This window comes from Amphiura filiformis, chromosome 5, assembly GCF_039555335.1.
Source record: "Amphiura filiformis chromosome 5, Afil_fr2py, whole genome shotgun sequence".
Taxonomy (NCBI): Eukaryota; Metazoa; Echinodermata; class Ophiuroidea; order Amphilepidida; family Amphiuridae; genus Amphiura; species Amphiura filiformis.
The window spans coordinates 34,101,525-34,235,319 of NC_092632.1; the positions used below are offsets into that span (position 1 = coordinate 34,101,525).

General features: G+C 35.7%; 1 protein-coding gene across 1 annotated transcript; it reads left to right on the forward strand.

Moving 5' to 3' along the window:
* Positions 1-14,790: 14,790 nt before the first annotated feature.
* Positions 14,791-120,163, forward strand: LOC140153023 (protein dispatched homolog 1-like). Its single transcript, XM_072175611.1, has 6 exons — positions 14,791-15,051; positions 61,556-61,871; positions 76,956-77,079; positions 105,918-106,239; positions 109,886-110,035; positions 115,725-120,163. Exons 2-6 carry the CDS (start codon positions 61,654-61,656, stop codon positions 118,619-118,621), a joined length of 3,711 nt encoding a protein of 1,236 aa, XP_072031712.1. The 5' UTR covers positions 14,791-15,051; positions 61,556-61,653; the 3' UTR covers positions 118,622-120,163.
* Positions 120,164-133,795: the final 13,632 nt, after the last annotated feature.

The window sequence follows — 133,795 nt, forward strand, 5'->3', positions numbered from 1 at the left end:
ACTAAGATGTATTCTTTCACTTAAAACTGATAAGATACAACTTGTTAATATTTCCTCGAATTTTGGATGATATATTTCACTCTTTTCAACTCTAAAAAGTCACATGGCTCAAATTAGTAAATTGGTGGGAAATAATGAGTCAGGAATACGTGAATGCGAAATATTGTGATTCTATGCGCGATTTGCATCACATGATGTGGTGCAACCCTGCGCCCCTCCTGCGCGTATGTCCAACGCAGTCAAGATGCATTTGGTATGTTTTTAACGCCAGTAAATGTGTGTTAAACAAAACAAAAATTTGCAGTCAAAATGCCACTTAGATTTTTTAATTATTTTGAATTTTGGCACAATAAAAGCAGCAATTTTGTTTATCACAGGAATTCTGGCAAAAAATAGAAACATACCAAATTCAGAAGGATGACAAATACCACCTGTCTTGATTTAGCCTTTTTAAATGTTGTATTTTATTTTTTATCAATGACAATTTTTAAATCGATAAAATTTCAAGCACCTGGTATCTCAAAAGTTATTTGCTAAATATGTGCATTTTCGTATGTATATTTGGGTCAAATTGTATTCTATTTATATCATAAATAAAAATGACTAAAATTGGTGTCAAAATAGACAATTTAAATCTTGATATCTTCTATCAATAACATCTACTGCAGGGTAGGGGATATAGGTGGAAGATGAGATCATAGAGCCATGACATCAGTGTGACGCAATCCATCCATACCATCCATCTGATGCCGCTGGGTTGCTGATGCCACAAGTTCAATTTCAGTGTAATAATAGAATAGATGGGCAAGATGCGGTCTAAATATAAACAGATATAAATATGGACAAAATCAATAAATATGATAAATAAATTAATATAAATCCAAAAGGAGTTGAGATGTTGTGATGTAATGAGGCAGAATGATGTTTGATACGTTGGGAGATGGTGTCCACTTTATACGTCAAACTGATACAGTGATAGATTTTTTTTGACGTCTATATGAATTCTGTGTATAAATAACTTGATTTACTCTATGGCTTGGATACGTTGTCCTGTCCAGGACTCGAGATCCACAATCTGCATGGGGGTAAATGGAAGGAAAGGGGGAGGGAAATGTCATAATAATATCATCTCTAGCTCACGAAACCTGATCCTGTCCCGAAACTCATTCATCATGATTAGTGGCGGCACTGGGGAATCGCCAAATCTATTTATCCCCACCCACTTTCTAACAGGCAAAATAAGACACTTGAAAATGACCAACTTTTTAGGCCAAAAAAGTTAACCAATTTTAGGATATCATGAATTATCTTGCGTTGGTTCATTCTTTGCTGCAGGGCCCTTATATTTATTAGCCTGGCCATGTATATCACAAACAACTGTGGACTGTAGATATTTATTTCTACACTCCATGATAAAACAGAATGTAACATTTATTTATAGATTTTTAGATTTGCTGAGCTCATTTCACAGAACAACATATCATGTTTGGCACAACAAAAATACATACGGCTAGTTCTGTTTTACTGGAACAAATGTGCCATAAATACTGACAAATGTTGCATTTCTCTTTGTCCCTAACCTTGAACCTAAACATCATCCTAACCTATTATCATTACCCTCACCAAAAGAACATCCTTACCATAAAACACATCCTTCAGAAATACAGGGGATATATTTAAATCATACTAAAAGAACGCAAATATAACTCCTTTTGCAATACCTATAAAATTACATTTTATTGCCATTTTATTGCCAGATATACATGTAGGAATGATGCGGTGCAATGTTTTGTTGCAATTTCTGTTTGTTTTAATAGAATAGACAAAAATCACAACATTTTTCTGCAGGTGTATAATTTGTGTGATAAAACCTGCCTAAGCCACTCACATGCATCAAAGTATACTAAAAAGTACCTTGTGATCAAGTCTTGCAAACTCCTTCCAACTTGACACCCAATAACTAGATTAAGTAACCAACCTTTTACATTGGATTTAAATATTTTAGTACCAATAAAATAGCTGATATGGTATATTTGATGAGAAACAAGATTCCTTATAGCTGAAACACACTATTAACACAAAGCCTCATAAATACTGCAAACCCATTTCCAAGCTAAATTTAAACACAATTTCCGCATAATAGTTTTTGTGATAAGTTATCCGTATCCTTATTTTTGCAATGCATATTAAACCTGCCATATAAAATTACTAAGTTAAGTTTACATTACAATATCGAAATGAATAATTTATGAAGATTTATCGTAAATCTGTGCCAAATAGACTTACAAGGACAGGAATTGCTTTGTGGTGTATTATATTTGAAAGGGCATGACTACGCTAGTGTAAAAAAACACTGTACTTATTACTGTCTTAAAATAGAATTTTAAATATCAATTGTTTTATGAAAATTCACAATAGTGGAGGTCTTCAAAGCATGTAGAAATAGAAGCACTTAACTTTATTCATCAATATACTGTTTTACTCATTATATATTTTTTTAAAGAACTTGGTATTTTTGTGTATTTGTGACATTTTATAATGCAAAATATTTTGTAATACTGGGCCAAATAATCGGCCTGATGTATTTAATAATAAAATTGAACTTGAAGGAGCACTTTCCTGTGATGGATTAGTAGTTAAGTGGTCAAGAAAAAACAATTGTGTGACTTTTCACCATTGGCTCCCGTGACTTCAGGGAGCTAATTTGATAAAAATAATCATACAGGTTGTATATAGTTTTTTGTTTCTCATTCTGTCCGGTTCAATCTGGGGTGCTGCATCACTTTTTTGTTTGTTTCATTTTTTGTTTAAAAATGTAGCGAAACACTTTTTTCATGTTCGATGCTGGCCAAAGCATTTTACCACCTCTAACTACCTTTTTTCATCCCTCCAAATGAGATGCAATTCAAACAGGCTTCCACAGAGGCTATGTTAGCTATCTCATAATGCTGTTGGATATCGCTGTGTTTAATGTGATGCAGATTGTACCACCATACATGCTGTATTAATAGCAATAAGCCTTCCTTCCTTTTTTTTCAAGAAAAACTATTACATTGTGCAGGTGTTCATATCTATTATCTTTCGTCCATAATAAACCACATTGAGCATAAATTGCAGTCACTGAGTGTGCGGCCAACAATATGCAACTCTTGCTAGACAATCAAAAGATAATTTAAAACATCTTCTGCACACCATCAATTGATGAAAATTCTTGTGTTTATACATGCAGCCATATACCGGTACTCATTATTATAGTTCCTGAACTTTTATGTTGGCGAAAATGATGAATTGAATTCCCCCTTGATTATCCCAATACCTGACATAAACACACCACCCCCTTGATTACAAGATAACAACTCAAATCTATGCCTCAAAAATTGAAAAAGCAAAAAGAAAATTTTGATGCCTCATTTGTTTCAATAGCCCAGAAGTTGTTGCTATGGTGACCCTTTGAATGAAAAAGATGCATATTCAAAAGTTGCATCTAAACCCATTGATCATTCCTGTAGAAAATGTAATGGTACACTGGCTTGTGCAACTTTTGATTCTGCAACTTTTTTGCATTCAAAGAGTCACTCATCATGGCTACAAAGTTTGAGGTATCCAGACAAATGAGGTATGTAAATTTGCAGAACTAAACTGGGTTTCTTTTTACAATTTCAATTTTCAAATTTCAAATTTGACCCATAGATTTTGAGTTATTGTCTTGATATAATAAGGGGGGGTATTACTTTAATGTGTGTGTTTATTTTACTTTTATATGCAAATACAACTTTTTATTCTGCAACTTTTTTGCATTCAAAGAGTCACCATATGGATGGCTACAGATTTTGAGGTATCCAGAGAAATGAGGTATCTAATTTTGCAGAACTAAACTGGGTTTCTTTTTGCTATTTTAATTTTAAAATTTGACACATAGATTTTGAGTTATTGTCTTGATATAATAAGGGGGGGGGTATTACTTCTTGTGTGTGTTTATTTTACTTTTAGATGCAAATACATCTATATACATTGTAGGATGTTTATTTCAAAGATTGCCTTTAAAACATAAAATTTTGCTTGTCTTCCCCAAAATATACATATAAGTTTTTAATTTCTCTTGAGCAAAGGGTTAAAGTAAAAGTAAGTGAATGACAATTGAATTCCCACTAGGATTCCCTTATAGTGTATAAGGAAATGAATAGGAAATAAGGGTTATCCTACTGTTAACCAATAAACAAGTTATCTATTGGATTGGATTTCCCCATTTGAAGTGGCACATTGGCAGGATGCTCCTTGGGGTTGACTAATGGTTTGCTGGATTAATGGCAGGTTATTTTGGGAAAACATAAAATGCAGATCATGAAAGGATTTGGACCAAAATATTTTGCAGTTTCCATCCTGTAGCGCACGTGACTAAACATATTGTGTGAAGGTAAAATGTAAAAAAAAAGAAAGCTGTTTTGTAGCGTAGCAAATAATTTGATATCAACAAGATTGAAAAAGTAGGAAGGCATGTGGCATGATTCATTGCTGAAACTTGCCTCATAGCGCCAGAACTCATCGCCTAATGTTGTGTCTATTTTTGGGTAGGTTTGGGGAGTGATTAGATTTTCTCAGATGTGGGAAAAATGTGTCAATTTGTCAAAACAGGCAAAGGTAAGAATTGCTTGTATTTTTTTTTATTGGGGGGAGGGGTAGCTTGATTCTTGAGAAAAATGACCCTATGCCTAGTGAAGCCACTACCAATATAATCTATAAAAGCACAATATTTTCACAGTACAAATTTTCATGATTTGAAGTGAACCATAATTTTTGTGGCATGTAACTTTTTTATGTAAAATTGATACATTTTCTGAAAAGAAAATTTAGTGGATTCATGTCACTTCAGAAATGTTCATGCTTGATAGTTTAGTTGGAAAGAAGTGGGTATCGTGCACCCTCAGAAATCACACAGAGTTGAAGAACTAAATGTTTGAGGAATCTTCTTAAAGCAGAACTAAATAGGCCCTGCCAAGTTGTGGTACAGTTTACAGATCTCCTTCTCTGGCATCTCCTGCTTCACAATCACATACACAGCCTCTTTCAAAACACTGACTATCTGTCCACTTTGTTGTCAAATGTGTATTAGTGCTGTTGTGATGGATGGATATTCACAGCAGGGTCTCCACAACCAGCATAAGTCATGTTCACATTTTGAGTTACACCCGGCGTAAACTTACGCTAACATTGATAAAAATTCCACAAATATTTTTGCTACTCCTACAGCGTGTCCACACCTAGCCTACTCCTAGCACTCGCCGACCAGTTCCACCAAGCATTCACTTCTGGTCGGCGTAAACATCGGTTACCACTTCCGGTGTTTCTGTGACCTTTTTTCAACCACGCAATATGTAATGTCTTAGTTCCAACAAATAAGCGGTCAAACTTACACCAAGTGCCAGGAGTAGCAGCGTTCACATTGCAACTTCACGCCTGGCGGAGGTTACAACTTGCTACTCCTGACTTTTGTCAGGAGTAAATCGTCGGACGTACTCCTGGCGGAACTTACGCTGACCATCGTTCACACTGCCACTAATCCTGGCAGTGCCTACCGCTACTCCTAGCAACTTACGCCGACCAAGTTCCACCGGGCGTACGTCCGACAATGTGAACACAACTATAGAAGAGAGAGCTCATCCGGTTGCTATAAACTATCCCCAGCAAACACAAAAATGTTTTAATAGCATTTTGGTTTTGGTCAAAATATTTTAATAACATTTAAATACCGCATTATGTAAAGGTCATAAAAACATTTTAACATGATTTATATGAAAAAAATGTTATTTGAAAAATGTTTTTGCAATATATTTTGTCAACACTCAATAACATTATTTTAGAATATTTTACATGAAAAGGGCATTTCGTGATCCACAGCATCATCCCCCCACTTTTCTCAAAAAAGTTGAGATTTTTATATCACTGGAAACCTCTGGCTACATAATGTTTATGTACACAAAATTTCTTTGAATTTCGTTCTGGTATACCAGAACGAAATTACAACACATTGTTCATGGAGTAGTGTAATACACATATCATGCATAACTCGCAAATGCAAAATCGGAATCCACTGAAATTTTGGGGATAAGCTTTTTTCGTGAACATCTACTGAAAAATGTCATAAAAAGAGGATGCTAGGATCACAAAATACTCCTTTAAGTTTTCAAGAATTAGAGTAACCTCACATCTTTGATTGATCTGTAGCAATATATTTGAAATTAGAATGCCTTTGAATAGGTTGAATTACATTATATAATCTTATTTATGAAACAAAAACATGGTCATGCTTAACTCTCTTGACGCGGGTGTCGACTGCAGACGACAAGATTTAAAAAAAATTCAAAAATTCAAAAATTTCAGAAATGTAAATTTTCATGACCATATTTGGAATCAGCATGAAAAATGCATTAAAATGAGTACAAACAAGCCTAGTATTGGTTCAGTAGTTCTTAAGATAGCTCTTGATATTTTGAGAAAATATTTCAAAACTTTTTCCGTTGAAGCTTATGGCTAGCACGCAGAGCATTAAATATCCATCGTGATTTCAGGTAAGCCAGAAATCATGACAAGGATATTAATACCTGGAATATGGATGTATCAATAAATGCTATATATCTAGGAGCTATAGGATTACTGATAATTGAGATGGATGGAAAGTAGGCCAGTTCATGCCAGCAAGGAACACCAGGTATAACCTGCACTCTACCTATACCTACACCTATGACGTACAAATCTAGAGTTAAGTAATGTCAAAACACCTGTACAAGGAAGTGTGTATTTAAAAGCCAGTAAGGTGATGAAAAGAGTGAATGAAAGATTTGAAAACAAGTCATTCAAGTGTAAATAACTATCTCTTATAGGTACGCATGTGGCTCATTAATTTACAGCTGCACTTTATATGTAGCATTTTGTTGAAAAAGTTTTGAGATAAGTTTGGAATGTTATGCATGCAAAAAAATGTTAACCCATAGCAGCAAAAATGTTATACCTTGACTTCTTTAGTTGACTTCTTCCAAATGCTTTGACTATATTTCCAACTAATGATCCAACTTTGATATAAAATTGGAAGGATTGAGCGCAATACACAAATTAATTGGTTGAGCTGCTATGTGTTGGACGAGACAATATTGGGCAAGACAACAGTTTATTTATTTGTTTGTTTGATATTTGTTTCTTAAATTGTCTGTTAAAATGCTTGTTTGCTTAGTTGGAAATAATAGAAAATTTCAATTCCATCTAAAATGTTTCTTATCTTTATTTTTTTTAATGGCCAGTGTTTACTTTAAAAAGCACGGATCAGTGCACTTCTGGGTTTGCCTGCCTTTGGCCACAGATCCTGGAAATAAATTTATTTCCAGGATCTGTGCTTTGGCCAAATATAATTAATAACTGAAGCATATACAAAATCATCAACATTTATTTACATCTTAAATGTAATTTGTTCATAGTGTACATGCCACAAGATAGTTTACAGAGTGTCATATTTCCTCTCCCATATGTAGAAATAACCTATTGCATTAATAATTTGAAAAAGGTAATTGGTGTAAGTCAGTGATGCTAATATTTACAAATGTGATGCAATCAAGCTAAATCAGTCGGAACTCGGAAATATTGATTTTGAGATATAGCCATACAAAGGAAATTTTCCTTTTGTTTCCTGTTGTTTTGGAAACTCTTTAATTGCTCTTTTCTGGGAACTGGTTGTTCAATTTCAATGGGATTTTCTGCAAAACTCAGATTTGTAAATGCTTTTTACTATCATATAAGAAACTGAAAATTTAATATTTCCGAGTTCTGACTGATTTTGCTTGATCACATCACAAATGTGAGGAGGCCAAAGAATATAGTTCAAGTTATGGCCAAAATAGAGTGGTCAAATATCACTAACTGAAACTCCAGTGTTTATTGAAAATGTTCATCTTATTGCTGTCTTCTAAATATGGCCATCCACCATGAATGGGCTTCAATATCAGCAGAGCTTGTTTTGAGGTATGGTCCATTGAACTTCTCCAAAAACAATAGAAAACAAAGGATTTCTCAACTCTGTTACTGATTTTTGTTACAGGAACATGTAATATATCATTGTAAAGCTTATTTTGAGACGAATATCTCAAAAAGTGACAAAGCCGACATTACAGCTCATTTATGGCGGGCGATCACAATTATGCAAGAATATTAAATTAAACAAATGCAAGTTGATTTTACTTCACAGATGCCTCATTTTGCTTGGTTGCTTCACATGTCTTTTAATATGAAATGTAGATTCCATATCTGCTTGCAGCCTACTGTAAAAGTAGAAATTTTTGTGCTACCTTTATGTTCACACTTTTCGCATTCCAAGCAAGTTGAAGCAACTATCACGAAAATAACATTGCACAAATGTATTCCATTTTGTGTATAAGATTGGGTTATTCAATTGTTCAAGCTCAGAACAATGAATTTAAAAACAACTGAAACAGTTTAGATTTGGCAAAGCACGGAAAATGAATTGCGCAAAAATTTCCTTTTTGGTAGTATATTGCTGGAAGTAGTAAGGCAAGTAAACTAGATGGTTATGTAAAGAGCCTTGGGTAAATTTTTGTCTTTGCTTACCAAAAATTACTTAATTTAAAATGCCTGTACCAACGATATCACACCTTTAATATCGCTCTTCCTAGCACGCAAGTACTAATCTCAAATATGGTTAAGTCACACTTTATTTGTCACCCCACTTACATGCGATATTTTCCTTTGATATGCTTTTACATTTGACATCTCATGTTACTTTGACTTGAATTGAGCATATCAGATCATTATTGATATCAGGGCTTGAGTGATTCTTGATGCTTGTGAAACACCTGAACACAGAGTGAGATCATTAAGCTAATGCATGCATTTTTTCTGGCTCAGTTCCATGTCTGGTGTGTATAGAGTGTGTTCAAATAAAATAATGAATAAAAAAACATTGCTAAAAATGAGATGTGTCATGCCAGAGCTAGCAGTCATGCTAAAATTGAAATATGCCCTAAAGAAGTACTGCATTCATTTATTATATGTGACACGATCTGGTCCATGGGGACCAAAGGCGGCAAATTTGAAATAGAGATCAAGGCAAAAATATGGAGTAAAAAACAATAAAATACACAAGAAATTACACATCACAAAACTTCAGAACTTCAAAACCAAGTGTGCTAAATAAACCTTTGGTGTTTTCAGTATATGATAGATTGTATAAAGTAGTAATTAAAGTAACTACTTTTCAAAATGCCTTTAGCCCCCATGGAGCAGAAAGTGTCACATATACTGTATGAAGTTTGAAAATATTCATATCTGAAGCGGTATTTAACGAAGCCCAATTATGAAGTTTTGGTGTATATATTTTGACACCTTATCAATATTTTGATTTATGCAAGTTATTATTACAAAAACCTGACTCTGCTACCGAATTTGAATAACAACTTGCACAAATTAAAATATAGATAAGGTGTCAAACGATGGCAACCTTATACTAAATGGCAGAATAAATGACACACATGTGTGTCATTTATTCTGCCATTTAGTATAAGGTTGCCATCGTACACGAGCAATTCAGTTTTTGGAGATTGTTCACCTTTATCCTTTGCGGAATGGAATTTCTGATTGTTTGACGATCTATATCCCAACCAGAGAGGGTTTACGCTCGTCGTTAGACGCAACTCGTCTAGTTGTCCCCATGGAGCAACAGATTAATTGGTGATAGGTCTGTCAGTGTACAGGGACCCAAACTGTGGAACAACATACCTTTAAACATCAGAGTTTCCCCCACTGTAGATAGTTTCAAGAGTAACCTAAAAACTCACTTGTACTGATTGTTGCTGTTTTTAAGCTTTTTTTTCAGGTATTATATGTTTTGGTATAATTATATTTTGTATCTTTGTAAAGTGCTTTGATCAGGTTGGAAAAGCACTATATTAAGTGCTGTTATTATTATTATTATTATTTAAGGATGTCAAAATTAAATTTCATTTAACTGACAAATGACTGTCCCGGGTTCTTGAAAAATTTTGTATGCGGGGTGTGCCACGAGACTTTCGGATGCTGACTTTCTCTATACCTACTTTTTGCTGTTTTTGCTACCCATCAGTATACCAATTTTCAAGAAAAAACACCCAAAAAGCACCCAAATTTGCCATAATTGGGTGTTTTAAGGGCACTTTTGCCAAAATGCGCATTGGTCTCCACTGAAAACCCACCCATCGATATACCAAAATCGCTGAAAAGGTACCCCAAAACCGTGGCACATCCCGTATACCTTCAACCAGGAAGAACCCCCCCCCCGGATGACTGTGTATCACTTTAAGGGCCCGGTCGATCACCCACCTTTGTAGATGACAAACACAAAATGCAGTAACCTTTCACAGCGTCCACCTCTTGCCACCATCAGTCAACAGTCAACATAATATAGGATTTGTACAAATCAAAAATCACTGGTTTTAATGTCATCAGGTGATTAGGTACAGGAGGCTGAAAAATTAGTGTAGGAAAGTAAAGATACAAGTGATTACATGTAAGCTTATATTTACAGGGTGCACATGGGGTTACACTAAATCCACTTTAAATCAATGTACAAAATCATTAATTTGTAAATGTGTGAATTGATGAGATGAAAACAATTGTAATATGCAAGTGCACGTATCTTTAATAAATCTGGCATTTGGCAATTTGTTTTTACATAAAACACTGAATTTTTTAAAGTTAAAGAAATATGCAGGTAGGCTGAGTAGTACATTATTCACGACTTGCTAACGGAAAAAAGTCAAGATTTTTTTTTATGTAAGTGAACAGTTGAGGTGGTTTATAAAAACTTAAACAACTTTGGCCAATTAATCATACAAGAAGAATGTCAAAGATATTCTTAGAAATTCAATGGTGGTCTTAACTTTATGTTCACCTATCTATCAATTTGTTGAAAAGTTGTGGTGGTTTATACAAATTTACACAACTCTGGACCATTAATCCACAGATTAATCATACACAAAAAGTTTCAAAGTTATTCTTAGAAATAAATACTTGGGCTTATGTACACATATCTATCAATTTTTATAGACATGTTATATTTATTGAACTGAAGGCCTATAGATAATATATCACTGCTCTTCTACATTTGACTCATTTGGTTAAGCATCAGTCCAGTGATCCAAACATCCCAGGTTCAAATCCTGAATGTTCAGTGAAGTTTTGTCACTGGCTGGCATTTATGTATGTGAAAACTTGTTTTAAAAACATTTCTCGTAAGGTGTTATAGTTGTTTGCATTGGGCCTTTTTAAGTTCCTGGTTTTAGTTTGGGTATATGGTTTCCCATTGTTGTACACTGTTAAGTGTCTCCTTTTGTCCAATTGCAAGAAACAATGAGGAATTATCTATTGTTCTTCCTTTTAAGGGTAGGCGAGGTATTGTTTGTCGAAGCAGCCAAAAAAAATTGATTTTCATTATTTAAATCAATATATTATTGAAAAATAACACTTTGATGTTTTGCAAAAGTTCATTCTACAAATCATGTACTTTGAAAACTTGCTTGATTTATATGTTGTGAATGAGTTATGTATGTTTTACAATTTAAGTGTTGTTGTTTCTGCCCTCTTTACAACATAACTTAAGAACCACAGGACCTACAAAAGTATATAACCACAGGACCTACAAAAGTATATCTTTGATATTTGAATTCTTCTACACACTTGTAGACACACTTCAACACACTTGACCGTGGTAGCTCCTAAATCATGTCTGAAAAGGAAAAGGGGTCTGATGATACAGCGTCCATTATTTGGTCGAACGATATGGTTGCGTTTCTAATTTTATCAGTGGCAAGACATGGTTGTGGGGAAGACGCAATGCTGATGCTCATAAAAAGATGACGGAAGCTGTAATGCAACAATTCAGCCCAGAAGCCACCATGCAGCAACTGCAAAAATCCCTAAAGAACAACATGAAATATCTCCGCGAGTGATCTGAATCTGACTCTAAGGTCACAAAAAGTTTTTTGAGACTTCCGCCTTCCCTCGTATTAACGTGCGTAGAGAATCGTTACCCTGCATTTTCAGCCCAGTAGAACCGACCCGGTGAATGCGAGAGGATTGAAATGCGGGTGAAGGTGAATTCGCAGTAATGCGAGGTGCTCAGTATATACACGCTGTATGTGTCTCGATCCCGGGGTCTCGATTTATGTTGATTCAATAGCAATAGTTTATTTTATACAAGTATTCAAAATCAAGATGGTTTCACTGAAAAACAGTGGCATGAACAACAAAAATTAAATAATTAACATAACAAGATGCTTTGGCCAAAACAAGACACCTGTTTTTCAGTGATAGCTAAGCTCCTGGCGGATATTGTCATCCATATCTTAATGCATGGACTGTCTCCTATAGATTGAAATCTGACGACCACTGTAATGTAATGGAAAGGTCTACTCTATTCAGAACATTTCAAACATGCCTTTCTTTAGGTTTCTAGTAATGTCTTGCAATTTTCTTATGTTCATATTTTTTTCTTCTAGTACAAAGCAAAACAATGATGCAAAGATTATGCAGATTCTGTATATAACTTATGAATGTACTGATGCTGACTTTTAATGAATCTTAAAATAACTTGGTACACTCAGTTTCATTAGAGGATGAAAGGTTTCTATGTTTCTTTGTTCTTGAGGTTAATGACTTAATTTACCAATTTAAATAATTTAGTATCATCAGTTTCATTTAGAGGAGAAGATGAAAGGTTTCTATGGTTTTCTTTGTTCTCAAGGTTATAATGACTTGATTCACCAATTGTTTTTCTCTCCAGGTGACCAAGAAAAACCCTTTGATGTATACCTGTTTCATCTGGAAACTTCTCTTATGACGTAGACCTGTGTCATCTGGAAACTGCTCTCATGACGTGACGAAGACCTATTTCATCTGGAAATTTCTCTTATGATGTAGACCTGCGTCATCTGGAAACAACTCCCATGACATGACGTAGACCTGTTTCATCTGGAAATTCTCATAGAAGTAAAAGCAAGTACAGGTTAAACTACACTGTTACATATATAGTCTGTCTTGTCTCAAGTTGAGAGTGATGCTATGTTGGATTTTGCAGTGGTGGAATTGAATCGCGCTTGTTAGCCTAATCCTGTGGGTGTATACACATGTCTAGATGGGCGATTTGTTTGTACACTGGTGATGCAACTGCATAAACGCATCGATTCAAATCTGCCACTGTGAAATCCAACATGGTGTTACTCTCAACTTTTTGTTTTGGTCATGTGATATTGTGGCTAAGCACAGCTGTTCCTTTCCTTTTGCACTTGCTCAAAACTTGAAGACAGTTTAGATTTCATTTTATGTAATTATTAGATGCAAAATCTATGTCGCTGGAAGGTGGCTGATCAAAATAGCTTAAACAAATGTCTAAAAATTGTGCGGTCTTAAGTCGAGAATATGTGCAGTCTTAAAGGCCAGAAAATGTCTTTGTGGGCATTTTCCATTGTGATGGTGGAAGACTGTGCAAAAAATATTTGAGCTTTTGCAGAAAGGTGCAGAAGACCCTGGAGGAAAATTAGCCACTGCTTTTAGTCGCATCAGACTAATGCCTGCAGGACTTTGGGCTATACACTGGCCTTAATACTCATCAGTAGAAGTACACTATGTGACCATATCATCAGCTCATCATACATGTACCTACAATTTTCTACAGAATAAGACATAGTGTGAGTAATTTTAGGCCTTGGTGAGTTCCTGTTTTGAACACATGTTCAATCCCCTCGTTATTAATATTACATTGAATTATTTCCTGTTTTTAAAACTCTCATGTGTTAAATTAATATCACATTACCATGATTACTTGAATATCCTTGTCTTTATACATCATAAAAGAAAAAGTAAATACCTTGAACAAACAAGATATTAGTCAATTATGCAATGCATAAAATATGTCCACGCCAAATTATGCAATCAGAAAAGGCAAAGTTACGAAGGAACATAGGAATAGATGAATGGATAGGAAATATCACTTCAGAAGGTGATAGAAATGTAAACGCTTGGCTAGAATACTTTGCTTATAGTACATACTTACCAATATAGTGCTTGGGTAACGTTTGTACAGGTATGTGTGGCAGTCAAGGGTCCCTTATTTCACTGAGGCTTTCCAGCAGTTCCTAAGACCCACATTTGGGGATCATGCCTCAGTTCATTAACCTACCTCACCTGAAGTAAAACTTTGACAATTGGATATTGTAGCAATGCATCCAGCCTATAATTGGGCCCAATTCAAGTTCACTGAGCCAAAAAGAGGGGTTGAAAATTAGTGCTCAGTTCCTAAAGTGTTCCCCGCACACCGTACCAAAATTTAGGTTAAATACACCCTCTTCCCTGCAAAAGAACTATGCCAAGTTGATATTTAGCAGCAAACCTTGGGTTTCTTTTGTACAATTTCCACATGAAATTAAACAACTTCATTCTGGCCAAGCCTTATATGCTTTATATCGCATTGTTGGCCCAGGACATTGCCAATAAGATTTAATTGAATCGTTGTAATGGGTTAGCAGCGTTCAAAACTGTTAGACCATCACAACATTTGGTTATCCACACTGAATTTTTCATTTACAATTATATAACAACCTTTAATATCATCCAAACTTGTCATGGATATTGAATATTCCCAAGATTCCTCCCCTACATAAGAATGAGTTTATCTCATTAATATTCACATATATGAGTGTTATCAACCAATGAGATTGATCACTGCTGTTCACTTTTCCTCTCTTACACAGACTTCAAACCAATCTATCATCAGTACACCGATTACAACCAGCAGTGAGTAATGAGCAGTGGGCTATTCCATTGCACTAATGGGGAAGTAATGTTTCACATGGTTGGCCTTCCAAGTACAGCTGCACAGATGCAGACTAGACTGCTAGCTAGGTGATGCAGTAGTTTGCATTTAGTGCGCTTACCAACGCTGGATACTATTCTATGGATGATACAAATGGACTTATTATATTGAATACTTTGTCAATGGACACCATAAACAGAATGAAGGTAAGAGACAAGATGATAATGAGAATTTTACAAGAGATAATAAATTGCGATACAATACTATTTTTTTCTCTGTCAGACTGTGATGAATCAAGAATGGTTACTTTGTAAGAGTATTTCTGTGCGTGTCCGTAAGCAATAGTTAATTGCAGTAAGAGATGTAACCAGAGTTGATTGATGCTTCATTTACTCTAGGTAAAGACATACATGTTCATTGATTGTTCAAATTTAGATTTTCCGAGTAGATTTGGGTTTTGTTTGGCTAACCAGATTTAATTTTGCTTAGTATCATGGTTTGGAATGGTAAATGTTGGTGCATTTGAAATGTAATTAAGTTTCAGTGCTTGTTTTGATGATCATGTATGATGGTGGTTGGAGAATTGTCTGTTAGGGAACATTAAAGCACATGATCTGAGAAGGTGTTATCGAACATTTATATTTGTTGTGGAGTGAGGAAATTATTGAGCCCAGGTAGATTTGGGCCCTGGTAGAATGGAGACCTGATTGTAACTCTATATATCATGTCATCAAAAACAAAGATTCACATTACTAATTTCAGTAGAAATATTTCATTCATTTTATGCAGATTGAAATTGAGTTAAACTTCTAAGCTATTAAATTTATTACCAGGAATGCTTTCGTAGAACTTTTACATATGCAGCTGGATGCTGTTAGCTCTACAATATTAATGCTTAAGTTCCGCGAAAGCACTGTCGGTAAGCAAATTTTAAAAAGTAATGTATTAAGGCAAGTCAGAGCCTTTGGGTCATATTTTTCCAGTTTTGGTTCTTTTGCTTATATAATACAGTTTATTTCTGCAGAGTAATTCAATTATCTTATAGGAAAGAGTCAAGAAAGCCACTGGTTACATTTATATTTCCATGTATTGCAGTTATTGAGTTACGACAAATATTATGTCAACATGGAGGTTTTTACTATTCCCTCCCCCCTCCCAGTGAAAATCATGCACATGGAGGGAAAATAAAACCCATTACAATGAGCCTTGTGATCTCACAATATTGAACCTATACATTTCCCTATGAGTGTGGCCTTTATTTTTCTCAATATTTGAGCACCAATACCACTAACTCAGACACCATTCTGACTTGCCTTAAATAAATTACTCTGCGTTTTGTCGCCGCAACATATGAATCACTATATTTCATTTTATGTTCCTTCGCATCTTGAATCATACTCATTTTTTTTCAACCTTTAATATATTCTCTGTATATGTCTGACCATTGTCTGACCATAGACACTCTAGAGGATCTGTGGTCAGACCATATCTGATACCTATATTTGCCAGCTGAGGACACTGTAACCAAGAGGGGAACAAGCTGATATGTAGCATCTTGCAGAGAAAACATTATTAGGTTACTCTAAAAATTATCATTTTCACAAGCATAATTTTTGCACTTTGCCGTTTTTGAACTATTTCACTTGTTTTTAAATGTGAGCTTTGGGTTTTTTTTTATGTAGAACTATAAATGAATATTCACACAATTTAATCTTCACTTCAACTGTGCTGAGTATGAAAAGCACAAAACATAAATGTTCCACAAAAATTACCACTTTAACAGTGTTGGGCATTTGGTAGTGTATGTTTTTATTTTCAGTTTTCATTTCTTATTCATAATTTATTATAATTGCTTTTTGTTAATAAAGTTTTCAATCCCATCAATTGAAAACCAATTTAACCCCTGCAGAATTAATGCTGTGGTCCCCCGTTGGTAGGGCCTATTGTGTGAATTTGTGTACTGTTGCTAAGTCGCGTGGTACACAGGCGTTGTTTTGCATTCCGATCATTTCTTGTTTCGTCATTATTTTGTCAGATTCAACAAGACTAGGTTGTGTTTAAAAAATTTTCTTTCGGAAGTTTTTTAGTGAACATATTTTTACAATTTAACCATCGTTCATAATAAGTAGTAATCCCAGTAGCTTTATATATTAATTTGGTTAGTGTAATTACAATATTACGTGGATTTTCATTGATGAAATACGGAAAAATACAACAAAATCTGTGCGGCGGTTTGGAATTCAGTTCAAGAACTTTTAGTGGAACATTGGGGAGAAAAGTAGGTATGCCTACCACCAGCTGGACTTAAAAGGATCGAATTTTATGTCTATTTGCACTATCACCGAGCATCTCGCCAGGTGCATGATGGCTGATAATTCATCAGTTATTGAAGTGCGATCATAGGCTGTAGTATGATAGTTCCAGTTTGGACTCCTTTCTCACGACTCCTAAGTCTTTTTACGTGAACGGAAAATCGATGTTTAATTGAGTTTACATACGAAACAACCAGCTGCAGCAAGGAGTATTAAAAGTCATCAATATGATAAGTGGAAATTGTGACATTGGCTGAGATTCTCTTAATATTTTTGTTATAAAATGATAAATATTTGGAAAAAACTAACCCGAGTGATAGAGGCGAAGTTGCTAATATACATGCGGTATGTGACAATTCTACGTGAACGGGTCACCCAGCAAATGCAATTCAATGACCAAGCAAGGTGTCCGTCGGCCGTCATCCGGCAGAGGTGTTGAGATCCCGAGTTGAGATCAAGATGACGAGTTGATTTGGTGAGAAATTTGCTTTTATAATCAATCCCGGGTTTTAGTAGTAAAGCCTAAAGGTAGAGCACATTTGTAAAAAATGGGCATTGGAAGTAATAACATTGGGTCGCCTGAGTGCGATTTATTTTAATAATTTCACTTCACAAAAAGGAGTTTAAACTTTTTCAAACTGTGAGATTCGCAAAAGCAGAACATAAAACCAGGTTGCCAAAAAATTTCTGCTTGATTTGCTGGCCAAATAATGAAGTCTCCAAAAATTCTTTTAATTTGGTTTATGGAACAGGAAACTATCTGAAGTCGCGGGAGCCAAATATTGTAAAGTCGCAAAAAATTGTCCTTAATCATTGGTTTTGAGACAGGAAATTGTCAAAAGTCGCGAAAATAAATAAATAATATTTTTTTTCAAAATTCGCCCAATTGGGCTACCAAATCGCTGGTTTGGCAATACTTAATAGCGGTCTCGATGATTGAGTAAATTCTTTACCGTCAATCAGTCCTGGAGATTATGCAAATAGACAATTACTATGGCGCGTTATAAACCCCATAGATTAAATGATCAAACCCATTTACGAAATTACGAGAAATTACATCAGTAATTCATTAATGAGATGAGCGTCATTCGAACATGTACCACGTATACAAAGATATTTACATTGTTGAATGCGATATCAAGTTGTGTTCAAACGAAATTTGAGTGCCAATAAAGAGCAGTTATGATTTAAAATGTTTATTATTTAGTTTAAATTTGGGTTTCCACATATAATTTGCATCGTTCACAAAATGTATCAACTTAATTGTAAGTAAAACATCGGACTTCTGCAGGATGAAATAGGCGCGTGGTATAGGTTGCAGAATTCGACATGCTTGATTTTCTAGAATCCATGGACGGGAAAGATCGAATCACTTCCCTGGTTAAAAACACATGGATCAGAAACAACAACCATGGGTGGTCAAAACCCTTTATATAATCATGCTGATGCACGGCGTGCCTGGTTTTAGTTGAAAACAAACTGTATTGTTGTGGCTGCAATATCCGGGCATTGTAGGGTTTCAGTCCTGAAAAGGTTAAGATGCGGAGCCATGCGAGGTGTGCTGTGACTCCTGCTTTGCATAAAACATATAAAATGCCTCTTCTTTGTCCAATCGTGGGACAGGAGTCATGCACAGGCCGCGCTTGGGAGGCGTTGGCGTTTTTTCGGTAACTAGTGTCGGGAAAATTTACAAGCAGTTTGTATTCCCATCCGAAGTAAAAAATAATAATAATAAAATAAGATAAAATCTTTGCGTCCATTTACATCAGTGAATAGAGCACAAGCTTTTGCTGATACAAGCGGCAGCCAAAAATCAGTCAATCAATAAATATGAATAGTGCTCCAAGTTTTTTGCTGATACAAGCGACATTTAAAAATCGTGCAATAAATAAATAAATAAAAAATGAAATAAAATGAAAAAAAAATAAATAAATAAATAAATAAATAAATAGCCTATGGGCATATAAATAAATGGGAAAAATATATATATTAATCAAAAATTATATATAGCCTATGGGCATATAAAAAAAAAATAAATAAATAAATAAATAAAAATTATAGCCTTGGGGCATATGAATAAACGATAAAATTAATAAATAAATTGAAAATAATATATAGCCTATGGGCATATTAATGAAAAAAAAAAAAAAAAAAAAAAAAAGTTTCTGGTAGGGCATATTATGGTAGCCAGTCACTCCGTGTGGAGACACGCTCCGGTCCTGATGGGACCAGGCTCAAACAAAATGTTCAAGCCAGCGTTAAAAAGCCTATAAACATACTGGCCTATATGCAAAGAGCGTGAAAAACTAATTTGAAGAACAAGAACAAGGAAAGGGGTGTCACATCCAGACTTTGCAAGATAAAAGTGACACTGACGCTGATATAAATAATCTGTTTACATTTATATAGTAGGCATTTTGATCTGCCAAGATCGTAAACAAGTGTTGTGCGATATGCAATATAGTAACATCGCTATGCGGTGCATTAGTGATCGCGGTATATGATATCCTGGATATTACAAGTGGGATATTCGTGAATCATTTAGTCTGATTAAATAATGTTAGTGGCTTTTGAAAAAGCTTGAAATTACTGGAAGTCAAATTTTGGTTGGATTTTCATGAAAATTCCTGGACAATTGTTTAAAGCAATCGGTAAGGGTTAGGATAGGTGAACAGATTTCCTTTTTGGCGTAAAATACTAACATCGAAGGGCAGCATTATAATTTAACAATTTTGGAGGTCGTATATACCTGTAAATTACAGAAAATATTAACAGTGAGTGGCAGCCCTATAATTTAACAATTGGAAGATCGTTTTATGGGTTTTCTGACATATCCATAGGTGTTGGCACACAATGTCATCGACCCTATATCTTCATAGCAGAAATCGCCATGGTAGGTTGAATCCACAGCCACGATTGGCCATTTGGTTCAGACCTTTGAAGCTCTTTGAGGCGAATAATTAGTCGAGGACATGACTAAGGCTACTCACAATAGCGGGGTAATTGATCTTGGTTTTGCGTGAATAAGCTTGTATACCCCATTGAAGTCAATGGTCATCGACTTTTATACTGCCTAGTAGTGAGTGCAGCTGTACTACGATGTAGTCCATACAGGACCAACGCATAATATAAAATTAGAGTTTTGGTCCGATTTTGAGTTCAAAGCGCATGGCCAATTTTCAAAGCGCATTCTAGCGACCATCATATCTGTTCAACACGTATTTTTCAAGTGTATGAGACCACATCTTGTTTCTTGAGAAAAATTTTCTAACCCGGTATCCGAAGATTTTCGTCTGATATCAAAATCGTGCATAGCAATTCACGTGTATCGATCCCCTGTATTCATTTTAGTGTCTCTGCTACACCAAATAATTATTAGCCAGGCGGTGTCGGTGTGTGGCATTTAAGGAACTCATAGAAAATGTATCATCAGGAAATTGTAGAGTCATCTGATGTAAAATAAGTTTGGTGGATCATGGTACGATTCCTTATATTTACTTGCCCAAATTAACTCGGCATAGTGTTTTACTAGATTTGGTTTTAATCTACTTGGCAGCATCTTTGTGAAGCTCGCCTAGATAGTGGGAACAGAGCACTGCCTTTCCACTTGGACCTTCTGGCATATTTAAAAAAGTTGAAAAGTAAATAAAGAGGTAAATAAATAAACAAAATAAATGGAAAAATAATCATGTTCAAGATCAATTCAATTTTCAACTTTTGAGTATATAGTAAGGTAGTTTTATTAATCATCAGGCTTGTATATATGCAAAAGCCTTTGCTTGCACAATTTGCTTCCCTTTTTCTGTCTTCTTCATTGCAGATTATATCAGGTAACAGAAGGGAAAGGCGTGTTGTTTGTTGTGAGACTGGAGATTTGTTTATGACCACAATATTTGACGGTGATCTCATCATCAAGGGTTTACTTCAGTTAGACCATAGACCATTTACATGGAGCCACATAACAGCTACATTGCAGCAATCAATGACTTATATTTGCACATTTTGAATTAATATCGAATGTTGCACGTTGCTTTATTTACAAGCTATGTACAATGGAAGAATCATTTCAAGTGCTTTAAAAAACATAAAATGGAGTACAATCTGGTAAGAATCACAAATCATTACAATTATTATGCGTCGTCGTTGTCTTGTGGGTCATAAGTAATATGACTGACCTGGTATTGTGATTTTAAGAGTGTTGTTTCAACTCTGCCTGTCCAATCCAAGATGATGCATGTTGAGCATTCACAAGTTGGTTTTGAATGTCATCTGACCAATAGACCTCTGTTCCCAAAGTCCTGCAGTTGCTGCAGTCAATCTTCTGACATTCTGAACATTTGACAGGTATGTACACTTGTACAGCATCATCAATTATACTTTCAGTTGTCAGGTACTCAAAATTCTTGTTTAATGAAAGTATCCATAACAGTTGGAATGCACACTGAATATGTGCACATGATATAGTGGATTAAGGAGATGTAAATTTAATGCCAAGAACACTTAAGAATTCAATTGTCAGATTGGTATAGTTAATAAGCAAGGAACGTGTCAAGATGCTGCTTGAATGTTTGTTTTGGTTTTGTTTTGTATTGTTTTAAACAATCTTCTTGTTCAGAACCATGAATTGACCTATTGTATTTATTTAATAAATATTTATTGAAGACCGGTCTAGCAGGTGGGATCCTTATTTGTTTAGAATTTTCATATTCAATTTGATACAGTGTTTTGCCAATTTTGAGATTACATTGAATTGATCATGTGTTTTATTGCTTCGCTGTATACTTCATTTTCATTTTTGTTTTCTACTCACGTGCTTATCTATGTGTGTACAGCTTGGCTTTTTAAAAATTCGTGTTTTATGATTCTAATTTCATCTTCTGCTTGATATTTGTTAGCAGTATCTTGCTGTTGTTTATTCAATTGTTGTCTGGTTAAACTTATTTTGCTTTAGTGCTTATGCGTCACTTTGAACATTTCACTTAGTTGTTTCTTTACTCATTTTGCATGTATTTTTTCCGTGCAATACCTTTTTTTGTTTATTGTTTATCGAGTGCCTATTTCAATTGTTTCTTATTTCTTAATGATGTATATTTATATTTTAATGGGTATTTTGTTTTAAGTACACATGTTTTAATTGTAAGCGCCTTGTGGTCTTTGATGTAATGCGCTATATAAGAATAAATTTTATTATTATTATTATTTGGTCGATTAGGTTTGTTTGTACTAAGGAAGGAATCAACTCCAGGTTGGCATGGGATAGCCTAGGCAGGGGCCAAGTACTATGCCCTCAAATTTTTTCTTGTTCAACAAAATTCAAAATCAAAAAATTGTGTTCAAGTTTTTTCGTGAGGTTGCGCAGCCGCCTAGTTATCACGTTGATTCAAGAAGTAGGTTGACCTATTGTATTTTATAGAATAGGCATGTTATCCTAGTTCTCTGTACACTTTTATAGCATTTCTCGTTTGATGAGAAAAAACATGGTCTTGGGGCTTAGATGTACCAGAAATATAAGCGAGTGGCACACACAATTTGTAGAGCAGAGTTAACAACGCACATGTCATTACCCACAGATATAGTTCATCCAGATATGCGTAATATTGACAAACCACTATGGGTAGGGGATTGCACCATAGACCATTTGCACTTGCAGTCACCGTTTGGTCTCCTATATATCAGGCAAAAGAACATCCAGAGAGCTTCCCATATCCCCCAGGCTTAACTGACGAAAATGAATAAAGAATCAATAGAATATGTTTAAAAATCTGGAGGGGGGATTGGGAAGTTTATTTCTCATTCAGTTCTTGCATGATCCATTAACTTCTTTGGCAGAGATTTTCTAATTTGAAACATATATCTATTTAAGTATGGATAAGAAATGCACACAAATTAAAGTATGTAGACATTTTAGTATGGATCAAGTATCCAATTTAACCTGTCAGGGAATTCCCCTATATGAATGTACGATTCCTGGAAACCATCTGACAGGAATATATATTATATATTTTTGCATGCACAAATATTGTTAAAGGTTTCAGCCCATATCATTTTATATAATATTACTGGCTGTGCTCTTTGTTTGGATATTTATAATCTCCCTTTTTGTAGTTCACTGGGGATGTGATTTCAGATAGGTCATCTGGGGTGCTATATTAAATATTCCTTATTTTATATTTATATTTTATATTAACAAGATATTATTCAGCTCCCTCTGTAGGGGTCACGAGGGTGGTGACTTAAGATAGGTTTCATCTAGGTCCTCTAAAATATTCTTGTTTATTTTAAGATATTTATAAGCCCTTATTGTGTAGGTCACTTGGGTGGTGACTTTTGATAGTTCATCAGGGTCCTTTGTAAATCTAAATATCGTTTTGCTAATAAGTCCAGGTTTTGGGGGCTGATTCCTTATATGCATGCTATATATTTTTGTTACATACTTATTGCAAATAAATCATATATGTCTGTTGAAGCGTCTGACAAAGACGCAAATCATTGCTTCCAATTTCATTATTTTGTCTGGGGTTAATAAAGTTTTCAATCCCATCAATTGAAAACCAATTTAACCCTGCAGAATTAATGCTGTGGTCCCCGTTGGTAGGGCCTATTGTGTGAATTTGTGTACTGTTGCTAAGTCGCGTGGTACACAGGCGTTGTTTTGCATTCCGATCATTTCTTGTTTCGTCATTATTTTGTCAGATTCAACAAGACTAGGTTGTGTTTAAAAATTTTTTTTTCCCACCCACCACTCCCTTTGCAATTTTTCATATTGAGAGTATGGTAGTGGTGGTGCGAAAAATTATAAAGAAAATTTAAAGTTTTTATGTTAAAGTTAAAGAAGCAATTCTAACGTAATTGATAGAGCAAAGATTCGGTCACGATATTTCGTGATTTGATGATTGGTTTGGTGCAGTCGTCTAATTCCTTTTGAGAGCGGTAAATTGCTCAAATCATGAAACTCTTGATAGGTGCCTTCCTTTGCTTTATCAATCAAGAACTTCCTGCTGATACTTTAACTTCATCTTGTAAAATGTACAACTCGGCGGATTCTCTCTCCTTGGGTTAATAAAGCATATAGTTAAATGTTATCTCATATGTTATAGCTTTTCAAACAAAAAAATTAAAAGAAAAGGACGAGATAGCTGTAGTTGATTAAAAATACACACATGTCTAACCATGTCATTTGAAGTGAGCAATGCTAAAGCATTAGCAGCAATTTAAACAAATTTAAAATCCGCTGTCAGAGATTTTCTAATTTGAAACATATATCTATTTAAGTATGGATAAGAAATGCACACAAATTAAAGTATGTAGACATTTTAGTATGGATCAAGTATCCAATTTAACCTGTCAGGAATTCCCTATATGAATGTGCGATTCCTGGAAACCATCTGACAGGAATATATATTATATATTTTGCATGCACAAATATTGTTAAAGGTTTCAGCCCATATCATTTTATATAATATTACTGGCTGTGCTCTTTGTTTGGATATTTATAATCTCCCCTTTTGTAGTTCACTGGGGATGTGATTTCAGATAGGTCATCTGGGGTGCTATATTAAATATTCCTTATTTTATATTTATATTTTATATTAACAAGATATTATTCAGCTCCCTCTGTAGGGGTCACGAGGGTGGTGACTTAAGATAGGTTTCATCTAGGTCCTCTAAAATATTCTTGTTTATTTTAAGATATTTATAAGCCCTTATTGTGTAGGTCACTTGGGTGGTGACTTTTGATAGTTCATCAGGGTCCTTTGTAAATCTAAATATCGTTTTGCTAATAAGTCCAGGTTTTGGGGGCTGATTCCTTATATGCATGCTATATATTTTTGTTACATACTTATTGCAAATAAATCATATATGTCTGTTGAACGTCTGACAAAGACGCAAATCATTGCTTCCAATTTCATTATTTTGTCTGGGGTTAAAAAGCAGGTTATAGATTTGAAAATCAGAAGAAAGCTGGTGGATTAATGTTTTGGATATTTGCCTATAAACCTGCAGAAGGTTGCTGGTTGAAGCTCATGCTATCTATAGGCTAAATTTAGTAATTTGATGCGTAAATGCATTCAGCCCATTGATATCATTTATCCAAAAGCTTAATGTAGTGCATTGGGTTGTTTAAAGGTGATTGACCCGATTAACAATCTCATTTCCCCACATACCCCATCAAAATTGCGATTTTGGCATCAGCAGAAATCCTGTATTTTTCATACTAGCCCAGTCAAATTTGAGTAGCATGGTGGGGTACCAACCAGCACGAACTGTTCTGTAGGCCACATTTTTGCTTAGAATAAAGCAATTGAACTCAAACCTTAGATTCAGGATGTCTGGGTGGTTGGCTTCTATGTAAGGTATAAAACATTTGGAGAACTTTTAAGTTAAATATTAGTAAGCATCTTTTTAGTCATCCAAATTTTCAGAACATAATTTCATGCATTTAAAAAAAAGAAAGAAATATTAGTCGGTTTATTGAAGGAATAACTTCAGTTGCTCTTTGAAAAGCTGTCATGCTCAAATTATTATGCTCAACCCATTGGGCCATTCCAGTTGAAATCCACACACCCCTTATGGAAGACACGACCTTAATCTCCACACAGTGTGTATAGATTTCAAATGGAGTCACCCATTCAGTTAACCCCATTTGAAACACGCACTCCCTGTGCAGAAAATTAAGGTAATGTCTTCCACAGGGAGTGTAGGATTTCAATTGGAATAGCCCAGTTTTTACCTTCACAGATGAGAGCATGCCAGTAATTTAGGATGATGGCCAAGGTGTTGTTTCTCATCACTTTTCATATCATATTAATTAAGGCACACGCATTAGATGATAGACTTCACTTTCGGTTAGGAAAACCCATTATTAATAAGAGACCATTTATCAGCATGATGTGATATGATGATATTCTATATAGCGCATGATTTTAATAAGGTGCTTTTTAATCTGCTGCAGATTCCCAGTTTTCCCGTTTTTCATAATGATAAACGTGATAACAAATGAATTTGCTAGTATTGTACTTTCTTTCCTGGAATAATAATATTGTATTCTGATGTAGCAATAAAATTAAATATTGATACACAGAGCTAATGGGTTTATTCACTAATTGGGCTTGTTCTGTGCATGAGAGCGGATGTTAGGGCTTTTAAATAGCATTGTATGAATGATACACTCATTCATTTCACATATTTTGCTGCTGCTCTAGCTATCTACATATTTTGTGTTTATCTATTATTATGAAGGGTAAAGTGATGCTGTAGTATCTGCCTTGATTTGTGATTATAAGATTATGGGAAGTGCAATTGTGCAGAAAAAATAGCAAATTGCACAGAGAAAATGGCTACTTTCACAAGAATTTGTGTAGAATTTGACAACATCACAGGTTAGAAGAACAGTGCTTGTGCAAGGTTTACATCAAGGTTCTCAGATCATTTTTCATGAGCAAATTGGCAAAAAGCGTGGAGAAGGGGAAATTGTGCGTAGGGCGTGAGTTTTTGCACTGTGAAACATGTTGGGCACTGGTTATGGCCTTGAACGATTCAACCCTGGTAGCTGCCTGTGGGTTTTCCATTTAGGCAAGATTCTTCCCATCCATTGTCTCTTTCTACCTAGGTGTATTTGGGTACCATCAAACGATTGGAAGCTAAAATAGATTTGTTGAGCTGATGGTGAAGTTGAACCCTGCAGAACAAGTTGTATATTATTTTGAGAGGTGTGCCCCAAATGCAAAATAAAAAAGAGATAGGCACCTTGGCTGAAGTTGTGGGCACGGCTCCAGCACACAGGGGCGTCGCTAGACCAATATGATTTGAGGGGTGTACAGTATGGTTTGCCGACGGAAATTGTTTGTAATTTGTTGACCCAAATTTTTTTTAGCCAGGACGGCGCTCAGAAATCTAAAAAGTGTGGGGGGGGGTTGGAGTCAAAAAAATTGTCAACACAATTTTTTTAAACTAGTAACTACTATACCATTCACAGTACGTCTATTACGTTAAAACAACACTATTACGTAACACATGATTAATCTGTTATATGGCTCTCACAATTTGCCGACAATCACACATACCTTTGACTACATTTGCCGACAGTCACATGATTTTGCCGACAGCGATCAATTTTTGCCGAAAAAATTGTGTATTGGGGGGTGTCACACCCCCCATACCCCCCTCTAGCGACGGCCCTGCCAGCACAACCTACCTTTTTTAGTTATATATTTTTTGTTTGTATTTACAAACTTTTGATGTGGGGGCAAACTTGATTAGGAACCTCCTACTTATATCACCTTATTAAAATTAGTGTCCAAACAGCAAGATTTTATATGCTTTAACATCAACATATGTTTAAAATGTTGCCCAGCTATTAACATAGTGCTAATGGAAATGGTTTGAGAAATGGAATTAGCAATTCGGAGCATTCGTAATCACATTTGTGTCCATTCCTGTAGTCGGTCCATTGAGCATTGAGTAAATATTATCTCAGTTGTGTTTTCATTTTTAGTCAGTAGTAGCAGAGGTTTTAATTATTGCCATTACTGATTTCACCTGGATCAGATGAGTCTGGGGATTAGATTGATGCAAGGTGAAGGTAGGATTGTGGGCTCTCTAAGGATCACCATAGCTAATTTCAGATGGGTTTGTGTCATTGGATCAATTCAGGTGAAGGAAGGATTGTGTGCTCTCTAAGGATTACCAAGGCTAATTTCACTTGGATCAGATGGGTCAGTGTGATTTAGATCAATGCACAGTGTACTCTCTAAGGATCTCCATTCTCACTCCTTGCAAATTCAGCTAAAATTATACTTGTAAATTACTAGAAATAACTGACAAATATTTAAATCTGAATGCAGTCCATCCTCTCATATGCAAAATCCAAGCAATATTTTCCATAAAAACGAGGAATAATTGTTCATCAAGCCGTATGAATTTCCTGGCCGACCATGTCTTCGGTCAGAGAAGTTAATGTTTTGAAGTCTCGCGCGATATACAGGGCAGGGTGAATCGCACGCGTGTTATTAGTAGTGCTCGGTGAACGCACGGGGAAATGCGGTCAGGCTTGTTGCGTTTTGTGTCGGGCGCGAGGCAAACATACACGCCCGTTTAGCAACGAGATTGGCAAGATTTCCCGCCATTGACCATGTGGACGATTTCAGATGAAAAAGGGTGAAATACCATATTTAAAAATGATAGAAATTTGGTAAAAAAATTAAAAATCTAAAAATTTTCAGTTCAAACTTAAAGTACACAGACTAATGAATATAGAATTCAAGAAAAATGGAATTCTTCATTTTTAAAACATGTCATGGTTCAGACCAACCTTAAAGGTGCATGAAAAGGTAAAAATCAATGGGCAGTTAAACTCCAATCCATACATCCCTAATGGAAGCCATGACCTTAATCTTCTACACATGGAGTGTGAATTTCAAATGGGGCTACCTGAATGGGTGACTCCATTTGAAATCTACTTCCCCTGAGCAGGAGATTATTAAGGTCATGTCTTCCATAAAGGTGTGTATGGATTATAACTGGAATGGACGAATACAGGACCAGATTAACGAACATGAACCTGTGATGTCAATTTTATGCCATTCAAGAGTGTTGATTGGCTGCAGCATCATGTGACATAGTATAGATAACATACCACATTCACATTAGTTCACTTAGAGTGCTGTCTGTTGTATCCTCTTGAATCAATGACTAATGTCCCATAAACATACACAGAACTGTGTCAGTCCTTGAAATGAAGCTTTGTGGTGATTAGTTACAGAAAGCATCATGTGACATTGTGTATTTACGTACTGCGTTCACGTTCATTCACCTAGAGTGCTGTCTATTGTATCCACTTGAAATTAGTGACTCCTGTCCCGTAAACATACCAAGAACTGGGTCATGAAACTTGTAATTATGTCATCCCAACATTGTCTACTTTAGTACTTCCACAAATATGTTTGCGCTCTGAAGCACTCAAACAACAGAATTATAATAACATATACCTTATTAATATGTGTCTCAGCGCCAATCGATGAGGCTGATGTCAGCAAATGCAAATTTACTGTACGGTCCAAAATAGTCATGATAAAGGTGTTGAAAAAAAATGGCAGAAAATCAACCTGATATCTCCTCTTTCAAACCATATGATTTTTTATTCAAAAATTCCATGTTAACATGTTCAAAAAGCAAATTTCTTTTTTTTTAAAACTAAAATTAATGTACTTCAACTCTTTGTTTCTCTGTATTTTGTATTTCACAATGTCCAAGTTCCATGACCTTTTGCCCGATCATTACTTTGTAACCGTAAATCCAACAGATGGTTGAAGTATTGTTATTTTTCATGTTGTACTTTATATGAAAATGCAAAATCTCAATTAACAAAATTTACGTCATGTGCCTTATTTACTCGCGTTGGGTCACATATGTCGGCTCTTTTAGCATCAAACACTTTATTGGATGCTCTTAACAGGAATCATGGTACTTAGATTGTTATTTAAGTTTATTTTTATTTTTCAATCTATAAAGTTATTCTTAGGCGTCATGATTCTGATGACGATTATATCATTTTTATTAAAAACTAATGGTATTTAATTTTAGAATAAAAAGTGGGTCACATAAACGTAAAATGTGGGTCATTGTTGTAATCCTGACATTAAGAGTAGAGCAGAGTTCATCTATATCACATTGATTTTGTTGATAAGGATGGCAATGGTATTAATATTAAGACCACTCAGATCAATATTACTGACCTGCAATATTAGTACGGTTGTTGCATTTTCTGCCCAATGTGGAATATTGCTAATAAAATGTGTCGATAATTGATTTTCTTAGTCGTTGGTCAGTTTTGCATCCGTCAGTGATTGGTAATGTACAGTTGTTAGAAGATCTACAGATGAGATCTATGAAAATGTTGCAAGATCTTATTTATAAGGAATAGCAACAACCAAGTATCAAGTATGTACCACCATGGTCCCTGTGAACTGACAGTTTATACATGCTGTTAAATGTTTCAACTGTTTTTTATTGCTATAGTCCATTTTGCTTCCTCAAAAGAGTGACGTCAGTACTTTGTTGGAATTATTTCACATGTGTACTAATATGTTGCCTTTGATATGCTAGTGCTTTGAGTCAAAGTGTGTGATTTAACCCTAACTGAACCAGGTCTCACTAAATCTCACTATTAAAACCACTGCTCATGCATGCATTGCATGTGATGCGATGACGCAATATCAGCCTAAGTCCTATATACCCAGGAAATCATTGGCCGGGCAAATGTCACCCGTGTGGCTACAGGTCGGTGATCTTCTGTGTGGCATGCAAGGGATCTGAGGTTCGAATCCCGGGAGTACCAAGTAACTTCTTTCTTCATCTTGTGATGCGATGACGCAATCAGCCTAAGTCCTATATACCCAGGAAATCATTGGCCGGGCAAATGTCACCCGTGTGGCTACAGGTCGGTGATCTTCTGTGTGGCATGCAAGGGATCCGAGGTTCGAATCCCGGGAGTACCAAGTAACTTCTTTCTTCATCTTCTCTCCTTTTTCGTTTCTTCTTTCCCTTCCGATAGCAAAAAACCTTTGTGTTCAGTTAGAGTTAATACTACGCACACTGGAGCACGTACTGATGTCACTCTCTTGAGGAAGTGACATGCACTATTAAGGTAGGTTTGTCAATTGTGCAAAGAACAGAAGGTGAACATTAGATACATTCGTCAGAGATGCCAGTTTTACGAATTTATTTTGATTTCCGAATTTTTATAAATTCAAAATTCAAATAAATTGAAAAGCTGTGTAACACTAGCCAATTTGTTTGAGAAACAATTCTCCTCCCATTTCTCACCAAATAGCATTGATGTCATAATTTTAAATGCACAGCATTTAATTATAATGTCATTAGGATGTTTCTGTATAAAAAGCTGAAATGAATAGGATATATTGAGGAGGAGCGGTATTATGTAATACTGTACGTGGTAGTTGAGCATCTTGGAAGTTAGATGGACAGACAGACTATGTGAATGAGGTCATAAGCTAAGTTGATCATTATTGATTTGTTTCCATTAAAAAAGTGTGGGTATTTATTGTTTGAGAAACAATTCTCCTCCTGTTTCTCACCAAATAGCATTGATGTCACAATTTTTAATTATAATGTCATTAGGAAATTTCTAAAATGTCTGTATAAAAAGATGAAATGAGTGGAATGTATTGAGGAGGAACGGTATTATGTAATACTGTAGTTGAGCATCTTGGAAGTGGGATGGAGCGACAGACAATGTGAATGAGGTCATAAGCAAAGTTGATCATTATTTTTTGTTTCCATTAAAAAGTGTGGGTATTTATTTATTGTTTGAGAAAATTCTCTTCTCCCATTTCTCACCAAATAGCATTGATGTCACAATTTTAATGCACAGCATTTAATTATGTCATTAGGACATTTCTGAATTTTCTGTTTAAAAAGCTGAAATGAGTGGGATGTATTGAAGAGGAGCGGTTTTATGTAATGCTGCAGTTCAGCATCTGGGCAGTGGGATGGAGAGACAGACAATGTGAATGAGGTCATAAGCAAAGTTGATCAGTATTTTTTGTTTCCACTAAAAAAGTGTGGGTATTTATAATGAAACAATACTAACTTGATTAGTGCAGCTATGTAAAAGTGCTGTGAAAATGGAGATGGGTATGATGCAATCACCCTAAGCTTTCATTGGCTGGGCCAGTGAAAGACCTGTGGCTACCAGTAGCCAACTTAATGCTTTGTATGCGAGGGGACTCGGGTTCAAATCCCGACCAAAGAAAACAACTTCTTTGTTTGTTTTCTCTCTTTATTCCTTCCTTCTTTCCCTTCCAGTCACCAAAAAGCCCTTGGGGTGTTAGAGTTAAGAAGCCAAGTGTAATTTTTAAGACTATACTCCTTTCCCTGATAAAAGTATAATGTTTAACACTTTTACCATTTTCATGATTGAGTGGTCACATATGGGTCATATATAAGTGAAGTACACTTTAATTGTATGTTTTATTTGATTATATACATTTTGGTTTAACGAGACCTCATTAGAATGTGTAATTGATGTGATAGCTATGGCCAATTTAGTTATGTCCAATTCTAGGGCGTAACAAAATTACATTAGTACCTGCAATCAGCCGGGCATCAGCTATTACCATATACCTCTGGTGGTTTATATACTTGCCTGGGCAGGACAAGCTAACAACTCTGGCCTTTCAATTTATACATTGATATATAGTTTAGAAATTACCTCTGAATTTTGGATTGTTTTTTTTCCAAAAACATTTTTCAACCATGCATGCTTTAAATTTAGTTTTCAAGTATGTAGTCTGGACAAAAAGGTCACAAACATTGCAGCTTAAAACCCAGACAGTTATTTCTCTGATTTTGTTTCGATCATCGACCCAATTTCATACTGCAAGTGCACTCCATCACTGCAGCATCGTGTAGTGCAATTTTTTCCATCACAACGTCACAAGATAAAATTGAAATATACTGTATATCTTGAGGAAGGTGTTGCCGTAGGTCCTACACCATGATAGGTCTTGCTTTTGGTGAGGTCACTAATTACCTGACCTTAATTTCCCAGCAGCCTGTCAATATCAGCAATATCGCAAACAAGATGAACAAAACTAGACTATCTGTGATGAGCAGAAATCAATCCTACAGTAAGATTTTTCATCACAAGAGGTCATAACAATCAAGATCAAATTGCATTGCAACTGCTATGCGGAGTGTATGTAAGGTATGAAAGGGCACTTTAAATGGGAATAATAATATTGCTTATTAAGGAATGGGTACTAATTTAGTCAAATATGGTATATATCTGTGAATTAACCTGCATTCTCTTGGTCAGGCTGATGTCACACAAAGGGGAAAGCACAGAATAACCTGTGTATGCATGTGAAGTCTTGCAGTGTTTCATCTTTAATGTGCTGGTTGCTATGCGCACATCTGAAATTTTAAAAAGCTGGGGACAATATTCCCAATTGTCCGATCACTAGAATTCCAATAAATACAAATGTGAAACATGCCTTTAAGTGAGAATGTTACAACTATTGGGCAGCCTTTAAATGAATGTGAAGACTGCGATATTGAAGATAGTTGTTTTGTTTCATGGCCATTTCATCCATTAGTGCTATTACAGGTACTCATCTTTGGGTATTGCATTTATGGTAGTAGCCAATGCCATTACAGTAAAACCCTAATTGAATGGACATTATGGTCTAGTAGAACCAAAATAGAAATAGTTATTGCATTAGACTCTTAACCCCTTTTATGTAGTTGTGTACATAAAACAAGATTGGTCATGCTGTTACATTAAAGACATTTCAATTTTTTTGATAATGATAATGAAAAAAATGCATAACCCATCGAAGATTTAGATCTTGGACCTGTAGTTTTTTGAGGGTGTACATAAAACAAAATTGGTTATGCTGTTGGAAGTTACAAATAGCAGGGATGATCCATCTACCATAACATCTTGTCACATGATGACATTGCCAACAACTCATCATGTGACACTCAAGATCAATAGCAGTTTGATAACGGCTTAGCGACCACAAGTTGAAAGCTCACGTGAGTGAACATTTTTGTTGTGAGAATTGGTCATAAATTTAATAAACATGAAATAAATAGATTCAATTTCTTGTCATGCTTTATAGATGATAGTGAAAAGGCAATGCATATTCCATCCAAGATTTTGATCATGGACCTTAGAGTTTAGTAGTCAGATGAGGAAGATTTGTTTTTCAATGTTTTTGTTTTTGTCATTTTATATCTTCTATAAAGCACTGTGATACCTCTGTAAGGGTGCTATATAAATGCCACCATTACTTACTTTTCAGGTATTTTTCAAACTCAATATGTTGCCTCATACAAGATGACGATACAACATGTTGCGTAGGCGTAGAACATAGGCACATTAACTGATTGATGTTGCCGCTTCTTGTATGTTTATAATTTAAATCAATCATGACGATTATGTGAAAGGTGTTACGGCAATCTGTTGCATGCATGTATGGCACTTTGTTATTCTACATACATTGATTAGGATTGTGTTCAATCATAGCCTGAATGTCCTTGTAATTTAGTATGCTCAATGTTGTAATGAATTCTTCATGGTATCATTTGCATCCGCCTACTACGGAAGTCTTAACGTTAAGATGACCAGATTTGGCATTGAAAGCTGCATATAAGCTATTTACATCATCGTGTATAGCAGTGAAGAAGTTGCATGTTCCGGTTTGGCAGTAAGTAAAGGATTGGGAAATGGTCTTTAAGCGGAAACTAACTAATTGAAAATGTTCAATTACATTACTTTGCAAGTAGTCTAAATGTTTTGTTGCTGCTGATACTCTTCTTGTTATAGTGAGGTTTTGTGAAGAGTGTTAAATTTCAGACTTGCCATGTCTGATGTTCCAGAGTTTATATGTTGACTAAGTTTATACCAAGGGTAGCCTTACCATGTGGATGACTTACCTTGTGGTACAAATTATTATTGTATGTCAAATCAATCAAAACTTTATTCCAAATTCACATTGATATATAAAACAAAGTGAAAGTGAATTGTCATAAATATTTTTTTTTAAAGTCAACCATATAAATATGGTATGAAGGATTTAATGACAATTATGCAAAATTAATTAAAATCTAAATTATATATATTTTTTAATTTCAAAATGATAGAGCCTGGTTATCCATTTTACAAGTTCAAATGCATAAATATCTAGGTACATGTGTACAGGTAGCTTTGGTGTTGTCCATATATGTTTAGAATATTCATTCGAACTTCTAGTAAATTTGTTAGGAAACTTTAAAAATGTAACCTGACACTGTCAACATTTATCAGATTTGTTTGAGAAGCTTGTAAATCTCAGTAAATTTATTTGTAAATGGAGATGATTTTCACATTATCAAAAACATAAAGAATTTTCATGCAAATTTAAAAAGGGAAAAAAATCTTGAATATAGAAAGTTGAACCCTATTTTCTACATTTGACACAATAAGTATATCGGTGTACATTCGGTAAAAGTGAAAATGCGTAATTGTCAAGAAAATGTGTTGAATATTTGATCAAACTTCATGTCAATGAACTGTTAAAGTTTTATTTTAATGCTTTAAAATGGTTGCAACATTTGACACCAGCATCGAGTATAAAATCAGTGAGTTTATATGTAAATTGAGATGACTTTATTGTAAGCAAAACTGTTTAGAATTTTTTGCAAATTAAAAAAAAGGAAGAGGTTATGCAACTTTGTTGAACTTGAAACTTGCATTTGTACATTATAGAGGCCTACATTTGATAGCATTGATACTATTGCGTATTTGGTGAACTTCCAGGTAAATTGAGATAAGCCTAGCTATATAGAGTTATCAAAAGTGTTTTGAATAAGAAAAGTGCATGCGAGGAGTTTCACCTCTGAAGGTGGATATGTTGTGATACAGACCGCAATGATGTGAACGACGCAAGTTATGGATAAGGTATTTGGAAGACTATCTTTAATTGCACTAGGGAAATACACTTTGATGAGAAATAGTTTATAATTGAGATTTGTAGGCAGCTTATTGGCGGCTGTTCTATGCATACTCTTTAATGGTACATCTATTATAGATCTTTCTTGCTTTCATAAATGGGAATTCTCATGCCATTTGAAATTTAAATGCACACAACTGTATAGTTTGCTAGCTTTCAAAGATTCAATTCTTCATTTGCCATACGATCAATCCTCATATCTATTTCACTTTTGCTCATAAATGTAAGTAAATTGCAAAGATCAACTGCTTCTGATCTAATGCCAAAATTATCTGATGCAAATAAAAGGAAATTATCAAATTTAGCATCTGTAACTCTTTTAATACATAGATATATAGATATATGCACGTTTAATAGATCCATTAATTTAAGAGCTTTCCCGTTTCATATATGATCTGATAGTTTACAGTTGAAAAGGTACTAGGTTCATTTATTAGCCATGTTTCATCCTTGTCCTTAGCGCATCATATCGTAACGATTCCGGTTTTGTTCAAGCGTGTAACTCTCAATAACCATATGTGGTTTTTTTTAAAAGATTCACAGGTGTGGAAACAGGCAAAGTGCAATTAACCAAACCAGAAGCTAGAATTGACATCCCTGGATTTGTGTGGTTTAACATTATTTATTTTTAGTAAAATAGGGTACTGCTGCTGAGTACAATATATACAATTCTATGACCCTAGCCCTTCCCGAACCAAACCAGACCATGAATTAAGCTGTATTGCATCACAATGTGCAATTCAAAATTTGCATGTTGAGAAAAGTGGGGTGAAAAATTGCATATAACTTTAAGCATTTTATTTATACACCTCATACTCCCATTTTTAAATTATACTATTGTTTGCTCTCGGCGAGTTGGTGAAGTTAGTACCCATTTCATTGGGAACAACTTCAAATTGCAAGCATCTGCACAAAGTACAAACTTACATGCACACGTTTAAAGATGCTGCACACATTGACATCACTGGCTAGTCAAGAGGAAAAATAGCAAAGTTATTTGGAGGCCTTACCCTAACCCTGAGGGGTGTTTTTTTTCTGAGCTACCCTCAAATATTGGATTTACTAGGTGGTTTTGATACACTATCATTGTGTCAAAGAAGAGCAAGAGATTTTAATCTTGAGATTTTGTATCTTTAAAAAGATACAAAGTCAGTAGTAACAGGTACTAACATCCTTAATACCAGGACAGTAATGTTTGTTCAGTTTAAGTAGTTTACAAAAGCAAGTCGCTTTTCTTACTTAGAGTTGCAATACAAATTTTACTTGTATAGCATTATATAGACCCTCCCTCGGGTCCGTGGAGAACGACTGGTAATGTAGATTACATAGCATTAAAAATCAACCCAATACACGGACCCTCCCAGTCTGTAGGCAATTTGACTTCCAGCTCCCACAAACTGCTGGAAGTTCACTTTTACTGATTTGTAGTCACGCAATCTTTCTATATACCACGTCCATGTTTTCACTACATTAACGTTTGTGTAGCGACTAAACAACGATATTGTATCCGACCAATCAACGCAGCTTGGCAGCGGGGATATTTGAAAAGGCTTCCTAGCTAAATAATGTGCAAACATTTGCAAACCGCACGCGATAATGTACATAATATGGACAATAGGCCTAAGTCCGAGTCGAGTGGTTGCCTTTTTATTATTCTTGCGTACCATGGGTCTATCAGGCAGCGTGCCACTTGAGCTCAATACCTCTCAGTTGTTGACAAGTGTCCCATCCGATCTTGCGTCACATCCCGCGGCACAGCTTTGTGCTACCATATTTGAATTGAAACTGGGGCGGGGCTTTCGTAATTGACATCGGAATCACCGTGCTTCGTTGAACGAATATTTGGAAGTGAGATCTCTAACAGATTGGACCAGTCTCGGAATCAGCGCTCAATGGACTTTCGCGTTCACTTATAATACTGAGTATATTTCTATATTGCTGCATGGTTGACTGTGGTGGGTGTAATTAGTGGCGTCGATTTGTGGATGAAGAGGAATGGGTTTTTGGCATTGAAGAAAATAAGGGGGGCGTTGGCATTTATTTTCATAGGGCATTACGTAATTATTTATTGTTACATTATCCAGAGATGGAACCGAACCGAGACTGGGGCCAGTCTAAGCATTATACTGCAAAGCACAAAATCAATGTCGGTAATGATGGCACTGTGTAAAGGGCAAAAAGCAACTGTGGTGAGATTATTGGGATCAAAGTATCTCCCCTATAGCATCCGCGCCGTAGTAGTGCTCTCATTTTATTGTCTCGTTTACCACTTCAAATGGTTTCAGTGTCCTAAATAGCTTGAAGCACTTTTAATTTTCACAAGAAGGTCTTTCAAAGGATCATAGCAAGGACAGAATCAGTTATTATTATTTTGTGTGGTGTGGCACTTTTGATTAAGTGTGCATGTCTTTAATGAATTTTGCCTAGAGAATAACGGTGTGATTTTTCCTGTGAAGGAAATCATCAAAACATCAGTCCTGCTTGAAATGATTTTGAGTTAATGGATGAGTGGAATAACAAAGTGAGAATAACAATGAGATATAGGTCTTTCCGGTCATTTTGCTTTATTTCTAGAGTGAAATTGAAGTAAAATTTGGCATCAGCTGCATACAATATTTTCTAATAAGACAAGAGTACTATTTAAACCATATGGTCAAGTAGCTTGTTAGAAAAATATGTTGCTTCAAGTGAATCCTGAGATTTTCAGAATCCAAATTTGTAAAATTAAAGCAATGTCAAAATGTGTTAATCTTGTATGCAAAGTTTGTGAATTATCCTTAAAAGTATTATGTGCATAATTTAAAACTGTACTTCTCTAATCTGTCAAAAAAAACCTAAATATCTTTGAAGTTATCTGATATTTTATACACCAAATTGTTATGATATTTTGTAGAGTTATTTACAAGTTTAAAGTAGACTGATATTTAATCTGTGGTAGTACCAGAATTTTTTCGGGGTGACAAGGGACAAAGTGAACTCTGGTGGAATTTTAAAATAGTACAGGGACACGTTTGATTTTCAAATTTGAAAATGAGTGAAGTAAAAAAGGAACAAATATAATATACCTGCAGGTGTTTTATTGTTTTCATGTACTGCTAAAAGGTAAATTATACTGTGTGCTATCTACTGAAGATAGCAATGTGCAATGTGTTTATTTGTTAATTGCTATCTACTGAAGATAGCAATGTGCAAATTATGTGTTTATTTGTTACCATTGAAAGTAGAAATATACAAAAATGTGTGTTTAAATTTTCCATCTGCTGATTATGATGTACCGTATTCATTCTAATAAGCGCCCAGGGCGCTAAACAAAGTAATTTTGGGTGGGCGCTTATTTTTACCTGGTTTACCTAATTTTTTTGTTAGGGGCGTTAATTAGAGACAAATTTATGTATGTTATAAATGGGTCCTGAGAATGTTCTAGTAGCTTTTTCTAATGTAGAAATCTAGTCCTCCAGCTATTTCACTGTATCGACGTCTATCAATAATAATAATAATAATAACTAGAAGGCTATATATTTGTACACAAATACGGCTATACCCGCATGTTATCGGTGTACCCAAACTTATAGTCCTTATTTGCTGAGGACTTAAAATAAAGAAATTGTAAATAGTCGTCCAATTGGGCAGAAAATGTGTAAAAAGTGAAAGTCCAAGTCACAAGCTTTAATTGAATGTAGGTTGCACTGTCGTAGCACTTAAAATAAAGAAATTGTAAAAAGTCCCTCCCAGGTGAGTCGTCTCTCTTACTCTCCATAGGTTGCTGTTGTCAGTCTCTCTTACAGTGAGGCTATGCAATATGATTAGGGGGAAACTATTCCAGAGGGAGTATGTAAATTAAATGGAACAGCCATTTCAGAGGGAGTATGTAAATTAAACGGAACAGCCTTTTGAGGGGACATTTCAGAGGGAGTGTGTAAATTAAATGGAACAGCCAATGGGTATGTAATTTAACTGGAACAGCCTTAACGCTTCACGCTGATATAATACGATCTGTCTGTTTAGTCCTACGTGTATGGGGTAGATGGGTGTGTGGGTGTTAGTAACAATATAATTCTCATGTGCTATCTGTGTACAAATTCTGAGTCCGGAAGCTGCTTTCTTTGATGAGAAACGGGCCGCCCTTTGTTTTAACATTTGGGGCCCCGGGGCCCATAATATTTGACTTATGAGGCCCATGTACATAATTACGTTGAAGTATAATTCTCAAGTGCTATCAGTAGACTTAAGCTGGGCAGTGTAGCTGCTTTATTTACTGAGTAACGGCCGGCCCTATGTTTTAGCGTTTGGGGCCCTGGGCCCATATTATGTGACATATGGGGCTCATATGTACATATAACTATATAATTCTCAGGTGCAATCTGTGTACAAACTCTGAGCCCTGAAGCTGCTTTATTTGATGAGAAACGGCCGGCCCTTTGTTTTAACATTTGGGGCCCTGGGGCCCATAACATTTGACTTATGGGGCTCATGTACATATGTTGAAGTATAATTCTTAAGTACTATCAGAAAACTCAAGCTGGGCACTGTAGCTGCTTTATTTACTGAGTAACGGCAGGCCCTATGTTTTAGGTTTTGGGGCCATGGGGCCCATATTATGTGACATATGGGGGTTATATATACATATGACAATATAATACTAAAGACCTATCTGTGTACCAAATCTGAACCCTGTAGCTACTTTATTTGCTGAGAAACGGCCGGCCCTTTGTTTTAACATTTAGGCCCCTGGGGCCCCTAGCCTTGTACATATGGGGCCAAAATGGGCAAAAGGCACATCTACAACTTAGGGCCCATACATATGCCACATATGAGCCCTAGTCATCTTTTACTTATAGAGCTAGACTTGTCAATCTGTTGCACCATATTTTAACATTTGGGCCCCTGCGGCCAATAATATATAACATATGGGGCTCTTGTATATTTGTAAATATAGAGTACCCCTAGGGCTATCAGTGTACCAACTCAGGGCCCTGAAGCTGCTTCATTTGATGAGAAACGGCGTGCTTTGAATTTTCACATTTGGGCCCCTGGGGCCCGTGACCTTTGACCTCTGGGGCCAAGATGGGCAAAAGGCACTTCTACGGGGTAGGGCCCATAAGTGTACCACATATGGGACCTGGGGCCCTTGTAGTTTTAGCGCTAGCCTTGACAGAATGATGTGTTTGATGGGAGGAAAAGGAGGAGGAGGAGAAGAAACCACAGGATGGGAAGATACCCTGCATGCTATTGCATGCGGGTATAATAAGCCGCACTTATTAAGCGCCTTTAACCCAACAGGGTCTCAAGGCGCTTTACAAACCATGAAAAATACAATCTTAAAACTACAAATTACTACTGGTACTTAAAATACAGTCTTAAAAACTACACAAAAATAATTTCAAAGAAACAGAAATACTGGAGGGACTGATTTCGCCAGACCGCAGCGCCAACGCAGAAAAAAGAAAGTGCATCACGGAATGGCGGGAACCCTCGCTCCAGCATCCCTATACATATGACATATTACATACAAGCAATGAGGAATAATCAAATAACTAGTGAGATGCATGCATATTAAAACATATTAAATTTAGACACGTACACAGAACCAGCTGTGAAACACTAAGTAAATATTGTCAAATTGCACGGAAGCGATGACACACAAAATGGATATAAAAGATGCCATACATATATACAAAGGCAATCATTGATTAAAAAGAAAGGTTTTCAGTTTTGTTTTAAAACGTCAATTGATGAGGCAAGCCTGACATGCTGAGGTAAATTGTTCCATTCTCTATGAGCGGCTTCCATGAAGGATCGCTGTGCATAGGGCGGTCTTGTGAGACGACAGTAGGAGGTTTGATAAGGTTCTGTGATGATGAACGAAGTGAACGGGATGGAGCATACGGCGTGATGAGTTCAATCACTTCAACATTGATGGTACCCGCCTTTAGCAAATTGAAAATACCCTGGGTGGGCGCTTATTGGGGCATGGGCGCTTATTGGAATGAATATGGTACAATTTTTATTTGCAACATATCCTATCCACATTATATAGTATATGCATATTGGTTTCATTATATGCTATCTATTGAAAAGCTGTATGCACTATGTTAATCTAAAGGGGTGCCATCTACTGAAGAAAACTATGCACAATATATAATCAAAAGGGGTGTCATCTACTGAAGAAAGCTACGCGCAATAAAATAAACTTTTCACACATATACATACAATATATACTTTAAACATGTACTATCTACTGAAGATAGCAAAGTAATACATAAATTAAGACATGCCTACTGTCATAGATGCTATCTACTGAAGATTGCAATATAATCTGTATTAGTATGATACACCAAAGACTAATGTATGCTTACTGTAAATGTGCAGTAATGGATTTTATGAAAGTATTTATTTGCATTTATTAATTTGTGCTGTGTAATAATAGCATCCTCGTGGTTTTTTGTTTGATGTGCATCATTGATGTTTCTTTCCATTCACTTGTTACTAAAATAGCAATAAAAACTATAAAGTGGCCTATAAATAATAGTAAAATGACAGATTTAAATAGCTTAATACTATTTTCCCATGTTCCATTTTGCATACCAATCATTCCAGATATTATATTCATGTAAATTAATTGCCGTTAATGAAATCAATTACTCCAGATTTAATTGATGCCACATTAAATTTTTGTCAGCCAACCATTTGTTTGAATTGCATTGACAGCTCTATTCATCAACCACTTTATGGGGGTGTGTTTTCCAGAATTTTACTCATCCATAATAATAAAACTTTTGTTTATATCATTTATGGATATAATAAATTTAAGTTAAGTTCAATGTCAGATTGATTTCTAAATAGTTTTGCCATATAAGGCCAATAAAAAAGGTTTGTCTCAAAGCTCACACGCGCTGTTGTAAAATCATGCGATTTGAAAAAAAAGAAATGCGGATTTTTTTTTTGATTTTTTTCATTTTTTCCGGAAAGATTTGGCGAAAATTTGATTTTTTTTACTCAAAATACCATAAAAAGTTGGGGGAAAAATTGCATTTCGCACTCGTGAGCTTTGAGACAAACCTTTATTTTTTTGGCCTAAACAAATTGCAATAAAAGTTTTTTAATGAATATCATTGCATATGTCAATGGAATATGATACTGCTGCTCAGTATAATTTTTAGATCAGACTTTTTAAAATGAAGTAATGAATGCTGTTTTTATTATAAGGAAATATTTATGGAATGCTTAAATGATATTGATAGTGATTGACGTTCATGTTAACATTAAATATAAATCAGGTCGGTCGTTTCAATGAAACCTAAACCCACAAGTATGAGAGCATACCTATAAAATTTGTCTAATCTTTTTGTAAAAGATGAATTCTCAGCTATCAATTTAGACATGGCATAAATAATTGTTTCCCTCCAATATATAGCCATTATAAAAAAGCCCAAAGTGTGTTTAGCAAAACTTTTATAACTTCAAAAATGGGACATAGTTACGAAATATGTATTTCAATGTTATGCATGGGAATTAGTTAAAGTGCATCACTGACAATTGACATAGTTCTATTTCCTTTCTGTTGATAAAAAATATCTTTCCACTTCTGATTGTAACCAATATACATCCATTTATAACCATGACTTGAAGTAGAAATGACAAATTTACTGTTGCATTCATGAAATTGTATAATAAGTTAATTCCTGGCACACAAATGACAATATTACTTACGCATTCACACATCTGAAAAAGTCTGCAATGAGTGCTATTTTTACGTGAATGTCAAACTACCTTGTCACTGGGAGGTACTTTTGATGTGTATTATAAAAGCAGAAAGTCTAGACTATGTTGAGAGTCGTGTAGGCAGCTTTAAGGCGACTCTGTTGTTTGCTTTCATGTTTATCGTCGGTGTTGTGAAATAAAATTTAAATTACCTGGTAGTCATGCAGCAAAACATAGCGTCTATACTCTAACAAATTACTTTTCATTATGTGCATCTCACAGGGCATATTGCAAAAGTATATGATGGGGTGCTTTCTGTTCTTGTATACTTAAGATTATTGAAAGAGTTTCTTGTTTTGAACCAATCATGTAAAGTGGTGTCATTCAGGTGATATATTCTAACATTCTCTCAGGGGAACGGAAGAGGAGAGGTAGCGGCAAAACTTGACTTTACTCCCTTGTTTGTCTTAAAAGAAATGTAGAAAATTGGATCATGGAAACTCACCCAAATTGCTTGGGGAATATACATTGCAGATGTATTGATTGAATTGACTGTAGCCCAAAGTCAGAAAACAAGTTGTATGTATGTAATCAAGCTGATTCATTACTGGAGGAGCTGACCAATGCAATCATGGACTGACACATCCAATGTAAATATATGAATATTTATACAACGCTTAGCTAAGGGTTGAGATTATCTAGATTGCAAAAACAAATCTGTATTCAGTATAGCTCGATCCAGGTACCATCCAACTAAGACTATGGTTGGTAAACATGATTGCTCTATGTGGGCTATTCCAATTGAAATCCATTCTCCTCCTATAGAAGACATGATCTTAATCTTCCACACAGGGGGTGTAAATTTCAAATGGGTTTACATGAATGGGGGACTCCATTTGAGATCTACATCCCCTATGAGGGAGATTAAAGGTCATGTCTTCCATAGGGGGTGTATAGATTTCAACTGGAATTGCCCAATTATCGCAGGTGTTTTGGTCTGTATCATTATATACTGTTGTGATGATTATTTTGGCACAAATAAATAATACCGTCCAGTCATGAATATTTCCTGCCGATACTAACTATTTACCCACGCAAGGAGGAGTGAATTTGCATACCCGTCCGTCCATTCTATGATGTTGTGATTGGTTCAGTGTTGTTCAGTCAACCATTAGCTTGGTTTGATATCAAACATGTGAGGGGCGTCATCTCTTCTCATCACATCTGCTCCTATGTGAGTATTTTGCCGTATATTTTGTTATCATGACATTGCCAAATTAAAACATAGAAGGGAAACAATTTCTCTTTACGTATCTGGTTTGAGAATTAATTATGATTCTGCGCTCCCCTGTTTAGGTGACATTTAGACCATATTACATCATTATTGCTGATTGTTTATTGTATGTATTGTAACTTAAGGTTAAACATACCATACATGTATTGTACATAAACATTGTATTGAATTGTCTGTCATTGTCTTTTGGTGTGATTACGGGCATAGACTATAGGTTATTTATAAACCTCTTTAGCAGGGGTAGCGCGAGCACAAAAAATCAACGGGTCCAATTTCTTTTTTCTGGACCCTTTGGTACCTGCAAAACCAACATTTAAGGGGTCCAATGAGAATTTAAGGAGTCGACCTGTCCGAAATTCTAAACTTTGGAACTTGTCAAATATTCTAGTGAAATTATTAGTGTTGTTGGCCTATGGTGATTTGGAAGATTTACTGATCTTTTTATTTTTTTACTTTTGATCAACGATTCTTATACTGATTTACGCCTCCGTGCATCATAAAATTAAGGAGTCCATACAGTTTTTATCGGACCCTTTGGTCCCTTTCAACTTGTGATTTAAGGAGTCCAAAATGACCAAAATAAAAAAATAAGGAGTCCCTGGACGTGCAAACTCCTTAAATGCGACCCCTGCTCTTTAGTAACATGGTATTTCCATTGATTTTAGGTACACAAGATTAGTGTCTATACCAAACAAGATGTTCGCCGACCCTTCTACAGAGAACAGATTGACATTTACAAATTTGGGCCTGACTTAGTCGTATTCTTCCAGGTACCTTGCCCCTATTAAATGAAAATCTCATTATCACAATACTGCAAAATCTTCAAGTGGCAGTATTTAAGCATTTGCAATTCAGAGAAATGGTACTTACAAAAATCTGTTGATGTCCCGGGGATGAACCTGACTGTATGTTACTTTTTGAAACTGCATTTTGTAGGTAGAAGTAAATGGGCATTAGTTTGGCATGTTGTCTGTCACTGTCTTTTGGTGTGGTTACGGGCGTAGACTATAGGTTATTTATACACATTCAGGTATATGGTATTTTCCATTGATTTGAGGTACACAAGATTATAGTATCCATACTAAACAAGATGTTCGCCGACCTGTCTACAGAGAAAAGATTGACATTTACAAATTCGGGCCTAACTTAGTCGTATTCTTCCAGGTACCGGTACCTTGCCCCTATTAAATGAAAATCTCATTATCACAATACTGCAAAATCTTCAAATGGCAGTATTTAAGCATTTGCAATTCAGAGAAATGGTACTTACAAAAATCTGTTGATGTCCCGGGGATGAACCTGATTGTATGTTACTTTTTGAAACTGCATTTTGTAGGTAGAAGTAGATGGGCATTAATTAGTTGTCTGTCACTGTCTTTTGGTGTGGTTATGGGCGTAGACTATAGGTTATTTATACACATTCAGGTATATGGTATTTTCCATTGATTTGAGGAACACAAGATAATAGTGTCCATACTAAACAAGATGTTCGGCGACCTGTCTACAGAGAAAAGATTGACATTTACAAATTTGGGTCTAACTCAGTCGTTCTCTTCCAGGTACCTCGCTAGTTAAGTGCCCCTATTAAAATGAAAATCTCATCACAATACTGCAAAATCTTCGGGGATGAACCTGACTGTATGTTACTTTTTGAAACTGCATTTTGTAGGTAGAAGTAAATGGGCATTAGTTTGGCATGTTGTCTGTCACTGTCTTTTGGTGTGGTTACGGGCGTAGACTATAGGTTATTTATACACATTCAGGTATATGGTATTTTCCATTGATTTGAGGTACACAAGATTATAGTATCCATACTAAACAAGATATTCGCCGACCTGTCTACAGAGAATAGATTGACATTTACAAATTCGGGCCTAACTTAGTCGTATTCTTCCAGGTACCGGTACCTTGCCCCTATTAAATGAAAATCTCATTATCACAATACTGCAAAATCTTCAAATGGCAGTATTTAAGCATTTGCAATTCAGAGAAATGGTACTTACAAAAATCTGTTGATGTCCCGGGGATGAACCTGACTGTATGTTACTTTTTGAAACTGCATTTTGTAGGTAGAAGTAAATGGGCATTAATTAGTTGTCTGTCACTGTCTTTTGGTGTGGTTATGGGCGTAGACTATAGGTTATTTATACACATTCAGGTATATGGTATTTGCCATTGATTTGAGGTACACAAGATAATAGTGTCCATACTAAACAAGATGTTCGGCGACCTGTCTACAGAGAAAAGATTGACATTTACAAATTTGGGTCTAACTCAGTCGTTCTCTTCCAGGTACCTTGCCCCTATTAAATGAAAATCTCATTATCACAATACTGCAAAATCTTCAAATGGCAGTATTTAAGCATTTGCAATTCAGAGAAATGGGTACTTACAAAAATCTGTTGATGTCCCGGGTGATGAACCTGACTGTATGTTACTTTTCCAAGCTGCATTTTGTAAAAATAAATGGGCTTTAGTTTGGCATATGTTATGTGCCTGCACACGTGTATTGAAAGACCTGGAAATAAGAAGAAAACATACTGACTCTGCAGTTTGATATTAGAGACATATAAAATGTTGTGAAAGAAACTACAGCATTTACAGTTTGTCTTGAAATTTTTGTGTGGAAAGGTGATCACTTTGATGAAAAATTCTTGCAAAGTTGTATTTCACAACAATAGTAGTTCACCATTGGGTAACCTGTTACAGCATAGACAGTGAAGATTCTTTTTACAGGCTATGGTTACAGAGTGCCTATGCAGCCATCATTGTATCCGGTAGGTGACCAATTAGTGCTTGAATTAGTGCTTATTAGTGCTTGAGGATGACCATTTCATGAAGTCAAGATTTACTTATCAGGCTTGATGCAGGAGCAGCCAGGAGTACACTTTTATTGGAAGAAGAGGTACACCTTGTAGCATTAGTAGTAGGGTTCTGATTGGCTGATGATTCACATCAAAATATATTGGCACCTTATTTGCTAACCACACTGTGTACTATTGTGTGATTGCATTTTTTACAAGCAAGGTATGCACTTTGGAAACTGCTTAATTTTCCTGATAGACAGTCAGTGTTTTTCTATTGGTCGTACAGTATTATACCAAATGAGAAAATAACCATTGAAAGTGTTATTCTACTGTGATAAAATAGAGGGAGATGCATGACACTGCATACCTTCAATTTTCATAATTACAAGAGAAAGCTCATAATTATCTGCGGGTCTATTTCCATACATAGGGTATACTGATATGCGGACTAGTCAGTCTCTTTTGGCATTAAGCCGGTTTTTCCTCCAGCATTATCCTACTTTTTGAAGGTTGAATTTCAGAGAAATACTGGGAAGATAAGTCGGTATTAGCCTAGGAGGGAAATGCCGGAAGACAGCATTTTCCACTGGGCTTTTTTAATGTGTAAATCAGAATAATCTGGCTCTTTTGCTCCGATAGAAAAACGCTGAATGTAGCAGGTTGGAGTAAATGTCTAGCCATTTAAGCTACCTAAAGCCTGACGTATTATAGCAATTAACAGTAGAGCATTGGGATGTAATTTTAATTGGTTGGCAATTGCATGTATGATTTGTCTCGTAGACAAGTAAACAGTATTATCTGTATGGTGAGGATTGACCATGAATCAGTCTGCAGGGCATCACTCTTGGGGAAGTCAGTCTGGTATGAGTGCATTTTCAGGGGAATCAGCCCCGTAGCTCTCGTGGCAATGACTTAGTCAGCAGTCATGATCAGACGGATGCTTACCTCTGTGTTAAGAAATAATCCATCTAACATGACCATGTGTCGACACGAGAGTTACCATGATGTCTGTGGTAAGTTACCACAAACTGGCTTTGAAAAGAAAGAAAGCCGAACACAGATTAAATGCCCCATTGACCCATTGAGTGAAAAAGCCATCAGTATGCCTCATTCTAAGCATGATGGATAATAGTATAGAGGTTATCCACTTCACTCATGTGCGACTTCTAACGAAAGGCGCTGGTTCCCGTAGTATTCCTCATTCAAACCAATTCAGTGCATGACCTCGGAGTTACCTGCATGACTTTGGCGGGCTATTTTGAAACAGTTATGGTTGCACATTCAGGTACTTCTTTTGAAAGTCCTAAACAAGGTATAGCAGTCGCTGATAGGATATGCAGCTTATAGAATACGGATAACCTCTATACAGAGATATGCCACTTAGTATCAAATATAAATATTATGTGTAGAATATTGGGTTTTTTTATTCGCATTTCTAGTTGATGGTTGAAAAATTGCAAATTTCACCTTAACAAATCACTCAAATTTTGGAACCAGATGTTTGTCAAATTCATGCTAAACCTCATCTTTAAAATATATATTTGGAATGTTTTCTCACAATACTTCATGTAGACACATTTATCACTTTTTAACATCACAACACTTACCATGGACTGATGCTTCATGATAGCGAGATACCTCAAACAAATCTGAGGTAGTCACCTCCATGAAAAGCTCTATGATAGCTATCATATAGTGACTTCATGGTCACTAAATATTATAATCTTAACTCTAAAGTTACCTTTCCCACTGACTTAGCACAGATCCATCTGAACTCATCAGGTAGTATGTTGATTCGATCAGGTTTGTATTTCTAATTATGTGATGTAAATGATGATGGTTCACTGGTTCAGTGATTTGGTGTTATTATTACATTCATGTCTATGGAGCAGGTGTGCATTCACATGGAATGATTGAAGCAAAGCCAATGACTTGGTGATGGCGAGGACTGATGACTGTGTAATATGAGTGCATCTCAGGTTATCTTTAACTGTAATTAAGAAACCAATTTGACGATCAGAAGAGGAGGGTTTGCAAATGCTTCAGAAACTCTGAACATATGAATAATTATATAACTACAAACATAAACTTTTTGTAACTTCTATGTTATAGTATTAGATGCATCTCAGGTTCCCATTATGTTGTCTCTAAAAACCGGACTCATTATCTTGATTACTGATGATTGCATACATAAAGCTACTATCAGCAATGAACCAATAGATTTGACATATATGACATGATAAGATTTCAATAACATCCCAAACATATCAACTTATAGCTAAACACATCGGATTCCATTTGTTTGGTTTATATATGACCAATATGCTACGTCACTGGTCATTGACCATCATGAGTGTTGAAACCAATCGATTATATAGACAAATTATGCTGTTCAAGCATTGTACAGCAGAACTGGATGAGCCAGATACCTATAGTTGGTTAGTTGTAGTTGCATGGTTTGGGACATCCTATTTCAAGAACCACTGTGTGGTAACCAGTAGTATGGTCAGTGGGTTTTTTTTACGGTTCCTAAAGTACTAGCAGGTAAGGCCTAGAGTCACAATATGGTATAGAACCATTGGAGGACATGGTTGTTTTTTGCATTAGCCCATTGCATGATTCCGCCATGTGCAAGGAGAGCCTCGATCTTGCAGCATGCATGAATGAGAATTGAACCAGCCTTATAACATTGGTTTAAGTTGTGTAATTCTTCCTTTCATGTCATGCCAGTTCGAGGCTCTCCTTGCATCATGGCGGAAACATGCAATAGGCGAATTAGGTAAGTAGGCAATGTATTTTAGGGTTGGTTTAAGATTTGCAGTTAGGGATTTGGGTTATGTGCAAGAAAAGGATTAAGATTAGGGCGTATTCTTTTAAACAAGAGAAGACTGATCTTAGTTTCTTCCACGCTATTTCTTCCACACTGTTATATTTCTTGAATACTACAACCATGATATTTGCACTTGACTGTAACTGTAAGAATTCAAATAGTATTAGACTAAATTTATCAGTTATTGTGGACATTGAACTCTTTAGCATCTCCTCTGACCTTGTAATGCAAAAGAATGAGTGCAGCATATCCAAAAATACCGCAATCCATGCAAAGAAGGATCGTCTTGAATTTAATTATATTTTAGTACCATTATCTGACCAAGATGAGGTCATTGCCCATTGCAGGCAATCCTGATGTATGATGTTTAGACTCAAATGTTCTGAGGCAGGTGAATATGCTTTTACAGTCATGTTTATTGTCAAAATTCTGGCTAGCAACCTGGATCAAAGGATAAATATGCTAGAGGAAAGAAGGATGGGTGTATATTGACAAATGGCAGTATGCATCATCATTATATCCTCTCTTTTGAGAGACAATGACTTGGCCTCAGGAATGGGGTCAAGATAATAAGAATGAGTTCGGATGAAAAACGTGATGTGATTTTCACCATTTTCAAATTTTTTTAAATGAAGCCTCAAATACATGCCATATAATTCTTGCTTTAAAATTGACACCCTACTTATAATATGCCAAGATAATTTTGTTAGTATGATCAAAAGTAGCCCATAATTGACCAGTTATATATTTGTCAATATTTGAAATTGAGAAAACAGATCAGTTTTATCTATATGATGCAGCAGTGTTCCGGTTTCATTATGTGGGAGTAAAAGATGATGAAATGTAAACACCTTCATAACAGTCAAGAAAATTAGTTTGTGTATTTAGCCTACTTCAATATAAGAAATTGCAACTCTTGACCAGGTTCATTGGGGATGTGAGTACTTTTTCACATATCTACTGCAACTTTCTCACCTTTGTATTGTTTGGGTTGTAAAATTTAGGCAAAAGTTAGCTAACATTTGGTAAATTGTCAGAAGTACAGAAAAGGTTACCTGTACAAGGAGTATTAGTTACAAAGGGGCAACGACCATAAGTGTGTGTGGTTACAAGAAGCAGACTAACCTGGTTGTGTATGAAGCTGTCTGTCTACACTGTGGCTAGCCACTGCTGACATCATTGCTGAACTAAAGAGCTCATTCAACATTTGTGACATGATCAAGGGGAATGAGTCACATGTCGGCAATTTTCAATTAGAAGTTTTTTACATCATTTTCTGGCAGTTTATGAATGCTACATTTTGATTCAAACCCCATCAAAATCGAACATCTGGTTACCGAGTTATGAGCAATTTATCAATGGCTGAAAACAATACAAAACAAAAGAATTCGAACATTGTTTTTGCCAATATCTCAAAAACAATATTAGCGACATCCGACTCATTCCTCTTGATCATGTCACATTTGATGAATGGAGGAGACAACACATAGATAAACTTTAAGACTTTAAAACATTCAATGATTGAGGTGTTCTATCTTCACAGAGCAGAACATCTGCACATTTTAGAGCATGTACTATTAATGCATGGAGAGGGAGGCAGTATAAATGCCAAGGTGAAAAGAATGTCCGCACAAGGGTCTGTGATGATGTGATGGAAGTGACATGTGTCTCCTCATCTCAGCAAATATTTTTATACTAATAAAGTTGTTTGATTGTAGAAGTTGAGTGTTCAAATTATGTCATTTTTTTCTGTCAAAATATTATAAAATATTTGTCAGTGAAAGCATTTAATGTTTATTAGTGTATGTCATGCAATAAATATACCCTGCGGGATTGGCCTATTTAAACTGCAAAATGAGAGTTAATTCTTATAAAAAATTATATGTGACATCTGATGGTAAAGTATTTGAAACTGAACGCATCATGAAGAGCATGAAAATGGTTCAGAACTGTATGTACTATACATAATTACATATACATAGACATACAGATCAATGATATGTTCAGGATGTTCTCATTAATAGGTTCATGTAAATAAGACAATTGTACCATTCAGTAACACAAGTCCTAGTATTAGGAGTAAGATAATAGCGATTTAACATAATCTTGTATCATGTTGTATCAAAAGAAGAAATCAGTGAGGTTGTCAAGCAGTGAGGCAGGCAAATGCAGTTGATACATATCTCTGTACTGTCAAGTTTGCTCTATATGGACAAAAGCAAACGATTACTATCTGATGAAAAGAAGGAAAGTAATGGTATCAATATAGCTTGGCTATGTGCAATGTTATCTAAATAGTCACCTTGTCCCTCCCACATGAGTGCCAGCCAAGAGCTTGGGAGAATAATAGATCTCTTAGTAGAGATAGCAGGAGTGACATTTAGAAAGCCTTGTAATGTTGTATGTATATAAATTGTAACAAGGAGCTGATGGGTGGTTTTGTGTGAATACAGTTCTTTGTGATTAAATGAGTTTTTTTACATGTGAAGCCTAAGGTAGGCACACATGCAGGACAATATGTTGTGTGGTCAGAAGGATCATACTATACAGACCTAGATTGTACAGTATTTTATAGAAATAAGGATAAAGGCAAAGGCTCATAATGTTCTCATTAATGTCATAAGATAATTGTAACATTTGATACACAATTCCTAGTATTAGGAGTAAGATGATAGAGAGAGAACAAACATAATCTTACACCGTGTTGTATCAGAAGAAGAAATTAAGGTTGTCAAGCAGTGAGGCAGGCAAAGGCAGTTGATACATATCTCTGTACTGTCCAATTTGCTCTGAACAAAGCAACCGATTACTATCTGATGAAAAGAAGGGAAGTAATGGTATCAGTTGGCTATGTGCAATGTTATCTAAATAGTCACCTTGTCCTCCCACAAGAGCTTGGGAGAATAATAGATCTGTTAGTTGAGATAGCAGTAGTGACATTTAGAAAGCCTTGTGTGTAGCTGTAACAAGGAGCTGATGGGTGTTGTATGAATACAGCACTTTGCATACTTGCCAACTGTCCCGTTTTACCCGGGATTGTCCCGTTTTCTGTGTCCCAAAACACTGAAAATCAGAATCATCCTGTTTTCCGTCTTTCAGCAAAAAAAAAATGCTATTTTGTACAACTTCATCCAACTTTGAAAAATAAAATTAGCCATTTTTTAGTAGCAGTATTTCTCCTGTGAATATTTGTTACTCCTATTTTTGTCCTATGAAGCCTGGGTTACACACAAATCTAGTGCAGTCACCAATTTGAATAAGTCAAAAATTTTACGAAGGGCAAGGTTGACGGTGGTACCAAACAGATTAATGCATGCAGTTGTATACTTTGATCAGAACCAAATAGGCAAGCTAGCATAGTACTGCAGATCTGTAACAAAAAGGGTTGCCAGTTTGATGCATATTTAACATCCAGAAAGATTAAGAAATCGATTGCATGAGTCTGTTTTGTGTGATGTTTTTTTTAGCACAGGCTCTGTGGTGGGACTCTGATACCTGTAAGATGATCTAAAATGCAAGGTGCTTGCTTCGCTGGTGCTATTCGAGGGGCATGGCAGTACTAACGTCACAACTTTTTGTCTTCCAAAGTTTAAGGTCTAAATAGCGGCATCTTTATGGTTAGACAGTCATAGGCTAGAGCTGAATCATGAAATAATCCAGACAATGTTTTGATAAAAGTTTCCCCTTAGATGACAATGTTCACATGGCTGTTGCACTGTATCCTTGTAGGTACAGACAGGTGATGTTACCCACCTGATTTAGTATGTATTGCTTATAAGCTTAAGTAAATGTTATCAAATCAAGTTTAACTCATAATGTAGTACACTGGTATAAATTGGTTGAGCACAAGTGGTGGTACATTTATCTCTCTTTCTGAAAGTGCAAGGTCCAAACAAAGTCAAGTAAGCAGATAATGGCATCTTATGGTTAGAAAGTTTTCATCCTGAGCTGAATCATAAAATGATTCAGACAATGTTTTGATGAAACTTTCCCCCTTAGATGGCAATGTTCACATGGCTGTTGCACTGTATCCTTGTAGGTACAGACAGGTGATGTTGCTTACCTGATTTAGTATGTAGCCTATTGCTTATAAGCTGAAGTAAATGTTATCAATCAAGTGTAAGTCATAACATGGTAGACTGGTATAACATGGTTGATTATTGATTCACCTCAGGACAAACATGTTGTGTTTCCTTGTCATGATTGATTAGGACAAGACATCTGAATTGATTGTAAGTTTGGATTCAAGCTCCTATTTGCAAAGTTGTTTTCACTTAAGGCAGTAATCATTTTCTTCCAACAATGTTTAGACAAGGTGGTCGAAGCTTGTCATGCTTGAATTCAAAGGATTATTCCAGTGAAATGAGTACAAATTGTTGTACATTTATCTCTCTTAAAACAATGTCAAATAAGTAGATACTGGCATCTTATGGGTAAAAACTTATCATGAAATATCCAGATTATGTTTGCTGAAACTTACCCCCTCATATATGACAATGTTCACATGGCTGTTGCACTGTATCCTTGAGGTACAGACAGGGCCAGGTGATGTTGCTCACCTGATTTAGTGTATTGCAACTCATAACATGGTAGACTGGTATAACATGGTTGATTATTGATTCACCCCAGGACAAACATGTTGTGTTTCCTTGTCATGATTGATTAGGACAAGACATCTGCATTGATCGTAAGTGTGGATTCATGCTCCTATTTGCAAAGTTGTTTTCACTGACGGCAGTAATCATTTTCTTCCAACAATGTTTAGACAAGGTGGTTGAAGCTTGTAATGCATGAATTCAAAAGATCCCCCTTAGATGACAATGTTCACATGGCTGTTGCACTGTATCCTTGAGGTACAGACAGGGCCAGGTGATGTTACTCACCTGATTAAGTATGTATTGCAACTCATGACATGGTAGACTGGTATAACATGGGTTATTATTGATTCACCCCAGGACAATCATGTTGTATTCCTTGTCAATATTGATCAGGACAAGACATCTGCATTGATTGTGAGTTTGGATTCATACAAGCCTATTTGGCAAGTTATTTTCACTGATAGCCGAATTCATTTTCTTTGACAATGTTTAGACAGGGAAGGTTTAGAGCGGGTGCTTAATGCTTATGTAGCTTGCTTGTAAATTGAAACATCAAGTTTGGATTTGATTGATGAGTTAAATGAGCACACATGTAGATCTTGGTAACACACTTGCAAGTGTGTGTAACTCTGGGGTATAATTTCCATGTGCCCCATTATTTTTTTGATTAATTGATTTGATTGATTGATTGATCGGTGATTGATTGATTGATACTTTTTATTTTTTATTTATTTATTTATTTATTTATTTATTTATTTATTTATTTATTTATTTATTTATTTATTTATTTATTTATTTATTTATTTATTTATTTATTTATTTATTTATTTATTTATTTATTTATTTATTTATTTATTTATTCTTATTTATCGTTCACATGATGATTGCCATTGTGTGAAACGCTGTGTAGTGGAATCTAATAAAATATGTGTTTAAATTTAACTCTACCATAATTGGTATTAAGTACTGTATAGCTGTCTCTGGTAAATCTACTTCTTAATACTTATTTATTTATATATTTATTTTATTTCGTTTACTTCCATATTTCATGTTTTGAAAAGGAGAAACAGTTTGACTGGGAGTATCAAATAATGCAAACTTTAAATAACAGATTTGAAATAAATCAGAAATGTTAAATATCAAATGATGTTTAAAATGTGCGTAAATCAAGGTGCGTAGCATTTAATGTTAACCTATCTCATAACTATCCAGTAGTTCACTCTGATACCAACCCCAGTTACCATGGTAATTTGCATCTTTGAAATTCACATTTATTTGTTCTGTATGTAGCAATATAACCTGTAATCAATTGTATTGGTATTATTTTATTTATTCCGGAATATTACTCCCAAGGTCATTTATTCATATTTTTCCGAGATGTATTGAATGTGAGACTTATTATTCCAACCAAATATATTTTTGATGTATATGATCAATTTTGACTAATTTTCCTCTTCAGAAAATTGTGAGGTCACAGAGATGCTCAATTTTGAATCATCTTTGTTTTTTTACTTGGCAACTCACCTTGACATTCCAGCACATTTTGCTGCATGAGTGGCCAACCATATTCACATCCAACCACGTATAGTCTCATCAATATCAGGCTTGTAGTGTTTGAAAACGGGAAAATGTTGTTTTTGCTACTTGAAAAACATGTGATTTAAGAATGTGTTTTCCTATTATGTGGATTGGTATAAAAAAGGTAATATTTGTGGATTTGCGTTTGAGTCTGATTCACAAAGTAATATTTGTGGATTTGTTTTTGAGTTTGATTCACAAGGTAATATTTGTGTTTGTGTCTGATTCCCAATGATTAATAAATTTATGTGATTCAAGAGCTCTTTGATGGTTATTATTTTCTTATCATGAGTCTAATGGTATGCAAAGTGCTGATCAAGTTTTACTGGAAATTTTTGAATTTGATGGATTCAGAACTGGTTAGCTACAAACGTGCAAAAGCTTATATCCATCATCCATGAGGAATAACTGGCCACTTTATCTGCTACCACTAGATTTCTGAAAGGATTGCAGACTCTGGCTCAAGGACTCTGGACATGGTGAAATGGTGACATCTGGAGGGATTGATTTCAGGATGTCTGTACCTTGGTAATCTTGGTATTCTGATACTAGAGTGTTGTGTTTTTTATTTTTTTAAAGAATTTTTGCCAGCCAATTTGAACCCAAATCATAAAATGTTAAATTTTACTAAGCCATTCATATACCAGTGCAATACAACTATTATCGCTATCTCACTCTCGCAGTCTATTGTATAATATAATTTTCATTGTAATAATTTCATAATAATTATCAACTAGGCATAAGGGTAGTAAATTTGTGTGAGTGCACAGAATTTGTCGTCAAATTATCATATTGAAGGCCCGACCATCTGGTGCAGCTTATTTGCATAAAATGCATTGTACATATGAAACGTATTTTTACTTTTCAGCTGCATTAATTAAATTCACACAGATCGGACAACATTTAATGCAAAGTTTTGCTGTTATTAGATATGACTGTCAAATAGGTGATTATCATACAATAGTAGTAGCAGTTTCAAACATAACATAACATAACATGAGAATGTAACCTTGTAAATGTAATCTTGTCGGTAAATTGATATGATTGCATTCCCCTTTATTGTCATGGGTGTGAATCTTTGACATCTTCTGTAGGTTATCACATGATTTTCTTTTGATTGTATTGATTGATTTTCCTACACGATGGCCAAAAATGACATCACACTGACATCCTCTATATTATTGGTTAGCATATAAAATATGGGCTGATAGCTTGTTCCGCATCAAAAAGTACACCACTTTATAAACTTTTAGCCAAAGGATATTTTTAGTACCAGATTCAGATCCTATTTACCATGTATCACTAGAATGCAATATATGCAACACGTTGTAATGCAATTTTAGCATCATTTCTTATTGTGGAAAAGGATGTCCTTACATGAAAATGAATCTTATGTTGCACTTTCAGTTGAATTGTCCTCAACTCCTCATTGATCATGAGCTGTAAATTGGGCTATTATTGCCACTTGCAAGAGGTGGCAGGCCAGGTTTTTTAAAGGTAACCTAATCTGCTATCACCCTGATGTGGTTGCCGCACCCTTGTTCTGAAAATTGTGGCAGTGCTCTAATGTGTTTGTATGACTACCACCTGTGTCATCTGCTTGCTTGAGTCAATGTTTGTATTTCGGTAAGGTTCAAGCTGCTTACTATATGCACAGAATGAATGAAAAGAATATTGTTATCACATGGAAATAATAATAATAACTATGAAATGTCAAAGGCAAAACAGGCATGATGAATAATTTGGTGATAAAGCCAAGAATACTGGTAGTATCATAGAACTTATTATTTTGATATGTAATGTGGCTTATGACCACTGTATTTATGTATGATTTCTATAAATATATCCATTCCCAACTGCGTGTGTGTCATCAGCTATAACAACTCATGTAGATGACATCTTCACATCAAAATGACTACATGTATAGGCTCATAAGGACCCTTTTGGCTCAAATATTTCAAGCAAAGATACAATTTTGACAATTTTCCTTTGTGCTTTACACAAAGTTTATACCTGACACTCTCGAAAGCAACTCTCGAAAGCAACTCTTGCACGGTGTGGTTCCATAAGTGTCAGTCATCTTGGCATGCTACAAGCTAAGAATCTGTATCATCATATGATAGTGAAGTGCCATTTCTGTCGCGTGTAAGTGGTGCTTCAACTGAGAAGTAGTGTATCAATTTTCTGATAATGGCACCTAATAAATATGGATAGCAAACAGGAAGAGGTTGTGTTATGAGGCAAATATTCAATTCACTATTTGATCAAGTATGTGACCGTACTTTATAAGGAAAAACGGAACGGAGAGTGGTGATCTCAAATGTAGGTCTATATGAATTTCAGGTGCTAGCATGCATAAGAACTTGTATGGAAATGGACTATTCCAGTTGAAATCCATACACCCCCTATGGAAGACATGACCTTATCTCCCACACAGGGGATGTGGATTTCAAATGGAGTCACCCGCTCAAGTTACCCCAATTGAAATGTATGGATTTCAACTGGACTAGCCCTATGTGATATGCATTTGGTACTTTTATGATACTGATGATATTCAAGTGAGAGCAAAAATAGTGGTAATGTAGTATGTTATGAATCAAGTAGAGTAAAATGAACAAAAATATACTTGATGGGGAAAAATAGAGTGCCATGTAGTAGCTGCATGAACAACCTTGGGTTGTGGTCGTCATCATTCTTTTCTTGTAGGCCAAGTACTGTATTCTCGATTCTGGAAGAGCACCTGACATTTTAAGCATCTGAACAAAAGTAGCAAATTACTAAACAGTGTTGCCAATATATTTCAGTACCAGGGTGTAGTGAATCAAGAAGCTCAATTTGTAGTAATATCAAAAAAAGCACCCAATACTGGATATTTGGATGGTTTTACCTGAATTTAGAACATTCAAATGCATGCATGGTCAGGCACCCCTCTACTTGAGTGATCTAGTTGATGCTTTCACTCCGGATAAAGCTGAGTTGAGATCAGCGGACAGTGGGCGCCTGCTGGAGCTTCAGTACAAGAACCCTTTGGGGAGATAGATCCTTGAAGTTGGTGCACCTAAACTATGGAACACACTGCCTGTAGCACTAAGAACATGTGACAATATCGTAACTTTCAAATCTGGACTTAAGACCCATCTATACAATGAGGCATTCAAAGAGTGACTCTTTTAGTATGTGACTCTTTTTCTTATGAAATGTGTCACCATGTTGATATATTTTTCTCAGATCTTTTGAACTTGTTGTGTCAAGCGCCATTGAGCGTCGAAAGGCGGATACCGGCGCTATATTAAATCATCATTATTATTATTATTATTATCATTATTATTATTATTATTAAAGTCACCCAGTTGGTCAGAAGAGCATTATAAATTATGTTCCAGTACTAGGTAACCAATCGATACATGGTTACAAAACCCATTGTTTTTGAAACTTCGGAGACTCAAAACCCTTTCTAATTTGACAAAATTAAACGAAAATTTATCAAACTACAGCTGCGGCCTTGAGGCAAGTTGCATCACATTTTTTGTGAGGCGCGACATGCAATCTTCAAGTAGCCCAATTCGGCATCTAAATCGTAGGGATCTTCAAGTAGCCTGGCATCACTGACAAAACTGTAAAGGGGATACCAAGGGGATAATAAGCCTTGGTGTTGCTCTTTGAAGTTCAGAGCAAGAACATGTTTTAAGAATAATATTTGCAGCATTTTAACAAAACAGTCATGTTTGTATAGAGTATAAACAGGTAAAAATAGCAGAAACCTTTGGGGTATCCATAGTTTAATTTTGTTTCCAAGCAACCTTTTCCTAAAAAACAAAATAAAAATGAGGTATTGCTCTGTTTTTGGCGCTACTCTTCGCTATGCCGCTGGCTGTGTGATACATGGAACCACGCACTAATGACATTGACTGAACCACATACTGATGATATTGACTAGGAAATGGAAAGGCATTAGAGCAACAGAGCTGTCATGGAAAGAGAATTCTGTACATTGAAAACAAACACCCATGCACAATACATCATAGACTGCAGGAAGTGTGTGCATATTATGTATCACAGTCTTTCCAAAGACTCTGCCGGGGCAAGAAGAACTTCCATAACGGTGTTGGGCTATTCCATTTAAAATCCATGCACCCCCTGTGGAAGATTTTGGAAATATCTTCCACGGTGGAGTATGAATTTCAAATGGAATGACCGCATTAGCAGCTCCATTTGAAACACCCTCCCTCAGTAGAAGATTCAGGTTCACTCTTTCTCAGAAGGTGTATGAAATTCAAATGGAGCTGCCTAATGTACTAATTCCATTTAAAATTCATACTCCCTCTGTGGAACATATTTCCAAAATCTTCCACAGGGGTAGATTTCAAATGGAATAGCCCATTGTGAAGAACCATGGTGTCAAACATTATAATCCTCACAAGAATTTGCTAGAATATAGTGTTTGATTATGGAATGAAATACAATATTATTAAGAAATGCATATAGTAGCACATTCACATGGGTGCAAGATTAAAGGTGCTATCAGTGATTCAATAAATCAGAAAATCTAAACAAATCATTGAAATCAGCTTTTCACATACCCCGTAAGTGATAAGACCAAACAGGGCATAGTAATTCACATTTTGGTCCATGATGGAGAAGTCTTTCCATACAGACACTTGTAGCCAAATGTGACACGATCAAGGGAAATGAGTCGGATGTCGCTAATATTGATTTTGAGAGTGTTAAAATTCTTTTGTTTTATTTTGTTTTCAGCAATTGATAAATTGACATAGCTTCGCAAAGAAAAGTCGTATCAACATGGGGTTTTCAGTTTCTGAAAGCTGTAAATGTCCTCTGAAGAAAACTCATTTTCGACCAGGGGCGACATGTGACTCATTCCTCTTGATCATGTCACATGCAATTGAATGGATCCTCTTGCTTATCAACATTGCAGTTTTATAATATGTAAGAAAAAGGATAATTTTACTTTTAAGCCATTCCTAAAAACCTATTTACTCCTTTGCAGGGATCACTGATGAATAACATTTGAATACAGCTTTATCATTTTGTTTCATTTTTTTTCTTTGTAGATATCACCTCACCATGCATCATCTCCTACTTAATCCAATCCTGAACCAATCATTCTCTAAGACATCCGTGGAGTGAAAGAACCACTACCCCATCCATCATGAAGCAGACACAACAACAGCAACCACAACAACATCCTCATGGCAATGGTGTGGCAGGGAAGGGAACAGCAAAGGGAGGAGGAGGAGAGGAAGGAGAGGAGGACGAGCTGCAACCAGCAGAACAGAAAGAGAAAGAGAATGCTGCTGATGGGGCTAGATCTGAGGTGTCATCGCATAAACCATGGGGGAGAAGTTTTCGTCATCAGATTTGTTTCTGGTAAGACTTATCAAATGTTGAATATCAACTGCTTCGAGGGCAAAAAGTTAACTGCTAATGTTAAACAAAGGCAGTTTGCCTTTCTGTGCTCCAAGCAGACAAATAGCAGTTTTAAATGCTATTTGTCAGTTATATAGGACAATTGGTCAATGTTGATGCTAATGATAATTAAATGTTAAAATTATTTGCTCCCTTTGGGCTGGTTGGATCAGACTGTGAAATGTTGTAACACTCTCCATTGTACAGATGGGGTTTGCAGTATGGTCCATACAATCACAAATCAGTTGTTGCCAACTTCCTGATTAAACCAAGGATTCAATCCATTTATTTAGATCCCAATTTGGCCTTCTTTATGAAGCTAAGGCTTTTAGTGCAGCAGACACAGCTGTGAATTGGAAGTAGGCTATTCCAGTCAAAATCCATATACCAACTATGGAAGATATGACCTCTTCTGCACATGGAGTGTGAATTTCAAATAGGAGGTACACCCCCTGTGTGTGAGATTAAGTTCATTTCTTCCACAAGGGTGCATGGATTTCAATTGGAATATCCCAATTAACCCTTTGCATGTTAAAAAGGAAAAGGACTGTTTAACTTACCCAATGTGTTACAATTAAAACAGAATCAATAAGTTCTGGGGCACACTCCAGATAATAAAATGGAGAATGTGCCAATTTGGGATTGGAGCCCACAACCTTCTGCATTCTAGGCACTCCATTCTAACTACTAGACTATCAACCTCTCCCTAATAAACAGGGCTGAAACCAGTAGCTAATATAAGACAATTTACGATCGTCCTATATTAGCTGCTGTTTAATACGTGATCCTTGATACAAATGAATATAGGAGCAGATTTGTACTGGTTTGTTTAAGGTTTGCATGAAAAAAACTTTGAATGATCCAACTTTTTAAAGCTAGAATAATCTGATATTCCTGGCTGCTGCAGGAACGCTATTTTTACACAACTATCCTTTTTATGGCCTGATTTCAAGAAGGAAGTGACTTGGTTTTCGAGAAGAATAAGAATCTTTTCCTGTGTGCTCAAAGTAAACCGTAAGTGATAACACTAGAGTCTCCAAAGACTTCCACGCCTCAAGCTTAAAGCAATATCAGTTGGTGATATTAAGGAAACAGTTACAATACCTTCAAGCTATAGTGCATTCAAGGCACTTTTTAGCATTCAAGGCTAGATTTTTGTAATGGGTACAGTAGGGGCTATTCCATTTGAAATCCATGCATCCTTATGGAAGACACAACCTTAATCTACAGGGAGTGTGAGTTTCAAATGGGGTTACCTGAATGTGTTACTCCATTTAAAATCTGTACGGATTACAATTGGAAGAGCTCAATCTACAAGATAATTTGATATTAGTTTGAATTCCATGGAAAAAGAATCTCTTAGGGAGAATAGACTTCAACTTAAGAGAATAATGCAATAAATAATAATAAACTAAGCAAAATTAGAATAATTTACACCCTGTATTTAAACTTAACATGCCCTTTTTGACAATGAGAATAACACTCAAATGTACATTATGGTTGTCCTGGATAGTGTCTAAGATACTGTCTAAGTCCCCACATGCCAAGTCTTTGTTAGCTTTTAAAGCTCTCTAAATCAACTCTACATCCTGATGAAAAAAATCATCTTAATAAGAACTGCTGATTCAAGAGATAAGCATGTGATAAATTAGTGGAAGATTTCAATTTGTGCACAGTACATGAATTACAAATCCAGGCTGGGGCTATAGTATATTGACATTGTTAACACTCATATATCATGGTGAAATTAATTTAGAAAAATTATCTATGTCAGAGTGGAGTCTGAGATACTCGCCAGAAAGTTTAGCCATCAGCATATCAATATGATTGGTCTGGCCGGGAGATGATACCTACCTACTTCAGTTTATTTTCAAACATTTGTCAGCTTGCTTTTTCCTGACCCAATTCTATGTAACCTTTTGTAAGTATACACTCTAGTCTATCTTGAAGCGTTAACCCTAGTACAATGAAATGTTGAATGCTATAAAATGGGGAAAAGTTGTGCAAAATTTGACATTAGAAAATTTTTCATGACTGTAGTTGATATCTTTGCCTTTAATTTAATTATTAGTCAAAATCTGTGCAAATTTTGCTTTATTTGGGTACAGTGGTTCTCAGAATAGGCTGTGATGGGTTTTGAAATTTCTTTACAATCCTGTAATTAGCAATGGTTGCAGACGTTTCGCCCGAAGCAAAGCATGAAGCACATTGTAAAAATAACTTTGTCTTCCACATGGGATGTTAACACAAATCAGGAGTAAACCTAATTGGCTGGTGCTAAGAGCCTAATGGGAAATATAAAAACACCATCTCATTTAAGAACCCCTAAAAATAACCTGAAACACATGAGTTAAAAAGTTCAACCCATGTCACTGAATGCAGCATACTGTATTAAGCCCGCTGTATACTCCATTATTGCAGCATCACAGAACTGAGGAAATTGGAATATACTCCATGTAATGTATTGCTAGGTAGGTGTTCTTGTAGGCCCTACAGCATGATAGCTCATGCTTTTGGTGAGGTCACTAATAACCAGACCTAGATTTAAGAGCAGCCAATCAAAATCACAAAGTTGAACAAAATTCTACTCTCGCTAGGACCAGAAATCCATAGCACAATAGAGTTTTCTTATAGTTGGAACCTTCCAGCTGTTGATGGTGTTTTAGCTCGGCTGACTCCAATCTGGCCGGAATAAGCGAAGCCAGGCTACACAACTGTCCTCACTTTCAGTTTTCAGGCTACACAATTAATCGTCCTAGCTTTCAGTTTTCCACATCGCTAATTCTGGCTTGATTGGAGTTAGCCGAGCCAAAATGCCATCAATAGCTGGAAGGGGCCAATTATAAGAAAATGCTATAAGAACTTTCATCGCAGAGGTTGTAAAATTCTGGCCCAAATTCTATCTCAATGTGGAGTATACATTGGGCATTGCAGTAGAGATCTGATCAGGTGGCAGCATGGAAGGCACCTGGCTTGCCCAATGATGACACACATGGCGAAATCATCTAATCCTCAGTGTCTACAAATTGTGTCAGAAATAACCAGAATTAATCAGGGAATGTCATATCTGCTCCACATTTGTGCCACCACATGACAACATCAATGTACATCAGCCAACATGGGTGCCAGTATAGACCACTATTGTGGCATGTACGGGAGGTACACATGTCGCCAGAGGGAAATCGCAAACCACTGACCTTATATGACTGGTTAGCTAGGGGCTACATGCTCTGTACTTTTCCCTGTCTTTTTTTTTTAAACTGAAATTATTATAAGGAAGTCGGTTCTGATAGTGGAATTCCATAATTAGCCAATTTCTGTCAGAAACATTCTTGACTTGCCAAGATCATGACAAAATTGTCAATAATTAGAGGATTTATTATAATTTTCAAAAAGGATCAAGTTATTTCCTGTTCTCATGTAGTCCTGGGGGTTACTTTGTGCATAATGTAAAATGTACTTTTCTATGTTACTGTCCATGTGCGTCCGTTCATCTAAGGATAATGAAGTAGTGAAGCAAGCATACTTGGAAGAACATTGTGAAGAAGTATGGCTATTTCAGCAGTATTTTACTATTGCTCATGCAAGACTTATCACAGACCAGTGGTAATTCCTCAGTCTACGGACTACGATCCGTATAGTGGGTGAACCTCCCACCCCCGTTTACCTCATCAAAATTAAGCATTTTTAGCTTGAAATACATTTGGTTTAGATGCTATGTCAGCCTAAAAGCATGCACTTTTCTACAGGCCATCGTGAAACACATTTTCGCTTCTAATATCAAAACCACTAAAGCAATTGATCTCAAATGTTGGATTAATAATGTTTGGGTGATGGACCTCCATGTTAGGTAAAAACACAATGTGATCAAATTGAACCATTTACCGGTAGTAAGTCCTCAGATGTATAGTAATAGTAACACACCCACACAAGCACTCAAGACGATTCATTATTTTTAAGCTGTAGCCAGCCAATTGAAGTAGGTAATTTTACAAAATGCTTTTGGGAATTAAGCATTTATTCCTATGTCAGTTTGCGCTATCAACCAAATATAGGTTTGAGTGACACCTTTTAGACGGGATTACGGCTGTTATAAGTGCTCCGATGGTAGAATCTAATAACACGTTTTACAAAGCCGCTTTGATGGTAATTCACAGTGGAATTTATATTTGACAAAATTTACTTATTTCCGGCTTATTTCACTAACAAAATTTACTTAACGTGACAAATGCATTGTGTGATACGTCCCCAGAGATCTCTTTTGCCAGGATGTAGTTTGCATTGTATTATTACAGGCTTGTTCATTTATATAATTCTTCTTTTGCTTCATTTTGTTTTAGATCCAGTTATTTTTCGTCAATATTTAATGGGTTATAAATATCACTTGTTTGTTTTTATTTTTAATATGCTGTTTCTATAATGTACATGGTAGTGCATGTAATTAAGTTTAATACAGGAAGTATGTTTCAGATTTTATCTCCGAAATTAATCTAATAGTTATTAGTTTTCAGCCCATTTCTTTTGGTATTGAGACAATATGTATCTTTCCTTTATTATTACATTTTATAGACATCATAATGACATATCATTCATTTATGTAATGCAGCACCATTATCTATTATTTAATTGTTTACCCAATAATGTCCTGTACACAAATAAAGTCTGCACAAAAAGTAACTTAGCTGTTATAAATACGCCTATAGATTCAGAACTAATAATTGTTTTCACAATATTTTAACATAAAGAAGGATGATTTATTTACGCGCATTTTGATACTCCATTTGTCCAATTTTATTCAATATTGACAATACAGCAGTGTTTTGAAAGAAAAATACCCCAATTTAAAAGTTGCAGTTATTTGTATTGATTTGAAGTAAGCGCGAAGATAATGGCGGGCTTTACGTGTTTACAGTGCTGGCATTATAACGACCAGTATTGATCGCTGTAAACTGCAACTTTTAAATTCGGGTATTTTTCTGTAAAAGCACTACTGTGTTGTTAATATTGAACAACATTTGACAAGTGGGGTATCAAAATGTGTGTAAATAAATCATCCGTCTCTATGTTGAAATATTGTGAAAACAATTATTAGTTCTGAATCTATATGCGTATTTATAACAGCTGAGTTACTTTTTGTGCAGACTTTATATATGTAATTTATTCTATATAATAATGAAAGGTCTTTGTGAGACAGAATTATTTTAAGTGAAATCATTTCAGGGCAATGCATTTTGTAATAATTATATAGTCGGTATTGAATAAGGATATGGGTCTCTTAATTTTTAAGGTAGGTAAGATCTTTTCTTTGTTTTCGCCATAAGGTTGATTAAGATCTTTTCTTTTTAGGGAATAAGGTTATTTATTCTGCTATTTATTCTGCTATGGTTGATGAATTGACAGAATTACATTGTGAAATGAATAGTTGAAACTGAAAATTTAATTTTCATCTCTATGTGACTTTGTATAATGCAGATCTGATGCCTTCCGCTAGGAATGCGACAAGCAGCATTCAAACCTATAGATTAAAATCTTCCACTCTTCTCCAGTGTGCCTGTGTGGCTCAATTGGCAGAGAGTTGTGCTACTAATAAGAAGATCGCTGGTTTGAATCCGGCCAGATGCACTGTTTGTTTTTTTCAACGTTTATGTGCGCTGGCTGCTCTGGGTAAAGATTCAAATTTGTTCAGTAGTTGAAACTGTTAATTAGAAAGTGACAAACTTTTGAAATCATAAGTAGTTTTTATATTCATTTTCCAAATGGCCAAATTCCTTTATGTCAGTGGCGCAACTAAGTACTGGTCCACAGACCAGCTGAGGCATCATCAGTGATTCTGCCACGGTCTTGTGTTTTACACTTACAATTTGAGGACATCATATTCAGAGGGAATTGAGCCAGTCCTTGCCCTACTAATTCAAGGTAATTACACTTTACCAGACTTGAACACCTTACTGTAGTCTCTCAGATTACCTCAAAATTTTCTATTTTTACTTGTCATCTACACTTGATACAATGGCAAGTATTCAATTACATATTTGGTAACTAACACTAAATCCAACAAAAATTCAATCCCTTTGTAGCCAACCTTGCATACTATTAATACATAGCATTAGTCTATGCAGGGAAGTGCAATGGTCTATGGTTACCTGTACCTTGTGTCAACCTAGGTGTGATATTTATATCAATAGATAACTAATTAGAACTAATTAGTAGGCTTGATGATGGTTTAGTTGGTGATGACCGAGAGAAGATGGGTCTGTGAACGGACATTGCCCTGGTTCACCACACAGCTGGTACATACATACAGCTTGACCAGGTGATAAAGATGGGCAGATATACCACAACTGATAGTGACTGGAGGACGTCCATACAATGTCCTCTATCAATATATCATCATAATAATCATCATCATCATTTTAGATGACAGTCATCTATCTCTGTATGCATGTATGAGATATGATGTCAAATTCCAGGGAAAATAACAAATAATAGAAGAAAAACAATTTTGTGTCCAATATTTTCAATTATTTGAATTTTGAAAATATTTTGGCATGTGTATTATTCATTTTTGTATTACACTATATGTGACGTGTCATGTCAAAAGGAGACACTTTTGGGCAGGATCGTAAATGGAGAAATAGCCAAAAATCTACCCATGGCTGATTTTTTCCCAATTTGAGTTTGTTGCGAATTTATGATGTAATTAATGTTAAAAATATTGTCTGATAGTTTCAGACCGGAATATAACTGGCATCTTGTATTTTTTGAGACATTTTTTAAGGTAATTCCTACTCTCAACATTGTCAATAATATTTTAAAGGCCGATATCTCAATTTCCAAGTTTATAATACCATAACTTACGAACTCAATATCTTCGCTTAGGAATGTCCGATTTCATTGGGGAAAACGGCGTTGTGATGCAAAATATCTCTATATTTAAGATATGTAAAAACCTCAAAATTGATAACCTGCCCAAAAGTGTCTCCTTTTGACATGACACGTCACATATTATTATTTTTAAGAATCACAGTGCGGAAATGAAAGCTTTCACCAGAATTATTTAAAAATGCCTGTTTTAATTGTAAAACTTCCACATTTGCATAGTCCTAAACAGCGTCCCATGTTTGGAGGCGATTGCACGTAGGGGTGCGCTGTACGCTGTATGTTCTAAATGTGTTTCAAAAACAGGCTAAAAGATTCACTTAATAGACATAACTCCACAGAATAAGTTCACTAGATTTTGTGACAAATGTCTGTCACAAAAATTACACTTAAAGGACATCAGTTGGTCAACAGCAACAATGACAATGCATCAGTTTACATTAAATCACCAGCATTATAGAATGTTATTACAATTTTGTTATTTTACTTTTATTTATTATTTAATGTTGACATATGCGGCATTTGTTTATGCTTTATATTAAAAAGTTACCGGCAATCTGCTTCTTTGATAAAAAGGTATAAATCAAGCAATGGTGGCTGGCAGCATAGAAAGCATGCGAGGACACATTAAAATTCCCACTTTTTGCAGCAATTTTGGTGCAAAATTTTTCATTTCCCCCCCTCATGAAATTCACTTTGCTTCTCAATGTCCCTCCCCTAAAAAAACATATTTCTAATGCCACCACTAAAATCAAGGGCAATAACAGCTATAAAGCAGTTATAATAAAGCAACTTGATCAGAAATTAGAGGAAAATAATTGGTAGAGTTTGTAATGCATGACTGAGTAGAGTTAATTGGCAAAGATGAAAGATAAGTGAGTTATAGACCACAATGACGTTTATCGTTGCCATAGCTTTTTACCTTTAATTTGTTTAATAATGCTGGTATGTGACAATTAACAATATTTCACGATGGTAAATGTCATAATAATAATGGAAAATAACAATAGGTTCAATGTTTTGTATGTGTGAGAATCATTTGAAATATGGTATACATGACGTATGACCTTTTTCATGATTATCTTTTGTTTTTATGTTGCTGGGTTTTTGTTTCAATTGGTTTAGAGAATGGTGGTATAGAACTGACAATTAACAATAGTAGTAGATCACAAATAAATATAATTACTGTTATTAAAAATTGCACAACAAAATGATTTCAGGTAATTGAAAGAAGGTGAGACATGACATTTTTGGCATCATAATTTGTGTTACTGGTTTGAAAAATAGTGGTTAATCAGATAAATAAAATTACACAATGATAATTGTGAAATTAGTCATGACAAGACAAATAATAGAAATTAGAGAAACATGCAATTGAAAGAATATTTATATGATGCTTGAATGAGTAGAGTTAATTGGATAAGATGATGAAAAGCCAGTTTATACTCAGAGTAATTGCATACTAAAATGATGTTTACGTTAATGGTATGTTTTTTTTTGTGTGTCTTTCTTTTTTTTTATGATGATTGAATGAGTACTTGAGTAGAGTTAATTGGAAAAGATGATGAAAAGTCAGTTTATATTCTTGCATACTAAAATGATGTTTACGTTACTGGTATGTTGTTGTTTTTAGGTTTTTTTGTTTTGTAAATTGTTAAAAAATTGTGGTAGGTCTGACAGTAAACATTGCAGCTCTAGTTCAGAGGCATGGCAAAATACCAACCAGTCGATTTGTGTATGATGTTGACCATACCTTCATCGCACCCTTGAAGTGCTTCTGAGTTAATCGCACAAATTATCCAGCCCAACAGCTTCTGCCCTGGATGGCATCTCCTGTTTTCTCAAGGGTAGGTGGTTCATTACCAATGGGTAGTGGAAGATCTGATGTTAGTGAATAATGATCCATTGTCATTGTTGAAGAAGTTGAAAAAAGTACATTGTACCAGTTAGTGCCAAGAGTATTTTATTTATCATAAATGTAGTAAGGGATTTCCCCCTGAACCAGGTGTTAGCAAAGCATGTTATACAATGATCAAGGATAAACAGATAAAAATGAATATTGATGCCAAAACTGTATACGGTAATTTAGCTGGAATCAGTTATCCAACAAATGGCAATTTTATGTATAGCTATCAGGGCAGGTGCAAAAGTCACATTAAAAAAATTTGCATAAAATGAAGAAATGATAATAAAATAAAACTGTTGGATCAGTTTGCTTAGTTGGATAAGACTTTTTTTATAGGAGTGTCATAACTTTTTTGTATAATTCAAAATTAGTTGCAGCTCATAAGCATTAAACTTTCCAACCTAATTATGTAGATTGTTTACTGTTTATCATTTGCTGCCTTATCTGAACATTTTTCTTTACAACTAAATCACATGAAAGTTGGGTGTCGAATTGCTGGGTGTAACTTTTGTAAAGTCATTGCTATCATACATTATTCATTGGCGAAGTGGTTATGTAACTCCATGGTAACTTGATCACACATCCTATGGAAAAATGGTAATTTGTATGTGCGGTAGTTTTGGTATGGCGATCATTTTGATTGTGGTTCAGACCTCAAAAGCATGATTCAGTTGACATAATGATAATTGGCTACTTCGACAGTGAATAATTTGAGTGCATTTTTTATACCCCTGAATGAACTTGCGTCATATGTGTAAGTACTATGTATGAAGATAATATCCAGATTGTGCCTGATGGCCGTTTGTATGCTTCACTCTGCACGTACAGATTTTTATTAACATCTGGCCAAATCACAATTCTGGCTAAGTCCTTCAATTGCTGAAATACCCATATTGCTGAAAGTATAGCACATTAAAATTTGTCTGAAAAAAAACCCCTTTATCACCTTCCCGACTTAAACATGTAATCATTTTTATGCCTCCACTAGAGGTATTATGTTTCCTGGTTGTCCATCAGTCATTCTGTCCGTCTGTCCGAGGTTGCGAGTGCAATTTCTGGGAACTGGTTGAAGCGTATAGGCCCAGTGATGTGATTTGGTGGAGGGGTGGCAATTAGCGGTCTTCAAATTCTAGTAGGTTTTAGCTTATTTGGTAGCTCATATTAATAAATTTGAATAAGTTAATCTTTATTCTATTTTGTTGGAACTGGTTCCGCAAATGAAATTGCCCCTAGTGAAAATAATGCATGTCAGATGGGTCATTGTGGCCAACGCTTTTGTGTCGAGAACTATGCACTCCGAGAACCGGAAATTTCTAGAAATTCTTTCAAACAAAATTGCAGTTCCAGTGGATATACCCATAAAAACCTTACTCATGTTATGTCTGAAATGTCTAAAAATTTTACAAACTTAATTTTCAATTATAGATGCATGTAGTTCTGATGAAAAGAAATTAAAAGATTTCTCAAGGCAACAGAGCCCATGATGATGATATGGATAATAGAAAACAAGAACTGCACTTCATTGCATAATGCTACAATGTGTAATCCTTGATGTTGGTAAAAATACATCCTTATATAAACATGCTGGTCATATAAATAGCATTGTGAAATTTGAACATGAATGTAACGCAACATTTGACTGGCACTGTATATATCTGTTGTAACAAAATGGGATCCCATGGTAGTTGTAGTGTTTGTGCAAGCAGGATTACTTCAGAGTGGGGGAAATGATAAATGCTTTGAGGAAGAGGGAGACCTTCTCCAGCTAACATGTTTCAATAGCTTGATATAAGAAATTACTGAAGAATGTGACCCAATTTGGTCATACTTGTCCATAATGTATTTTCTATCTTACATTGAGGCCTCCCGTTAAAACAATCTGTTTCCAAATTTTGAGTTATACTGCTCCAGTGGTTTTGATATTAGGAAAAGAAACATGTATAACAATGCCCCATAGGATAGTACATGCTTCCGATGGTGGTTACCACTTTTTACCATTTACACCTTCTAAACGAAACATACCTTGGGTGTTAAATTTTACTGGGGGTAATGAGAAAAATGCACAGCTATTTAAGATATGTCACTATTTGAGTTAGGTTCAAATGTGCATCACATAAGTAACAACATGCCTAGTATTTTCCCAATGGTTAATGGTTTGATCAACTACCCTACCAAATGGGAAGTCATTCAATGTTTTTCACTCAAATGAGTGCAAAAAATGGACTTGTGATTAATCCAAGGCATTTTGAGCACTTATTTGAGCATTTTGAGTGCATCAGGAAATTATGTAGTAGGTTAGTAAGACAGGATAAATTACTTGCAAACTTTTCAAATTAGCGTTGTTATGGTTTCCTTATTTCTCAATGTACTTGTCATAGCTTGTTAACTAAAAGAGATGTGGCGGAAATTTCTTCATTATTTTACTGTCTCATCTTATTACTTCCTCTTCATACTGTGGCTGTAAATATTCATAGTTTATTTGATCATATAATATATGTCATTGGAAAATTCAATATACACAACCTTTATCATTTTGCTTATTTGAAAGCTTCTAAAATTTAGAAGATTAAGCAGTGTTTTGTATTTAAAGATCTCTTGAGGTAATGTCATTTATTGTCTTCTAAAAGAGTGGCTTTGATGGTTGTTCTGGATTATTTTCGTAATACATACACTGTCTTTGAAAATGTGTATAATAGCTCCCACTGGGACGGGCCCCAAGTGGCACTCGTTCTTGACAACTTTGTACCCCATGCAGAAGCTACATGCTGATTGATGCCACTATTAAAAGTGTTTCTATTATGTCCCCTGTATTTTACTGTGAAAACTATTTGCCATCAAAAAGCATATTACTGTGTACCTACTGAAGCAAAAATAACTTGTAATTTTAATATAAGAGATGACTATCGTCACCTTCAATGATGCAATTAAGTATTTGTTGTTTGATGAGTTGCCTTTGTTTAGCTGTTGTCATGGTAGATATGGGTTAGTTATCTTCTATGATAAGTGCACATGGTGTGTTAATATCACATTGACCTTCAATTCTTGGAAGAACCTGGATAATTATGGACTGGTCATATTACATTTTGCTCACATTATGACTAAGATTGATCAAGCATAGTGCTTTATTAATTATAAGTGCCAAACAATGGACAACTCAAAAAATGTAATGAACTTAAAGCTTACAGTTAATTACACAATTTATTAGCAAGATCCTGATGAATAGTGTTGTTTCTCAGAATTCTTTACTTGAGATGAACTTGGTAGCTAGGTGACTGAGAAGTCATTGCGGCTTATCTGTATAGAATCTCGTCCCATCAGAATCTCCTCTTCTTAGACGTTGTTGATGTCTGCACCAGATCAAGTGTTACAGTGTTAAGACTTGGTTGAGTCAAAGGATTTGCTGATTAGTTATGCAGGCAGACAAAGGTAGTATGTCAGAATGATGGCACCAATACTTCTGACTCCACTGTGTTGGATAACTGACTGAACCTTTATATAAATAGTACATCTCACGTCATCAGTAATATTCTCATCCATGAGACAAAGTACAGTAACCTATGAATTTTTGTAGACTTTAGGGTAAGAGATTGTGGTGTAAGAATAAATATCTAAAGATGTATATAGTTCATTTCAAGGTCAAATTGATGCTGATGTATGCTGGAGGAATTGGAGACAAGTTTTAGTGTGTTTGTGAGTACATTTTTGTATAATTATGAGAAAATAATACTTCTCATAATAGCACATTTATGAGAATAACTGACCAAATTATTCACCTAACATTGCTATCTACTGAAGATAGTGCATCCAGGCTATTATTAAAACAGAAGTATTGTCATGAGTAAATGCCTTTACAACTGCTATCTACTGAAGATAACACTTTCAGATAATTATGAAAACATGAGCTATCTTAAAATTCTCCTGGGCAAGGAATTCTTTGCTAATTGTCTTGGTCTGCCTTAACGAAACTCTGGGAGGTGATCCTGGCTGTGATGGTAATTCTATGTGTAAGCTGATTAGGGTACTACCACTGTATAGAGCCAAGTCCCTGAATGATGCTAAATAAGTTATAAGGTATGTCTTGGGTCATAGTGGCCAGTTCAATGCTATCAGCTTAATGACAATCATCCATAAAAATTGTTTTTTGTATATATTTTTTAAATATTTGTTTTCCTTTTCTTCCAAATTAGTTTACCAATTTCTAAGACAATTATTCTTTATCAAATACAGCTACGCACTGTCAGTGTACTACTGAAAGAAATGGACACAATAGGGAGGTTGGTTAGAAATGGGAATTATGTGCTGACTTACAGGATAGAATTTTATTTTCATTGATATTAAATGACATGCAAAAAGATGCCTTGAGTACCAAAAAATGATCCTATGACATAAAACAAGTGCAGATCCAATTCACTCTGAGACTAATTGGGCTATTCTACTTGAAATCCATACACCCCCTATGGAAGACATGACCCTAACCTTCAACACAGGGAGTGTGAATTTCAAATGGGGTTATTTGAATGGGTGACTCCATTTGAAATCTACACCCCCAATGTGGGAGATTAAGGTCATGTCTTCCGTAGGGGATGTATGGATTTCAAGTGGAATAGCCCAGTATAGAAGCGAATGCACTTCTTCTCTTAATGTCATACTGCCGCAAAGTGGAACTCATTAAGGGCTGTCTGTAATATATTGATAACAAACTTGAGGCAATTAGATTGAAACTTCAAATGAGACTAATTATAAATTAATAAGAACCCTATTGATTTGGTCTAATTTCATTAAAGGTTATGGTAAGTGGATGCTGTTTGAAGTGATTAAGAATGACGTGTATGAGTCTCGGGTAGCAAAGATGATCATAGAGATCACAAGATGTATCTCCACATGGAGCACTTTTTTCTTAAGCAACATGGTTCTCCAGCAAAACTTCAACCGTGTGTAGTGTCTTGAGGATTTCAATTCCTAAGTTATCCCCCAAATTTTTCCTTGAGAAATTTCATGATTTCCCCAAGTGATCCTCGAGTGCTACCACCGTGTAAACGATACATTTTACGATTTTCAAGTACTGAGCTTAACCTATGACCTTGGTTTAATTACATTCAATACGGCTCAATTTGTTGCACCAGTAGATGGGTATTCCGAGTATAATTAATTCCTGAGCTGGCATCATCAGGCATTATGAAACTTAAGGATTCCAGACTTCAGTTAGGTTGTGCGGACACACACTCGGGGATTGACTTATGAATTGTAATTCTCAAGCACACTGATCGTAGAGAATTCTTGGACCGTCTGAATACGACTCAAGTTTCTTTACAATCTGTAAGGAAGAATATTATCTGCACACTATCTTGATAACTTGAGACAAATGTATTACAGGCTCGTGTTTGCTTTAGTTATAATCGAAACTACTGTAGGTTCCCCGCGTGTGTTTTGACGCAGTGCGCAGAAACTAGGTTGTATCAATATTACAAAATGTATCGTGTTGCATAATATAGATCTATGTGTGCTTTGATGGCAGTGATTGTAGACCTACATCCAAAAACATTGTATTGTGTCTCACTAAAGAAAGAAAATTCCTCCCACATGATGTGTTATGCTTCAATGAAAGGGCATTTAACCAAATTACTTGCTTCAAGTAAGATCAATCATAGAGGAACTGGTTTAAACGTTCTATGGATTAGATTGTGTAAATTAAAGACAAGATAAAGATTCACTATCAGAGTGAAACTGCCAAACACCATGGTGTTCTTGCAAAGGTCATAATTGGATGCAACTTTGTTTTGAATTACATCCAAAGATTTAATTAATTTAAATAGGAGGCGTAATGGGTGTTGACATCTGGTGCAATTCTAAAACCCATTTAGAGATAAGTAATTTATGTGAATTCATACTCTGGGTGATTTGTTACAGTTAGTTATAGATAGACATTTCAATGATTCTTTACAAAAACAAATTATGATAACTTGCTCATTTTTTAATGAATGTTGACATGAGAAACATAATCACTGAAATTCTGACTTATTGAACACTCAGTTTTCAGGTACCTGTAGAAATGAGAAATGTAGAAATTGTACACACCTCCTTAGGGTGTATTTTATTCTGCAATTTTATGGTACACCATCTTCTTGCACAAATCTGGGTGTGTGTGGGGGTGTGTGTATGTGGGGGTGTGTTTGCCGGGGGGATGAGTGTGAGAGGATATGTACATAATTTCCTGTGAAAGTATAATAAACATATTACCAACTTTTTTTTACCCATTGCAGGTATGCTACGATACTGAGTAAATATCCAATCTGGCTGTGTATGCTGATGTTCATTGGTGTCGTTGGCTGTGGTGCCGTAGCATTTTCTCTCTTTGATTATCCAGACTTTGATGATCCCATTGCCGTAAGTCTTACAATGTCCCACTGATAAATATTTCAATAAAGACCCTGTTTGCGCTATGAAAAAGTTGCAATTCATTTTGACCTTGAATCTGATTTTGACAGAGGATTACCATTTTCTTACTTGCTCTAGGGGCTGTCTGCACCATCAGTAAATTGAACTTGAGTTGTTTTCGGGGAAATTTGATAACAACTTTAATATTTATTCAGCAGGCAGGCACAAAAACATGAATTAATTTGGCTGTTTACTGGCGAAAAATGCAATTCAATAGCGATGGAGTCGAAATGAATTCAACTAAATAATGCTTCTAAACAAGTTTTGATTGTGACCGAATAGTGACTGCGCCTGCTTACATTGCACTTGGTGCTCAATTTGATAGCGAATACAGTAAATTAAAAATTTAGGATAATAGTGTTAATGTGGTCTTAGATTCAGTTTAGGTGATATTCTATATTCAAGCAAAAGCAAAAATATCCCAGGACAAATTGATGATTCCACCATCTTGTAGAGTGTTTCCTGTAAAACTGAGTCATTATCAAGTCACTGGCAATGAGCTTATTGCAATTTGATCAGTGAAATGGATTGTTATTTAGAGGTTAATAACTGCGCATCGGTTATTTGGAAGGCATTGAGAAAAATCTAAACATTTTGCCTTTGGAACCGAGGGATATTCCGAGGTCCAAAGCAAAATGTTTAGATTTTTTCACAATGCCCAACATATTACTGATGCAAAGTTTTTAACCTCATTCATAACCGTCATTCATCTCTTCACTTTACAAAATAACACACGGTTTTCATAAAAATAAACAATTTTTACGTTTTGCTTTTCCAAAAATCTAAAAAAGCTAAAACAGGACGACCAATAACAGAGGTGCGAATCACAATCGGAACAAATATGGTAGTGCGCAATCCAAATACGGCGGCCAGCACATGAGCAGTTTGTTTGACGCACAAACAGCGCGCGCGGAGGTTACTAATATTTACGCTGATGGCGCAAAGGTCCACTTAGTCAGGGAGAGAGAGCTCTGGGAAGGCTGTCTGCTGGAATTAATTCCTCAATCGACATTTTTTGTACTGGTAGACGGGGCTGCAATTATTCTATCACATATCCAAAATCGACCAAAATCCACCCTGGGCAAAAAAAAATCTACAGGCATTTGAAAATCACTATTTTACAGCAAAAATACACAAATCACGAACGTTTCCGACTTTTGAGCCGCATTTACGCAAACATGGTTAACGCGTCTACGCTTACTGTTTTGTAATTGCGTTCAGCATAACAAGTGAGCGTGTTGGCTTGTATACTGCGTAAACCAGAGCGTCACGAACACATCACACAAAGTCGGTGTCTAATTGATCGCTACCTTGTGCAATAATCTGTCGCTCGGATGAAACAGTGGCGTATCACAAAATGGCCATTTTGAGATAGGCCCTAATCGCGTTGAAGTTCTTGCAACTTTACCTGTTCGTCATCATGGTCATAGGCCTACATGAATTAAGATGTCCCCATTTGTTGAATAGATATTAAAAAATAAATATTTAGGCCCTAAGTAATACATTTGATGTATAAAATACATTGATGTCGTTCACCAATTAATTATAGTCATTAAACCTAGGCCTAATTGGTATATATAGGCCCCTATAGGCCAGACTATATCAGACATTGCAAGAAGCCTACAACGGAAATTAATAGTTATCTACACCTGTACAATAATTATGAGCCCTGGAGGACGGTGAAATTGGGGGGGACAAGAGCATATAAGGTTTGCAAATTGGGATCCCACAAATTTGGCATGTGCAAGGGGCGGGGGCAAAGGTTTTTGGCGGGCCGAGAGGGAGGCAAGCAATTTTTGACAGGCCGAGAGGGGGAGAGTGGCGATTTTTGGCGGCCGTTCGGAAATTGTACCACCGGGGGCTCATTCAATTGGTCTAATAACCCATAACCCGTTTGGTCTACAAACCATTTGGTCTACAAACAGTGGCGTAGCCAGGAGTTTGAACACGGGGGGCACAACTTGTAAAATGTACCGACGGAAATATTTTTTGCCGACGGAAGTTGTTATTTGTTGACCCAAAAATTTGTGCATGGTTTGAAAAAGTGAAGAGCAAAAAAAAAAAAATGAATAAAAGGATAATAAAAAGGATAATAGGCGGTATTCTCCCCTTTTTTCTGTCACTCTGGGTAAAAAATAATCTATTGTTAACCCTGTTTTTTTCACCAACGCCTTCCGTCTACCGACGGCCTTACATCATGAACCGACGGCCATGACGAACGGGGGCAGGGGGCACACTACAACGCCACTGTCTACAAACCATTTGGTCCGATGATTTAGTCTGCTAACAGAGTGGTTTAGGCCTACTATACTTTGATCAACTCGTAATCGGCGGGAATTGTTAGGCTTTTGCCACTACGCCGAAAAAGTAGATCCACGTTAAGAGTTATATTTGTTCATCTGGAAGATCTAAAATGTGCATGTTAATGAAAGTAGACAAGTATAGGACTTGAATTAATAATTTATGATTTTTCTGGCGAGGTGTCACAAGACAATTCTCAAAATAAAATATATTGATATTAATCCGCGATGTTAAAATTCCCGCCGATTACGAGCTGATCAAAGTATAATGAGTTATAACTGGTTGGTATAAAAGCATATTATGCAATTATTTTGCTAATGCAGTATAGATTTATCGTGTTTTTATTTTCCTAATGTATAATGTAACTGACGGCCTAATAATATAGGACTATAGGCCTACGTCATTGCATACCTGCTGGCCCACACTTTTACACATGTGATATCGCGGGAGCCTATTAGGCCCTATTATATAGATTTGATTGAAATGTTATCGCTCCATGAAATTGAGTCACTGACAACCCAGCAAACACAAAAACGTTTTTAAAACGTTTTAAATAAGTTAAATTTTGGGTTTTGGTTTAGGTAAAAACGTTTTAATAACATTAAAATGTCGGGTTATATAAAGATCATGAAATCGTTTTAAAACGTTTTGTATGAAAACACACTACAACAATATTTTTCAAATGTTTTCGAAATGTCATTGTAAACTATTTTTGCAAACATTTTTGGCCAAATATTTTGTCAACACTTAAATAACATTATGTTAAAATATTTGCACCCAGTAAACACAGAAATGTTCTTAAAATGTTTTTTACAAAACGTTTTAATAACATTTAAATGTCGGGTTATATAAAGGTCGTGGAAACATTTTAAAAACGTTATTGTAAATATTTTGGGCAAACATTTTTTGCAAAATATTTTTTCAACCCCCAAATAACATTCCGTTTAGAATGATTTGTACCAAGTTTTCAAAAATGTTTTTGGAATGTTATTAAAACGTTTTTATACCCTTTATATAACCCGACATTTAAATGTTTTCTGTAAAACATTTGTGTTTGCTGTTCAGTAAATTACCAAAAAATGTTATGAAAACGTTTTATACCATTAATGTACCCTTTATATAACCCGACATTTAAACGTTTTCTGACAACTTTTTATAACCTTTTGCGAATGATGTCGAAAACGTTTTGTGTTTGCTGGGAAGCGATGGCGGATTATCATTAAAACAACCTTGCTCAAACATTATTTTATATAGATTTCTAAGCGAAAGTTGACGGAACTTAGTTTAACCTAGGCTATAATAGCTTTAATAGATTATTTCTACAATATTTAAGTAAAAAACGTTTAGATTCTTATGATTGACAAATCCATTTTCTACTCTACTTCTCCTAGACTTTCACCATCTTGGCACTTCATGCTTCACGAGGGAAAATGTGGTCAATCGGGACACACCGTACTACACGCTACCCTGGACCACGTAGGCCTATGTAGAGCCTATAGGTATAGGCCTACGCCCACGCCCGGGGGCCTACGATCCACTTAAAAGAACCAAACATCATGGGAGGTTTTATGATCACATAGGCCTAGCCTAACTTAAAAGGGCCCTACTCCCGGGGGCCTACCTCTCAGAACAACAAAAATAACTAAGCCCTTGTCTTTTTTCCCAGACATTATAGATTATTATACGCTAAAACAGCCTTAAGTTTATTTGTATCTGCACCAATTTTACGATCCGGACCCGGACTATAGGCCTAGAGCCGAGGACGAGAGACATGTTTTTTTTTTGTTGTTTTTTTTGTTGTTTTGGTTTTTGGCTCTTAGCGTAGCTAGGTGAGCCTGAGTCATTGCAGTCAGTGAGGACTGTATTTTTGCTACATATTTTGGCCACTTGCGTTCTTGCTTTTTATGCTAAGGTTTCTTTTGTTTATGATATTTGGCTTTGAAATTACGTTCCAAGGTTTGCTTAGTTATTTAGCAATCGATTGCACTCCTTTAGAAGTGAATTTGGGGTGGGGAAAGTACTTATTTTGAAGTGAGAAAAGTCAAAAGTCGTCATGAGAAACAAGTCATTTCTATCGTTTTGCTTGGTTCCCTGTATGCGCTAGAGATTATTTTGGTCTGAGTAATTTAAGTTGTGAGATCATGGCGGAATTGACGGATTGCACTATTTTTCTTTGGGAAAGTGACCTTTTATCATGAATTTTTGCGGTGATCTCACATGGACAGAAACGTGATTGGATGATTCCTTTGTCCAGATTGTTTATTGAGTTCTCGGGAGTTTTGTTACCATGGGACAACACTTCAAAATATTTAGAGACCAGCGGCGTAGTAATTTAGTTAAATTAACGCTAAATAACCAGGGTTGAAACAAAAATTCAGCCAGAATCGCAGGTCAAATAATCGAAAAGTCGCCCAATTTTTTTTTTTTACCCTTTGCATTCTATGGGGCAGGAAATTGTCCCGGGGAAAATCTTCAAAAGTCACCTAATTGGGTTACCAAATCGCGGGTTTGACAACCCTGAAAACAACGTCTCGACAGCGAAGGTCACATCTGGCTATTCATTATCATTGTTTGTCTGGCACCGCTTTCTACAGCGTGGGTTGGGAATTCTGAAAATCTGTAAAAATTACAATTTTTGCGAAATAAAGGGTGGGTTTCTAAAAAGCGCAATATATAATTATAAAGCGTGTGGGTAACGCTACCAATTGAAAAAAAATATAATAAAGTAATTTGATGATCTGTTGAAAAACATTCATATTTTCTTCATAAATCTGGAAAGAAAATGTCAAAAATTAATTTGCTGATGTTTTCAATTCATACGACGTCACCCGTAGAAGAATCGACGCTACCGTGAGTTTTATGAATGAATATAATTTTCAGTCTCTACATCAGCCGCTTTTGGCCGCTCGCTCACACTAGAAGTGGAGCGATCCGAACCACAGCGGCCGTGTAGAGAGTATAGACTGACGTTTTCATGAATTCAGGATCTCACAGGTATCTCAGCCCTTTACAATTTGCCCATGTGTTTATGATAAACAATCTAAAGTCGTATCTTTTCGATGCAGTTGCAGTGATGCAGTTTTGCCAACATTTAATATGTCGCAAATGTTTCAGATGAATAAGAAAATCACGAGTGTTTGATAGATGAGGATAAATTCTGCATCAATTCGGATTCTGAAATGGATTGATGGCGCAGATAATGATAAAATGGACCCGGAAGTGACTGTATGAAGCGGCGCACCGATGTTCAGTCTTCGAATTTGATAAAGTAATGCTGTATAGTCGTATCTTTTCGAAAGATGATCAGATGAATAAGAAAATCATGAGTGTTTGATAGATGAGGATAAATTCTGCATCAAATTCTGAAATGGATTGATGGCGCAGATAATGATAAAATGGACCCGGAAGTGGCTGTATGAAGCGGCGCGCCGATGTTCAGTCTTCGAATTTGATAAAGTAATGCTGTAAACAATCTAAAGTCGTATCTTTTGAAAGATGTTTCAGATGAATAAGAAAATCATGAGTGTTTGATAGATGAGGATAAATTCTGCATCAATTCGGATTCTGAAATGGATTGATGGCGCAGATAGTGCTAAAATGGACCCGAAGTGACTGTATGAAACGGCGATAAGCGCCCGACGATGTTCAGTCTTCCGAATTTGATAAGTAATGCTGTAAGCTTTGGTCACAAACACTGCATAAGGGTGGGGATCAATTTTGATAAAAAAGTGTGGGGAAATATAAATGGTGGGGTTTGACCCCTGACAAACGTTCGAAATTTGTAGTTGCTACAACTGAACTGATCATCACTATTTAATTCACTATCTGTTTGTTTGTCTGTGTCTGCCTCTTTTCTCAGAGACTATTGTAGTAGTAGCTCGTTCACGTAGTGATTCCGTTGTCCCACTGGCCTACAAAACTTAGATTGCATGGCGATCGGAGTGTTTTCGTCAGAGCACCTCAGACTAGCAATAGTAGCATAATATAGTAGGGGAAGCATGTTCCTCAAACTTGGTGGGTGGATGCATCTTTAGTACACCATGTCACATACAATATTTTCTCAATTCGAATTTTATCCTTTCTGGGTAGGCCTATGACTGATTTTGTTACCGTAAAATTTGTGGCAATTCCCGATATCACATGTTAGTACCGTACACTATAAATGCACCAGATTTTGTAGGCTCCAATTGCTGATTACATAAATGAGAACAACTGGTAACCAGCGGCACTGTGCAGTACCGGTCTGTTATTCAATTGCGTTGTGTGTGGGTTACGTGTATTTTATGTGTAAAATGCGGTGATCCACCCAAAAAACAAAATCATCGTATAGACGGGCGTATAGATCCCTGGTACTAGGTGCATCTTGACCCCAGCATAAGTTTGTATTGGTTAGCTGGTCAAGGTCACCTGAGGTCATCCAGGGGTCATCTGAGGTCAAATTTGCAAAAACTGTTGTAGGGGCATGAAACTGGTTACAGTCAACATTTGGAGTCAAATTTTGGGAAGGTCATCCGGGGTCACCCAGGGGTCATCTGAGGTCAAATTACTAAAAACTTGTATGGGCATGAAACTTGGTGGGTACAGTCAACATTTAAAGTCAAATTTTGGGAAGATACTAAAATTGTCGTATGGGCATGAAACTAGGTGGGTACAGTCAACCTTTGGAGTCAAATTTTGGGAAGGTCATTTTGAGGTCATCCGGGGTCACCTAGGGGTCATCTGAGGTCAAATTACTAAACACTGTCGTATGGGCATGAAACTTGGTGGGTACAGTCAACATTTGGAGTCAAATTTTGGGAAGGTCATTTTGGGGTCATCAGGGGTCATCTGAGGTCAAATTACTAAAAACTGTCGTATGGACATCAAACTTGGTGGGTACAGTCAACATTTGGAATCAAAATTTTGGGAAGGTCATTTTGGGGTCACCCAGGGGTCATCTGAGGTCATATTACTAAAAACTGTTGTATGAACATGAAACTGGATACAGTCAACATTTGGAGCCAAATTTTGTGGGGTCGCATGTTCCTCGAACTTGATGGGTGCATCTTGACCCCAGGCAGAACAAGTTTGTATTGGTTAGTGGGTCAAGGACACCTGAGGTCATCCAGGGTCATCTGAGGTAAAATTAGCAAAAACTGTCATATGGGCATGAAACTTGGTGGGTACAGTCAACATTTGGAGTCAAATTTTTGGAAGGTCATTTCAGGATCAACGGTGTCACCCAGGGGTCATCTGAGGTAAAATTGCTAAAAAATGTCATTATGGGCATTGGTGGGTACGGCCAACATTTGGAGCCTAATTTTGTGGGGTCGTACAGAACAAGTTTGTATTGGTTAGTGGGTCACGGTCACCAGAGGTCATCCAGGGGTCATCTGAAGTCAAATTAGCAAAAACTGTCGTATGGGCATGAAACTTGGTGGGTACACTACAGTCAACATCCAGGGGTCATCTGAGGTCAAATTACTAAAAACTGTTGTATGTGCATGAAACTTGGTGCGTACAGTCAATATTTAGAGTCAAATTTTTGGAAGCTCATTTCGGAGTCAGCCAGGGGTCACCTGAGGTCAAATTACTAAAAACTGTCGTATGGGCATGAAACTTGGTGGGTACAGTCAACATTTGAAGTCAAATTTTGGAAGGTCATTTCGGGGTCATCTGAGGTCACCATTTTGAGCGAAAATTTTGGGAGGTCATTTTGGGGTCGTCTGAGGTCAATTTAGATGAATTCTAATAGTTGCCAAGGCTTTCTATAGTTGTTGAAAACTAAAAATACTAAAAAAGGGATTTTAAAATTTTGCAGAACAAATTATTCTTGCTGGTTCAGTAGTAATTTGCACAATAATGAATTATTTTCAGATTTTGCAACTAATAGTAATGCTGCAAAAAATACTAATGCGGCGGAGGAAGATTGACCCCCGCATCGAGTTTCAAGGACCGTATTGAATATTTGTGGGGAATTTTTTCAAACTGAAGGTTTAAAAAAATTGGCCGACCTACCCAACCTTTCCATACAGCTACCAACCTGTTGCGCATTCGACTCCAAGAACAATTGCTTTCCCACAAAAAAAGCGTAGAGCCACAGCGCCATTGGTGCTCTTGTTTTTTTAAATAATAGGCCTAGACCTAGTGGGCTATTTAATAGCAGGCAGCGAGGTGCATAATATAATTATTTAGACTAATACTAAATCGACACCTTCAAGTATCTTGAAAGCAGTTATGCTGAAGATCCCAATTAATAATCCGCATTTCATTGGCAAACAGACATGAACAGTCCGCCGCAAAATATGCAATCAATGATGCGAACCGTAAAAGCGGAAGGATAATTATAATAAAATGTGAGTTAGCTGAACACGGTGTATGCGCAATATACATAATTTGACGCTCATGTATCAGCAGCGTAATGCCGTCGCGATAGCCGATGCGACCACGCTTCGCAAAAGTATTTTCTATTTACCTCTTGAATTAAACTTGCTCAAAGTTTGAATAAGTGCAATTTTCTAAGGCTTGTAATTTTTTTTTTGCCCAAAGTAGATTTCAGTCGATTTTTGTTATACAATACTACAATATATTCTACACCCGCTGGTACAAAAATCGTCGATTGAGGAATTAATTCTACCTAAACTGCTTTCACTCCCTGACTAACTGTTGAATATTAGTAACTGTGTTTAGTGTTTGCGTTTTGGCAAATAAATAATGATTGAATCGCATGTCTCGCATTTATTAATGAAGTTATGAATGTTGATCAAGGTACTATCATTTTAGTTACATGAATCCTGACTAGCAACTAGAATATGAGCCCCTTCATCTAACTCGGAAAATTTTGTAGCAGCTTTGTTGATTGCAAAGAATAAGCCGCTCATGAAAAGAAGTTTCTGTTTATCACAGACACAAAACAGGATGTTTTTCCTCTTGGGAAATATAGACATTCATATACAAGTAACTTGCACATGATCCAGCTTTGTGACATCCACCAGAGGATTGATTATAAGATTTTATCTTTCATTTAACTTAATTCTGAGGGAAACACACAAAATTAACAGATTTCATGCCAACATGGGATCAGGCAAACTGATTCTCTTCTTTAGTAAAATCAGTTTTTATTTTGTTAGGAGTAGTCATACAATTGATGTTGGCAGCAGCCTTATTGTGTGATATATCCTGTTGGCAGTGAAATAAATATAATGCGCTTTCAACTAATTGAGAAGGCGCTATAAAAATATCACTATTTTATTTTTGCTAAGTTGCATCATATTTGTTACTACTACACTATGCAGGAAGGATTCATCATCAATCCTGAGATGACAAATTTGTGTGTTTTGAAATTGCTTGCTCAGGATAATTAGTTTTTGTTATTTACATAATAGAAAACCCTTTTCATTTAACCTTGATTCATATAGAATGACGCCAGATAGTAATTTTGCAAAACAATATTGATTGTTGTAATTGTCATTTTGTTAAAAATCAAGTGTTTACAAGCCCTGTATATTTGAGTCACCACAAAGCTTGTATAAGCATTTACAAATGAAATTTTTTTAACCCAACATGAAAGAAAACAATCTTTTTATAGCTTTTTTGTGTACATCAAATGTTTACAAGCCCTCTATATTTGAGACAACACAAGCCTGTACAAATGAAAAGACAATTTTAGCTTAACATGAAAGAATACATATCTTTTTAAATCAAATGTGCGCAAGCCCTATATACTGCGAGTTTACACAAAGTTTGTTTAGATGTGAATGACAAAAGACCACTGTTATTCCACCATGTGGATATTACATTGCTGTTTGTCCAGCATCAAATAAATGCATTTATTCATTTTGTATATACAGTAAATAACCTTGGATTCTGATCAAACCCAGTGCAGCAGCATTAATTTGATTCTCCATCAATTTCTTGTTCAATATTAAGCAAGTTACAAACCGGAAAATTTATGTTACTGCGTGAGTATTACCGTCGTTAGGCACGTTTAAATAACAAAGGCAAATGGTGTGTGAAAATAAATCCTCTCAAATCTCAGTCTCTCATTAATTAGCTCCCAGCTAAGTTTTAAATGTATAACATAATCCTGAATACAGCAAAACAAGATGAACTTTCATGAAGAATAAACTACATGATCGTACCCATGTTGTAAATATGTTGTGAAATGTGAAGAATTGAATATGATGCAATTTGGTAATTCATACTCTGAGAGAACAACACAGTGAGTAAAAGGAATAAACCAGAGGACTTTCAAAAGTAAATCTGGCAACATTGAAATGAAATTATAAATATATATTTCCTTATAAATCACATCAAAAGGGGGTTCAGGTTCCTCTTCGTTTATATGCCTGTATTTTAATGATTTGAAATGTATCACAAATAACTAGTGTGATGTATACAATGTAAATGTTTACTGTGGATGATGTATACAATGTAAATGTTTACTGTGGATGTCTTCGTTAACAATGACAGAATTGCTAATTGGTTCTTTTTTTATATTAGTTCTGCAAGCAAAAACTGTAGACTTAATTTTATATTTGATTTATTTTTTTTATTTCTGCTGTGTCCATCCAGGTTGCTATGGTTACTTGTAATAATCATTCTTACCTATATAAATGTTCAAGTTAGAGAGTAACAAAAGACATGACAAAAATATCAAAAGAAAGTGAGATAATGGTATATTTGTACTCTGCAATTAGCCAAGCAAGATGAACAGACCAATAATATCTTCAGATTTGTCCAATTACTGTACATCAAACTGTTCTATTATATATATCGTCATCAAGGCCAAGGTCCAATGTAATTGTCCTTTTATAAGTATATACAATGTCGATAAAGTAGGTTCTCATCAATTCTTGCAGTTGATGCAGCCAGCCTCTTACAATTAGCCATTATATTTCTTATGTGGAGCCATTTTTTGCATGGCAATACTATAGTATACTATAGTATCCATGTTGTTTTTATTATTATATGGTAAACCTCAGCTGTAATGAGTTTGTTACCTTTGTTATTAATGTAATAGAAATGTCTCGCCCAATAAATTTGAATGTCGTACCCCATAATTATTACTGTTAAAATAACAACAAAGCTTGCCAGAGAATGTCTTTACATTAAGCATTACTACATGTATAATCAATATAATTTGATCATGAGAGGATATACCTACTGCATACTCTGTATCAAGCGCACTTTTTGTGGAGTAACATGATCGCGACCTGCCCTTGAAGGCTTGACGTAGCCTAGTGGCCACCATACTTGAAGCCTGTGATCGGTCAAATATCTGTGCACACCGAGTGGGCTCAGATGATCAAGAATTAGATACTTTGATTATAGTTGTGATACGGTCTCGGGTTCAGTGATGGGAGACTAGGTTGGACAAGCGGACCATGAGAATACTATATCCTTTGGCAGGGATATTAAGATATTAGTCCCAGTGAGTAGTGTATTATATTGCTTTATGGTATTGTGTAGGGATGGATGACGTTCTATTTGCCCTAGATCTTGTTATCAAGATAATGTAAAAAGCCATATAATCATAGTTAATCAAGACCGTCTGGGCCATTAGGATTCATTTAATTTAGTTTTCAATAAAAACTGCTAGTCAAGCCATCTTTGTGCTAACTCGAATTTGATATGAATCTATGTGAGTATCATAATATTGGGTGGAGAAATTTAGACTTAATTTGAATTTTGGTCAATCAGACATGCCAATAATATTGTTTGATGGACAAACCGACGTTGCTACAGAAACCTTTAGTCCTTAGGTAGGTTGTGATGCAAATGACCTTGAGCGGACTCAACCATGAGGGAGGAGTGCATTCCAAATTTTCTCATGGCTGGGACAGAATCATATTAAAAGGATATTCCTTGTCGATTGTCATCTACACTGGAAGTTACCAGAACTCAAGGTCATTTGCATCATAACCTGTGAAATACTGAAGGTTTGAGTCGCACTGCCGGTTCTTCCACCAAAAATGTTAGCTAACTATTATTTTAAGTTAAAAAATTAAGTTACAGTCATGAAAACTCCCCTTTTCTAAAATGAAGTTGCGCGTACTGCGATCTCATTAGCGTATTATTATAGAACGCACTACATTACGCACTACAATATGTATACAATGCGGTGGCCAGAGCTTTTAAGCTATTCTCCAAGATTTTGTGTACTTCTTCCTGACTGTGGCACTGCACTCTATGCCTTATTGATCATATGGTTTATTCACCTTGAAATTATATACACTACTCAAACCAAATTAAAGAATCGGACTTATTTTATTAGTATTTTTTCAAAAACACAATAATATTGTAAATCAGATGGTAATGGTTTGGGCAACATAACACTTGCACTACCATGCTGAAGTCCTATGGCACTGAAAAACACTGTGGTCGGCATCACCATGAGAAAGGAAAAGATAAAATACAAATCAGGATTGTTAGTTCTTGATTAGTTAAATAATTTTGAATTGTCTCGAGACATCAGGAAAACACAACACCAAAGCAATGATTAGACTCCGCATTGCCCTCCCGATCATGAGGACCATTTATTAAGCTATTTATGACCATTCAACAATTTTATATTCATATACATAAATATAATTGAGATAAATAATGATAAATAATGATAGATTTCATAATATAATAATAATATAATAATCATAGCACTTTCATAGCAGTTAAGACATAATATAAATAGTTATTTATCTTCCAATAAATATTATTAATAACACAATACAAGAATTATTGGAAAATGTGTACAACAAGCCAACCATATAGGCTGGACATGCAAGAATTGACTTCTGTATCACATTTAACCAAATTTCATCTTAAGCAAATACAGATACCTCTTTGGATCAAACAGAGGATTGAATTGGAAAACAATATTTATAACGCAATTATTAAATAAACAGAAATCTCCAAAAGAAGAAACAATGCCAACTCTATCAATGAATTAAATCTTTAAATCCCTATATAAGCTGGTAATTATTGAAAAGTCAGCCAAAATTTACTATAAAAAATATATTAATAAATGAAATAATCCACTGACAAAAACAATCAAGCCAAAAAGATACTTCAAATAAGCATAAATTACTCTACATAAAGCGTAGTAGAAAGTGGAGACAATCTACAGACAAGTTTCATCAGGTATTGACGAGACTCCATACAAAGCGTAGTAGAAAGTGGAGACAATCTACAGACAAGTTTCATCAGGTATTGACGAGACTCCATACAAAGCGCAGTAGAAAGTGGAGACAATCTACAGACGAGATTCTTCAGGATTTGAAGAAAATCCATAAAAAGCATACATTTTCCTTTAAAAGCGTAGTAGAAAGTGGAGACAATCTACAGACAAGTTTCATCAGGTATTGACGAGACTCCATACAAAGCGTAGTAGAAAGTGGAGACAATCTACAGACGAGTCTCATCAGGTATTGACGAGACTCCATACAAAGCGTAGTAGAAAGTGGAGACAATCTACAGACAAGTTTCATCAGGTATTGACGAGACTCCATACAAAGCGTAGTAGAAAGTGGAGACAATCTACAGACGAGTCTCATCAGGTATTGACGAGATTCCATACAAAGCGCAGTAGAAAGTGGAGACAATCTACAGACGAGATTCTTCAGGATTTGAAGAAAATCCATAAAAGCATACATTTCCCATTAAAAGCGTAGTAGAAAGTGGAGACAATCTACAGACAAGTTTCATCAGGTATTGACGAGACTCCATACAAAGCGTAGTAGAAAGTGGAGACAATCTACAGACGAGTCTCATCAGGTATTGACGAGACTCCATACAAAGCGTAGTAGAAAGTGGAGACAATCTACAGACAAGTTTCATCAGGTATTGACGAGACTCCATACAAAGCGTAGTAGAAAGTGGAGACAATCTACAGACGAGTCTCATCAGGTATTGACGAGACTCCATACAAAGCGTAGTAGAAAGTGGAGACAATCTACAGACAAGTTTCATCAGGTATTGACGAGACTCCATACAAAGTGTAGTAGAAAGTGGAGACAATCTACTGACGAGATTCTTCAGGATTTGAAGAAACTCCATACAAAGCATTTATTAAGCCAACACAAAGCGTAGTAGAAAGTGGAGACAATCTACAGACGAGATTCTTCAGGATTTGAAGAACTCCATAAAAAGCATTCATAAAGCCATCACAAAGCGTAGTAGAAAGTGGAGACAACCTACTGACGAGATTCTTCAGGATTTGAAGAAAACTCCAGACAAAGCAGAGAGTAGCATAATTTGACATACTTTTATTGAAGCATCTTGGACAAATGAGATAACTGAATTACCCTTCCAGCTACTGGGAGGGTGGGTGGGATTTTTTGGTCCAGCATGATCGGAGGAGCAAATGCAAGTGGCTTACTAAGAAAGGTGTGAACACAACAAAAGAAATGGAATTAAAGCAGAGACCTGATTGGCTGCACCCCACTAAAGTGCCATCTGAATGGCCAAGAATCTGGGATTGTTGCTATAACAACACAACAACTCCTACATCATTCCAATACCATGACCCAAATCAATAGCATAAACTTTCAAGAGGACTTGATATGGCTCAAGTGGAACTGATAGGATAATTGTCCAGACTTGGCTGCACATGAATGCCTAAGTTTCCCGATGCTGAGACAATCTGGTTTTTAAAAGATTTTCAACTTTGAAAACGTCATTGTCTCGAGACATCAGGAAAACACAACACCAAAGCAATGATTAGACTCCGCATTGCCCTCCCGATCATGAGGACCATTTATTAAGCTATTTATGACCATTCAACAATTTTATATTCATATACATAAATATAATTGAGATAAATAATGATAAATAATGATAGATTTCATAATATAATAATAATATAATAATCATAGCACTTTCATAGCAGTTAAGACATAATATAAATAGTTATTTATCTTCCAATAAATATTATTAATAACACAATACAAGAATTATTGGAAAATGTGTACAACAAGCCAACCATATAGGCTGGACATGCAAGAATTGACTTCTGTATCACATTTAACCAAATTTCATCTTAAGCAAATACAGATACCTCTTTGGATCAAACAGAGGATTGAATTGGAAAACAATATTTATAACGCAATTATTAAATAAACAGAAATCTCCAAAAGAAGAAACAATGCCATACAAGTTTCTCAATGGAGAAACTTGCATAATACCCCCCCCGCCCCCCAAAAAGCAAATTAACAAAGGTGGAAAACAAAAGATCGGGATGCACCAAAATGCATCAAAAAACCCTGAACCAATTCAATCCCTCTGATGACAACGGAAGGCTATCAACTCTTAATTTACTGTTAGTGTCCACCAATAATTGTAGTGAACAATCACCTAGGCATTGGGGTAGGCCCCAAGACCAGACAAATATTGGTTTACTCATTCTGCGGTTTTCTTAACAAAAATCTATTGAACACCAGTGCGAAACAATATAATAGATATAGACCAAAGTATGAACAATGGTTTATTTAAAATAAAATAATTAAGACATGCATGTAAGCTATTGGCAAACATGAATATATATAGACTTATTAACGATTATTATCTCAAAAAGCCAGGCAAAACAAGAAAACACAGAAAATTCACTGGTGCACCTAATAATATAGACACAAAGATTATTGAATCAAAAGACAATAATTTTCGGATGCTTATCATCAAACTCTATGTTCTGAAACAAATAATCGGGAGCCCATGCATAGCATAAAGGCATATACATGTATCGGTTTAACATTACTTGTTCTTTAAATATTTTGCCTCTATCAATATGTCTATTATACACAAAATATGTATAAAATTAGAACGCAATGTTGTTTAAGCTATAATTACAATACAATACAATCACGCATGTTTCAAGCGTGTATAGCACAACTTATCAAATACAATGTACATGTATATTTTTAAAGATAGATCAACAATTCCATATATAATCAAGTGTAATGTACTATCTAAGTAACATACATTATTTTTTGAACAATGCACAGTTCGACAAAATTATCTTATTGGAATTTCTTCAACCGACCTTGAAATATATAAACAAGGGAATTCCATTTGTAAATTCATGCCTAATTGTGCTAGTGTGCGATGCGTAATTCTTCTTTCCCCTGTAACTTGAAATATATGTTTATCAAGAGATATTTTGGTCTTTATCTGACTTGAGAATAAAACCTGAAATGGGTGCTCATTGTAAGATTTTGAAACCGAATTTGTAAAAATGCCTATCTGACCAAACTCTAACCTTCAAGTAACACAGAACTCTGAGAGTTCCAATTTCAGGACACATTTAATGATAAGATCATGAATAGTGTCCATATGTACCTTATACTACTAGTTGAAACAGATATCACAAGGCAACATACTAACCCAGAAACTATTTATCTTTTCTGCTTATTTAAATTTTGAACAAAATAAAGTTGCCACCGCTAATAATGTCAAAATAATCTAAGTGCATTGCACTGTATAGGCTTGCTCACCCACAATAATCAACAATTATTCTTGTTGAAGCAATTTAAGGGTAGATGCGGTATTGTCGGTCCAAGCAGCCAAATCTTGAATCTTGATTAATCAATATCTTATTTAAAAATAACACTTTGTTTTGCAAAATAACACTTTGTTTTGCAAAAGTTCCTTCTATAAAACTTTAAAAACTTGCTTGAGAAGTTATGAACATTTTACAAAAGTGTTGCTGTTTAAATCCTCTTTACAACACAAGGACAACAGGGCCTACAAAAGTATAACCGTGACATTTGACTTCTACACACTCGCTATCAATATGTTATTGAAAAATAATGCGTTGTTGTTTTGCAAAAGTTCATTCTACAAATCAAATACTCTGTAACTTGCTTGATGAGATATGTACATTTTACAAAAGTGTTGTTGTTTCAGCCCTCTTTACAACATAACTCAAGAACAGTACACGACTTACAAAAGTATCTGTGACATTTACATTGTAACTTATTCACACTCGCTATGAAATGATCAATACAATAAAATACAATACAAGGTGCTGTGAATTACTGAATTACACAGTTTAAAATAGTTGCCAACTTAACCAGCCCCTTTTATACCCAGTAGTACAGCAAAATTGTAGAAATTGAATTGTTTAATATCTACTAATAATATTTTCAGGAACTGAAAAAATATCTGTACTACAAATTAATCAAGCATTTGCTTGAAGTTTCTTTGGTCAAATGGCCTGGGTTCATTGTCAATGTTACTTAAGTAGAAATTGCCCTTTGCTTGTGAGAAAAAGTCTACATTAAGCATATGAAAAGTTTCAGAACTAAATAAATGTTCTATATTTTAAACAGATCAATGTAAACAATAGAGAATATTCAATGAATAATTACCTCTCCTTTAACTTGATAGTTGATACCAATTGCAATCTTATATTCTCCTTTCTTATTTTCATTCACCTTACACATTGTGCCTTCTTGTAGTAAAAGAAAATATAAAATAATACAATGAAGTTTGAATTACTTGAACCACAACATAAAACAAATATTGAATTACCAAGAGGTTATTAAATATGTTCCATATAATGTAAGGATCAATCCATCCATAACAATTATACTTAATGTATATAATTTTATTATAGGTCTATTGATGTTTTAACCTATCTTACATGATATGTGTGCTTATAGTTGTCTCTATGAGCAACCTGGCACTCTAATCTAGACTTTATCAATTTCTTCTTTTTTGTTGCATAAATGACGGAAGATTTATTAATAGTAATATCAAATAGAGCCTACATATTTCATCTTCACATACTTCAGACAATTCTATTTAAGTTGAAACAAAGTGAGACATAAGACATATTTTTACCTCATTAATTAATACCGTCATTATGAAGTCAATTTCCAACTTGTAAATAATGAAAATTGTCTCTTGCATTAATATTGACCTAGTCTTTTGAGCAGATTTGCAATTCTTACCACATATTAGGATCTGTAAAAAGAGCTATCTTTACATGTACATATAGAAGGCAGGTTAACTTTCAAACTTAATAAGGATGTCATATCAGGTCAATAAATTTTTGATGCATAAACAAAATACCTTATAATTAAAATAGCACATTCCTTGTTGATATTTCATACTCATAGAAGCCAATAGTTCATCGGAAGCAAACCTATGCAGTATAAGATATCTTGTATAACATTTAGATACAATGCACATTGTCTATATATTTAGAAAATGTGTGCCGATGAACATTAAGATTTGTCTTTTTGCCTTATAAAAGAACAATTTATTTGCACATAACCACACAGTTACCATTTTCTATTAATTACTGAATGTTTTACCTAGACATACATACATAAACAGATTTAGCTGCTTTAAATATAATGTAAAGTCAAATTTCAGAGTCTTAGGAATTGCGAGTCTAGTTGAGTCACTGGATTGATGCCAAGGTAGAACAAGAAATTAGCGAGGTTTTGTAGAAAGAAAACCTTGGTATCCGATTAAAATTGTTCATCTAGAATGAAGTCTTATTCTTCTTGATTGTGGAAATAATGAGAATCTAAGTCTGCTTGATTCATTGTATCAAATGTTCTACCGGTCTTGCGAATTTATTGTTCTCAGTCTTCTTCTTTTCTTCTTATCTTTTGTGGCGCATTATATGTAGATGATGCACAGCTGCCATGACTGAAGAATGCAAGAAATCAGCTTGCACAACTTGTAGTATTCACATAGCCAACCAAACTCTAGTTCGGATAACTCAGACCCACAACAAAATATTTGCTTACTGATATGATCGTGTCCTGGGTCTTAACTAGTTTTCTAAATGTTGATGGCAAACTGGACAAAAGAAGCACATGGAAACTCTTCACAGCCTTTTAATCGCCTATTGATGCGTTGAGAGTCCTTCTATTGTTTGGATAACCCGAACAGCTTAGACAGGTCTTTTGTCTTTTGAAGCAAACCTCACTGCAATTGATGTGCAAGATCAGCGGGGGGCATCATTACTCCTGAAATATAACCACAAAGAAACAAACAGCAAAAAGAAACTACATGTGCCTTCCCCGTTGTTTGAAACCTTTGCGCCTGATTATATCACATGATTGGTAAGCCTGATGTTCCAACATTCGCAACTCCTAGAATTTATCTAGTAATAGACACTTGAAGATTAAAGTATACTACCATGATTACTATTCTTAACTTAAAGGCTTATATTCAGTAATAATATAAATTTGTATCTCCAGTAATAGAACCAGCCTGCATACTACAGGTTGACCTTTTCGAGCACCATGCAATCCATGTAAATCATTCCCAATAATTTGCATATGTGATCTAATAATGCCAAAAAGAAAATGGTATATATTGTATATATAATACTTGTCAATTACAGCCAACACTAAATATTTTGGAGACTTGGATTTTAATTAATAACATCCAACTAAAATACTTGACTGTAACTAGGGTTCATTATCTCATGCAAAGTATTACCGATAAATTTGTTGATTACTTGCCTGCTTGTAAATAAATTGAAGCCGTTGGCTGATTCTAACATGAAGCCGGTGGCCAATGCCAATGTGACCATGATGAAACCAGTTGCTGCTCTGTGGATGTTGATTTGCGCTTCTATACACTTAAATATTAATAAAATAATCACATCCACTGCTTAAGTAACATATCATTTATCAATCCTATACTTTATAAAATACTACCACATCAGACAAACAGTATTATTTTTCACCACCAAGAGCACAACAATTTTTTGGTCCAGCATGATCGGAGGAGCAAATGCAAGTGGCTTACTAAGAAAGGTGTGAACACAACAAAAGAAATGGAATTAAAGCAGAGACCTGATTGGCTGCACCCCACTAAAGTGCCATCTGAATGGCCAAGAATCTGGGATTGTTGCTATAACAACACAACAACTCCTACATCATTCCAATACCATGACCCAAATCAATAGCATAAACTTTCAAGAGGACTTGATATGGCTCAAGTGGAACTGATAGGATAATTGTCCAGACTTGGCTGCACATGAATGCCCAAGTTTCCCCGATGCTGAGACAATCTGGTTTTTAAAAGATTTTCAACTTTGAAAAACGTCATTGTGCACATCTTGAGCAGATGGTCCTATCTCCTATCTAAAAGGAGTTGGCACACACCTTGACAGTATATTTGATCTCTCCATTGCAGCTCTGCTTATTCAGTGAAATAAGTACAATGTAGAACTATGTTTGATGAGAAGTCACCTTCCCTTTTCCCTCCCCATTCCCGTCACTCAATGTTAGGGAGACCGGAGCCCAATGTCAAAAATGCGTTCATCAACATTGAATCTTCCTTGATTGTAACTGTTTTCATTTTTTTGTTACTATTAACTGCTTCCTCGTTGTAGGTCATTTATATACGGAAGGTACCCCCAACTGAATTTGATCAATGAAAAACCTCAAATTGGATAGCACTAGATATCGACTGACATATATTCAGTTATTATTAGATCTCTTCAATGGATGTGTACAGTTATAATTTAAGCTGCAATATTTTGTGTGGCTTTATTTGCAAGTTACATGTTAAAATGTTATTTTTGAAAGGAAACCTATCTGAATTTGATAATAGAAATCGAACAGAAGATATTGACTGACAAATATTAAGTATAGATCTCTTCAATAGATGTGAAGATGCAATATTTGGTTTATATTTAAAAAAATTTTTTAAATTTTTATATTTGATTTTTCTATACCCAAGTTCTGAACTGCATTTCATCTACCTTTAAGTTGTTCTCCTAATAACATGATTATACAAGAAAATTCCTCACCATCTCAAATAGTAGCCATAGGTCCAATTAAAAAATAATAATCATCATAAATTTGATATCAATAAAATGTAATCTTCAATTAATATTATTGGATTGTTCCTCTGGGTCAAATGTCATGTCCCAGGTGTACAACTGCAATAGTAGGGGTTTGAATGTTAAAAACAGGAATCGCTCCAAGGCAAACAACGCAGACAACCGGACTTGCCTATTTGTCCTACTTCTCAAAGTTCATGGGATTTTTTTTTTTCATGTTTCATATTTTTGAGATGTTTTGATCTATGATTTGACAGAAAATACACTGTTTATAAAACCAAGTGATCTGTATGAAAAACTGTTTAATATAAGTTGTATAGCAGGTCACACAAACAACTCAATTTTAAACAGCATTAAGAGTGATGTGATGACATGTGGGCCTAATTTTATTTTGAAAGGTGTTAAGAAAACAGAAAATATTTGTGTGCATTCATCATACTGATTAAGATTGATACATTTTAGTCCTATAAACTTTTATACAAATGCAGAAAGATGTGGAACTTAGCTATACATGTAGTCACTGATGATGTAATGATCTTATTTCTAAACTTAACTTTGACTTTTTAACAAGAAGACATTTCCCTGTACAACATCAGTAATGTAAAACATGAGCAATTGATATAGCAACTGGCAAAATTGAGTTTCCTTTAACAATATGCTCCAGGGGCTTTACAGAATGAATTCCATGAATATACCACTTTGAGGTTAGCAAACAGACTATGCTCCTGAAGCACTGTGTGTTGAAGATATCTCAAATAATTTAGCAACTGAGCAATTGAAGATATTTTAAATAATTAGCAACTGAGCTACTATTAAACTTGACAGTGTATGATGCAATCTGTCATTGCCAGTCATTTCTGAAGCAAAAATCAATTGCATGAGTTTTGTGCTCAACATTCCATTGATTGTTCTCATGAAAGGATATTCATACACAAAATTGCTAGGATAGATTTGAACATGCTTAAAATTGCATTTGTTACACTAATGTTAGTGGATTTATTTTTATGATCTACGAGTTTTGTGCATCACTTGGAACTACGCTTTTTGTTAGGCTAATAGCCAACCAAATGTTGCATGCTCAAGGCCAAGCATGTCTTACGAGCGAACATCAAAAGAAAATAACACAGCAAAATTCTCAGAACACCTGACACTATTTATACTAAAAATACTACTACGTGACAGTGGATAAATGTTTCCAGAGAGATGATGGAGGCATTCAAAAGTAACAGACATTGAACACATCAGATATGTTTTGATTATTTTATCATCTTTTTTGGAAACATTTATTCCAAAACATCTGTAGTATTTTCTAGTACTCAACCCATTAAGACTTGGACAAAGTCAAATAACTTCATATGATTCCTGGGTTTAATCATTAAATGGCAATCAGAAGATTTGCATCTTGAGTATTCTACAACCCTGGATGAAATTGTTGGAATGAAATTAGTACGGTATTGCAAATGAGCCCCTGTTCCTCCTGATCAATGTTGAATCCTGACATTTTGCTCATGTGCGCTCAGTAGTACCCAACATTGATTGGTGGAGCAGGGGGAGGTATTGGGGGTGAGGGTAATGTTTAGACTTGGCACTAAAGAAAGTGCCATTTAATCAAAAATAATGAAAATATAGCTGTTACAAGGTTCACATTCTATTTATTATTCCAACCTATTTTGTCTAGCATTGTAGATGCACCCAGAACAGTTCTCCAGTTCTCAGAATTTGCTTGCAGTGAAAGAGACTTTTGCTCACAGTTTTGTGAGAATACAACAGCGCAACAGTGTTACATGTGTTACATTGGTCTCCTAATAGGAGAGATGCCTATGTCCTTGAAGAAAAACTGTGATGTATGAGTTGAAATGCATCAGTCTGTACCCTGGAATTTCTTTGAAAACTATTGATTCTATCTAGCAGTACATTTGTGAGTTGATGCATATTCAGATAAATGACATCTCCAACATGGAGTTGTGATGTTGGATCGTGTAATGGATTGCACTGAAAGATAACAATATTAATGGTAAAAACTGCCTTTTTGAAGTACTAGAGAATATTTATTTTAAAGTTGCAAGCACAGTATTCACCTGCAAGCAATTGCTTCTTTCAATGAATGGTAAGCATAAAATGATAATATCAATGTTTAATTGTTCTTACAAATTAGAAACTTTTAGTTTTAGTTCTTGTCTTATGTATAATTTATTCATGTTACTCCAGTTGCTCTTAGTAGGCTAAGTTTTCAAACAATTGTGTTGACATTCTTATTTTGTATATAGTGTACAATTTATGCATGCCAAAGTAGGCCTACCATCAATGTTCCTTGGACAAACGGTTTGTAGTACTAGCACAGGCTAAGGGCCCTGACGCCCTCACTTGCCCTTTGCACTTCCATCTTTGGGCATTTGGTCATTGGTTCTGTAGCATCTTAAAATCAATGCCATCATTGCCATGTCCCAAGTACGGCTACCAGACCGCTAGCCATGTTTTGTTCTGTCTTTTATGGGACCTTGATGGTTGTCTTACAATAATGCGTGCGTGGGGTGGGTCCAGCTGCAGGTTAGTTGAGAAAGAACTTTCCTGGGATGGTGTGAGGGAAGTATAGTGGAGTGGGGTGGGTGTATAGGGTATGACGTCTTAATTTTCTCAAACTTTGTTTCTATTGTAGCTTATTGTCGTATTATATTTAATTGTAATTTTACCATTTCTTTTGTATTAATGAATGTTCTATGAACGCACCGCTGTTTTACATGCGTGTGCCGCTGTTATGAAAGCGTATGTTCAAATAAATAAATCTAAATCTGTCCGGAAATTGATTATGATATACAGCCAACCAATCTTTGATGATTTGAAATTTCATTCCATAGATGATCAGTATAATAAGCAAAAGGATATCAATGGAAATTGATTATATTATGAAATACAGCCAACTCATCATCATTGATTTGAAATTCATTCTGTTGATATCAGTATATGTTACATGTTTGCTTTAAGAACCAGTCCTGTTATTGTTATGTTGTGGATGGCCATGTGTGACTCCCGGGGTGTGACTTGATATGTGCCATACTTCACACCTGGCGATGGAATGTGCTACTGCACTCTTTAATTCTTGGTAATGCCATTGTTAGAACTGGCTGGTGTCTGGTACAGTCACCTCCGATCATGATACCTTCAAATTGCAAGTGTGAAGTGGGAGTGGGAGTGGCTCCAATTTGAAATGTTGGTGTCAGAGATGATGGTGGCAGAGATGGTGGTGTCAGAGATGGTGGTGTCAGAGATGGTGATGTCAGAGATAGTGGTGGCAGAGATGGTGGTGGCAGAGATGGTGGGGGCAGAGATGGTGGTGGCAGAGATGGTGGTGGCAGAGATGGTGGTGTCAGAGATGGTGGTGTCAGAGATGGTGGTGGCAGAGATGGTGGTGGCAGAGATGGTGGTGGCAGAGATGTTGGTGGCACAGAGATGTTGGTGGCAGAGATGGTGGTGGCAGAGATGGTGGTGGCACAGAGATGTTGGTGGCAGAGATGTTGGTGGTAGAGATGTTGGTGGCACAGAGATGTTGGTGGCAGAGATGGTGGTGGCAGAGATGTTGGTGGCACAGAGATGTTGGTGGCAGAGATGGTGGTGGCAGAGATGGTGGTGGCACAGAGATGTTGGTGGCAGAGATGTTGGTGGTAGAGATGTTGGTGGCAGAGATGGTGGTGTCAGAGATGGTGGTGTCAGAGATGGTGGTGGCAGAGATGGTGGTGGCAGAGATGGTGGTGGCAGAGATGTTGGTGGCAGAGATGTTGGTGGCAGAGATGGTGGTGGCAGAGATGGTGGTATCAGACAGCACTAGGAGCCCAGAGTTGTGCGTAATCAATACTGAATAAAGGGTGACCTTGATGCAGCATTATCCAAGTGGCACAAATCAGGTCCCATTAAAAAGCTTTTTTATATATTTTTTTTTATTTAAAGACATATCAAAGCATTAACTTCTATTATCATTACGGTAAAGATGACAGGTTGGCGTCTAGATAACTGTTAACCTCCTTTTTGAAGCAATGATAAAAATACTCACTTAAATTGCACAAGGAAACATAGTGATGTAAGTGGACTCAATTTACTCATAGTACTCATCTCATGTAAATGCTGGATGAATGTAGTCAACATTTTGCCCTTACAACATTTTATTTGGAGGCAACTGTTCCCAAACTAATTGTCAGCATTTATAGGCTGTTGGTACAATGGCAATTTTGTGCTCCCAACTCCACCTGTCACAAAAACCTGGCTATGCTTCTGATCAACAACCTAACCCTGATGAAAAAGCAAATCTAAGTAATTATGCTATTCAGCAAACCTTGGCAGGATGGAGGGGAGCATGACCTAGTGGTATTTGCACTCAAATATTGAGACAAATAAAGATGACACAAAAGAGGAATGGTATGTGTTCTATAAAGGAGATGCCAAGGCTAGATATAAGGGGATGTCATTTCCACCTCATGTGCATGATTTTTCTCAGTAGAGGGAAAACTCACAAAACTTTTGCTCTGATATATTATTGGCCTTAAATCAAGAACCGCTAGACATATGGAAATATAAATACGATTATTGGCTTCCTTGACTCATTTCTTATTAGACCAGTGTATTAATATAAAGAAGTACACTTCAGTTTTTTATTTAAATGGCTAAAACAAGGAAAGTATGGCTGCTGCCATCCTACTCACCTTAATACATTTGAAATGTATGATGACATATGTTAGGATAAGTGGTAGCAAATAATTGGCAGTGTTCAATTTCCTGCCAATTATTGATGCTCCTATTTGTGATTAGGTATCCTACACAATTGCCTCAATGTTGCCTGCTTGCAGATATGTTAAAAGCAGTAGTGTATACAGCCCTTTCTAATGCGCCCCCCCCGGTATCAAAAAAAAAGAAGAGAAATTGGAGAAAAAGAGAAGAGAAACGCCTCTGTGTATGTGATTTTGACGAAATTAATTTCATATTTGGCCATTTCAGCTTTAAAAAAAGCAAATTTAGGCTCGCTTCGTGCGAATTTGTTCCATTTAAGTTTCAATATGTTATATTTACACATTTCATGATCCTTTTTTAGCTCACGAAGAAATTTGCGCCCCCGGTTGCTGAAATTCTCTATACGCACCTGGTTAAGAGTTAATACAGGCTGTATCAAAATAATTGTTCCCCAGTTGTTTTAAATTTGTGTGAATTTTTTTAATCATGTTGCTGAAATTTGTTGAAATATCCAACACTTCCAGAAAAACCAAAACATCTCGTCAAGGTTCCAGCTCTAAGCAGGTAAATCAATAACATCATCAATGCTTTGAGAAAGCCATAAGGTTTCTGACGAAACTGTCAGCAGAAAAATGCAAGTTTTTCATTTGATCTTCACAAATGAATCTTAAATTGATGATGTGATTTGACAGGAAAAGACAAAATTATGACACAAAGTACAGATATTACAATTTTGTGCTGTGAGTGAAATCTGTATCACCTTCCTTCATCACCTTCCTTCATTTAAAAGACCATATCCCAAAATAAAATCGCAAATTCCATCAAATTCAACTGTGAGTGCAACATTTGTTGTTTTCTTTGAATCGTGAGAGGAGAGATAATCTTTACTTTTGTCCGAATTTGTCAGCAAACATAAAATTTGTAAACAGGAAATGTGACTGTGTCCTGTGCTGAAACTTTGCCTGACTATATAAGTCATTGGTTTATTTGCTGTGGGCAATTGTTTTGTGTTGCATGAATCTGGACATAATGCTATCTCATTTCATATGCACTTCACATTGTACTTTAAGTTGAACATATTCAGTGGGTTTGAGAAATCTATGAATAAAATGCTTGCGGCTATGAGAGAATCTGTGCGTCTCTATAGATTTACTGCTATGTGGGACACTAGGACATGCAATAGTTTCATTCATTCATGTGGGTTTGCTTGCTTGCTTGCTTTCTGAGAGAAATAATGTCAAGATATTTCTCTGACCTGATTATTAGTAAGTTTAAAACCTCTTGGTAGAGTCAATCTTGGAAGTGTTTTCCATCGATATTTTAAAGAAATGATTACATTTGAAATTTCACAATTGTTTTTATTTGAATTTGAATTTTAAAATCACAACCAGTTTAAGTACATCTGGGAATGTTTCCATCTATATATTTAAAGAAACTTTTTTTAAAATTCCATAATATTAAAAAAAGAATATTTAGAATTCCACAACTAGTTTATGGTCAGTGTTAACACAAGTGTAAGGGATACCTATTTAATCTTTTCATAATTATTTGAGTGTAAAATGGATGTGATTTTCATGAAGTATGGTCTAGTGTAGAAAAACAAACAAATGATATGTTGGTAATCTCCATCAGGGAGTGTAACTGTAGCAGTAGTGAATTTTAAAATTTTACAAACTGAAATGTGATATTATGTTGTTATATTACGTATATACTTGCAGGCGGCATTGCAACACACTAGAATAATGCAAGTCAATAACTGCAGGCTTGTATATTAATTGCTAATCTAGAAGGGATTTCTGCACAAGTATTTTATACTCTTTGAAACACGGTGTATGTTGCCTATCATACACAAATTAGTCTGATTTCATACTTGATAACTCTCTGAATATGTTGCCTATCAACATGGGGTTAGGATTTATCAATTTATAATTAAATAAGCTTGGCAAAGCATTATGTAATCTTTTTTATTATAACAAATATATTTCCATGTTATACCAGTTGCTCGCACATATGTGAGGACGAGGCCACAGTGGAATAACAGTAAAATGCTTTAACTTGTTTTATCATGAGGTAGCTTGAGGGTGTGGGTTTGAATCTGCAACGTCAACATGTTGTGCTCTTGAGCAAGACACTTTACCTTGCTTGCCTCACCCTCCTAGGTGTAATGGGAAGCTGTTAGGGAATAGTTACAGTCTGAGTGCTGTGAGGAGCGGCACTATGGTTGCACCCTTGTAGAAGCGAAATGATTCTGATGTATCTCAATGGCAGAGGAATAAATTGTTGAGGTGTGCTGTAACCTACCATGAAGTGCAAGTAAAGTCACCAAAATATTCTATTTGTTTATTTTATGGTTGGTTTGTATGCAGCATTATGAAATGTTCACCTCTTTACTCATGGATGTACCTATACATCGGAATTAGCCCACTCACTCATGGTATATATCAAGTAGATTCTAGGCATCCTCAAGTAGTTCAAGTGAAGTGCCTCTTACAGAAACAAGTGTAAAACAAATATTGTTTTCACTATCTCTGAGAGCATATCAAGCAAAGCATCTGAATTTTGAATGTATGCATAATACATACTATGCTATGAAAGTCATATATTTAATAGTTAAGGGTCCAGGGGTTCTCAGGTCATTTTTGGTAGGTATGTGCCTGGGTATGTGCCGACCACATTTCAAAAATTTTGGATTTTGAGGATATGAAGCTGGGTCTTGGTTGACGAACATTTCTTAGAAATAAGTGTTTGGAGCTGAAATATGAAGTTAATTAATTTTGAGGACAGTTAGCCAAAATATCTGGAAATTCAAATGAGGATCAAAAGAATGTCTTGAGGATGGCACATACCCATTAATTTATAGTGCAAGGTATACAGAGTAATCCCCCGATGTGTTTCTTGGCATTTTCTTTGCAAGCTGCAAATGCCTGTTCTACATATGTAATGTAATTATCTGAATTTGCCATTTTGTTTTCCCATACAGGGCTTTGAACCAAGAGGAACCTCCATCAGTAAGCGTACCATAAGCTGGAGAAACATGATGAACCAAACGGGAACTGACCTGCCCCTCTCCCCCTTTCCTGTATCTCTCCCTAATTACCGACCAGACACACCCAACAACGTGGTAGTGGATGTGTGGGGAGCAACAGAGGAACCATCATCTGATACCACGGGTACCCAAGTTGGTACAGGTGATGAGGACTTTTCATCCGCTGGTGAACAGATGCCTGAAGGTGATTTTCGTGACTATGGTGGTTCTGTTAATGATGTAATTGAACCATCAACTTTCTTCTGTGGTAATCCAAGTAAGTTTACAATAACTAGACTACATATCCAACCTAGTTAGCTCCCCTTCCCTCAGTTTTGGTCATTAGCACCCTAAGAACTTTTGTGACTTATCACTTAAAATTTTGCATGAAATTGGGTCAAACTGCTATTAAATCACAGAAAAACAAGTTTCATTTTGCTGCAATATTTATTTCTCAGTGCATACTTCTTTATATCGTAATTACAGCAGTAACTTGTATATTAGCCTAATTTCCAGATATCTTACTTAGATGAAAATGGGAATGAAAAATGAGGACATGTTACAAATTGGGCTTTTCCAGTTGAAATCCATCCACCCCCTATGGAATACATGACCTTAATCTCAGGGAATTTAGATTTCAAATGGGATTTAATACCTGAATGGGTGAATCCATTTGAAGTCTATACCCACTGTGTAAAAGATTAAGGTCATGTCTTCCATAGAGGGTGTATGTATGGATTTCAACCGGAATAGCCCATTTGTTCACCTTACTCAGGTGTTAGCAAATCGCTTTGTTTTTGCCTCTGCCAAACGAAAAAGGACTATGAAATGAGCTCTGATGTTTGTGTGATGTCTGCAGAAAATGTTAACCTTTTGCAAAAAATATGTTAAATCTTTGCTTTTGTTGATTTCTCCCACATGCTTTGATGGATTTTAATGGGACTTGAATACATGCAATGACCCTTTGGTACATTGACATATGTGATGCCGACAGGTGTGAGGTCAAAGGTCATCTAGGGGTCACTTGAGGTCATTTTGCAAATATGTTCATTTATTCAAATTATTATCTGGTGGGGACAAATTTTACGCACCACAGAATTAACTAATCTACTAAAAAGTCTTTTAATTAGTAAAGTTATAAAAAAATATTTTGCTTTCCTCTTCCAGGTATTCAAAACTATATTGAACCTCCCTACTTTATAATTAACCCAGTCCACCAATGCGATAATGAATAATCCCTACAAGAAACTATTACATTTAATATAGCCATAATGCTGAGAAATACAAATGCAAGTTACAATTGAGAAATACAATATTGTATCATGGTTGTCATATGAGGATATTATGAATAAACTACAAAATTTTGTAATAACAGCAGAAGAACCAACCCTGATATGATTACCAACCATATGGTATGGTAAATTTGATACGACTGATGGAACCAAAAATGATGACTGTGTTTTACTGTAAGCAAACAATGAGACATCTGTTCTGTTGACGTCATAAAATAAATACCACATCAAATATTCACTGTTGTTTACATCCCATTGTCTGTATATTTTGTTTTTAATTCTTTTTTTATGAATTCAATCAAATTTATATTGTACCTTTTATACTAGTTGGACATATACTATAATTGGCAGTTTAAGTCTGGGTTTCTGATGTAATAATTTATTCAATATGCTAATTTTCTATGAGGTCATAATAGGTTATTTTTGTACATTTATTCCTAATATAGGTCATCTGCATATCAATTACTGCTTCCCATCTGGACTCAATTCTATTTTTAAAGTTGCAAATTAAATGATGAATTTTTACTTTTTTCCTCAGTATGCACACCCTACTACATATCATGCAAGAAAATGTAGCAAAAGAAACAATTATTTTATAAATCAACCTTTCTGATCAAAAGAGGAGTTTAAGTTACCTAATTTGGTGATCATTCAAGTTTCACCTGCAAGGACATTAACTTTGATCTGGGACTGTGATACACACATATCCTCTTCCAAAGTGTATATCATTTATGTGACTAGCTTGATCATTCCAAGAGGGCAAAGCCCATTTAAAGAGAAATTTGTCCCAGGTAGAGGACATGCACCTGTAACGTCTCTTTCTTGGTTGCGCTAGCAAAACCTGGCTGAGTTGCTCCCTTCTAAAGAGCCATGTACACAGGATAGATCTATGGTACATTATCCTATTTTATATGCCACTTTGATTTCCCAAGATTTAGTGAGACATTCAAAAGCCAACCATTGGGCAACCGATGGTACCCAGAACTTGATTAAATCATCGGTTCCCCCGGGTGCTGGCAGCCAACCAATGGTTGGACTGTAAAGCCATCCCTTAATATATGATGTGCACTATTACATTAATAAAATGTGGGTTTTTTACCTTTGTTTTATCAGAATTTTAGAAAATTGTTTATATGCAATTTTTACGTTACAAAGATCAGAGGAGTTTATTTAAGTATGGTGTCAATAAGCCAGCATTATGTTTGTGGCCTTAACTCAGAAAATTTAAAAATAGCATTTCTGTTTTTGCATCTGCATTCTTCATATGTCCTTGGATACCGTCAATGGATGTTATTCTGTTTACAACATTACATTCATATTTCATGCGTTTGATGGTATTGAATTTGTCTTGTTTTTGTCGTATTTTTTATAATGAAAAATCAATTACCTTGGGTTCATTTATGGTCAAATCAATTGAAATAGTAATAATGCAGACCAGATGTTGGATAAAATCACTCATAGGTATGGAGTTGTATTATTGTATTCAATGCAATGATTAATGCCATACATGCCATCATTTTGTTGTGACAACATTCAAAAGATTGTGTTGATTAGTACTAGTGACACAATTTGAAGTTTTTTTGATTTTTCTTCCATAAAACCACAGATGCCACTTGAGTATTTGACAATTACATGCACATGATTAAAAAAGTAATCAAAACATTTGAAATTGTACTTTTCCACAATAATCTGTTTTTAATAAAGAGGTATAAAGAGAAGTTTTTATCAAGCTCTCAGTCATGATCACAGCAATCAGAAATAGGGAAATTGATGTAAATATCATATTGTTATTGATTTATCTTTCTTGGTGTCTTTGTTAGTAGTATAATCCATCCTTTCCTCAAATCGCAGCAAAACATCCCGGTTGACGTCATTGTGCACCCAAGTGCTCCGGATGTATTATTAATGCTATAAAGGCATTCATCTAGAGATTTGGTCCAAACTGACCAAAGAGCAGGTGTTTACTAGTATAATTATACATGAATTGTAAAACTGCTTTAATATTTCAAAAGTACAGTTGAGGTATAGTGATGTCTGGCCAATAGATTGGAATCAAGTGATATATTGTTCAGACATAATATTTACAGAAATGGAGAGGTTTTTATCATTTTGAATAATGTATGTGGGAACCTGGTATGCACAAATTGTAATATTACCAGAAAATAAAAATCAAGTTTTGATAAACTTAATTTCCAGCAATTTTTATGAAATATCAAGATATACATGTAGAGCCATGGAAATGAAAGTCTGAAATTAATTTTACCATCTATAAAACTAAATTTAAGACTTTTTGTCTTTGCAAGGTATTTTTAAAATTGGGTATGAGAACCATGAAAGTGTTCCATCCTTTGGAGGGTCAATTAAGCTATCACTTTCATGTACAGAGAGCCACACCTGCACAGTGTACCTGGCTGTTATCTTCAAGAAGAGTATGCTGCTGTTTGAATATTCACAATTACAAAAATTACAGTCAAGGAGAAGTTAACTTGATCTGATATCCAAATTAGCCGCAGCATTGTGATCTTGACGTAGAGTACTATCAAAATGCCCGCCCAGATTTACTATAATATAATCATCAAATAATCAAAGAGATCTCTCAGTTAGTTAGTGTATGTTTTTGTTTGATTTCAGAGCCTATGTATGCCAGACTTGTTTTTGAGCCCATTGACGGAGACACCTTATTCACCGTAGAAGGTCTGCATTCAATGTGTCAACTGGAAGATAAGCATATAAGAAGACACACTGAGTTTCTCAGGGATTGCTACACCAGTGAAATTACAGGTAAATGTTTGTTTGTTTGCTTGCATATAAGCAGCAGTTGATGTGTCAACTATAATATCAGTGTTTTCAAATAAAAACTGCCATTTTCAGAAGCAGAATTTGACAGAAATATTTAGAGAATAAAGGTATTGTTTTTAGTAACATGGGTGACAATTTTGTAAGTAGAACATTGAGCAAAGCCGAGTTGTTTTATGCCAAAAATAATGATGTCGCATGTTATATGAGATGATTGATGCACTACAGTGGCTAAAAACAATACCTTTATTCTCATTCTTAAACACTTCAATTCAAATAAGTATATTAATCATAGATATGCCAAATTTTTATCAAATTAAATCCTACATTTTACAAGGAATTACCTAGGGCTTAGAATCGATGAGTCCCGTTGTTGCTCTGCACCTCTGTGCCTCTGATTGGTTCAAATAGTGAGTACGAGTACCGCGTTGACGCGCCATTGACACGCTTAGGTGTGTGATATCGTGTTATATCACAAGGGTAAGAACCAATAAGATTGCAATAACGTTCTCAAGTGTTTAAGAATATTTGGTACAGACCACTCGTTAGTATATTAGAGAAAGCATGTAATGATTTAACAAGCATCAGTATGCTGTCTGGGCTTGTTGCTTTATATGATTACGGCAATTCTCTAGTGACTTCTGTCTCAACTATAATATGTCCATTACAAATGCTAAAGGCACAAGGCATGAATGACCAATAGCCTCCATAAACATGATAAACCGATGTTGCTGATTGATTTCATCGATAATCGCGTAAGTGGATGGACGGGGACATATTTTGTATGCTGTTTAAACAAGAATGATGTTGTAAAGGCAGAGAAATTGGATACTTTGGGTTAATAATGTTTTTAAAGCTCACGTAAAGGAGTTTAATGATGGGGATTTAAGTGTTAAAACACTTAAATCCCCATCATGTAACTTCCCATCATGTAACTCCTTAAAAGAAGGCGACAGGTATAAGTGATAAGCAAATAACTGTAGACTTGGAAATAACAGAAGACATGAGTAAGATAAAATATATTGGCAACATTCACAGTCACATTTTATTATTAACAGTTGGGCATCATAACACATTAGGACAGTTTTGAATGTTAAGTAGACTGTTTGGACAACACCAATGAATAGCGGTGTTTGGCCCCATATTGGAGTCATTTATTGGGCTATTCCAGTTGAAATCCTTACACCCTCTATGGAGGACATTACCTTAACCCTAACACCGGACACTGCTTTTTGCTATCGGAAGTTAAAGAAGGAACGAAAAAGAAGATGACAAAGAAGTCACTTGGTACCCCCGAGATTTAAACCTTAGACCCCTCACATGCCAAGCACACAATCACTGGCTGGTAGCCACAGGGGTTGCGCTGGCCCGGCCAGGCTGATTGCATTATCGCATCACCTGGGATTCATACATGTGCCATAGCTATCATCATGGTATTTTATAGTATTTATGGGTGTTAGGGTTAATCTCCCGCACCGGGGATGTAGATTTCAAATAGAGTCCCCAATTCAGGTTACCCCATTTGCAATTCACACTCCCTCTGTGGGGGATTGAGGTCATGTCTTTCATAGGGGTGTATGGATTTCAACTAAAATAGTCAATTTCATGTTGCAGATAACGTGATATTAAAAAGATGATATATTTGAGATCAATGCAATTCTTCAAAAACAATGCTTTTGGAGTGGTAGAAAGTACACTGAACCTTTTGTATCATGCATGTTATATTGATTCTTCATAATCAATTCAAAAGTATAATGACGCATGCTTTACATATATCTTATACAGTATTAAAAACCCATGTCCAATTAAATTGAAATAGCACTAATTAAATATATCTTTGAGTTATACAATATTAAAAACACATGCCCATTTGAATAGAAATAACACTTATAAGGCTATATAAAATGGTTTGTCTCAGGGGACAGTGCACATAGCTTTAAAAATTCAAGATCGCATGCTTTACCTTTTTTATCCAAACTTTTAGATTTGTTTTCATCATTTTTGGATGTAATCAGAAACTTCAGACAAATTTGGCATAAAGTATTTTTTTAAAGACATCCCGTAGCATTTTCTTTTCAATTAAAAACTGCATACCTTGCTCGGACGTGCGTGGGTTCGATTCCTCGTCCCACCACCGTGTTGCGCCCTTGGGCAAGGCGCTTTGCCTCGCTTGCCTCACCCCACCCAGGTGCAATGGGAAGCTGTTAGGGGTAGTCACAGTCGTTGTACTGATGGACCCTGCGCCACTTGTAGGCTGCAAACGTGGTTCCGACATATTCTAATGACGGCGGAATAAATGTAAAGCGCTTTGAGGCTGTTTACTGCATAAAGCGCTATATAAATATCTACATTTATTTTATATTTTATTTATACCTCATAGGGGTTTTGCATGGTCCCTTGAGTACACCTTTTTTAGCCTAATAATAGTCAGTGACAACCTGTAAAGTGTGCTTTGGAAACAAATCATTGAAATCAAGAGTAGCACCTGATGAAAGCTCAACACCCTTTTCACATCCGTTGATTTTGTTTCTTATTATGGATTCCCGCCATGATAGCCTCTTTACATATTTACTCTATGTTCATACATTTATCAAAGAATAATTGCATCACAGTTTACCTTACTCAAAGGATGATAATTAATCATCAATAATTCCTTCATAGGAGGCTACACCTCAACTGCCTTTCAAGGGAATGCACCCACCCCCAGATCTTATCACCTCACAGATTATAATTAAAAGGGACATCTTTGCCCAAGCTTGTTTATCACTTGCTTCATAATTAATCAGATGTCAGGAAAATCAATTACGATTTTCATGTAGACTGTAATTGCTCTAATTTGAGTTTAATTGAATTTTAAATTTTGAATGTCGTTGAGCTCAGTGCAGTGAAGCTTTCTAATGTACTATAAAGGCTGATAAAGTGTATTGTTGTGTCTTGGTGTTACAGTATTTCTTGGTTATCTTCAAACATTTTCAGGTATTTCATATTATAGGCTATATAGGATCGAGCACTCTTTTTAATGAAAGAAGAAACGCAACTTTATGTATAACCACAAGAAATGTATGTTGTTTTTTGTGTGTTTTGGAAAAAATATTAATTAGGGAATATAGTAATATTGACTACAAGAGAAAATCAGTAGCATGGGTATCTATAATTAATATATGCGCCGTTACTTAAGGTTTAATAACTAGGAGGTGAGTGTTTCAATTAAGAGTTCTAATTAAGGGTCTTGTCATAACTGTGTGCCTTTTGAGACCAACTTTCAGGGTCTTGTTGGTTAAAAACCTAAATATAGTAGCAAAAGGGTATCTTTAATATATGTGCTGTTACTGAAGTTTTAATTACTAGGCGGTATTATTTCAACTTAAGGTCTAATCATTGGCTTTGTGGTCTAAGGTCTAATCAATAACTTGGTGCCTGTGGAGACCAATTAGAGGTCATAGTACTCTTTCAGTAGCTTATTATTTTGAACTTAATAGCGGAGCAATAGCTAGATTGTGAGTTTTGCAATACTTTGGAACTTTCTATTTGCTTTTGAAGTTTTTTGTTCAGATTTGATCGTGTAATTACAAATCAATTAGAAATGCTGCTACCTGGTTTATCATTGCGATGAATAGATCAACTGGTTTGCTTCATCCAGTTATTGTTTTCTTCCATTTCTTCTTCTCTCTGTGTCATTTTGAGTAGAAGTAGAACAAGGTTAAATGTGTGCTTGTTGGTGCTGTACTTGAGACAAGTGCCAATGGATTAGCAGCATTTCATGTCTAGTAAGATCAAGTTCACTATGATGATGGGACTTGCATGTGCGTATGCTTTCATTATGATCATGAATGTTTGACAAATGTGACATGTGATGAGAAGTTGGCGGCACTCAAACAGAGCTTCATTACTATATTGCTAATGAGGAATGGATTGTGTTACTGCAAGTTTGGTGGTGTGCTTCCCCACAGCAGAATAGCATGCAATCCCATGATGCATTGCTATTCTTTGCTTTTTAGGGTTGTTATTCACTGTAGAAGTGGCGTAATAATCGGATTAACTCCATACCAATAGATGAATACAATTTTTGACTGTATCGCCCTGCACTACAACGTTCATGCGTTACCTATGCATTGAACTACAACGAATTCTTCTTAGAATATCAAAAAGGGCAGGTACATCTTGAAAGTATTATTGCAAACATGTAAGTCAAAATAATCTAGTCTAGTCTCAATTTGTCAGAATTTCAGATTATGGACTGGTTAATATTAAAACATATATTGAGCTATTCCAGTTGAAATCCATACACCCCCTATGGAAGACATGACCTTAAATTCTCCCACACAGGGGGTGTAGATTGCAATGGAGTCACCATTCAGATAACCCCATTTGAATTCATACTCCCTGTGTGGGAGATTAAGGTCATGTCTTCTACAAGGGGTATATGGATTTGAACATGATTAGCCTAATGCCTGATGGGAAGGCATGGTGATATGGTGCTTGCCAATCATAATGCTCTCATAGAAGGATTAAAATGGTTTTGGTTGACATAATACGTGAAGTTCATTTGAGGAAGTGCTGTCTGTGTTGATATTGGATTTCAATCATGCAGGCACAAGAATTAAAAGCAAATCAAAAAAATGTTTTAACATATGAATTGAAGTCTTAGGGAACAGCCCAAAAGATCATTGAAGTCCTGTAAATGTAACTATAGTCTGTATACCTTCCTCAAGTCAGTAAAGTAAAATCATATCTTAAGATTTTCTCGAAAACTGTTGATTTTTGCAGAAATCAATTATTCTAGTTGGATTCCTTGCATCATTTACTTTCTGAAAATGTATACTTTTATATACCTCTCCTCAATACATTCAGAGATACAATAAAAAACAACATCTAAATTACTGACTCAAGGAAGGTATACAAACTATAGTTCTATTTCAGAGCTGACCCCCTCCCTCCCTGTCTGTAACGTAACCGAAAAGCGGGTCAAAATAATAACATTGATGAGCATAGGAGAAATTTAATCAACATTTTATACCCCCCATCCACCATAACAAAACTAGTTTCATTCGTTGGGCTTCCCTGATCATTTGGTTTGTTCCTTTATTGACTTTCATGTTTTGGATGCTCACATAATTTTATGAACATATGTTTATTTGCTTTTAAAGGGACATATTGTCTTTTAATTTCGCCACCCAAAAATAGTTTGAAAGAATATGTAAACAGTGATTAAAAAAACATGACTCTGTTACTGAAATCGACTTTAAATTGTTTTCTTCTTATATTTTGTAAAGAAAAAATAGAGCACCAATAAATGGCATTTGTGCCATTATTCCATTGTGCTTTTAGTATAGAGCAGCTTTCTTCATGTAAGGTAGACCAGTTGATTCCTTTTAGGATATTGTTCATCTTTTCCCTTGGAATGAATTTGTGAAGCTTTTGGTGTGAAAAGCTCTAATGTTAGTTGTCATTTAAGATTGTCAAAATTGAAATCTTATTTGCTGGCAATGCATAATTCCTTTAAGCTTGTGTGGTTGCTGCTGGTGGTTTAGTTGGTATGTTACCATGTTTTCCTGATTGTGTATATATACTCACCCCCTACAGAATCTGGACGCTGACAAGTCCAAATCTTTTAAAATGTGTGTATTCAAATATTAAAACTAACAGTATGTCTCTTTTTATTTTCAATGTGCAGGAAGATGTTGTTCCAGTTGGTCTCTTGCTAACTACGTAGCTGTTCTCAATAACAAAACCTCATGTTGGGACATCGACCACTCTGACGTCAAGCATACCATTGAACTACTCCAAAAATGCTCTCATTTCTACCGCACCAAAGAGCTACCACCCAACTGCACCATAGACAACTTGGATCCTAACTGTCAACGCCTGCCTAAACCATGCACACAGTACGATGCCATATATTCAATATTACACTACCTTGTGGATGTTAATTTCATGAGTATGGAGAAACCTCTGAATGATAAAGTACAACATGCGGTGACATTTATACCAGTGTACGCAGGAAATGATATGCGCGAAATTTATGACGATAAGTTTGATCATAAGACCATAAAGGACGAGACCACAAAAGTTACTGGATTATATTTTAATTTGAAATATGATATATTTGGGGAGTATCTGACACAAGAGGTGTATCTCCCAGCACTAGGTATTACCCTAGTCATTTTGCTAATGTGGATCTACATTGGTTCTCTATTTATTACCATCATGACAATCATAAGTATGGTTATGTCTCTGATTTTAGCATACTTCGTCTACCGCGTCGTTTTACAAATTCCATTCTTTCCATTTATGAACCTTACAACCATCATTCTTCTCGTTGGCATCGGTGCAGACGACGCATTTGTGTACACCGATCTTTGGAAGCGAACACGTAAGGATCATCCAAACACTCCAGAAATTCTGGTCGTCATGGAAACTTTAAGGCATGCAGCAGTGTCCATGTTTGTGACAAGTTTCACCACATCGTCTGCCTTCTTTGCAAATGCAATAAGTAGTATCACTTCCATCAAATGCTTTGGTATCTTTGCAGGAACAGCCATCCTCCTGAATTTTATGTTCACCATCACATGGCTACCAGCAGTGGTTGTCATCTATGAACAATTATTTTCCAAAGTTTTCAATCTGGGCAAAGAGAAAAGAGAATCAAGAACGTATTTGTACAAAAAGAAAACTTGCTGTGATCTTTTTGTAGACTGTCTCTTTAAAATCCGATATACCACCAGCGAATGGTCAAGAATTTTCTTTGATAAAATTTTGCCTTGCATCGTCGTTAAACTTCGCTTCATCTGGTTACTCACCATGGGTACGCTTATGTTTGGAGGATTCTGCCTAATATTTCTAGATCCAAAAATTCAGCTCCCGACATTACCGGAATTTCAACTTTTTGAATCCATGCACCCATTTGAAAGATATGACTTTGTGTACAAAGACTTGTTTTGGTTTGAAAAGGAGAAATCCGGATCACTCTATGCTCATATGCCTATAACTATAGTTTGGGGCATCAAAGCTGCTGACAATGGTGACTATTTTGATCCGGAAAACAAAGGATCACTTGTGTATGATGACACATTCAATATTGCACACCCAGACTCACAAATGTGGCTGATGCGTTTTTGTTCCGGCTTACGCAACCAATCGTTTTATTTCCCAACACCTGGGCTTCATGTTGAAGCTTGCTTCATCGAATCATTCAAGAAATGGATGGATTCAAGGGATTGCACTGATCCTTACTCAGGGGCAGACTTGGCACCATGTTGTAAAAAAACAACATTTCCATACCCTGCCTCTGTATTTAAAAAGTGCCTCAAAGAGGGAATATCCCACTTGCACAAGGAATTTCCAACTTTTTTCCAAAAGTGGAAACCTGGACCTAGATTTAGCGGGGAAAACAATGATGTCGTTGCAGCCATTGTTGAATTCGATAGTAGCTTTACATTTTCGTACTCATATGATGAAATCTATGAATTTGTAAGTGCAGTGCAAGCGTGGGTGAATAAAGAAATGAGTACAGCGCCTTATGGAATGCAGGGTGGCTGGTTCACCAGCTATCTGGAGTTTTACGATCTTCAGAACAATCTAGCCCGTGGAACGCCGATTGCGTTGGGCTTGGCAATTATTATTGCCACATGTGTTATGTTTCTTACAACTCAAAATCTGTTAATATCTGTCTATGCAATTCTCTCTATCTCGGGAACTATTTGTGTTACCATAGGAGCCTTGGTGTTAATGGGATGGCAACTTAATATTTTGGAATCGGTGATTCTCTCCGTAGCAGTAGGACTCTCAATAGACTTTACGGTGCACTATGGTGTGGCTTACAGGATAGCACCAGACCCAGATCGCGAATCAAGAGTAGTGTTTTCCCTCGCACGTATGGGATCGGCCATTTCGATGGCGGCATTGACGACTTTTGTCGCCGGTGGACTTATGCTTCCGTCTACTATTCTGTCGTACAGACAAATGGGTACATTCCTAATGCTCATAATGGTAATAAGTTGGGTGTATTCAACATTCTTTTTCCAATCTCTGTGTAGAACAATCGGACCTGAGGGAAGAATAGGGCAATTCCCTCTCCCATCATGCAATTGTGAATGTGCAAGAATACATGCAGCTAAGATAGCAGAGGACTCAGATGGGAGTAATTCATTCCACTCATCCACTGTGCCAAGCTCAGGAGAATCACATGAACTTGAACCTCTTAATGCCTATGCCACCTCGGACTACAGCTCATCTGGAATAGGCTCAAGTATTAACGGCAACAATTCAAGAGCGTCACCGGTCAAGGTGAGAACATGCAATCATGTACAAAAGACAATGACGACGACTTCGCTGGATCATTTTCTGGCCGTGCCGGTGACGATCTCCAATAAACCCTCGTCTTCCACTGCATCAAGTATGGAGGTGGTCTTGGAAGGGGATGAATATATTACAAAAGTTTGTCCTCCCAAAGTGCCTGAAGATCTTATCATTAATGTAACTGTTGAACCCGAACCAGTTGTGATGCCAAATAATAACCCTGATGTTCCTGACATTTGGTTTCCGTTAACGCCAGAGATAACGATTCACTAATTTATCAGTGATTTTTTTAAAAAGTTTTATGATTTACTTGAGATGACAGGGTAATATTAAGTACTTCTATTGTTGCTATATTTATGCATTATTATTTTCATCATATATTATGTCGACAATGTACATAAAGAATACTCTACCATTTAGCAGTGGTCTATATGAGAGTGGCACACCCTGCTTTTATATACTGTAAAAACTTGATAGTTAGCATATGTGCTTACTATCGAAGCGCTTTAAAACATGCAAACATGAAGAGCCCGCCCACAAAAGTGTAAAGGGTTTTGAGCAAATCATTGATACACATAGTTATATATGAACAAGTAAACCTGCAAATGTGTGTCTCAACCCCATTAGCTCAGTTGGTAAAGTGCCAGCCTTTGGTACTATTTCATGTTTTCAAAAGCGTTTGATAGTAAGCACATATGCTAACTATCAAGTTTTTACGGTATACCCAGTGTGAATTACAAGTGGAAGAGTATTCTTTATCATAATGAATTCTGTTAACAATACTTATAAAAAGATGACTTTACCATTTCATCAAGGCTTGTGAAACTTATAATTCCTTAAGTTTAGTAGAGTTTCATGGGATTTTTACAGACACACAGTTAAAAAGTTTAAAATCAGCTCCTAAACGCAGGTGGTAAATATCCCACTCATTGGGTTATTCCTGTTGAAATACATACACCCCATGTAGAAGACCTGGCTGTAATATTTCATGTGAATTTCAAACAGGGTTACCTGAATTGGTGGTTCCATTTGAAATCTATGTGTGGGAGATTAAGGTCATTTCTTCCATAGGAGTGATGGATTTCAACTAGAATAGCCCAATCATCCCACTCAGTACAGTAAATTTCCTAATTGTTCAGAGCGTATAGAAAAGGTGAAGTCTCCACCCCTTTTACATACTTGATGATCAACATCAACCAATGGTCAACAGCCCTATTGTCATAATTGTTATCATTTTTGCTTTCACGCTCATATATGCTCGACGGATGGCACAACATAACTTCGAACAATATTAGGAAATTTAATTTAGTATTAAATGGATGTGAACAAGAGTACAGAATTGTGCCAAAACTGTCACTTGTTTTATCTTTGAGCACACCTTTATGACAAGCATGTTTCAGTCGAAAAAACAACATACTTAAGACTGGACTAAAACATCTATATGGTATAATATTTATCAAAAAAATTAAAACAATTAGTCACAATGTAAATTTTGAGCAATCTCATTACAACATGGCAGCTGTTGGCAGAAATCATTAAGGATTGTAAAGGAAAGCAGTGTAAATGTGCATGATTCATATATACCTTTGAAGATGTAATAAAAACAATATATTGCGCTATTCCACAGCTATTCCATTTGAAATCCTTACTACCCCTGTGGAAGATTTTGGAAATATCTTCCACAGGGGGAGTATGGATTTCAAATGGAATGGACACATAAAGGCAGCTTCATTTGAATTTCATACACCCTCTAAAAGATTCAACCTGAATTTTCGACAGAGGAAGGTTGAGTTTCAAAAAGTTAGTTGATATGCTAATTCATTCTCCTCCACAGGGGGAGTGTTGACTTCAAATGGATTGGCCTCTTGCTTGCTTTTCGCATTAAACAACAGTAAGACTGAAGTTTCGAGAAGCCAGTGTCATTTTGAAACTATAGTTTGAATGAGGTTCTGCTATTTAGTGTAAAATTCAAGGAATCACTTTCAAACACACATTGCCATGTTCTATGTAATGGTTCACATTTTACAGAGACCTGGGGAAATATTAGTTTATGTAAAATATCCAACCATTAATAATATTACATTACTTTATGGTATAACTTTTAATTTAAAAAGCAAACAGCTACATGTTTGAGGTTAATGGGCTCTTTTTTAGCATGTAATTCAATTTAAAAAAATCCAGGTGTAATGTATGGTGTACTTTACACATCGGTTACTTGAAGCCAACGACAGACATCATACCATCAACTGTAGAGGGCAGTATTACAAGCTTAACAAAGAACTGACATGCGGTGAAACTAGTGTATTGAGTCCAACAACCCAAAGCAGGCTGTGCTGGTAGTTGTACACCAGCTTGCAGAAGTCATGAAAGGTAGTAAATGCAGTGTTTTGCATTTCGAGAGCCCATCAGTGCAATAATGCATTACCTCTATTAGTTCCGTGGATAATGTTATGTATAAAGGCAATCATGCTTATATTAGTAACATTACACTGAAGGGAGCTAATGGAGATTAAGGCGGTGTTGCACTGGGCTCTCAATTTGTTTATTATACTGCTTTAATTGAAATATTTCACAAAGATATTGGACTAAATAGAGTCCCAACCATGGACGAAAACAGACCGCATACAACCAGTCAAATTCTCAGCATCACCCGATAATGAGGGCCAGTTGTTCCATGAAATGCAACAGGCAAGACCGCTACACATTTACTGTGTATTTTTATGGTCTATTGCAAAATCTCATGAATATGCGAGAACTGACAGCATACAAAGCACTGGGACTTTGACTGGTTGTATGTATGCGGTCTGTTACTCTTTCATCCATGGTCCCAACTCTGAATAGCCAATTGCATAATGCTACAGTAAATCTGCTGTCATGGAGATTCTCGCTCAGCCTAAATAGTTGCAGTTGTGTTAGCATTTATGACCTAGAATTATAAACTGGGTCATCGGAAACAAACAGCAGCTGTCTGCATAAAACATCGATTCGACATGGTCTATAGCAACTGTAGTATAATATAAGGTTTTCAGTCAAATATTGTGATTTGAATTTATCCATTATCCATCACATAGTCATTGGGATTTTGTATTAAAACAGGGTCCACAGTAGTACCCACAGCTTTATGTTGCTTGCACATTTGTCATTTAAAAAATGTAAGTGATAAATCATGACAGAATATTATTGATACTAAAAATATTGAAAAATTTCCTAGAATGTTATACCCTTTCTGAAGACAATACGCATTATCCATCATGCTTATTATCTATTAACTTGATATACCCACCAGTTCCAATTGAGTGAGGGTGTTAGGTTTCAGCCCATACACATTGTTCTTGTGTTGATGCCTCAACACCCCTCTCGCTCAAGTGTGTCTTATTGCTTATGCCTTGTGGAGAGGCATTTATGGGTTTGGGAACAACCTTATGGAGATCATTTTCCTGTAAATTGATTGCTCCAATAAAGTAAAGGTCTCAGAGTGATTGCTCCAATAAAGTAAAGGTCTCAGAGAGGGGGTGGGTACACCTGTGGAGTTGACAGTGTTTTTTTGGTGTGTGGTTCCATTGGGTATGCCCTGTGCCAATTATGGGTTCAGGTACAACCTTATGGAGATCATTTGCTTCATAAGGAAAAAACTTGGTGAATTGGTGGGGTATCAAGTCAGTAGATTATACTTTCGGCAATGGAAATGGATGCGGATCTTTGAATAGAGTAAGTCCTTTTCAGTCATAAATATGCACTTGTGATATTAAAGTTCTATGCCAGGCAAACTAAGTCTATAATTCAATCACATCAGCTTATTTTAATAACTACCTATTTTACTAACATTTACTCATTATTGGGCATTATGTATACCCTGTCACTGTAAGATCAGTTGATATTTTCATGTGAATTTATGTTAACAGGAAATTTAATCAAAATGTTTTTATTATTTTTGTTCAATTTTACACATTCCGCTTGGTGAATATGATCAGGATGTAAACAAACGTATCGAATAACATGAGCCTTAAATGTATGAATAATAATTTGTATATCCGATATGTATTATTTCTTCTGGGTTGAAAAGATTATTTTAATTTTCATCACTCATTTACCCATTCCAATTCTTGCCCAAGCAGTCTTGAATATAGTTATCTAAACTTCTTACTCGTATTATGTATATTTGTACGGAATTGGACAAGAATTGCTTTTGTAAATTAATTTATATGAATTCTCTGCCTTGAAATTAATGGAATAATGATGGCAATAAAATAATGAATAGCAAGATATTTGCTAAATGTTTGTTCTATAGTCATGTAAATATTTCATAAGTTTGAACACAATTTTAGACTATATCTAGGAAAAAAGCTCATCTATATAGCGTCGTCGGGCAGGAAAAACTTATGAGTCACTGGCCCCTGAACATGATTAAAGCAAAGCCTCCTATGTAACCTCTTGGCAGTTTCTTTAAACATGTTCAAGAGCCACAAGTTCATTGGAGGTTCTTCCTGCCCAACGACGATAGTCTTTTGTATCATATGAACTGTGTTTTTGGAAGATGAGCACAGAACAAAAGAAAGTTTCATGTATATTGTTATTTCAGGGTGAGGCATAACAGTATTACATTGCACTTTGTAATATTTTTTATCACACATATATAATTATTTCCATTTATTGTGTTATATTATGAAAATCACTCTGTATAATTTGCTTTAGATTTTCAAAGATGAATGAACTTGTAATATAAATTATTCATAGTCAATATTAAGGTATTTTTTGCGTTGTTTAGTTTCATACATTTTTCAATCCTGTATTCGCTTCATTGGACATCAATTGTTATTTTTTTACAACTCAAAACAAACAAGATATGGTATATTATAGGGTGGTGGGCTTGTATAGATGAAAGAGAAATTGAATATTTATATAGTTTTATTTATGTAAATAAGTATCAGTATGTTATACCAAAGCTAGAGTGTAATAATAATTAGCGCCTGAATATTGTTACCTGATATTGGGATTCCTGTGTAGGTCAAACGCCTCTGTTTTTGCATGGATCCTATAAGAAAGGGATAATCATCTTTGCCCTAATTCCATACAAATATCGATTGAATGGACCTAATGCCATGGTAGTTTCTGCTGTATTAAAAAAAGTGTGACAATTTGTACAGGTACTGTGCAGAATGCTGCACATACTACGCCATATCTGAATTCTCTGAACTACGCCATATCTGAATTCTCAATCAACAAAACAAGCATTATGAAAGTTTGCTAGTAGTGAACAATTACATGATTTGAGGATGAGATGGGAGTTATAACACTACTGCTACCGCTTCACCTACTAATTTCATGGTGTCACTTTGTACAGGCGAAACTAGCATAGCAACAAAGATAATATTGATGTTGGTAATCCCTTTCTTCTAGGATCCTTGTTTTTTTCGTCTAACCATTCCTTTGCTTTTTAAATGCAATATATCCTAAGTTTATATATCACACATTTAAGGATCTACTATGATTATCATACTATGTGAGCAAAACGGGCAATAACACAACATTGACAAGATTTGGAATCAACAAACTGTTAAAACGGTCCAGTTTTGGTGACAAAAGTTTCCAGGAACTGAAATGATTGAATTATGATGACAGTTGGTTTTGAGTTGATTTATATAGACAGGACTTTAAATGGATTTTGCCACTTACAGATTAGAATTAAAGAAGTGTTATTTCATTGTTGTAATCTAAATAAGAGAGGCTTTCCAGACAAAGAGTCCATAACAACCAACAAGGTTTCAAAAGGTACGTGTGCCGTTGGATTCAATAGGTTGTTGAACTTTTGTTAAGTGTGACTCTTGACTTTTTCAGGACTTTCTAAAATGCACCTGACGAATGTTGGACAACCTTTTCAATCCAGTGGCGCACCTTCTGAATCCTAGTTGCTTATAGTAATCTGTATTTCTAGGTCTGGAATAGTATTTGTCATGTGAGACTGAAGTACTCCAACCCCAGATCTCAGTGGTTGGACACATCCTCTGTGGAACTGGAATGGTCAAAGGCTGAATAGTGCCATGCTAAGTTTAAAAGAAAGGGATTTCATTCCTTTGTACTTTTAAAATACTGATTAATTATCTGTATTTATAACATCGTATTCTTCTAATTAGCGTCCCAAGTGCTTTAGGCAGTCACTGGGGTGCTAATTAAAACGATGCTGTTCAAGTCAAAATTGGGAATTTAATCATTCAAAATACAGTGCATCAAATTAGATTATCATCATAATTCTAAGCCAGAAAGGTAAAATATTAATTTCTTTCAGAGATTTGATGGAATCTAGCTGTACAGGTGCATTGAAAAAGGAAAGGGTTTGCTTGGATAGTTGTCACTTGATGAATTCTGCAGTGGGCCATATTGGGAGAGGAAGCTAATTAGGCCAAGTGAGGTACCCATATTTTCCACTCACACAATTAAGTTGTAGCAAACTTGTTCATATTACAACAGGGTATACTCACAAAAGTGTTGATTTTTTTTGTTACATTTTGTTTTTATACAAAGAAGGATCATGGACAACTTTTTGTTTTTGTTTATACTACATATACTTGTATATTACTTTCAATTAAACAGTTGATTCAATTAACAAATAAAATGCTTTGAGAATGAATTGTGAACTTTTGGTTTCATAGACTGAAGTCATATGCATGTACCTTAAAACTGGGTAACTTTGGCATGCAGGGGTAACTTTGGCAGGTAAGTTTTTTCAAGTTCAACTCTATAAATACCTATTTTCTTTCAATCAAAATTGTTTCTTTCAAAGAAAATACATTTTTGATATATATAGAGTTGCACTTTTAAAAAGGAACCTAGCAAGTCATGAATGTTACTCTTGCATGAAAAAGCTATACAATGTTATTCATTATGGAAAAGCGTGTCTTGGTTCTCAGTTTATTTGTACATAGCCCAACCTACTCCACTGTGCTTTATTCCTGTTTAGGTCAAAATGGATTCTAAATATATTCTAGAACCAGGCGGCCAATCAGGTAAGAGGTTACAAGCATGACCAGCAGCAGAATTGAAGCAATAAGTCATTCAAAATTGTAAACATTCTAATTAAATCAGGCTATTCCATTTACAATGTCAGCAGTATATTTATGTCATTCTAGTGGATAACTAGAAAGGGAAGATGCACAACATTGTGATTTTACAAGTCCGAGTCTTTATAAATTTAAGCTTACCATACATACTAGATCTAGATAATCGAACCAAAAGTACACAGTTCACTTCGCACAGTAAATTGAATTCAATTTGATTACATGGAATTTAAGATTATACATGTGATCAATGGTATTACTTTCCTGAGGAATATGATGTTAAAATTGACTATCTATCCTATAGTAGCATATAATTGAAGGTCTCGGATGCATAACGCGATATAATTATTCAAAAGCAGCCTCACGTGTATGTTTTCATCAATACTAGTATTTCATATTTTAGTCTCTCATTTCTGTTTGAATCAAAGAGATTAGACACAAAGAGTACCAACTCAAAATTACCCCATGTGTAATGCTACGGTAAATCCCGGGGGTAAATCTGCCATATTATATTGCTTTGTTATACATGGAGGACAAATAGTGTACATGTACCTCCTGCATTTACAGTAGAGCATGTTTATGGCACAACACCCAAAGCACAAATAACCACACAATAGAAGTTTGCCGAGTGCTTAACAGATTAATCCAGATTTTGCCTTCCATGAGCGAAACACAAACATGGTACGTGAAGTTAGTTCTCTTTGGTTCTTCCTCGTTGGTTTGAATAGACCTGGATCAAGATGTGTAATAATTCTGATCATTCATGTTCTATTTTGCCAAACATATTGAAGAAAAAAAAGATGATTGCACTATAAAATATTATTAATAATGTTGATTAAAGTAACACAAGACTGCCCTTTGAATATGTCATATCAACTGCTTGGAACACAAAACAAGCTAGCATGGGCTGTCTGGAGAACAAAAGAGTAATCTGATTTTGTTTAACATTGGTAGTTAACCCTTTTGAGCACCAACCTTGCAGTTGACCTTTTTTATGTTCCAAGCTACCAATATTTTGCATCTGAACTCGTTTAGTTTCTTATCATCGTGTATCATGTTTTTTGTTTTTTTTTCCTTTCTGTGTAAGAAATATTTTGACACCATAACACAGTTCCATAGATTTATTTTGTTTGTATTACTTCTCACAATTTGACATTGGTATTTTGATGATTTCAAATAAATGTTACAATAATAATTAACTGGTTTACTTTGCATTTATTCTGTTGTGTTGTAGGTTGACTTATAATTATATAAATACCCAGTAACAATTTGATTGGTTCAAGCCCAAAGACTTGTACAAAGACTAATTTCAAGTTAAGCATTCTGATTTTTGGACAACACATTTTCTAATATTTTTCATAACCAATTATCAAAAATAACATAAAATATTAAGATTATGAGCCAACTCTTAGCCTATCCTCAAGATTTTGAATGTTTAGACTTGCACCAAGTCTTAGAATTTTATGCCTACAATTGTAAGACATTTGGCCCATTTTACCTCACATTACCAAAATATTAAAATGTGAGTTTTGTTGACAGTTAGAACCAGCTAAAGGATTAGGATTTAGCTATGTTTCATGTAGCAAACATGATATTTTTTAAAATTCCAACAAGAAATTAGTGCTGTATTTTTCTGGAATAGGGAGTAGGGTTGTATGTTTTCTCTCAGGTAGGGGGTTGATTTGTTTTCAATATTGATCCTCTTTGACCAATGATGAAATAATAGCTGAATGTTAATCCTTTAGTTAGAACTGTAACTGATAAAAGTCAAGTTTTAATATTTAGCATATGTTTGGAAATAAGGGTAAAAAACATGCATATTTAGACATGCTGTGACAATCAAGCCCAAAGACTAATACAAAAACTAATTTCAGGTTACGCTGCATAATTTTGAAAAACACATTTTCTGATCTCTTTTTTACCAATTACTTATACAATATTACAATTGTGAGCGAACTCACGATTTTGAATGCTTAGACGTGTGCCAAGTTTTAGAATTTTTTGAAAAAAAATGCAATTGTGGACAGATGCAGGGGAATTCACACTTGAAGGACATAAAATCATATGCTCTAGAAAATTATACTGTACATAGAGGAAGAGTAGCATTGATTTTGAATAAATCTGCCCAAATGCTCTTCTTGGATATATAAATCCAATCTCCCAGACTTGATCACAGCAAGATTCCAGACCCATAACAGTTAAATGCAAGTTTATGCACCAAATACTGCTGATATACAGAAGGAACTTGTAGATGAGTTCTACAACCAGTTACAAACAGATACGGTTAACACCCCTTAAAAGGACACTCTGATAGTTATAGGGGATCTAAATGCAAAAGACTGCACACATTTTTTTTTTATCTTTCATGCCCCAAAAAAGGGTTTTTATTTTCCTGTGCTCAAAGGAAAAATACAAAACAAAACCATACATCACACAAAATTATTTTACAATCCATTGATCAAACAAGTAATTAATTGGACAGTGTGGATTTGGAGAAGCAAATGCCAGAGGAGAGAAGCTACTCAACTTCTGCTCAGCAAATGATCTTGTTATCACCAATAGTACCATGTCAAACAGGCCAAGAATATAGTCGTCAATGGACGTGGGAATCACCAGACCAGAAAACACACACAACAAAATTGATAATGATCAACAGTCAATGGAAAACCTCCATTGACAACTCGAGAAGTTTAGTTTAATCTATTAGTGAAGATTGGGTCTGACCACCAACTGGTTATAGCCAACCTACGGCTCAGATTCAAGAGAAAAGCAAGACCAAATTACCACATACGATACGATGTACAGAAAGGTTCAGCTTCAAGACCCATGCAGCTAGTGGCGTAGATTTCTTTTTGACATGGGGGGATGGGGTTGGAAAACATTTCTTGAAGTATAGTGAATTCAGCACCTTTTGACGATATAACAAGGTTATGGTATAAATGCGCGCAAAGCGCGCTAACATTTTTGCCATTTTGAAGCTAAATTGTTGAAATATTGTGCAGAAATGGAATATATTCGCGCGAAGCGCGAAATAATTTGTCAGAAACCCACATACAGGCGTCAACATTGGTGGGGGGATGAATTTATGGACCATCCCCTGGCAAAATATTGGGGTGATTTACCCCCCCAGATCTACGCAGGTATGGACCCATGGATTAATGAGGAGGTTCTCCAAGTAGGTGACGAACGAAAGCAGATTAAGATAGAAAAAATGAACGATATAGTTTGCTCAACAGACAAATTAAAAAGAAGACATCTGTGTAAAAACGTGGATAACGCACGCCAAGCTGCAAAATTCAAGAGCTTTCAAGGAGGTCTATGCAACTAACTATTAAGAAGACCACAAGGAGATCACGTATCAAAATGTGAAAAGCAGAGATGGACGTACAAGTCCTAATTTATCAGATATGAAAGATTGATGGAGAGAAAATGACGAGGAACATCATAACAACAAAAACTATGTCAATGAGGATGCAATTAAAATACCTCAGATGCCTAAGCTGGAAAATGAACCAGACTTCCTAAGAGATGAAGTGATTAGTGCTGTTAAAACAGATGGAAAGGCGCCGGGTTATGATAGTATAACAGCGGAAGAACTGAAACCATCAGGAGAAATTGGCAGGATATTCTCTATTGACTCTGTAATAAATTTGGAAGGAGGAAGTCTTCCCAGCCAACTGGGGTAAAGCAGTTATAACCCCATCTTCAAGAAAAAAGATAAGCTTGACTGTGACAACTACAGGGGCATTATCATTGAGCCATGCAGGAAAAGTGTTTGCTTTATTAAATTCTCCAACATAGAATAATATAGAGGACAACAAAAAATTCTGTCAGAGTCCCAGGCTTCAGGCTAGGAAGATAAACAGCATCTCAACTGTTCACCATCAGACAAGTAGTATAGATAAATACCTAGAGAAGAAGAAAGGCCCTATATCTGTTGACTTTGAAAAGGCATTCGATACAATGTGGCAGAAAGGTCTTTGGAAAACGATGCAGTTCTTTGGGTACTCAAACAACTGGCAACAAAAGTTGAATTTTAATATTAATTTGGTCAATTTTTGGAAACTTGTAGGCCAAAAGCATGCATTTTTTTGTATGTTGTGACAATCAAGTTATGCATTCTAATATTTGGAAAACACATTTTCCTAGGCCCCCTATCTTTCTTCAAAACCAAATATCAAAAATAACATAAAATATTAAAATTGTTAACTAACTACAAAGACTAATAGGCCTGGCCTATATAATTGGCAGATAGCTAGCCAGTCTTTTAGTGTGAGGGAGCAAATACAAATTTTCGCCCCTATTAATTTGTCAATTTTTCGTCCCAAGTTTACGGTCATTAACGGGTTAGGCCATTTTAAATCGACTTTCGAAAAGTTTTTTGATACATTCATTGATTTCTCAAAAAGTAAAAATCGCAGTTTAACAAATAACGGTTCAAATGAAAGCCATTATTGGGGGCTAATTGTTGTATCACTATGAAAGGCCTGACACCAATATAAACACTTATTTCGGTGACCCAAGTTCATGGTCATTTCTGCTCACGCACTTTTTACAGATGGCCTAGAATTTCATATTTCGGTTTCAGCGATTGCCCGAAAAAGGTGGTATGTTTTTGAAAAGCGTTTCCGCTTGGAATGTAGATAGTTGTTGTTGCTATTACTGTTCGCGATTTTAATTTATGCACTTTTTAGCCGACAATTTTCAATGCATTTTACATAATAGAAATGTCGCTGGCATAAATACCGATATTTTTAACAGTATCGTTTTTTAAATCAAAATACCATCCAAAAGAGTTCCCAATACTTTTATGAAACCGTAGATACCAAATCGGACTGCAGGTGATGAACAGATTTTGAACTAGAATTAAAAAGAACCAGCGTAGGCCTTCTCAAAATGTACTTTTTAAAATATCGAGTTGTTTAATTTTGGACTGCTTTTTTTTTTTTTTTTATAACAAGAAAATGCTTTACATACCCCAAACTTCTCACATAGTCTTGGCTAAGTGTCCGTTACTGGTTGATATTATTAGAATTAAACGATTTTCATGATTAACTTACTTTTACCGCAATGTTTTCCCTCGCAATGTTCAAATATATCCCCAAAATGGCGTTGCTTTGTGTCTCACATTAATGACAAGGTCAGAGGATGATTTAAGGAAGCCCCATCATGCACTGCAAACGTGTTACCACCAGAGTTTCAACTGCCACTTTACTTCTCAAATCCCATTGAATTATGTGCAAAAGATGTTGTTTAAGAATTGTGCGTGTGTCATTATTACTTGGTCGATTTCAGATCTAAAGTGACGTATGCATGAAGGATAATTCACACCTTCTGTAGGTAACATAAAATGTGAAATCGACCAGCATTGTGAATGCGTTTTTATTGTAAATATATCAGTCCAAATTCAAATTTAACCATGGCCGTCAATGCAGTGTGCCAGCAGTGGTGTCATGTTCACTCACACAGCTGTGCTAACCGCAAGCCAACACAGTGGCGTGGTGGGAAGTGCTTAAATCATCCTCTGTGACAAGGTTATCCCAAGATGTGTGAGAGTTTCTGACACTATATTCACGGGTATTCTATAGCTATTCAAACATATACAAATTTGGCTGGTTTGCGATAAGCTATACCATTTTCACCCTGATGTGGTAGGTTGGATCCTTCAGTTTTTCAACAACTACGCACGGTCATCGGGTTGTGCTGTTGGTGAATAAGGCAAAGTGACGGATTGTGGGTAAATAAAAGACGCCGTCATTAGAGGCCAGAAGGATTCAGGCTACTGATATGGCAGTGACATCAGCACTGTATGAATTTCATAGCCTGAGTCCCTCGGCCCCGATCTCGAAACAATCAACATGGCGGAATAAAAAGCAGTTGAAGGACTGGTGGATCAAGTCTATGAATTTCATTACACTCCCTAGCGTTCGATCAAAGCGCTGGTGTACACTCGCACGCGCTTAAAGACACCGCATAGATGCGAGAGCGAAACAGCTGCTTCAACGCGTTGACGTCACTGCCCCACGGCATCGGGGTGAAAACTGGTATAGGTCAGGCTTCCTCAAATAGGTTTGTTGAAGCGCCACATGAAATAAAGACTGAAAAGCGCCACTCAATGGCTGCAAAGCAGCTTTCGCGGTGCTTTAGCACGGCCGGGGAGTCAGAGGGTGCCCCTGTGAAGTTAACGTGGTTTTTTTTTTAAGTTGAGGTGCAAATGACGCCATTTGGTGCAATATTTTGCACTATTTTAGCCTGTCTTTACACGGAGAACATGGGAATTTATTTATTTATTTATTTATTTATTTTAAATCTAAACGGCGCCTCGCGCCACTCGGGAAGCCACGCTATTTGCGGACCCCTGGTATAGGTAATAGATGACTATGAAAACTTTCCGCATACCGAATATGGGTTTAGCCCATATTTAATTGCCTTTAGGCCCTATGATTTATTTTTAGAAAAGAAAGCCTAAGACTGGAGCCTAATCAATTGAGAAGGGAATGGATTTTGTCACAGTAATATCAAAATTAATATCGTCCATAACAAGAAGGAATGCATCACGATTTTTTGATATCCAGCTATAGTATTTTAATTGATTTACACTGAACATGAAGCTATAATATCTCTACTATATAGCTTCATGCATGGACATTTGCAGACCGACCTTCTCCATGTAGCGAGTACCACATTAGATTGTGTTTACAAGAAATATATAATAAGCGCCACTTCCACGAAATGTCCTATATGCCAGCAACTTTGATGATAATATATTATCTACAACATCACACCTGTTTTTCAAGAACTCTCTTTTATCTATTCACCTCAAAGAAAGGATTAGAATTATTATAATAGAATCCCTGACCTGATGCAACGCATTTTTAATGAGTTGCTGAGGGACTAGAAATCTTTTATGGTCGAATGAACAACGTATGACCACTACACAGGTCAATGGCCTTATTGTGTTCTGGCGGGTTCTTTAAAAGCACGGTCCCTGAATTTTTCCAGACAAGGAACAATAGGAACAAATTGCCTGGCAATGGGGTCACATATAATCCCAGTCTATAGTGTGATCAGAACATTATAGGCAGGTAATCATTATAGTATAATCAGTACGAAAAGTCCAATGCGATTTTTAATGTATTTTAAAAAATTCAAAGAACCACTTTTTAGCGGGAATTTTTGCAAGTTACACAGCTGAAGTTGTAAAATGGTTGAAATACTACAATATTACGGCGTAAACAAGAATATGTTTGTTTGGTCTTTGTTCCTACAGCCACATCCCTTAAAAGACACTTCACTCTTTTGTGAAATTTTTTTAAATTAATTTTTAAAAACTAGATAATTTTGCACCAAAAATGGTCAAAAAATGCTGAATTTTCAAAGAAATCATAAAAAAGCCCGATTTTCGCCCAAATTTCAAATATTTTTGGTGAAGTTGGTCAAAATTTAAAAAAAATAAAAAAAACGGCTCCTAGATATTTGTATCTATAGTTTTTAAAATTAATAAAAAAAAATTTTTGGCCCAAGAATTATTTTGGTAGGATACACGAAAAAGAAGTGGGCTAAAAAACATTTTTTGGGGATTTTGGGCCAAAAATGAGCATTTTGGCCCAAATTTGACCTCACAGATGAACTAATCAAGTCTTTGCCATTCTAAATATGTAGGCCTATTATGTATGTGCATTCTCTAAATTCAGTAAATTTTCATCGTCAACCGTGTAATTGAAAGGGATTATTTTGAAATTTTAAAACGCTTGAAATATCACAAACAAATAGGCATGTGTTAATAAATAATATAAATACAAGCTAAAACCGTTGGGGTTCGATATTAAAATGAACCCCACAAAACTAACCGAGTATATGGAAAATGCCATACGGCCGGGCCCGGTTTCACAAGTTGCCGGCTCGATCATGCCATTGCCCATTCGCCGCCTGCTGGGGTATGAACGTTTGGACAGTATTTATTTTGGGACATCAGAGCACATCAGACATATCGAATTGCATTCTGAATACGAAGAATGTCATTCTGATATCAACTAATTTTGATTTTTTGAAATTCGCAATTTAATACACATTTTATGGCAAATCATTGAAAATTGATATTTTTGATATTTAACAGTACTTGAAGTAAACTTTATAAATCTGATGATTTTCATCCCACCTGGTATGTAGGCCTAGGTGGGATGAAAAGCCGACGGATATGGATTTTTTTTCCCAAAACACCAAAAAAAATTAGGTCTTTTTGGGAAAAAAATCCATATCTTCAATATATCAAAATTTTCAATTGACCGTCGGCTTTTCCTCCCTGCTACATACACTTTAAGAATATATCATTAGATTTATATACTAAGTAATTTACTTCGAGGACTGTTAGGCCTATATATCAAAAATTTGAAAA

Bases quoted from the DNA above. Each gene is read 5' to 3' on its own strand.
- LOC140153023 (XM_072175611.1), top strand. From the start codon at position 61,654: ATGAAGCAGACACAACAACAGCAACCACAACAACATCCTCATGGCAAT. The intron at 106,240-109,885 runs GTAAGTTTACAA...GTTTGATTTCAG, and splicing joins TTTCTTCTGTGGTAATCCAA to AGCCTATGTATGCCAGACTT. The intron at 110,036-115,724 runs GTAAATGTTTGT...TTCAATGTGCAG, and splicing joins CTACACCAGTGAAATTACAG to GAAGATGTTGTTCCAGTTGG.